The 103,034-nt window shown below is 37.7% G+C and overlaps 2 protein-coding genes across 4 annotated transcripts; one reads left to right on the top strand and one right to left on the bottom strand.

Moving 5' to 3' along the window:
* The first annotated feature begins 5,908 nt into the window (after positions 1-5,908).
* On the top strand, positions 5,909-81,496 carry abca1 (ATP binding cassette subfamily A member 1). 2 transcript variants are annotated; one of them, XM_004910859.4, is made up of 51 exons: positions 5,909-6,220; positions 22,278-22,429; positions 25,508-25,601; positions 29,070-29,211; positions 29,670-29,782; positions 40,157-40,278; positions 40,978-41,169; positions 43,966-44,049; positions 46,016-46,268; positions 46,773-46,912; positions 47,527-47,643; positions 49,029-49,226; positions 49,881-50,086; positions 50,898-51,074; positions 51,254-51,476; positions 51,649-51,870; positions 52,035-52,239; positions 52,427-52,540; positions 56,323-56,494; positions 57,225-57,356; positions 58,651-58,790; positions 59,055-59,192; positions 59,420-59,640; positions 60,404-60,541; positions 61,214-61,286; positions 61,626-61,837; positions 62,455-62,503; positions 62,830-62,943; positions 63,187-63,335; positions 63,778-63,902; positions 64,172-64,270; positions 64,696-64,885; positions 65,158-65,252; positions 66,209-66,241; positions 66,594-66,699; positions 66,919-66,993; positions 67,242-67,411; positions 67,887-68,064; positions 68,421-68,536; positions 69,003-69,147; positions 69,266-69,389; positions 69,472-69,601; positions 70,757-70,874; positions 71,200-71,262; positions 71,657-71,763; positions 72,515-72,656; positions 74,376-74,510; positions 75,198-75,301; positions 76,164-76,256; positions 76,528-76,771; positions 78,092-81,496. In XM_004910859.4, the coding sequence occupies exons 2-51, from the start codon at positions 22,364-22,366 to the stop codon at positions 78,227-78,229; spliced, it is 6,936 nt and encodes a 2,311-aa protein (XP_004910916.1). In that variant the 5' UTR covers positions 5,909-6,220; positions 22,278-22,363; the 3' UTR covers positions 78,230-81,496. The 2 variants fall into 2 exon arrangements, with proteins under 2 accessions (XP_004910916.1, XP_004910917.1); XM_004910860.4 differs by lacking the exon at positions 60,404-60,541 and having other exon boundaries at positions 5,910-6,220.
* Positions 81,497-86,882: 5,386 nt separating this feature from the next.
* On the bottom strand, positions 86,883-102,642 carry nipsnap3a (nipsnap homolog 3A). 2 transcript variants are annotated; one of them, XR_004221848.1, is made up of 7 exons: positions 102,312-102,642; positions 98,019-98,226; positions 96,386-96,544; positions 93,353-93,502; positions 92,206-92,292; positions 88,542-88,663; positions 86,884-87,122 (listed from the first exon to the last, which is right to left on the bottom strand). XR_004221848.1 is itself a non-coding variant. In NM_001005718.1 (6 exons), the coding sequence occupies exons 1-6, from the start codon at positions 102,396-102,398 to the stop codon at positions 87,046-87,048; spliced, it is 768 nt and encodes a 255-aa protein (NP_001005718.1). In that variant the 5' UTR covers positions 102,399-102,520; the 3' UTR covers positions 86,883-87,045. The 2 variants fall into 2 exon arrangements, 1 of the variants encoding a protein (NP_001005718.1); NM_001005718.1 differs by lacking the exon at positions 88,542-88,663 and having other exon boundaries at positions 86,883-87,122; positions 102,312-102,520.
* Between the last annotated feature and the right edge of the window lie 392 nt (positions 102,643-103,034).

Genomic DNA, 103,034 nt, shown 5'->3' with positions numbered 1-103,034 from the left:
CAGGGATCGGCGCATAGTATTTAAAATAGCAATTTTCTATTTACGATTATCCAATGGCACATACTACTAAAAAAAGTATATTTTTATGAACATGGTTTATTAGATGAAGCAGGGTTTTACATAAGAGCTGTTTTATGCAATATATCTTTGTAGAGACCTACATTGTTAGGGGTATAGTTTTCCAGACCATAGCATATATCAACTATAAAAATAACAAGTACACATATTAAAGGGACTCCACCTAAAAAAGATTTTTTTTTTGCATAATGAAAGAAAATTCTAAGCAACTTCCCAAAGTTAATTAAACATTTTGAATTGTCCCCCCCCCCTCCTTTTTCTCTTCTGTACCCCCCCCCCTCTTTGAATGAAAAACCAATAAAAGAAAGATTTTGGAAAAAAAAAACATTTTGAATTGTTTGTGAGGGTATATCTCTTGAGGAAGAAAACTCTCCCTGCAGGTGTCCACCTACATCATTTTAAATGCAGAATTTTTGCTGAAAAGCATATAAAAGAGGATGAATGCTCTGACTTTTAGAATCAAATACATATTTTCTCAGTATAACTTGACCATTTAGTGTGAAGAGGAATTAAAAAAATCCAGGATTGAATCATCACACTCATGACATGTGGGTTGCTAACTTCTATGTGTCACTGTATTCACAGCTTGTGCATACACAAGTCTACAAGTGTGAATAAAGTACAAGGGAGCCTTGACAAATACTTTTAAGATAGTGGCACTTAGTTAGAAAAGTCTCTGGACTGGTACAATTTTATCTTATCCTTGTTGGAGCCAAGTGCTGTTCTTTGCTAAGCTGTCTGCCTCACACCCCTGGGGTGTACTATGACAGAAGTTTTAATGTCACTGTCTAATACCTAAACTGTCACTGTCTAATGCCTCATTGCTCCTTGACTGTTTTCCTCAGAGAACAATTTTTTTACTTATTCCTTCTGCTCCCTGCAGCATACACACCTGGCAACAGGTAAAGCCAAAGAAAAAGAGCCACATAATCTCCACATTAAATAATAATGGACAGAAACTTGTCATAACACCATTGTGTCAATATTATACCTCCTCCCAAATGTATACTCTCCCCTCCCCACTAACCAGGACTTTCTGAGCCATTAGGGGAAGTAAACCCCATGGGTTCCCTACAAAATATTATGATGAGACTGCTAAAGCTGTAGCACCAGCTTAAATGGGCTGGCACTGTTTTATTCACCTGGGGGCCCTAACTTGAATTGAATGCCTTCACTGAATAATTTTATGTATTACACATTTACCATAACTAAATTAATCTCATCTGATTGTTAAACTTGCCTAGACATACATAAATATCAGTTGTTGAAAAAAGATACAATGGATTTAAAAACATTATTATATTATATACAGTATAAGTCACACAGCGTCCTCTCTATAAACAGTGACCTGCGGATAACAGCTGCTCCTATTCCACTCTCCTGTTTGCAAAACTACAATAGGCAAACAGCTCAGCTCCGAAAAATATGTCCAACACAAAGTCTATAACTACAGAAGCCCATCTGTCACACAAATAAGAGGAGACTGCCACAATTAGGCTATACATGCTATTCATTCTTTGCTCTCTTCAAAACATATAGTTTTTTGTTCTGTCAATATTCTCCATTACCAGCCGCAGCTAAAGCATTATTAATGATAGCACACCAAAGATTTGTAGCCAGTAACAATGTTCTACATACAGAGAAATGGCTCTAAATGCAATGAATGAACATCTCACAGGGCATGAGACAGAAAATCTCACTAAGAGATGGAAAATATAATGCCTCACATTTAAAGGAAAGTTATGCTGCTGCAGGTCTCTATAAAAAATATATTGCATAGAACCATCCACCTGTAAAACTTCCACTTTTAATACTAAAGGTCACCCTTGGTTCGTACAATTCAATGTGCTCACACATACTAATGTTAGGTATCAACAAATAAATGTGCAGAGTTTTATCTTTTGCTCTGACACTTCTTCTTGTTACAGAAAGAGCTACATTATTTCCCCCTGAGGGAACACACAGTCCATCATAAAATGGTGGCTCAAGGTATTCATTCTAAAGGTATTGTTTTTCTTTAAGTGCTTACCATGCACACACTCCGCAAATGACATAAAGAGGCTGGCCAGGAAACGGAAACATCAAAAATGGATGACAGACATTGCCACGCCATTTTACCACAGTGGTGCTGCAACATATATGCAACACACAGAGCTTTCTCTTAGATCTGTATTTGAAGGCTGAGCAAGCCCAACAGAACAATATGTGTATAGTTCACAGTCAACACAATATTCATGTTAATTTCTAATTCTTAACACTGGCGATTCTTTTGTGATATTTAATGCCCTGTTGGCACCAGTAAGGCTGTCTGTAATTTGTAGCTGTCAGTCTGTAATGGGTACCTAGGTGGGACAGTTGGATACAGCTGGGCCAAATGCAGCGTAAGGTAATATATTCTTATTTCTCTGAATGTAGAAGTCCCACCTACTTCCACCTGGAATTTATTTCCTTTTGGGAGTTGAAGCTCAGCAAGCGAGACACACATTATATATACATATATTCATTTGGGGGCTCGTAGGGTATGCTGGGTAATGAGTACAGGCAATGTAATGTGATTTATTCTGCTCTCTGTGAATTGTAAGTACAATTTAAATATGTTTAAATACCTTGATGGGTGTCACGCTCCCTCAACATTTCACCCTGGTGCATGGTGAAAAAATATAGATTGTTCAAAAAGACCAACAACTCTGGGAATTTTTGATAATCCAAAAATTGTATTCATGTGAGAATACAGCCAGCATGACATTTCAGTCCATATTAAGACCTTTCTCAAGGTCCTTAGTCTAGAAACCCAGGCTTATTCTAAAAAAAACAGCATACCTGTCAGATCCCCAGGTTCCCCAGAAGTTACCCAGTTTTGGACCCCTCCCTCTGCACTCCCATAATGATATGTTATTTCCCTGTTTCTTTACTATTTCCCTTCCTAGTAAGATTTTGCATGCACAGTGAACAGTTATGTGAGTCGGGCTGTCTCAACAGGCCACTTCAATATTTTTCGGCACATTTTTTCTGATCTCTTTAGACAACCACATGAGAAAGTTGTCACCTCTGAAACATGTTGTTTTTGGTTAATGACTTTGACCCTAATGGAAACATTTATGGTTGAGGGTATTCCGAAATATTATATACTGCACTGCTAGTGAGTCTTTGTGATGTAATTGGCTGTGTGATGCACTTTTGGGGTTTTCTAGGCTAAATCATTTACTATGGTTGCTTTTAGGCTTACACTGGGTTAAACAATACCCCGCTTTAACACTCTGAGCTATATAGTGCATTACTTGAGGACTTTGTGCAGAGAATGGGATTACACTGATCTATGGCATCTACTGTTGCCCAATTACTCTAAACTATAAGATGCACTCATAGGTTATTGTGAAATATGTGATGACAGCTGAGGGCTGTGAGATACATTATGTAGCTTTCAGAACTGTGTAATGTCCTTACTAAGCATTTTGGGTTATTTGATACAATACTGGGAAAATTCCAAGATATATGATAAGCTGTTGGAGATGCTTTATTAAGATAAATAACAGAGTATTTAAGTATTCCTGCGCATTCTGTCTTTTGAAGAGATTATAGCTCTTCCTCTGCCCAATCTGACCGTAGGTAGTGAGATACAGTATATATTGTACCCTAAGTTAATAAAAGTAGAGTTTGAATAAGTTAGGTCAAGAGTGATTGTTCCATATATGGAGATGTTTGAGAAGCAAGGGGAAGGTAGAAACGGTCCGCCCTGCAGAAAACTTACCCAGACTGGTGCCCTTGAATGTTGGCAAGAGGTAGGTGAACAAAAGGATGTAAAATAGGCCAGTGGATCCCAGTGTGCACTTTCTTCCACCCACACAATATTCACTTACAAGTCCTGGACTTGAGGCCACAATGCTTAGAACCAACTACTCTTGCTAGAATAGGCCACCTATTCAAATATAAAGGATGTGGGAAAAGAGGAAGGCAGATGGAAATAGACCAGTAGATCCCAAAGTTAATTTTGCACCCATCTCTATACACACACAGGCACACATAGGACCTTGATTGTGGTTATAACAAATTGTCATGTTTTAATGTTTGAAACCATCTATTCTGAACAGCTGCAACAAAATTGATTAGTTTTAATTATAATTTTTGCCTAATAAAAGAAAACAGAATTCTAAGCAACTTTGCAGTATACATTTATTACAAATTTGCAATGGTTTTTTACTTATTTATATATATAATTGCTATTAAAGGGGACCTGTCACCCACACATAAAAAGCTGTATGAAAAAAGTCCTTTAAAAATTAAACATGAAACCCAAGTTCTTTTTTTTATTAAATCACCCATACCTGTTATAAATGTATTTAAAAATCTGAGCTGTCAATCATATATATAGAGGCCTTAATAACAGTGATTACAAAATGGCGCCGGCCAGCTGGCTGTGACTGTAAATTCCAAGACTGAAGGGAACAATAATAATAATAATGTATATAGTGTAAGTAAAGTTTATTTTGCTCTACTGACACGATAGAAAAGGATTTGGCATTATTTCTTAGAGTGACAGGTCCTCTTTAAAAGCAGTGTTTACCTTTTCTATTCTCTGCCCTGGTGGCTCTGGCATTTGAAACAATGTAAAGCAAGAGAGCAGATTGATTGACCTGTCTTACTGGAGGAGACTGACCTTTGCAACATTTGTTTAAAAAGTAACAACCAGGAGTTCGGCAAATGCTGCTTTTAATAGCACATTTTACATTTACAAATAACTTTTAAAGAACTAAAAATAATTGGAAAGTTGCTTGGTATTTAATTTTCTTAGGCAAAAAAATTATTTTTGAGGTTGACGTCCTTTAAAGGAGAAGGAAAGGCTAAGTCACTTGGGGGTGCTAAATGTTAGGCACCCCCAAGTGACTTTAATCGCTTACCTAGTACCCCAGGCTGGTGCCCCTGTTAGGAGAAAACAGCACCAGCCCAGGGTACCTGGAGCGATACGCTTCCTCCTTCCGCCTTCGTTTCGCTGCGACTACACGTTAGGCGCATGCGCAGTAGAGTGAAAAGCCGACTTCTCTGTTAAAGTTCGGCATTTCATTCTACTGCGCGTGCGCGCGCTCGTGAAGACGGAAGGAGGAAGCGCTGGCAGCTACCCCGGGCTGGTGCTGTTCTCTCCAAACAGGGGCACCAGCCCGGGGGAAAAGGTAAGCGATTAAAGTCACTTGGGGGTCCCTAACATTTTGGCACCCCCAAGTGATTTTGCCTTTCCTTCTCCTTTAAAGGTCTTTTAAGCTAAGGACGCACGGTGTGAGTTAGTAGCCCGCCATTAGGGTGTCATTTGGGGTAAACACTAATTTTGATGTCCTACACTAGATTGAATTTGCATATATGTAAACTAGTTATGAACTAAAGGGACCCTGACTAAATGTGAGAAGGCAGTTTGAACCAAAAAGTCCAAAAGAAGGTTGACAGGATGTGGGCCTCATGTGCTCCTAAATAATCATAAAAAAAACAATTGTTTGTAGATCACTTCATTAGTTTGGGTTCCCTAAAATATTTTGCTGGGGGGGTGGTCAGTAAAGTTTAATTAAACTACAATCTAAAAGTACTAATTCTCCAAGCAGTGTTAACAAAGCAGCAAGCAATAAGTTTCATATCCGGATGCCTTCTCTTACTCATTAGCTTTGCACTACCTATCAAACAAAAGAACCGGTGCCAGGCAGCGCAGCTCTGTCCTACAGCAGACAAGGCAGGCACTAAGCCAAGCGCACAGTGAAGTCGCCCACTTAAGGGGCGGAGCCTGGCTACACGTGCTTCCAGTGACTGACTGAGCCATATAAACAGAGAAAGAGGCAGGCAGCAGGCAGATATGACCGATAGTAACCTCTCCTGTACAGCTCAGCCAGTCAATCTATAAAAGGAACTCCGGGTTAAAAACCTTCGAGTTTTTTTTTCTCTTCTTCTCTCAGAGGCAGAGAGGGGGAGATATTGAGAAAACATATACACTCCGAACACAAGAAGGCAACCAGCAGATCCTCATTGTCCAGACTGAAGAACACAGCCGGGAGGGATACATTCATTCGCTCTATGCATTTCTAACCGGGAGGACTTTATTGCCAAAGATCTGGCAACTCTTTTCAGCGATCTTTCCTACTCAATCCCGCTAAGGAAAGGGGCAAAGGTACAGGCTTTGGCTTCTTTCTTTTCATATATTTAATACGGAGTTATAATTCTATAGGCAAGGGCAATGAATCCACTTCGCATTCACATACACGGAGTAGACCGTGTTCATACTCATTGATTTCATGAATAGTTTGTGCTGTGGAATTGACAGTAAGTAATTAGTACGCGCTGTACAGGAGCTTTGGTGCCGGTGTTCTGGACACTTTCCTGAGAGAATCAAGGTCACTGATCCGCTCCCTGAGCAGATGCTGCAGCCTGTCCGGCTCCCAGCACAGGACCCCTCTGTTATTGCTTCCATCTGCTGGGGATCCGGGCTGCTGGAGCCATAGCTTAGTAAGCTCCAGTGTACTCCTGCCTGTATACTGTAAACTGGGTAACGCTGCCTACATAAACCTGGATAGCGCTGCTGTAGCGTCTGCTGTGTAAAGTAGTGTACTTTTGTAAACTGCTATAGCGCTGGTTATTGAAAATTGGTAAACCGCTGGCTATGGAAACTGGTGTAGCCGTGATATGATGTAAGCTTCTATAGCGCTGGCTATGTAATCTCCTTTAATATGGATCAGTCTGGGACTCGCTTTTATCGCTGGTCCCCTCTTAAATCCTATGGCAAATCCGATCCTCTTGAAATGGAACCTTGCAGGTTGTTTACTTGAGAGCGGCAGCAGTGGGGAGGGGATTGCTATTAAGCTTGACCATCTCCAAGCTGCCTTTGAACTACAACACCCTTCATTTAATGGCAACCAAATGCAGATGCGGGTTGCATAAACAACTGGGTTTGCCATGACTGCTTTGTGCTGTTGCCATTGTGTGCTGATGCGGTGTATATGGCAGGTAGTGTATTACAGGACTGTACGCATCAGCAGGATGGATCTTGTTTACGTTGTGTTAGTATGTTATGATGTAGAAAGCACAGCGGCAGAAATACTGAAATACACAGCAGACAGGGATTTGTTACATGCTCTGAATATAACTGTATATGGCACTGTTATTTTGTATTTTTTTTATATTGTGTATGTTCACTGTTCCATTGCAATTGTTGTCCTTAAAAGTCACCATTCGGTGCAGGGGAATATAATGTACATACATAATTCTCTGCTTCTACTGAAGGGCGGCCAGCCCAGTACTTATCCTAGAGCTGTTTTCACATCAGTACTTCACAACAGTACATTTGCCCAGTGACTATCTGGCGCTTAGGGACGTGCTGCTTCTCCTTTGGCCAGTAGTTGGAGCTGTTGAGTTGCTTGCAAATGAAAGAAGTATTTGCACCAGAGTAACCTTTCCTATTCAAGCTGTGCTCACACAAAATAGAAAAGGGTACCAGGGTGCATCTGCCTGCAGAAAGTTTGGGTCTGCTTAGCAGTGTTCATATTGTCTAGATTAAGAAAATCACTTTATCCTGCAAACCAAATATATCTGACAATTTAATTCCCAGGTTTCATTAGTTCACATGACTAAAGCTTGAATCAAAATCTCCTTTTTATTGATTAAGACTTATTGTGTTTTGCATTTATACATTAAAAAAGGCTGTCTATAAACAATTGGAGGGCCCAGGGGTGTTACTATAGAGGAAGTAGTGAGGGTGAATAGGGGGCTCAGCAGGGCACTGACTGATAAGCGATTTATCTATTATCATAAAAAATGTCCAATGATCCAATGATTTTGCTGTGGGTTACAATAGCTGCTAGTTATGCCACTGTTCTGAAGGTTGGACATGGCTGTTGAAATGTTGATTTCAAAATTCAGAATAATAGCATATATAATAGCATATGTAATAGCATATGTAGTAGCAATGTAGTATGTAGGGGCAAAGGCATTTTTCTTATGTTATTAGGACCCTAAATATGGTTGAAGCATTTTCTGCTGCTGAGAGAGTTACAGTCTGGAAGATTGTGTGCCGTACACTTATAAGACTTTGCAGATGTTGAAAAAAAAAAACATTCAGCTTGCTTAAAAACACAGACTAACATAAGGGGCAAAGCTGGTAACAACATGAAATCCATTGTCTGGGTAACTAGCATTGCAGAGCGAGAGGATGTTTTCCAGCCCTAGAGGAAGCTCTCCTAGTTATGGAATGTGTTCAATTTGTATGATTTATAATGGCTCTCGTGCCCTATCTTGGCATAACTTTTCTTAGAAGAGTCAGCAATCTGTATACGTTAGTGGGAATGTGTTTCTGTAGGGTGATTCTCACATTGAATTTGTTTGTAGTAGCAAATCGACCATAAGGTTTGTCTTTATCCTCCCCCTCTAAACTTGCCTCATTCAGTCATAAAATCTTTATGTAAGCCAGAAGGGCCCCTATCGCCTTTGGGCCCAGTGCATTTTTGTTTAATTTAGTTCATGACCAGACTTGTATTACTCACCAAAAGTATGCATACGACTATATATATATATATATATGTATGTATATATGAAATGTAAAAAGTAGGAACATTAAGGGAAGTTATTTTAGCTAGACCTTGGGGCTGCTAGGAATGTTTAGCCTGCAGATCTGTTTTTGCACTGCAACTCCCATCATCCTATCTTAGATGTTGGTTGATGCTGGAAGCTGAACTTAAAACCAGTAGAAACCAAGAATTGAAAAAGCTTCAAACATCCTTTAAACGTCCCTAGTTAAAATGCTTACAGAAATTGCATATGTTTAACTAGGCACACTTGTAGCCATAGATTGATTTTCAAATACTGGACATAAAAGGTAATATTTTACCCCATGTATTGCTTATTGCTAAATGAAAGACGGTATTGAGAAATAATTGCTATTCAGTTGAGACTGTTGAATTTTATTTACCTTGTCAGGATATAAAAAAAAAGCTTATGTTTTTTGGTTATGTGTAGCATGCAGACTGTAGCCAGGTCAAACTGTATAAAACCTTGGGCAAACAAGAAGGTTTGACAAGGTCAGGGACTTGTAAATGACACCATGACATTTTGGATGCAATGAAAAAAGTCACTAACATGCTTGTGTCTGTGGGGCCTCCTGGTCCTTTGCTAAAACCTATAACTATTTTAGTTTTTAGGCAGCTTTTTGTGAGAAAAAGCAGTGTTCGTTTTTCAAATGTGCTTTGTATTCACTTGTACACTGTACGTTTCTGTAATTGTTTTATGGTGCTTATAATGAATTACTATTTTGTCCAGAGATGGGTATTTTTCTGAAAATTGTATCTTTACATATTGGATGCTGTTCCTTGCTTTAGTAAACAGTTATATCCAGAAAGTTCCGAATTACAGAAAGTCCATTTCTCATAGACTCCATTATAAGCAAATAATTAACATTTTTAAAAATGATTTCCATTTTCTCTGTAATAATAAAACAGAACCTTGTACTTGATCCTAACTAAGATATAATTAATCCTTATTGGAGGCAAAACAAGCCTCTTAGGTTTATTTAATATTTAAATGATTTTTAGCAGACTTAAGTTATGGAGATCCAAATTACGGAAAGATCCCTTATCCAGAATACTCCAGGTCCCGAGCATTCTGGATAACAGGTCCCATACCTGTACAAGCCAAAGAGTGCTACAGTTTAATTATTGAAGAAGAGCTTTATTGTCTGTGGTTTCTAAATTCTCTGTAAAGTGTTGTGTGATATGTCCTAACTTATCAATACAGTAGTTAGCTTTGTTTGAGTTGCTGCTAGTTAGCCTTTGAAAGTAAATGTGTGGTTGCTTTGGGTTATGGCACTGGAACAAATTGGCGCCTGTGTTACAAACTACCCAAACTATGTGCACATTTTTTAACACAGAGCTGTTCCAGGTGAACACACACAGAGCTACTAGTAGCAGCTACTTGTCATCACTACCAAAACAGACAATACTGATCATTTATTGATGATTGTCTATGTGTGTTTTAACAGAGGCAGCTCTCAGTATTGTCTATGGCAGGGTATTTTCTGGTATGTAGTAGTCTTAACAAGTAGTTGCTACTAAGTAGTTCTGTGTGTCTTCACCCTAAGCCAACTCGATGTGACCCTCCAAGGGATTTTAATGATTTCTTGTTTCATAAAATAATCTATAGACTTCATGTGACAAAAAATGTACTATAATCTGGGCAACATACCTGTATGTTAGACAGTTGACTGTATATGGCCATTTGCAACCTGCATTAGTTACTTGCCTATTATCAGGATGATTTGACATGGTAGTTGGCAGCAGAGTTGCTAGTGGCTCATCTTCTCACTTTTAATACTGTGTGTTATGAGCTTGTAGTTGTGTAACTGAATATGAGTTATATCATCCAATCCTTGTGCCATTTAGCAAACTGTCATATGTCACCCTTCCATTTCCTAAAATAATGTTGATTATACACAGGTTATGTGTGCCTGTATGTAGCAATGTACCTAGAGTTTGTGCAGTATGCCTAACACCTTGATGGCTGTCTTATAAAAATCCAGCATATAAGCTTGGAATACTGTAGGTTGGTTCATTTGGCAAAAGTGAGGAGCAATGCTGTACCTTATCAGCTGATCTGATATGCACAATCATTTTTATTTAACAACATATATATACACGTTGGTTCACATTACAGTGTCAGGATGATAGCCATGACAATGAATCCAATAAGACTGGAGGTTCAGTGTTCTAGCCTATGAGTAAGTGCTAAGTAAATGCTTAGCAAAATGCATAAGGCAAAGCTGATGCTATATCATCAATAAAGATTGCCTTGACTGTGCAAGACTGCCCTCTGGGAGATATCTTTTTTTTCTGGAGTTCCTGCCACTTTTTGTTCATTTGAACAGTATACTCATTGCAGTCAGATCCTTGATGCGTATGCCCACCAGCCCAGATATTCCAAATGACAATGTTGGCAAGACCTTTGCGCTTGGTGATATAAACAGTGAACAGATTTTGTTCTTTCCTGGAGTAATATCAAGCTGTGTTTGACAACTGTATCAGATGCACTGTAATATTTGTACAAAATATGAGATCACATCAACCTACTCAGTCTGCATAACTACCAGGATTATCAAAGGCAGAGATTGTATTCAAGAAATATTTATCTTTCCGCTATGATTTAAGTAAAGAATGAAGTATGCTAGAGAAAGAAACATGGACTTATAATGTTACATTGTCCCACAACCAGGATAAATTACAAATGTTTATTATTAACATATATTTATAAAGCGCCAGCATGTTCTGCAGTGCTTTACAATGAATTTGTATACACACTGAACATATTGGGGCTGATTTACTAACCCACGAATCCGACCCGAATTGGAAAAGTTGAAGACTTGAAAACGAACATTTTGCGACTTTTTCGTATGTTTTGCGATTTTTTCGGATTCTGTACGAATTTTTCGTTACCAATACGATTTTTGCGTAAAAACGCGAGTTTTTCGTATCCATTACGAAAGTTGCGTAAAAAGTTGCGCATTTTTCGTAGCGTTAAAACTTACGCGAAAAGTTGCGCATTTTTCGCGTAAGTTTTAACGCTACGCAAAATGCGCAACTTTTTACGCAACTTTCGTAATGGATAGGAAAACTCGCGTTTTTACGCAAAAATCGTATTGGTAACGAAAAATTCGTAAAGAATCCGAAAAAATCGCAAAACATACGAAAAAATCGCAAAGTACCGATCATTACGAAAAAAACGCAATCGGACTCCATTCGACCCGTTCGTGGGTAAGTAAATCAGCCCCATTGACTACATACACAAATACAACCGATAACAATACAAGAGGTAAATAAATACTACAGATAAAACAGAAAGTATAGACTATTGTCACACAGATCACTTCTTCTAAAGTGATAAGTAAGGCACTGTGTAGCCATTAACACTAATATTCCCTTATATTTACTATATTTTTCCTAATTGGGCTTGCATTGCACATATGCCAGTGTGTATTATTTACATATGTGTAATGTATCGACATAATCTCCTTGGAATAAGCCTTCTGGAAGAACCATGTTTCCCTGAACCCTATAGCACATTACTGATAAGTATTTATGTGTGACATTATGGTGACAGCTGTGCTATTGTGTAAGTTTGCAAGCCAAGCTTAGTTTGGGGAGATTTGTAGACTGCGTGTTTCATACAACAATGCTTTTCAATTGTTATGGAAATTTCAGATACAGAAAGTCATTTGAGGTAAATAGGTAAGGTTTATTAGACATGGATGTGGATTCTGAGCAAAAGATAGTCAGAACTAAGACAGCACAGGGTTTATATAGACTTTGTGACAGTAGCATATATCATAAGAAACATATGAGCATAGGCATTACCAGTTTACCTGCGTACACACATAGAAATATTTGTTCACAGCACAGAAAACAAGGTCTTTGCCGAATAGGTGGTTTTTTCTTCAAGGCTCTAGTTGAGGTAACTAAGGCTAGCTTGAGAACAGAATCCATCCAGTCAGAATGTATTCCTTATCACAGTCATCTAAGGATATAGCAACTTTTGTGCTAAGATGTGAAGTGATGGGTTGATTCATACACTGGCCGATTCAAAACTTCTTATATACCGCTACACAAAAAAATGCAAATGTAATTAATATTTTCTAATTCATCACATTCATGACAGTGGTGGTTGTTAGTTACTTTCTCACATTACTATATGAACAGTTGTTTTTCTGAAGAAGGTATCTTGTGTGACTGATTGGTGTCTTGTCACATTAGCTGCCACAGAATGTGCTGAAAAACAAGATCCCCTACACGGTGTTAAAGCTCACAGAGATCTCTCTGTTTCATGCATTTAAATCAGATACAAAACAGTTGCACATTACCATATACTCCCCCTATAGCACAATCATTGGTTGCCACTGCCAGGGAAAGCCACTCATTTTCATGAACTGGGGTACTGTCACTGAACCACAATTCCAGTTTGCTAAGGGGAAGCTTGTATAATGAAAAGGTTTCCCAAATGGAGTCTTAAGCTGCAGCAGGAGAGGCCTTAGGATGGATTGTCTGTTTAAAGCTAGCAACACAAAATGAGATTCTGAACTAATTCGAAATAAAGCTAAACATTTCCTGGCAGTGTTGCTGTAACCCTTTTGGGCAGTGTCCTCTGGGAATCGGCTGCTTCCTGACTAATGGCGTTGTTGTTGAAACCCCATCACTGTCTGAGGCATACTGCAGTTAGTGGAAATCAGTAACACATTTAAGATGTTCTGAGCTAGCTAATGTCATTTATCAGTATGATTTCATAATGTCAAGGAAGGCAGCCTATAAAGATGCATTTTATATTCTGATCTTTCTGTAGCAAATTCATATAGGAATAGTAACTTGTGAATGGGGGCATATAAGTGCGGTTGTTTTGCAAAACTCTATGTGCTTTTATAAGTTAACATTACTGGACATTAAAGTCTGGCTTAAAATTTATTATGCAATACCTTATACCTCAATTCATTCTTGAATGCTTGATCCCAACCTAACATAAATTATCTAAACAGTGTTTATTATTAGAATAGAATTGCACTCAGCAGCCTAAAACACAAGTTTGGGGCTGGCCATATGCTCTTTGGCTCTCTTTGCTAAAAAAAAAAAGGCGGTTGGTGCCCTTTGCCCAGCTCTCACGCCACCAGACTCTTTGTACACCTGTGCTTGTAGAAGGACTAAATTGAATACTTATCTTAGATCAACTATCTTTGGTTTATTGGACAAAGATTTAGAGAGCATGTAATGTCTGTAGTTATAATAATCCCAATGAATAGGGTGAGTTTGCAAATACAAGATATTTGTTGGACAAATCAGTGCAGAACAGGGCTGCAGTAGAAGGTTTCAAGTTGCACTTACTCCCATGTCCTAATAATAGAAAGAACAGGGATTCTACCACAAGATCACTTCCAGTGTACAGTGGGCTCAAAGTACCCATAAATTTAGCCAGTGCACTATAAAAATATTGTTTAATATGCCACAGAGCACTGCATTGTATCTGTACATCTTTCTGTACTGTACATCTACTTGCACCTCTGGCATAATTGTACACCCACTCAGTTTCTCCTTTATAATATTGGACTCCTTATCTGATCTGCCTGGCAGTGACATTGAAGATGCCTCTCACATTTTTTTGTTCACTTACACTTTAGTTGGTTTACAGCTGCCCATTATATTTTTTCAGCTTGCTAGGCTCTGATTTGGACTCTGTGATTGGGTTGCTGGGAAGTAGAATGTCAAGCCCCATCAACTAATTCAGGCATAGCATACTGACTGTAAATAACTAGATTGCATGGTATGGCTCTATTATTTTAGAATAATTAATTATAGGAATTCTGTTTTTCTGGCTTCTATGCACAATTTGTAACCGGTGTACCTATTGTGATTTTAAGGGGAAATCATAATGTATAACAAAACCAAGGTCGGTTTTCACTTTGTATTACAATGGGACAGGTGGAAAACATTTTCAATAAAAGCCCATTTATCTCATTTTTCAAATAGGTCTATGTTGTCTCTTTTAGACTGTGATGCTCTTTTTAAGCAGGTGTCACACCATGCGTTTGCTTCAGTGATAGAGAAACTGCTGATTTGCCCCCCCCCCACTACCCTGTGTGTATACAAAATGCCACATGGATGATTTCAAAACCCACCATTTGTGCACTTTTGTCAATGCGCATACCCTTGGGGAATTACAGGGTAAAATTATGTTTTATCCTCATTTTTTCACCTGTAGAGAAAATACGTTGTTTAAAGAGGAGTTAAAGCTTCTTTTCAGTTCCTGCTATCGTTATCATTTGGACTGCTGGCCTAAATGCAAAGAAGAATGTCCACCTTTTAAAACTGAGGGGTCTGATTAGTACAGGAAGACACAATGTTGAAAAGAAAGAAATATGTATAAATAAGGCACATCAAACTGAGCTGTAACTCACAGAATCCCCTGACAGCAGTAATGGACAAGCTGCACCATTCCAGATGCTTTTTTGCACTACAGCTCCCAGAATCCCCATCAGCTTTTGTTCAATGATATATGAAGGGTGACGTGATATCTGTGCCTGAAATGGAATAACAATACATAAACTGATCAACTGCCAAAGACTTATGATGAGGATTAGGAAAATTTGTTGCATAAATAAATAGCAAAAGGAGAGATAAAGAGCGGAAATAAACAGGATATAGTGGAGGCTGGGAAAAGTTGAATTTCAACATAGGGTCAGATGGACTTGCAATTGCCAGGATTTAGTGCAACTCTCCTGTTACATCTTGTTTACCCTAAAAATGACCTACAGACTATCTGGCAGTGTAGGGTTAATGCTGACATGCAAAGTACATTTAGTAACCTTCAAAAACCCTCAAATGAGCACAAATGTATTGATTGGAGACAGTCATCCACTGCTCAGTGTGTTAAGAGCTAAAAATAGAAGGGAAAGTGCTGATATTATATGTAAGTGTATGTTGACAATGATCTCCCCTATACACAAGGGGCAAAGATATGTGAAAAAAAACAGCACAGTGAAAAAAATTTGACCAAACACTACATTATAGTGTTTGTTTTCTTGAGCCTACTAAAGCCTACTACAAGTTAAAATTTAGATGTTCTCTTTCTTATACTTCACAAATTGCTAAACAGATTCTCTATACCTATATCTATACCTATTTCAACTGAAGAGATTCCACTACACAGTGGAAAGTGTCACCAGAGAAGTGGATACTATGTAAGGAATAATGTACACCGTAACTAAGGTTGCCATTTTTTTTTCTTTTCTCTTTGTTAATAACATTGACATTAATCATAATTTCATTAATAACATTGACATTAATCATCATTTTTACTGGCCAGGCTGGTAACGTAACTACCAGGTGGCAACCCGAACTGTTAAATTTTATTACATTTAACTAACTTTTGTTTTCATTCTTTCTGAGTAAGTCATCAGTGACTCAAGTTTATCAGGCATATCTGTATTATATAATAATGTATTTAGCAGAACAGTGCATGTGGGGCTAGAAAGATATAAATGTAGCCAACTGTCATTTCTTGTAAAGGATATAGTAAAGGCTCTAACTTAGTCACAACCTCCTTGTAACAATGTTTACATTTTAAATTACACATTAAATTAGTATTCAAACTGAATGGCATTTTAACTTCTCTATAGGCTTCAAAGACACAAATATGCATTTTTTCTAAATCTTCCTCTTTTTAATACCTGTGATACTGCATGCTATGCTGGGTGACCAACACCTGCCACAAGGGTCAAAATATGCATAAAGGAAGTACCAACAGAAATAATAAAGGAAGTACCAACAGAAATAACAGTAATTACAAATAACCTATTTGGCCAACTAGCTTTTGTCTTAAATATTTTTAAAATCGTTCCATTTTGCCATAACTATACACAGCATGACTGTGTACCATACTATGAGTAGCCCTTATAAAGTAGTCATTGGTTTTACAGACATTGCACATCTTTTATAGAACATAGGTAATCTTGGGCAGACAGACATTATTCCATTAGATATAATTATCCAGTTTGATATCTGTAGCTCCTTAGCTATAAGTGCATACATTAGTAGATATAGCCTGGGCATAGGTGAGGTGGGCAGCTCACATAGATTAAAGATTCTCTTAACGAGGACATTTAGCAGCTTATACCCCCTGAAGAGTCATGCAGGTTTATTTTTAGATATGCTTTTTAATATTTAATAGTTTGTTACTCTTACTGAATCATCTTTGAAGTGTTGCTGCTACTTAGAGCCTATTAAAGTGAATGCTTTTCTAAAGGAAAATATTAGATTCTGGAGTAATACTTTATAATATTCAGGGTGGCTTATAAGAGGCTAATAGCACTTTTCTAGGTTGGCCCTGGAATCTTTAAAAGTAGAATTTGTATTTATTTATTTGGAATTTTGCCCTTTTTGTGTACACTAGCATTCCTGTCACTACAGTCTTAGCACACAAAAGGATTAGCACAGTGGGGATTGGGCAATAAAAACTTAGTTCTCCTGATATTCCTGCACTTCAACTTACACTTCCAACTTTTTCTTTAATATAGCTTGTATTTGTGAATACACATTCAGATTTTAGTCTTCTTGTGACAAAAGTTCGGATATCAATCGTAAGTTTAAATGCAATGATCTAAAACTAACATTCAGATTGAAATAGTAGGATAATGTCCTAAAAATAACAAATTGGATGGTGTTCAAAACATGAAATGTTTGTCAAACATCAATCATACAATAATTACGTCCCGGAAATGCATTGTAGGTCACGCAAGGATATCTTCAGATACACAATACATGCACAGATTTTACTGTTATTTAACCAAAATTTTTAAACCTGTACAATTGACTAAATGATCATTCGCCATGATATGAAAATTATCGGGATGGTAATTTAGAGCCTGGTCCGAAAATCGGTGCATGTATGGCCAGCTTAAAGATGTTCATCTGACTTGTGAGCTCTTACCTTTATTGCACACTGATTCACTTAATCTATTGTTTGTCATAAGCTCGCCTGAAAAGCTTAAAAATATAATCTGTCTATAATATGTCTGTTTCTATGTATTGTCATATATATTTATGGGTGTGTTAGTGTTGGTGATATCAATCACAAAAACATTTCCAGGAAACAGTCATGATAACTCTCAGAGAATATGTTTTGAGAACCTGGATAAATATTGACGGTGCGTTTCACTCTTTGTTCATCTCTGCATGACTAGAAAGGAAAAAAAATGCTTAGAAAGCATTTTAAAGATAGGTAAGATACACTTATAGGAGAACTAAACACTAACTATGAATATGGCTAGAAATGCCATATTTTATATACTAAACTGACTGCACCAGCCTAAAGTTTCAGCACCTCTATAGTTGTAATGATATAATTCTTTCCGGTTCTCACAGGAGTCCCCCATCTTGTATTCTGTTAGAACTGTCCCGGACAGTGCAAATGCTCAGTGTAATCTGAGAAGCTGAGCTTAGGGGTTGTCACAATTTATCAAGCACAAAATGAGGTTGGCCTGTCATATAAGCAGATACTACAGGTCTGATTATTACATTTTGATGCTAGTTGCTCTGGTTTCTGAGCTTCAATGTAGTAATTATCTGTACTGATTTTTAATCAGCCTTATATTGTGATATTTATATTCCATATATACAGTATATTGTCAGTCAGTCAGTAGAGTCAGTCCCTATGCTCAGAACTGACAGCAGCCCAGAGCATGTGCAGGGAATCAGCTGAAAAGAAGATGGGGGGCTACTGGGAGCATCTTTGGGGCCACAAATCTTCCCTGCTAAAGGGCTGTAGCTGCCTTGGGCTGGTACAGAAGCCCAAAACATAATGTGCAACATTTGTAGCCTACTTCTTTAGTTAGGCTTTTGTTCTCCTTTAAAGGGATTGTACTATGGATAACTTTATAAGACTCGTACTTGGTAACTTTTGGTTCATCCTATCCCATATATAAACAGATGATAAAAATGTGTGCGTACACTGTACTGCATGTGAATTTATTATATTTATCTATTATAGACACTGTGCAAAATAGCACCTGTTCAGATGTTTGCTTTTATTATTCTACCTGGAGTTAGCAGAATAAAGCTCACCAATGGTTGCTGTTGGTTACTGACTAGATATGAGTGTTTAATTGGCTCCTAAATCCTTTTAGCTGGACAGTTTCTCCTATCTGTTTTCAGTTTTTTTTAGGTAACTTTTCCTCACATTCCCAGGCTGCTAATTTTATCTCACCCTCCTCCCCTGCATTCTAGTGTGTGTACTTTGGTGTGTCCACTAATGCATAGACATGTTATATAACAATGTCAGGATGAATCAAATTTCCTATATGTAGGCTTCAAAAACTCTTATTGTTCTTTTTTCATTCAGTTGTATATGGGCATCTGTAGTTCACATAATGAGTTATGTCTGGCATGTAAGCTTGTAATGGCTTTGAGTAATTTTTTGTCTTTATGCCTTGGTATTTTCCTGTGAATGCATGTTACTACATTAGCCCCCTAAGGGTAACCTGAAAGAATTCATCTCCTTTTAAAAACCTATTTTAAACAAAAAGTATAAAATTCAGCTTTCATGCTTTAATGTATTAATACAGCAAGTAGTCATTCTCAAGGTGCAAAAATAAATCATCATACATTCTTAAGCCTTTAGAAATGAAGTTCTGAATGCAGAATCATTCGGTAAAAACCAGCTACTACACCCATTTGGCTAGGCATACATCCTGTTCTTATAATAGCACCAAACCAATATACAGTAATCCATAAAAAAGTAGTAGTGGTGCAAATGTAACCAATGTATAGGATAATTAATCTTTCAAGAAATAAATGCTTCTTATCATATAAATTTAAAGTGCAATTGAAATTGATATGTGTGGACTGCTTATTCTGTACATCAAATAATGGCTTCATCATACAGTTCATTTGTTAAAAAGTGAGTGCTAGCTTACCTTCTGCGTTGGGTGCCAGTAGTACTACATACACGAATTTAGTTGCAGTATAGAATATATTAGTAAGTACAGTAAGAATAAAATATGAAAAAGAATGGAAAGGCAAAGCACATGAAAGCATATAATGAGATGAATAACAAGATGCACAATAGACTAATATAGCAATGTTCCATAAATGTACATAATCATAGGGAGTTACTTGTATATCTTATAAAGAGGTAATAATTACTAGTCTGTCAATATCTCTCTTGTTATCTTTACTCTTAACAGCTTAAAGTATACATAAAGGTTAGGTGGAAACCCTACCATTAATATTCTTAAAAAAAAAAAAACAACTCCAAGAGTATTTTGTCGCTGTGTTGATTTTAGCTTTCCCACATTGCAGGTAGCCCAGGTAGTTCCCCCATGCAGGTAGTCTTAGGGCAAAAGTTTCCAATATCCTTTTGGAGATAAGCAGACCCTACGCGTATTGTGCTTTTGCCCTTATATGCAATTAGGACTTTGCACTGAAACTACACCTCCCCACTGCTGTGTAGAAATAAAAGTAGAGGACTCCAGAGGTTCTTGTAAGCAAAACAGAACTTAATTTATTGTCAAAGATTAGCCACAGGGCTAATACTTACAAGCAAATGAGGTTGTAGTCAGATAGGTAGAGCAGTTCTGCAACCCCACTGAAGATGGGTTGGTAGATTAGTGTTTCTAGCAATAGTACCCCAGGTTCCCTACAGCAGAAATGGTTCAGTGCATGAATTTAACCTGAATCCCTCTTTAGTACAGCGGCCCCTTTACTTAAGGCTAGGAGTGCCAAAGGAAGATCTACCCCCAGCTATAAATCCTTGTTGGAGCTCAAGGCTGCTCTTTCTAGCTTGCCTTACTATATTACGTTTCTAGAATTTACTCCTTACAAATCTAGTCCTGTAATTTGACTAAACCGCATTCATGGGTTCCCTGTTCCCCAACTTTCACTAAAAGGGTTGTCTCTCTAAGGCAGAACTCTTACTTGGCTTATTGACCCAAGGTTTCCCAGACACATGCCCCTAGAGAAAGTATGGAAAACAAAAGAAGACGTGCCACCGTATTAAAATGTTACAGGAAGAGGTCACAATACCTATGGACAAATAACATAGATATATAAATGAGCTAACTTAGATACAGTGGCTTCTGTCTGGCAACTAAGAAATAGAAAGTGTGAGTGAAGTAAAGCTATTAGCCCTGTGAGTCTCTATATCAAGAGCTCAAATAAAATTATCCATACTATCATGAATATTAACATTTAGGAAAATGTATTCAAAATTTAATACCTAATCCCTGAGATGATGTTAGGATATAGTAAAGGATTGTTAATGCAAAAATGACATCAAATTGCCAAGATTATTAATACCTGCAAAAGCTCATAACAAGTAATATATACAATATAACAACATAACATAACAAGTAAAATATACAATATCTAATAAAATACAGTACAAATTTGGAATTAAGCTGCACAAAACTGAAAGTTTTATATACCTGTTCATTTGTTGTTCGTTTTTATATAAGAATCTCTTTCTCATCTATTTTTTCTACATGTAGCTTTCATTATTTCCATCAGGCAAAACCATTGGGACATTAAAAAAATTAATTTTCCCAGTCACAGAATGTAAGCTGCGAAATGTGGGTTGTTAGCACTGTTCTGTGAAGTGGAACCTTTTTTGCTTATGACCTTTGGACCATATAATTTTAACAGACCCCCACACACAATTCTTTGGTCTGAATCCAAAAGATATCTCCTTTTCCCAGAAAGGAGTGCACACATTGATGGCAGTTCTGTGCAATAGTACTGTCAAACAGCTATGCCACTGATCTTTTTCTGTGTCCATCTGTCAAGGTTGGAAAACAGTTGTGAAACTGACTTTTCCTGTTATGACCAAGGTTTGCCAACCTTGCTGTCTTGGTAATCATCGTTGAACAGGATATGTTCAAACCAATTTAAAAAAAAAAACAATTGAACTTCAGCAGAAGCGCACTACAATGGGTTTGAGATTGCTAGCGAATGGTTTTGGAGCACCTGTTCAACAGGCAACTGTGACTTTCACTGCTGGTTCCATTCTTTTCACATACTATTTCATGGGGGGGAATGACATAAGGCTGCATATAGACTGCAAACAAAGAACGGGCTGTTAAATACTGAAGCACATGTTTTTAATACCCCCAGTGCAATTTCGGTTTTCATATGTAAATTGTGATGCTATTTTGTCTTCATGATTAAAACTCACCAACTGTAAGTTTTCTTTTGTTTTAATAGTGTTGTAGACTTTTAAGAAGTTGGTGGGAGATGAAGTAAGCAACTTCAACTTCATTACTAGAAAATGTATTTTATTTGTTAGTTTTAAAATGTGTAGAAAGTGTAGAAACTACACGGAATTTGGAACAGTAAAAATGGAGTAGTTTAATTAGTTTTAATTAATTTGAATTTTATTGAAATATAAAAATGAAATATTTGTATTTGTCTGTATGCACTCATTTCAGGTCTGCCAGGTGTATTCTGTAGAAGCGTTTCGGATCTTTCATATGATCTTAATAATGGGGAACTGTGTTGACCAAGAGACTTTTTTTTATATTTGATAAGTGACTGGGGGCACTGCAACACAGTAATCTCTGGGGCTGCTTAGCGCTGCTTTTTTGCTCATGTACAATCATGTGCTTTTTGCCTTCAGAATCTTATAGCAAGTTCCCTTTTTTTTTCTTTTTTTTTTTCTAGTTAATGAGCAACCTCAAGTCCCTGCTGCTTCCACAACTTCTGCTACAGCTGCAGAGGTGAAGCAGTCAGATCTCTCCAGGGCAAAGATGACTTACTGCACACAACTAGGGCTGCTGCTATGGAAGAATTTCACATATAGAAGGAGACAGACAGTAAGTACTGACTTTATTTTACTTTAACACATTGTGACCATCATTACTTTTACCCATCGTATTTATTTGGTACATTTCAGATTAGATATGGATCATTTTGATTTTTTAAAATGTATTTATGGTTCAGTTCTCAAGACTATGGACTGTGTTAGTGAACTTGGGGAAACCTGGTATTTTGTTCATTCAATCTTGATCGAGCTGTTCATCTCCCTGTGTAACTAAAAAGGAAATTTTGCAAAACTAGAATTTTCCTAATATAATCAAAAAATGTAAATATAGGGCTGCACTGAATTTCTATCACTGCATCAGAATACAAGGTTTCTGTGTTTCCCTGATATATAATTTAGACTATAACAAATAGTTTAATTTTTGCACATTATCAACCCATTAACCATTATGCCATGCCATTCAGTTGGTCACACAAAACAGATTTACAAAAAAACATCAATTCAGATGGCCAACGGATCAGGGTGTGCAAGCAATGCAGTAGGTATCCTCACTGTAACCACATTGCATATCCTCAGAGTTTTTTGACCCCCTGTTCTTATAAAAATGGCTTGAATCGTTGGCAGCTGCTCCAATTTACTGTGTACTGGGAATATACAATGAACATAAGCAAGCATGATGTGAATATCATGAAGGAGCACAGCTGCAAACATTCTCCTTGCTTGGTCTTATATGCCATAGTTTTATATTGTTACTTCTAGGGGGTAAATTTTACTTTATTTGATCAAACCATTTCCATATGCATAAATACAAGAAAACCTAAATCTATTAGAAAATTAGGACTCTAAGTTTCCACTTTTATGTATCGGATGTGCAATACTTTTATGTTATCAATCCATTTATGAGGGTAATAAAATAAGAATCTAGTATCCATTAAAGTATCTTGAAGTAGTTAAAATGTTACCTTGTATAACAAAATTTTAACTCAAGATTTTTTGCAGGCACTATGTTGCAATGCTATAAGGGGGCTCTTTGGTCTTAACAAAAAAATCCAATACTAATTCAGGAATAGTTTGTTTAAATGATCAATCCAGATTTCACTCCTATCATTATAATGTAACATGCTTGTTCTACACAAACAGAAATATTATTTTATCCAGTAGAGATTTTACACCTCCTGTGAGCCATTCTAATGGAAGTGCAATAGCCAGTCTTTAGATAGATGTACAGGATATTTGATTACCAATCAGCATCTAAATTTCTCAGTAATAATCACTGGTGCACTATTGATTCAACATTTTAAGGGATTATTTGCCATTCCTATGAACTACAAGATGAATGAAAGTCATTATTTCATCTCATAACTTCACAATAAAAATCCAGTGAGAAGGGATTAAGAATTTCATTAAATCAGGGCAGCACAGCACTGGTACTTAGTGTCCCTGATCTGTTAACTTTACACGTAAGGGATGTGTCAGCATCACTTTAAGAAAGGCTGAATGAATTTTTTACTGGACTTCCTTGATGTGACATTTTTTAAATATGTCCTGAGGTTTTTTTATAATTTTTAGAATATCAAAACTACGCACAACAAGGTCTGGCCATTGGGGTCCAGAGGGTGCTGAGGGTGGTGGTTCATGTTTTGAAACTGTGAGCAATATTCTTGCTCTGGGCTCCTCAAAAGCTTTTTTCTTTATGGTTCTGTATAATATATTTGGGTTATTTGCAATAAGGGCACCTGACATTACGTTAAAATTCAATACATGCAACATGACACCACACCATCAGAAAACAGTCGTGGGCTGGCATTTTGCAATCAAAGAGGACATAAGGGCATAAGTTTGGCACCCCAGAGTTAACCGACCTCTTCTGAAATAATTTGTTATGCTTGTTTAATTGGTACACGTAGCACATTTTATTTTCAGTAGTACCCTGTAGTAAGATATTTTCAGCATTTGCTGACTCAACCTTTTACCATCTTATCTGTGTGGACTATGTAGCATTGCTATCAAGGTAAAGCAACAGAGAAAATATTTAAAGGAACACAAAATCCATATAAATCCATAAATCCATGTTTTCATACTTAAAGTGTGGGGTATATGATCTTACACAAGAGTTTCTGGTCAGCTGAGAAAATGCTATTCCTGTGTATTTCATACTTCCTTTTAATTTGATTTTATATATCTGTGAAAGACAAAACAAGAGATGTCCTGGATACATGGTAATTCCTTTATCAGCTCGCTAAACTTATCTCTGAATGGGTCAACATGCACTAAGGTAGCAGAATATAAAGTCAGGACCGTACAAAGTGTTTTGCAGTTTTATCTCACTATATAACAGCAACAACTTATGCAGCTCTTTATAATAATATTAAAAGGGCTATGACACTCATGGTGGTAAATGTTACATATATGGTATATATGGTAACTGCTCAAAGGACACTAGGCTGAAAAGCATGATAAGTACCATCAGACTAACAAAGTGCGGGCTTACAATACATCAACAGACAAGGGTTACAGAAAGAATCCCACGCTGTTTGCAAGAGTTTACAGTCAAACAGAATATGGAACAATTGGCACATAAAGTTGTTGAACTGGTGTAATTTTTTTTATTTATGCTACCAAGTGCTAATTCAGGGGGTACCAGAAAACTTTGTGTTACTGTGCTGTGCCCTCTGTGTGTAAGGTAAATGTCCACTTATTTTTTCGGTGGTGAGAGGCCCCAGCTTGCATTTTTCGCTCTGGGTGTCAGTACAAACTGGAGGAGTCTTTTGTTCTCAAGTACTAAACATATCTGATTTACCTCCTCTGTTTCTAGGAGACAATAACCATAAAAATCCACAGGAAACAAAAAGAGAGTTAAGCACAGTTGGCAACAGAGCTGCATTTAAAGAAAGGTCTTTATTTTCTCTTGAAAAGTCCCCTAGAGACTGCAAACTAGTTCAGCTAACCTTTACACTACAACAGGACACAGTTCTTGGAAGCAGGGCCCACTCTGACTGCAGTCATTTATTACTTCACTTTTGTTTATCCAAATACCCAGATTCTCCTTTTTAGGGAGCTCCTGTAAAGACCCAAATAAGAAAATATTTTTATGCATAATAATATACATATATTTTTTTTTTATTTTCAGCTGCAACTAGTTGTTGAAGTGGCTTGGCCTCTCTTCATTTTCTTTATCCTGATATCAGTACGGCTCTCTTACCCCCCATATGAGCAACATGAATGTAAGTATGTTTGTAGATTCTCTTTGGCATCTTTAAGGGTTCAAACAGATGGTTGTTTCTCCCTGCAGTGGAATGTTGAAGAACTCCACCACAGGGGAACACTCTCCTGTCTGTACAATCCCCAATTGTGTTTAGTTTATAACAAGCATCCACAAGCTGGGGATTCCTGGCTCTTATGAGATTCTGAAGTTGTAGTTCATCAGCTGCAGCAGAACCACATGATATGGTTTCCATGTGTTACACAAGCAAGGCCACAACACTCCAGTTTGAAATTACAAAACAAAAAATAATTTGTTATGTTTCAGCTAGCCGCATGGATTTATTAATATTACACAGAATATTGGCCAGATAAATTTTGCCTTCTCTAAAAAAAAAAATCCTTTAGTTTTTACTTACTGAATTTGTGCAAACAGGGTTTTATCAGTTGAACTGAAGAAGCTGCTCGGATGAGTAGTGAAACGTCTTCAATGATTACCAAACAAGTCCAGTTGCTTTAAATTTATTTATACTAGATAGGGTTTTATCAGTTTTCTGTCACCCTGACCTGCATAATCAGCTGATTTCTGCTATTTGCAGAGTAAAAAGCTATATTGCATAATATCCAGCATTCTGTGTGCTGTTCCTTCCAGTGAAGCACAAATGTAATCATTTATATCACTCTAGAACGTGCTAAGGCAAATAGTGGCAGGTGTGCTATGTTTAACTCTCTAAACGTCTACTTCTGTTTATCATTCCCACTCAGTAAGGTGTTAACCGGTAATTTAAGGAACCTTTAATTAGATGAAGTCATATGCCACACTGCGCGGGTCATTTTCGATGACCACAGAAGTGCAAAAGCATTAAAGGGCACAAGAGTGGCCCACTAATGCTAAAAGCACTTCATTACATTTTCTGTAATCAGCTCCTATTGGTGAGGGGTCTGAGTGTCCCATGACACTCCTGAGGGCAAAAAAGGAAGGCCGGACATAAATAAAATGGCTACATACTGTCTGTTAAAAAACATTCCGGCTAATAAATGTAATAGAAATGTACAATAAAAGTCAAATGCAATTCTTTTCTAGCCAGATGATCTGAATTTTTTGTTCTTGGGGTTGTCTTTGTGTTATTTTACTAAAATAGTGTTTGTGTGAATAACTTGGCCTCTCCATAGACCTTCGGGGGTAAAGCAAATAGAGGCAGGCACATTCCATGTGCTTGTGTCAGTCTGGCATGTGTTTTACTGATGCAAGTCCACCACAGAACTTTATGTTTTGTTCCAGTCAGTAAGACAGAACTTTTTATCATTTGTATGTCGTATTTAGCTGCAGCTGTTGCACAAACAGATAATAACTGCTAAAATGTCTTGTTGCTTTTACAGACTGTATGAAGTCCTTGTTTGTTAACTCAGATTTGGGCTGGCCATCTGTCATCTGTTTCTTATTCTATTAACATCTTGTTCTGTCATTAGGCCTTTCCACCAGAGCATAATTAAGTACAATTCTGGGGGCCTCAAACAACTTTGCAGCATTCCAAAAAAAATGTAATGCTGTATTTGTGTATCCTAGGCAAAGACATGTGAATATAAAGGCATATTATGCTCCATTTGAACAAATTCACTATTCAAAAGATGTTGAATGTTGATTCATAGGGGCTGATTTACAAAGACACGAATTCGAATCCGAATTGGAAAAATTCCGATTGGAAAACGAACATTTTGCGACTTTTTCGTATTTTTTGCGATTTTTTCGGCGCCTTTACGACTTTTCGGAAATTATCGCGACTATTTCGTTACCAATACAATTTGCGCGAAAAAACGCGAGTTTTTCGTAGCCATTAAGACTTGCGCGAAAAAACACGAGTTTTTCATAGCCATTCCGAAAGTTGCGCAAAATCTGCCGATTTTTCGTAGCGTTAAAACTTGCGCAAAAAGTCGCGCCTTTTTCGTAGCGTTAAAACTTAAAAGGCGCGACGTTTTGCGCAAGTTTTAACTCTACGAAAAAATTGCGACTTTTCGCACAAGTTTTAACGCTACGAAAAAAATCGCCAGATTTTGCGCGACTTTCAGAATGGCTGCGAAAAAGTCGCGTTTTTTCGCAAAAATCGTATTGGTAACGAAAAAGTCGCGATAATTTCCGAAAAAAATCGCAAAATACCGATCATTACGAAAAAAACGCAATCGGACGCATTCGGCCCGTTCGTGGGTTAGTAAATGTGCCCCATAGTGTTCCTAATGATAATAACAGATTTTTATCAGTAAAATCACACAAAATGTGTGTAATGTGTGCTATACTTTCAGCAGAGATAATAAATGTGTTTTTTAAAGCTAGAAGAAGATTAAAAAAAAACAGAGCATTGCATGTTCAATCCCATTGGGGTTGTAACATTGGAGGCAGCAGGCCTTGAGACTCATGAAAATAGAGAGACCTGTATTTCAATATACTTGCTGCACAGTTTACGTATGTATTTATGTGAAACAGTTCATCCTTTCCATCCCCTAGTAAAGTACACAATGAAATGTATTTTATAGAGCTTATCTGGTATTTGTATGCCATATGGCTCTTCCAGTTCAGTTCAGCTTTATTGTCATATGCACAGGTATAATGTACATAGTGCATTGAATCCTTACTTGAATACCTTCTTCACAAATGCTTAATACACTTTATACAAAAATCACAATAGAATTCTGTTACTTAAAAAAAGTTTGGTATTTAGCAAGCTTAACATTTACAGCGGCTATTATCAATCAACCAACCAACCAACCAACAATAAATGCAAGTATAAAAATAGCTTAACGCACCTAATATTTCCAGTATCTATTAGCAATAAGTGTAGTGCTTCCAATCTTAACATTGTAGTATCTGTTGCAGTATTGTACCTGAATAAATTAAAAGCCCATAAAGTCCCAATGTAAAGGATAATTCTGCAATATTGCACATGGTTTTTTTTGATGGTCATTTCAATGTAGAGAAGATGTGAGGGCTTATTTGGCCTTTGACTTAAACTGGCCATACGCTCACCGATAATATTGTACGAAACCTCGTTTTGTACGATATTCAGTGCGTGTATGGCAACTCTGCAAGGCGACCGATATCTCAGAAAGCTGCTGCTATCGCTCGACTCGCCAATCAGGCGGGTTCAAAGATTTTGATCGGGCGCCATTCAATGGCGTCCCAGAAAAATCTATGTTCAGGGCATTCCTATTGTTTCTACCTCCATATCTGATGATTCAGCCCTGAACGCCAGTGGAGGATTGAAACGATCTTTCGTGGGACCACCACGTGTGGCCACCTTTAGAAAAAGTGATTATAGTTTAAGATCTTGTCACACATCTGTTGAGAAGTGCTATAATAGCTAAATTATACAATGTTTGTGTTATACCCAAACCATAATGCTGATATATGTGGATCAACAGTACAGTTGGTATATATCATGTGACCTTTTTCTGAATGTAACATATTTGCAAATAAAGTATTTTGTCTTTTTTGACAGGCCATTTTCCAAATAAGGCGATGCCATCAGCAGGAACCCTGCCGTGGGTTCAGGGCATTATTTGCAATGCCAATAATCCATGCTTTCGTTACCCAACCCCTGGAGAATCACCAGGAGTTGTGGGAAATTTTAATAGATCCATGTAAGTTTTTGTTTAATATTTATTTATTTTGTTTTATTCTCTTTCTCAATGTAGCCTAAAAATAAATGTAACTAAATTTAAATGCCTACATTGAGTATGTTTGCATTATGAAATAAGTTACACCATAACAGTCAAAAATGTGAAACATTTGCAATGGTGATTTGTCATGACAGTTTAGTTATACTGCACATTAGTATGGCTGTTGTAATAGCAAACCATAACCAAAGTGTGATTTTGGTATGACCTAAGTCTTATTGTCAGGTTTGATCTAGAATCAGCGACAAAACCCAAAATAAATGAGCTTGATCAGGGATTGATTCTGGTCTTATTGATAACAAAGATTGGAAATGAATGTGAGACCAAGCATGCTGCTGTGCTTTTGTAGGAAATCAGTAGTTTATAGTAGTGACAATGTAAGAAATGTAATTATCTAAACAGTAAGATGTTTTGCCTTTTAGTGTCTCCCGTCTGTTTACCGACGCAAGGAAATTGCTGCTATACAGTCACAAGGACACCAGTGTAAAGGATATGCACAAATTTTTAGGAAATCTACATAACTACCGTGGTACAGGTAATTTTGATATAATTCCTTTTAACTTACTAATGCATATATAGGTATGGGACCTGTTATCCAGAATGTTCAGGACCAGGGATTTTACGGATAAGGGAAATTTCTGTAATAAAAATATTTCTGTAAATAAACCCAATAGGATGGTTTTGGCTCCAATAAGTATAGTTGTCTAAGTTGGGATCAAGTACAAGGTATTGTTTTATCATTCCAGAGAAAATAGATTTCATTTTTAAAAATTATAATTATTTGCTTAAAACAGAGTTTATGGGAGACGACCTTCTGGTAATTTGGAGCTCTCTGGATAATGGGTTTCCAGATAATGGACAATAAGCTAATCTTTATGCTTAATGATAACAGTGAATTCCCAATTCTGCATGTTTTTCTGGGGCTGTGGTGTAGCTTACCAAAAAGTATGAGGAGTTTAGAGAGAATCAAGGGTGTGACTGGAGACAGAAGTAGATTGAGTGTTTTTATAGCTTGGTATTTAACTGTAACTACAACTTGGAATAGAAATGTGATCTAGTTTTATGTCTAGGTAACATGCTGATCCAGTTTAGAATAGCATACAGTGAAATTCAGTGATTTAGAAAGTATATAGTGATAGAGCCAATAGTAGTGGGGAATCAGATCTGTATAGCTAAATTTTTTTTACATATATTAATAAAGTATTATTTATGGTAAAACACATACTATAAGTATACTTTCTAAACCCTGTATCCCTCGCATCCCTTGCAATTCATTGTGAGTACTAGTTAGAAGTGAAGATAATCAAGCAGGAACCAGATGGTCTAATTGGACAGAATTGGAATGTTTGTTCTAGGCAGAAGTTGTTCTAGACATAAAGTGCCTTGGTCGACCAGTTCTCGTGTACCTTTTATTGACATACTGTTGATCAAGAAGAAATAGTAGAATCTACTCTGGTAGCACACTAGTACTTTTATGTCAGTACTAGATTCTACATCAAGGCATAAAGCAACTCAGTGAAAGAAACAGTGGTGTGTATAAAGAGCTCTTTATGTTAAAAACTTTAAAATCATGGTTGCAGTGTACAATCTGTCCAGAGCAAAGGTCTCTATGGAGAAACATGCAGGCTATAGATTGTAACCACAATGTCCACATTCTCTTTGTGCAGGCACAGATGTTTGACAGCTGAACAAGCCGATTTTTTTTGGTATATTATAGTTTTAAGAACAAGTTACTGTAATTACGCATAAAATCTCTATATTAACAAACAAAACTTTATGCCACAGTGGGAACATTTATATACCCACAGAAATAAAATGTTCAAAAGTAATATAACAGGTTTTGTTGTTAATTTTATTTTCGTAAATATTTTATACATCTAGATGTTATTTTACAGAAAAGTCTTACAAAAGTAAGAATTTAGTAAGCTATAACAACAAACACACAAAAATAAATACATAGATTGGTTTTCTTAATTTAGATTATAATAATGGAATTCAATTTCCCCAAAGTCGCTGCCGGTTCGTATGTATGGGAACCCCAGATGGGCCTTCCCAACCAACATCTGGCCTAAAACTGTCCAGATCTCGGACAGGTTTGAGGGACCACATCGGTTAGTTGATGTGGTCCTTGCTCTGACGGTTCCTATGCCCCTAGGACCAAACAATCGAATTAACCTGTTATCACCCACCTTGGGAAAAGATCTGCTTGTTTCGCAGCCTTGCCAAATGAGAAGATCGTAACATTTATGTCCACCTTTGGGGAGAAGATTCGTTCATTTGGCACCCGTTCCAAATGAGTGTAATGCAAAGTGTATTCTTTTAGTGTGTATTTACCTTTAGTGTGTTACAAAATGCATCTACTCTACTCAGTATGTGGGTTCTTTGCAAGCATTTATTAAAGATGAGTAGCTATATCTTTATTTGAATGCAATTCATTTGGGTAAACGCCATTTAGTATTTTAAACCATCCATTGTATTAAACAAGCAAATGCATTATTACTTCAGTTGTGCTTCATGCCTATTTATATGCATTAGCACTAGGCACTGAATTATGGGGCTTTATACTACTAGAAAGCAATTCATTTGTGGAATTTGCCTCCAGGTTATCACTGCTATCTATCATTATGACACAATTGCTGAATCATGTACAGTTCATCCTCAGTTGCCCCAAAAAGGCCTCCCATATCTTTCCTTATCAGTAGAAGCACAGCTGCAAGTATATAAAATGTTTTCAACTACGGAACATGTTTGGTTTTTTTTTTAGAGGAACAAAAAATTAGAAGTAGCATCTAAAAGTAGGGATTTTGGTTTAGGGTAAAGATTTCAGCTCCCTGTGTCCCAACACACAGGCAGGCTCACATCCCTATCCCTACAGGTTCCATTTTTTAACCAGGACCAACAATCTGCAAAATGTATTCTGACCAAAGGTTCCCATTTTTTATGTTCTGCAGTATTTAAGTGCACATGATTTTTGTGTAGCAATTAGGGAACTGAGACATTTCCTAAAGTTTGCTGACTATATGCCTAGTGTTCCCTTGTTATCTGTGTGGTCTAGATTTGCTAAGCTCATAAATTACCATCACAGTCATCCGACTAAGTTTCTGTTCTGCCTTTTTGATTGCGAGGTGACATTGAAGCAACAGCACGCTGATTAGTTCAGTATTATTCCTTCATAAAATCAAGCAACAATTCATGGTAGTCATTCACTTAAAGGCACTGCTATTTTGAGGCCTTTATAGCAACCATGGTTGATTGTATTCTTATGAGTAAAGACAAATACACAGATAAATATGGCTGTTGAGAACAACCTATGCCCAATTGTTTTACATAATATTAATATTTATTGTCATCTCTTTTGTGAGGCAAAAATATTTTTGAAACAAGTTGTTGTCTTCTTATTAATTGTGAGTTTCTTTTAGAGTCACAGAAATACATACAGAATACCACATCAGAAAGTGATTGGAATCCTGTTTATATATGTTTATATATGCCCATTTAACAAGCCTTCTATTTAAACAGCATTTGTAAGATGTTGTAATATATCTTCTTTCAGTGCCCCTATTAACATATTGAAGGTTAATGGAACCCACATAGTTACCCTCAGTATCTTTTACTTTGTAGGAAATGACAATGGCACAAAAAATCTATATTTATAAAAATCTATAAAATTCATATGTCTGTTAGCCATACTGCAGATATATAGAAACAGACCTTTCAGCTAAGTGATGCTGATTTTAAATGATATATTACTATTCAGATCTACTATCATGCTTGAAATATGAAGCTTGAGAGAAGCCTGAAAGGAATGTAGTAACCCAGCTTATCCTCAGGCAGCTTTATTTAATACTAGTTCTAACAGAGCACAAAATCGGCCACATAGTTTATGTCACCAAATTATTTGGCTAACAGCGATGTTGAAGTTCAAGGGGCCATTTTAATTTTACTTATTCTTTTTATTTTTTCTATTACCTAAAAGCAGCTTTCTAATAATTCTATAGCTCTTCATGTGTATGCCTTTAAGAAAAGAAGGGTTTGTTTCCTCCGTGATCTATTGCTGGACCAGAGGCAGACTTTTCCATAAGTCTACCCATATGTTTCCTATAAGCCTTACAGGCTCATATACAGTAGCTAGTAATACATTATGAGATACTTTAGGTACTTTTTCTAAAATCAAAAAAATATATAGGTATAAATAAAATGTCCAATTTTAAGAGGCTTCTAGGAAAAGTACAATCTCTTGATTGTTTGAAGTTATATATAATAAATGTTAAACCATTTTTAGCACTGGTGAAAGCCAAGAGCTTTTATTAGAAAGTTACATAGCCAGTGATAAGACCACACAGTTTTTTAGTGCCCTTGTGTGGTTTATATATGCCTTATGATTAGTGTAATGGTGCTTACATTAGGACCTTTGGTGTTACAGTGGTTAACCTCCCACCCAGGTTTTCTTTAAACAAACTTTGCTCCAGCCTTCTATCTTGTCACTTGAACACATTCTTTATAATCTTAAATGTATATTTTTCGTGCAGGGAGTATGCAGGTTCTATAGTTGCAGAAAAAATACTAGCCAGTGGTTCAGGGTTATATTTACCAAATCAAGCAGTATAAAAGTCTTCTTATTTTTTTGACTGTACAAGTATGTGTCCAACACAAGACTATCCCCATAGGAGACAGTTATGCTACTACCATGCAGTGTTACCTAACAGGTATATATAAAGTACTACTACCAGCATACTTTAAGAATAAAGGAAACCATCAGGATGCTGGTACTTGAAGTTGAAGTACAAAAATACCTGCAAGGCCAAAAGACCTGCATCTTCTTGTAAAGTGTGTTCATGAGCACCTATAGTTAAAGGAAAACTATACCCCCAAAATGAATACTTAACTAACAGACAGCTTATAGTATGTTAAGTCACCTATTAAAGAATCTCACCAAACTGGAATATATATATATCATTAAATATTGCCCTTTCACATCCTTTCCCTTGATCCACCATTTAGTGATGGGCTGTGTGCTCCCTCAGAGATCACATAACAGGAAGCAAAAGGCATAGCTCTGTCCATTCATTGGGTAATGGGGCCTAGCATGTATGTGTGCCTTGGCTTGTTTGTGTGCACTGTGAATCTTATGATCCTAGGAGGCAGCCCTTAATTCTTCAAATTACAATTTTCTATTTAGGAATACCCAATAGCACAAACTACTAAATAAGTATATTTTTATGAAAATTGTTTATTAAGACGAAGCAGGGTTTTACATATGAGCTTGTTTATGCAATGTATTTTATAGAGACCTGCATTGTTTGGGGGTATAGTTTCCTTTAATTCTCTGAAGGCAATGCTAAATAATCTGATATTATTCCCGACTGCCCAATATAACATATTCTAAGTGCTCGTACAAGTGCTTTACGAGTGATTGCCATTTGGAAGTTTGGCATCCACATTTCCAATCTACAATTTCCTGAAAGCACTTGCAGTTTTGTTTTATGTTGGCAAGTTAAAAGGCAAGTGATAGGAAAGAAACCAGATTCACAGTTGACTCTGTACAATTCTCCATTTCCTAACAAAGATTGTGAAGTTCCAAGTACAGTAAAGGTGGCCATACACGCACGATAATATCGTACGAAACCTCGTTTCGTACGATATTCGGTGCGTGTATGGTATGTCGGCGAGTCGACCGATATCGCAGGATATCGCCCGACTCGCCGATCGGACCAGTTTGAAAATTTTGATCGGGCGCCATAGAAGGCACCTGACCAAAGTCTCCCTTCAGCGCTGAATCAGCAGAAGGAGGTAGAAATCCTATTGTTTCTACCTCCTTACCTGCCGATTCAGCCCTGAATGGTGTGTGGCGGATCTGACGATGTTTCGTGCGACCAATGGTCGCACGAAACATCGTCAGATCGCCACGTGTATGGCCAGCTTTAGTTGTATAAATAAATCTACAATTAACTCTGGTAATAGTATGGCTGTAAACATTGTACTGTACCTATTAAAAAGACTTAGCTATTTGTTATAAAGTGACAGGATATTGCACAGTATTATATTATGTGACTATATATAATTTCCCTGTTTAATCATACATGATTAATTATGCTTTTAATGCTTCTTAAAGCATGATAAATGAAGGCTCATTAAGTACTGCTTTGATTATGTGACTTCTGCTGATCTTGGCTTCTAATGCTGTATCACGGCTTTCTACAGCATTCTCTGACCTCAGGGAGGGGATGAGTCTAAAAATTCCAAGTCTTAGGAAATGTTATCTCCAAGTGGTATTTTTATTTTAGCAGGTCACTAGTAGAACTGGAGGGTGATATCTTGTAACTTGGAAGGTGCATGTTTTATGATGACAAGTCAAAATTTTATTGAAATAGGTTGGCCCAGCACTCAGACTACCCGCAGTGACCTTACTGATGAGTTGGCATTTCAGAGAGGAATGTGGGTAGTACAGCAGGCACCACTGGTTTTATGTTACTTCTGAGTGCTAAGCAGAATGCTTTCCTTCATTAATTTTCTTTCTTTTCAGTTGCACATTACAGTGTTAGTAATGTAGTTGAAAAGTCTTACGCAAATTGATTTGATTATAAAGCCAACAAAGCTTTTAAAATCCGTCTTGCCCCATGCATATAGAACAAACTTTCATGCATTTTCAAGTGTAATATAATGGTCTGAAAGTTAACATCATCGTACATTTTACCTTATCGAAAGTCAGTATTCAGGTCAGTAGAAATTTCCTGTTACAAAATGTCAGACTAGCAGCTAAATTATAAACCTATCTGCTGTTGAACTGTGGGACAAATCATGGCGAGTGCGACTATAGGCTACACCACATGGGAGATATTTGAAGAGATTTTGTGTGTCATACTTTTAGCTGACCCCCAAAGTTTTGTTACACAACAGCACACAACAGTATAAGATTAGGTCCCCTATCCTGTAATGTAAAATCTGATCAGATGGTGTATTGTTTCTTGTATCTACATCTTACAGTCAATCATGCCAGAGGAGCTGCTGTAAGATGCTATTGGGTGGGTGGGGGGCTGTTCTGTGTGCTTGAAATGCCAGGGCCTATTTTGAATCACAAAAAAGGTTGTCAGAAAGTGTAGCATGCAGTGTTCCAATTTGGTTATGAGCGATGGCAAATCTTTAATGCAGTTCATTAGAGAACTGACAGTAACTTGAGTATCGCCACTCACAAAATAATATTCTTGCATTCTTTACTCAGTGCCTGTGCCAGACATAATCCTGTGCCAAAGCAGGCATTTTGCCAGAAGCTTGGTACAATTTTAGTAACGTACAGTGATCTATTTACACATGTGTAAAGAGATTGTACGTCTCTATGAGTAATGCACTAATGCAACAATATGGAAATGCAGTTTATTATAAGGTTGTAATGCCAACTTAACCATTTTCATAAATGTACATTTTTATAATATATGCTGTTCTCTTTTGACCCCCCACCTGTTATTTATATTGCTTTCTGGTTGCTGGGGTTATCTACACCTGGCAACCAAAAACAGTATTATTCTGAGGCCAGAATGTTATTGTTATTACTATTTGTATTGCCTATCTTTCTGTTCAGCCCCCTGCTACTCATCCTCCAGTCTGTTGTCATAACCACTGAATAGTGGCGGTGATGAGTGGAAGCCTAGTAACCAGATAAAGGTTTACATTCCAAACATGAAAAAAAACCAATACGCAAGACTAAAAGAATAATTTCATAGCATGCATGTTAAAAGAATCTTTAAATTTCAAGTAAATGATTTGGTAAAATATATTCTTTTCTGCATTCAGTTTTACTATGGGGCACATTTACTAACCCACGAACGGGCCGAATGCGTCCGATTGCGTTTTTTTCGTAATGATCAGTATTTTGCGATTTTTTCGGAAATTATCGCAACTTTTTCGTTACCAATATGATTTTTGCGAAAAAACGCAAGTTTTTCGTAGCCATTCCGAAAGTTGCGCAAAATCTGGCGATTTTTTCGTAGAGTTAAAACTTGCGTGAAACGTTGCGCCTTTTAAGTTTTAACGCTACGACAAAGGCGCAACTTTTCGCGCAAGTTTTAACGCTATGAAAAAATCACCAGATTTTGCACAACTTTCGGAATGGCTACGAAAAACTCGCGTTTTTTTCGCGCAAATCGTATTGGTAACGAAAAAGTCGCGATAATTTCCGAAAAGTCGTAAAAAATCGCAAAAAATACGAAAAAGTCGCAAAATGTTCGTTTTCCAATCGGAATTTTTCCAATTCGGATTCAAATTCGTGTCTTAGTAAATCAGCCCCTTAGTGTGTTATACATGCTATTTTGGGGACTCATCTTTATTTATAATGCTCTATTTATATATCAATCAACGCACCAGAGGTCACCCCTTTAGATTAGAGGAACGGAGCTTCCATTTGAAGCAGCGTAGGTGGTTTTTCACGGTGAGGGCAGTGAGGTTGTGGAATGCCCTTCCTAGAGATGTGGGAATGGCAGATTCTGTTAATGCCTTTAAGAGGGGCCTGGATGAGTTCTTGAACAATCAGAATAATCAAGGCTATTGTGATACTAATATCTACAGTTAGTACTAGTGGTTGTATTTATAGTTTATGTATGTGAGTGTATAGATTGGTAGGTGTGGGTTAGGTGTGCTGGGTTTACTTGGATGGGTTGAACTTGATGGACACTGGTCTTTTTTCAACCATATGTAACTATGTAACTAACTATGTAACTGGCACGTTTTACCTAGCTGCAGAAATTGTTCATCATTTACATCAGTCCCTGTCCCAGGGGGCCTTACAATCTGAGGTCCTAATCACATTCACACATTCTAGGATCAGTTTAAGCTAAAGTGGAGTACCTGAGAGGCCATTGCAGATATGTGCAGAACATAAACATACCGTGCAAGGCAGAAATGCCAACCAGTGAGACACCCTGTGACCCTACCTTTCTCATTCTAAAACTCATTCTAATATCTAGGATTTCTGCTTAAGTAAACATTGTACAGATTGAGGCCATAATTTATATAGTATAGTTTCTGTTCAGAATACTTTCATACCTCCTAACAGTCCCAGTGTGGGTGGGATAGGTCTGATTTACAGACCTGAAAAGTGTCAGGAAGACTGCCTAAATGTAGAGTAGACTGGGAATATTGGGGGAGTAGTTGGAATAAATGAGCTTGGCTTGGATGGGATGCAGGGAGGCACAGATATTACATTTTACACTGACTTAATTGACAGAAGAGCATATATTTATTTGGGCTCTAAACAGAACCTTTTTTTCTGTAATAAAACAGTACCTCGCACTTGATCCTAACTAAGATATAATTAATCCTTGGAGGCAAAACAATCCTATTAGGTTTATTTAATGTTTAAATGATTTTTTAGTAGGCTTAAGGTAGGGATAGACAAATTATAACAGACCCCAGAAAAAAACCCTAAACCTAAGCCTTCTGGATAACAGGTCCTATACCTGTATTAACATTTTTTGTTTTTGTATACAAAATTGTTGGTAAACATTGAGTTGGGTAGTTTGTATACAGAAGGGTTCTTTAGACACTCTGGATTCAGTAAAGCCCAGCTGATACAGTGTAATTTAATGAGCAAGTATATTTTTACTGTTAGCTTTCCAGACTAATTCGTTTACAACATGTCAGACTTCCAGTGTTATATGTGTCTTTTGCATCTATTTGGAGCAACATATGATGATGATGATCCTGTGGTGATCGAAACGCGTAGATGGTATGCTGAAATAAATCACTGACTTGATTGATGCTGTAGCTGTGAGTGCTTTCTACTGTTGAGTTTGAGATATATATATATATATATATATATGATTTAAGCTGGCCACATACTTTAAGATTTTTAAAAGATCGTAGGACCAAGCTTATCCTGAAACGATCATGTTAAAGTATGGTTTGTCCATCAATGGTCAACGACCATTTCAAGCAATAAAGTCTAGTTGAAGCTAGGACAACTACCTTTTTGATCCTGCAAACAATTGACAATGGACAAATTTTTTTGTTAACAACAACATTCTCAAACCTGCCCAATCAATTTTTTGACCAATATCGGATGAAAGATTGCTAGATGTACGATCGCTTGGTGCACATTAACCTTACAATAATTTGACGGGTCTGTCATATTGCACTGAAATTGGTCGTTGAATAGAGAAAAATGATCACATGTGTGGCCAGTTTATATTGAGTGTTTAGCAGGTCATTATCAAAAACTCTAGGTTGACCCTTAAGATGGCCATACATGGAAAAATCTGCTTTGAGGTGGCCGAACGATAAGATCAGATTAACGGGATGCAGGCCATTGGGGCGTGAATTGCATCAGTGAGCCAATGCACTGCTCATCACCACTGGATTTTTAAACCTGCTCAGTCGACATCTGGGTGATTTTCGTCCATATATTGGTCGGGCAAACCCATCTGAGGGACCCATACATGGGCCAATAAGCTGCCGACACAGCATTTATCAGCCCTTGTAAGAGCTGCTTTAGGCTACCACCAGGCAAGGCATTTTCTTGGCCTGTAGATAATGCTCTGTGTGTCTTCACCTATGCTGACGCCTTGCTCCCCATGCTAACAATTATTTAAAAGTTGAATGTTTGTTAACTGACTTTTATACCTAAGGTACACTGCTTTATCTAATAATTTCAGATTGGTATCTGGGGTTAAGCTGCAGATGGCGAAAATTGTGCATTATTACTGTTTTGCAAGCCTTTTGCCTAAATACCATGATTGTATTGATAAACGATATCTCCCAATGAGTTTATTACTGCCTGTAGTGACTTGAGCAGGTTCATAAGGTTGCATGTTATTGTTATTAGTCTCTGTATATCTGATCACATTCCTGCAAACATAGATGCTGTTGATGCAAAGATAGTAACTATAGTAATATTTTTTTTCTTTTACTCCTCTAACAGGTTTAAAGCTTCGAGATTGCTTAATGGATAATGAAAAGTTTACAGATTTTCTCCTTAAAAATATAAGCCTGCCTGCTGTTGCAGTTGAAGAGATAATGAATGCTCACCTAAAACCAGAACAGGTAACAAAAAAAAAAAAAAAAAAGCAGGATTATTAAAATGGTCTAGTCCCTGAGGATATAACAGTTAAATTAAAGTGGCCATAAATGCACAACTAAAATTGTACACATTGTTGTGCATCTATCTGTACATATATGGTGGGCCACTGTTCCTAATCAATATTTGTGTACTATAGATATTGGTTGGGGGTCTACATTTGCAGCCTACAAAGCCTAGGGCAGCCCCTGCAGTATTTACACCTCTCTAACACAGTTCTGGGAAAAAAGCAAAGTAAATTTACATCCCAAGTACATACAATATTATATACATGAAGTCCTGCCAGATAAAAGGAAATATAATGTTCCCGCTAACAGTCTGGTTTCATATTACAGCCATTACTAAAAGTGGCTTAGTGATTAAGTTTCTGAAATCTGACTAAAATGAACTTACAGAAGATTTGATTCCTTCCGTCAGCTCTTAAGTTCTCTGATCTTCAAGCACTGAGACTAGAACTGTAAGATGTATGGTTATGGGACTCCTGTCTGAAACATTCTATATACAGCTCTGAGGCATATTATATATACATTATTAATATAAAGATTTTAGCTCTACAATTCGGTTCTGAGAAACAAAGGTTTTGCAAGAACATGGTCACAAATAGTTACACAGTTATATCTTTCAAAGTGTAGTCTAAAAAATATTAACATAATATTTTACTATAGGTTTTGGTGTCAGGCTTCCAGATACATCTGAAGGACCTCTGCAATAGCACACGGCTAGCAGAATATGTAACAATTCACAATGAAGTGGTTGCGAATCTTAGCCAAAAGATAATCTGTGCTCTTCCAGAAGAAAAGCTTAACCTGCTGGAACAGGAATTCCGTTCCAATGTTGACCTTCTAAAGCCCATTACAGTAAGTAGACAGAGATTTACTGGAATGATTTACTAATAGGCCTATATACAGTATGTAGGACTTTTACAATAACCATATTATTACAGAGTAATTCTACCATTTCACAGAATATATCTAATGTTATGTCATTTAAAGAGATACTGATGCCAAAAATTAAACCTTTTTTACATCTATCAAAACATTGTCTTTGTAACCTATTTATAATTTTGCCTTAAAAGTATTTGCCCAATGCTTTTACATTACCTATCAGATCCTCCCTGTTCCCTTTAACAGGGGGCTGCCATATTTGTCAGTTAGCATTAGAAGCTGTAACCGTCTGGCTGAGAAGGGACAGTCTGGTTGGCAAAACAGTCAGGTTTAGGAACTTCAAGTAACAATAACTTACAAAAGCAAGCCTATTGGTGAAAACATGACCTATAGGTAACTTTAAATGTACATTCATATTTTGAAGGGTAATTTTTTAGTGACAGTATCACTTTAAGATAAAAAGAGATACCTATCTAACTTTATACATTTTCTTAACTATATCCTAGTTTGATCTGTGGCCCTTTCTTCATCAAGTTCCAGCATAGTTTAGTTATAGTTAGGTAGTATTTACTTAAGCTAAAGTGTAAACTTTGTGTCTTTTTTAGGTTCAACTGCTACGTATACGTTTTATATATATACTTTTTGGGATTTATTTATTTTGTAAAATGTTGAAATGGTATTAGCATGGTGGTAATAAACAGCTGTAAGCATGGGTTATCCAAGGTCACAGAGCTTAGAAGTACTTAGCCTTTGATAAGAAAGCCACTAGCTGTTTTTGCTCACATCCTGCACTGGACATGTGGGTTGTGTGGCTAAGATAAGCCTTCTCAATACATTGAGAGCTCTAGGTGCATGGCTGTATCCCAGCCACTCACTGATCAATCTCCATTTTGATGCATTGCAGATTCACATTAAAGGCACTTGTAAATAAACAGGTGTAAAATAATTATAAATAATTACAATGAACGACAATGCTCCAGATCCTATGATCAAACTCAAAAAAGTATTTTACTCTAGAAAACATAATCAATACTGAGTAAAATTGTACAGTCTTTAACCATTTGATGTATTAGTAATTATCAACTAATTGTTCGGCACTTACAGATCCAGAAAAAGTATAAAGAAAGATAAAAACAGACTAACACCTTCTTATTTGTATTTGCCAGGAAATGGCATTTAATGTTATTTGCTTGTCTTTATGAAACCAAATTAAGCACCATATTTTTAGACATAAAATATTTAATTCGCAACTGTTAGATCCAGAGAAGGGAACTCTTCATATTGTAGCCTTACATATAGTAGGCTTTTTGTTAACATTAACAGAAAAATGCAAAAGTTTTGTTTTGCCGTGAATTTGGATTAACAATAATTTAGTTAATGTCACGTTACATACAGTACTGTCTTATTTAAAATAGCATTCCTTAATTTTTGTCGCTATGGCAAATGTCATTGCAATATTTTGTAGCTTTCTGCATGGGTATCCAGATAACAGATCCCATGTCTGAGTAATATTATTTTTAGACTTTTCATTTCAGTAAACCAGCAAAGTAAAAATACATAAATCATTTCCCTGCAGATACCTAGTAGATCTTGATGAAGATATGATATTCATGATGTAAAGCAATTCAAAGCAATCCTTTATATGAATATCTTTGGGGAAATCAAAACACACAACATATACTATCGTTATTGCAGCTAATCTTTTTCCATGCCAGTAAGCCACTATTTAAAATGCAGACATTAGCAATTTACAGTTGTGGGCTGCCGCTTGGTCACATCATGTGCTTTTGTCACTTGTGAAGTTCTTCACCACATTAGTCATTCTGCAGTGGCTTCCGAGAAACCATTAAGTAACACACTGGTTGACAACACGAAAGCCATTGTTTTCTCTTCTGACATAATGGCTACACGCGTCTTCCAAAAAGGTTCAGACAAAACATTTCCTTGTTACTAAACCTTTCAACTTGTGTGATGTGTTCTTGTGATCATAGTTAACCTTTGAGTTTCTGAGACATATGACATTATTGGCATACAGACTACAGCTGACCACACACAAACTGAGACCATTTTTGGACCGTATGTGCGAACTAGCACACCTTATTATATTAAGCCTTTGATACTTTATGGAACTGGCACTGTAATGACTGAATCAAGCCTATAAACAATTTAATGTTCTTAAACATTAGACTTTCCTCTATACTGGCACATTTCCTCTGGTTGTGTATTTATTTAATATATTCTAAAAATATTTTAATGGAGAAAGGTCATAATATTGCAAAAAAAAATCTAAAGCATGGACTTTGCAACATAATGTCACAGAAGTGCAGGTATGTCTTTCTATCTAAAAATGGAAAATTTCTCATAGCTGCACATGCTTTTCCCATTGAAGTAAATGGAAACTGCAGGAGGCAGTCATGGGCATTTCTCCACTGGTGGAGATTCCACTATGTGTGACATTAGCCTAAAAAGAGAAGGCAAGCTTTAATACTGACCACAATTTATTTTCATATTCACTGTTGATATTGCATAATATCTTAGGCCACCAATACGTGTTTGGGCATATAATATGAAACACTGGTTTATCCAATAGTTGTATGTTGAAACCTTCAGTCAAATGACACATCCAGGCTTCACACTGATGTTTGTGCTTTATTATAAATAATGCTAGCAGTGTTTGTAACATTTCACCATAGAAATATGTTTTATTTTTGTACAACAGATTTTTGGTACTCCTTTAAATTAAGTGTCTTTCTCTTTGCACCTTTGCAGAAAGAATTCTCATCCAAGTCTTTTCCATTTTTGAAAGACATCACAGATAGCCTGTTGCACAGCCTGGCAGACCTTGCCAAAGAGGTTAGTATTGGATATCAATGTTAAGGGTATGGTTTGAAGCTCATATACCAATATTCATTATTGTAGCACTAATTTGGCCAGTGCTTCTTGGCGCAGGGATCTTTTTATGCAGTGGGTGACTTTCATTAAATGATAGCAGTTTAAATAAAATACACACTAGATAAAATACAAATGGGCAAACTACAACACTCCAGTTGTTGCAGAGTTACTCCCAGAACTCCATTAGAGCAGAGTTGTTGGACTTTCTAAGGTCCCATATCTGTTCAAGGACCCCTTCCAGTCTAGCAAAGTTAATAAAACAGACAAAACAATCAAACCTAATTAATACATTATCTAAAACTTTATACAAGGCTATATATTAAGCTGGGATTTGGTGACATTCAAAACTATGACAAACTGTCTTGCTTATAATGCCACAAATGGTGTACTTGAATATAACAGAATCACCATTAATGGGACACTAGTAGTTTCAAGAATCACCACTCTCTCTTCCTAATTTTATATATTTTAGTAAAATCAGGGAAATACATTATGCATTAAATATTATCAGGACCACAAAAAAAATGTAAAACTTAAAAATGAGGTGATGTAATATTGAGTTCATATTTCATAAACCAACCACTGGTAATTCAATTACTTATATAGGTAAGACACCACATTGACCAAAGTGGGTAAACTATATATGCTCATAAAGCCCTGCACAACATTCAGTTAAAAAAATCATCTTTACTAAAAATACATTAAATGCTATATTAATCTTATACAAATAGCCTAAGATTTCATGGAGAAGCCTAGGATTAAGTGCTGGGTAAGGCTATTTGTATGGCGTTAATATAGCTTTTTAAGCAAGTATTTAAAATAATGGTGAATTTTTAACCTTAAGTTATGCAGGAGTTTATGATGAGGATGTAAAATTGAGGTTGTACTGTATACATATATATTTATAGAATTACACAAGAGGCCACACCAGTTGTATTCTCGTATGTCGTGATAAACACACATATCCATACTCTTTTAACCTACTAAATAATTCACAGAATGAAGTATTTTCTGGAGCCTGTAAAGACAAGTCTAATGACACATGAGGATCTTATTACATCTGTTTCCGCTAACATACTGGAGCTCTGAACTAGGGCAAAGAGCAAAAAATATGATGCAGAAAGCATTCTATCTTATTTCTTGCTGAGGTGGCTGAATAACTGCAGTAAAATAACACTGGCAGTTGCCCAAGTGTAGGCGTTCACTCAGTTCTCAGGCTGTGAAGGAAACATCGGCTTTTTCTTTCCATTGTACTGGACAGAATGTGCTGTTTATGTCTGGATTCATCTTCTTGTTTCTTTCTGTTTACTAGCAATATCTGTTTGGATGGCTGTTTGCAGCATTTGCAAATACCCCACTTACAAAAATAGCTTACCATGACAGGGACAGTATTAGTATGCATATTGCCCTAAAGGTCTTTTGTACATTGTCCATCTTTTATATGACCAGTCATTAAACACATACATTTAACATTCCTACATTTGAGTTAATCCATTTGCTTGTCAGACAGCCCCTGAGACTGTTTGTTATAATGGCTTGGCATTTTCTGAGTTTTCTCATACACTTTGCTTGGTAACATAATATAAACCATTCACCCTTAAGGGCAAAGACACGAGGGGCAATTAGTCTTGCACATTAGCCTATGGTGGCTAAATCAACTCTATTAGTCGCTGAGATTGTAGTTGTGGCAACTAATAGCCCCATGTCTCTTCACCCTAGTAAGGGAATTTTTAACCATCCTCTCTTAATATCCTCGCTTATATATGTATATATTGGTTTTTGGAGTAGTTGTTAATTGTATAGAGATTCCCTTCCATTGATATTTATGTCTATTAATGCAGGAAAGTGAGTATATATGAGACAAATGTAAAGCAGGAGTGGTCCAAGTATAAAGTACATTGTTATATTTACGTTCCTACTATTTTAGGTCATGACCATGAAGAGTTGGGCAGAAATGAGACAAGAGGTGATGTTTCTAACCAGTGGCAATGCCACAGCTTCACCAAGCACTTTATACCAAGCGGTCTCACGTATTGTGTGTGGCCACCCTGAAGGAGGAGGACTAAAGATTAAGTCTCTCAACTGGTATGAAGATAATAACTACAAGGCACTTTTTGGTGGAGGAGAAGGAGATAATAGCACTGATGAAGACTCACAAGTTGCTTATGACAACTCTACAAGTATGTCAATATCTTCCTTTTCTTGTTTTCATATGTTTATGTCAGTAACGCCATGGTCAGTGTAAAACTGAAAGCCATAAGAATGTCTACTATCTAGAAAAATAATCTGTCTTGAAAATAAGTGTCAAAGTGTGTAATACCGATCGGTTAGCAGATTGGCTATACATGTAAAGACACTAGTTAGGATCATTATCCATTATCACTATTATTCTTCCTTTATCATGTATAAACAGAGAGATATTTGGGTCATTAAAAAAAAAGATAAGGTGCAAAGTTTTTTGCACATTTGTGATTGCACTTATTTTCATTCCTGAGGAATTATTTTCGGATAAATAAAATATAAAATGTTTAAGTATGTTTGAGACATTTATAATATTTTAACAGGATAATTAGCACAATAAACACACAAGCAGCAAACAACATTTTTTAGCTTTTAACCTTTTCCATTGCCTGTTCCAGTTATATTTTTGTTACATTGTGTTAATATGCTGTTCATTCTTCCAGCTCCATATTGCAATGACCTGATGCAGAACCTGGAATCCAGCCCACTCTACAGGATGATCTGGAGAGCACTGAAGCCTTTGCTTGTTGGCAAAATCCTTTATACTCCCAGCACTCCAGCCACACAAATGCTAATGTCTGAGGTAGGCCCCTTCATTTAACAATAAGAGGCTCTGTTTTCAGCCATCTTGCTGAGTTCATCTCATGTGCATTTATGCCTCTCAACTGAAGTCTGTGAAATTGACAGTTTTCCATATGAGACTTTCTCAGTGATGTAATACTTAGTTATATTATGCACAATGAGAAAAAGAAGTGACAGGGCTTTCTTTGTGTTGTACCCAGTATTCTGTTTGATTAATACTGTCTTTTCACATGCACTAGAACATTTTGTTTTGTATCCTAGCTGAGCATGTTGTGCATGTGACCAAGGTGATTTAGTTTCCTGGTAAATGGCACTTTGTTAAACATTTCAGACAATGCAGCCAATATTTACATCCGGTAATGTGACTTGTGTTTACCACTCATGCAAACCTGCATGATCTCTCTCATATACTGCAAAATTTTTTCAATCTAATACAATTATGGACTAGCATATTCTTTAAAACCCTTTAGACAACAATATTAGCAAATATATTATATGGATAATAAACTCTAATAATGAGAGAATGCCTGAGTTTGTTTTGATGGTATCAGAGCTGTTTTAGATAATGATGTTACCTAAAACTGAAATGTAATGTGAGCATTCACTTCATGACAGGTCAACAAAACGTTCCAAGAGTTGAGTGTTTTCCGGGATCTTGGAGCAATGTGGGAAGAGGTCCGACCACAGATCAAGAACTTTATGGAAAGCAGTCAGGAGATGGACCTTATCAGGGTGAGTTGTGATAACATGGTGCCTACCATGGCTGCTTTTAATGACTGACTGATGGGGCTAAAACGAGACAGATATTTTTAGCTGCTGGCTGTTGAAATGAAAATGGTTTTAAATGACTTGGAAAGGTCTGATTTTTTTTCCTGAGCCACTGTAGCAATAGTGTATAGACTGAATCCTAGCTCTGCATTTCACCTTAACAACACTGTTGTATAGTTTATATATATCTAAAGTGCAGAAGACCTAGCTCTCAGTCTCCACAGAAAAAAATAATTTAGCTTTAGAAATACAGTATATCATTGGCATAGAAATTTGTTAAAGTAGAAATTTGTTAAAGGTTATGTAAACCAGTAGTTTGAAATATTTCTTAGAGTGATAGTTATTATCGTCTGAATCTCTTTGAAAGGCTCTATTTTAAAGCATACTGTGACAAAGCATATTCTTTCATTGTTCCCTATGTTTTTTTCTTTTTGTACAGGAATAGGAGGCTTTATCTTGTGAGAGTGGCCAATGGCCAGTGATATAGCTTAGACATCCATACATTTATCATGTTCATGAAATACTGCACTGACATAGGTCACCTTTTCAGCATCAGTCATATTAAATTGCGCATCACCATAAATAAAATCACTCGTAAATAAAGCCATTTATATTGTTTGTGTGATTTATCATGCCAACAAACCAACACCTATGAGCTGGCAGAATGATTTCTGAACAATATTTAACTTTATTCATATTTAAGGGGGTTGTTCACCTTTGAATTAAATTTTAGTATGAAGTAGAGAGTAATATTCTGGGGCTATTTGCTATTGGTCTTCGTTTTATATTATTTGTGGTTTTCAAGTTATTTTACTTTTCGTTTAGTAACTCTCCAGTTTGGAATGTCAGCAGCTATCTAGTTGCTAGGTTGCAAATTGCCTTAGCAACTAGGGAATGCTTTGAATCAGAGACTGGAATATATGTACAGGAGAGGGCTTGAATAGAAAGAAAAGTAATATAATGTAACAATAACAAATACAAATGTTTGGCTGCAGGGGTCAGTGACCTCCATTTGAAAGTTGGAAAGAGTCAGAAAAAGAAGATAAATAATTAAAAAACTATAAACAATAATTGATGAAGACCAACTGAAAAGTTGCATAGACTTGACCATTCTATGACTTACTAAAAGGGAACATAAAGGTGAACATCCCCTTAAATTGACCTATGCATAATATACAGTGTGTTTACAGTAAATGATTAATGCAGACAATTATTGGCAGTTGCTACTATTATTGCATGTTTTACAAATAAACATAGAAAAACAGATTGTTATTATGTGATTTAGTGTTTGAGATTCTATAAAAGGGCAGCTATCATATTAAGTGGCTGAATCTATATGTTTTCTGTAGACTCTCTTGACCAACAAAGGAAGTAAAACATTCTTGGATCAACAACTCAACTCAACAGGGTGGACAACTGAGAACATATCCAGGTTTCTAGCCAAAGAAACAGCAGATGTGGAGACTGAAAATGGGCCATTTTATTCTTGGAGAGAAGCTCTGAATGAGACTGACCGTGTTGTCCTGACTTTGTCACGCTTCATGGAGGTTTGTACAACATAAAGCCTTATTTATTTGCATACCTGGGACTGCTTATTTACCTGCTTGCTTACCTGAAAATTTCTTAGCTAATGCAAGAAGCTTGTTTTAGTTCTAAAAGCAAATAACAAATGAATCAGCCTTGGCAAATGTTTGTAAGAAATCTCTGTGAAAAATATATATATATAGACCTAGGTGCTTGCATTCTTTTTTTTATACCACACTTTATTCCCTTTGATAATAACATTTCTAGGTGTTTTGGAAACACTGAAAAAAGTTGCAAAGAATAAACATCATTCTTATGATGCTAAAGTATATTTATCTATTTATTATAATATATTTAAACAGTTCTGTCAGTGCTTTACAAACGCCACTATGTTTGAACAGTTTTTCATTTGCTGATAAAATCATTGTCACATACATTTAAGACAGATGTATGAACTATGTGGTTTTTATGATATATGTGTCCCAGTAATATTTTTACCATATAGTTTACAAAAGCATGAGAGTACAATAGTCTCAGACTGCCACCAGCAGCATGGTGACTTTCTTCATCTAACACTATTTATTGTCTACTCTATGCCACACTGCAATTATGTTTCAAAATATGATGTACATATAAAGTGCAACCATTTTAAAATAAACAAAATTATATATTTCCAGTGTGTCAACTTGGACAAGTTGGAACCTGTGGCTACTGAAGAAATGCTCATTGATAAGTCAATGGAACTTCTAAATGAGAGGAAATTCTGGGCTGGAATTGTGTTTATGGATATGCCTGAAGAAGAAACAGAGCTCCCACACCATGTCAAATATAAGATACGAATGGATATAGATAATGTGGAGAGAACCAACAAGATTAAGGATGGGTGAGTAGAATAAATGTTGTTGACACTTAACGAGAGCTCACAGTACATCACGAAAATGTAAATCGCCGGTGGGATAGCATACGCAGTGGCACGATTTCAGTGAAATCGCGGAAGTTTCCTCTCAAGGCAACGACTAATCTCCCCGTGTGCCAGAGCCCTTACTGAACTTTCACATGATCAATGCTGCACTCAATCAGATAGAAATCAGTAATGTATAACCAAGGTTCCTGATAAAGTGCATACAGGTCAGGCAAGGAGAACAAATTTTGAACTTATATAGAAAGTTATATTATGGAACAACTGAACCACTATTAAATTACTTATCTTAGTTCCTTTTCCATTTCAAGATTTTATAGCAGATGAAATAGTTTGTGACAGTTGCCCTTACTATAACCTGAGAGCATGTCATGCCATTTCCCTATCTATATGATAATACAATTAAGGCTTTCATTGATAGACATACATAAATATGATTTGCTGGCCTGAGCTTTGAATATCCCCCAAATATTATGTTTTGAGAATGATGGTAATTGCAGGGGCTCACCATAATAGTTTGTGCACACTCTGGGCCATGTAAAAGCAGACTTTAATGTAACTTATGGCAATGTTTCGGACTTGATAAATGGTCCTTTATCAAGTTGAAAAAGCACTTAACCACCTTTCCAGCACTGATGTTGAGGCTTGAATTACAGAAGACTTCTCCAGAACAGATTATTTTTGCTAGTAATGCTGTTTTACATGTCTCATTATACACGTATGCCATCTTGATTAGAATATAGCTGTTATACTTTATATTCATACTTCTTTTAAGGTACTGGGATCCCGGTCCTCGTGCTGACCCATTTGAAGACATGCGATACATCTGGGGAGGATTTTCTTACCTTCAAGATGTTGTTGAACAGGCTATAATCAGAGTACAGACTGGGGTAGAGAAGAGGACTGGCATCTATGTTCAACAGATGCCCTACCCTTGCTATGTAGATGACATGTGAGTATATTAGGTGTTTATAATGCAGATCTTGTATATCTATGCAGCCTGAAGGGCCATTAAGCTGTTGTGTGGCCCTGCAACATATTTCTGAGTGCACACTTAATATGACTAATATAATCTAACCCACAGCCTTATATTCATAAAATAATAACTATCTATTGATGTTTTGGTTTTAGATTCCTAAGGGTTATGAGCCGATCAATGCCATTATTTATGACCTTAGCATGGATATATTCTGTCGCTGTAATCATCAAAGGCATTGTCTATGAAAAAGAGGCTCGTCTCAAAGAGACCATGAGGATTATGGGATTGGACAATGGCATCCTGTGGCTGAGTTGGTTTATCAGCAGTCTGATCCCCCTTCTTATGAGTGCTGCACTCTTGGTGTTGATTCTGAAGGTAACAGAATAAATCTTTGGGTAATGTAGGGCTATACATGTGTAATTAATTTATTTATATATTAAATATAAAGGACATATGTCCATTTAGTAGGTGGCATAGCTTGGAATAGCATTATGTTGATATATTTCATATTGATTATTGGACTGACTTCTTGCTTTGCCTTTCTCAGACAGGAAACCTACTACCTTACAGTGATCCCAGCGTAGTGTTTGTTTTCTTGTCTGTCTTTGCGGTGGTGACCATCTCTCAATGTTTCCTGATCAGCACAATATTCTCCAGAGCCAATTTAGCAGCAGCCTGTGGCGGAATTATCTATTTTACACTATACCTTCCTTATGTCCTGTGTGTTGCTTGGCAAGACTATGTTGGCTACACGCTAAAGATTTTTGCTGTAAGTATTTTTTTTTATGTAGCTTTCTCTTTGCCATCCTGACTCCTGTTTATTTCCATGTATACACCACTTATGCAGATCAGAGGTTTGCTAATACATTTTGCATTCAGGCTAATCCTAGTTTAATTGAAAATGAACAAGACATGTACATATTTTCCTTGCAGAGTTTTCTGTCCCCAGTTGCTTTTGGGTTTGGCTGTGAGGTCTTTGCACTGCTTGAAGAGCAAGGCGTTGGTGTGCAATGGGATAACCTCTTAGAAAGTCCATTAGAGGAAAACGGGTATAACATCACTACTTCAGGCTTCATGATGCTCTTTGACACCCTTTTGTATGGAATTATGACCTGGTACATTGAAGCAGTCTTTCCAGGTAAGATGAAGTTCAACTTTAAATCATATTTACATAACAGTCAAAATGTTTGCTAAACAGTACAAAATAATTTTGTTGAAAAAACTTTTGTAAAGTTTTGTTATTCTAAAATAAAATTTGGCTGCCAGTATATAATATTTTCATCCTGTTAATATTAAAAATGCTTATCTGTTGCTTACATGTTCAGGCCAGTATGGCATCCCCAGGCCATGGTACTTCCCATTCACAAAATCCTACTGGTGTGGTGAGGAATGCAAAGAATACAATCAACCACATACTGTTCAAAAAGGATCATCAGAGGGTATGTGTCATTATGTACGATTTCTTTTTTTTTTTTAAAGGTTTATTTTTCTTTTTATTGATAGTGAAATAAAATGTTAACATAAACAAACAGGTTACATATATGGATATGAGTGGTTGGTTACTTTACACAATACAAGTTGGTTATACAGCTTTGTTATCATGAGTACAGTTTTGTTGCAAGGTGTTAATACGGACGCGGTTCTTTTAAGGGGTGAGGGGCCCATTTGATTCACACCACGTGGCCCAGATTTTTTCAAATTTTCCGTGTGCCCCCCTGGTCTCATAGGTAAGTTTTATAAGGGGTAGGGCGGCGTTGACGAGTTGTTGCCAGAGTTCGAGCGTGGGTACACTGTTGCCCATCCATCTCATTATAATGGCTTTTTTGGCGTAGAATGTAAGGGATCTAAATCTTATTCTGGCTGCATTGGTGGGGAGCATATCCTCCACCGTGCCTAGGAGACAGGTTGTGGGATTGATGACATTGGGTAGCGCTAGCACTGTTGAGATAGTGTCCATCACAGCAGTCCAGAACTGCGCTATGGGGGGGCAGCTCCAGATTAGGTGAATAAAGTCCGCTCGGGGGGATTTGCACCTGGGGCAGCAATCGTCAGGCGCTTTGCCGAACCGGTGGAGTTTTGTGGGTGTAATATATAGTTGGTGCAGGACCTTGTATTGGATCAACCTGTCCCGTATGGAGATAAGGAATTCATAACAGGTTTCTGTTGTTTCCTCCCAGTGCTCTAGTGTTAAGCTGGGAATAGCGGTGGTCCACAGGTTGTATGCACGTTCGAAGGGTTTGACATTAGTTGCCAGAAGGTGGGTATATATTCTAGATAGGAGCTTTTTGGTTTGGGGTTGGTATAGTGTTGCTTCTAGGTCCAGTGAGACCAGGGTTGGGGTTAGCGTTTGGAACTGCGCCTGAAAGGCGTGTCTGAGCTGTAAGTATCTAAATAGATGTAGGTGCACTTGGGGTGCTTTTCTTCGCAGTTCTTGGTGTGAAGGGAATTGTGCACCTTGGACTAAGTCGCCTAATTTTTTGATCCCTAGTTTGGGCCAGATTGTAAAGTCAGGTAGGTTCTTGAGGTGGGGGAGTAGGGAGTTACCCCATAGGGCCATGTGGGGAGATAGATGTGGGAGTGGGTGGCCTAGGAGTTTGAGTGCCACTGCCCAAGCTTTGTGAGGGGTTTTGAGTGAGTCGGGTAGAGCACCTCCGTCAGTAATATGTCTGTAGGGGAAGTTGCCCAGACCCTCCATGGAGTTAAGGAGGGAGGCATGCAGGGCCATGTTGGGGTTGTACGGATTGGGGCAGAACTGCCAGTGTAAATATGATATCTGGGAAGCCAGGTAGTAAAAGAAAAAGTGTGGGAGAGCCAGGCCTCCTTGTTGCAGTGGTGCTGCTAGGCGTTGCCAGGAGATACGTGGTGTTTTGTTTGCCCATACATATGGTATTATTAGGGTGTTGAGTTTGCGGAATAGTGAGCGTGGGAGGGGGTATGGTGTGGCATGGAATATATATAGGAGTTTGGGGAGAAAGACCATTTTCAGTAGGTTGATACGCCCCCAGAGTGTGAGTGGTAATTTTACCCATGCTTTCAGCGTCTGGGCCATGTGGTCCATCAGTGGGTCAAGATTGAGCTTGATAAATTGTGTGGGATCGGAGTGTACATGGATGCCCAGATATTTGAAGGACTGGACCCATTGTAATTCCATACCAGTTGGGAGCGGAATTGCCGGTGTTTGGTCTAGGGTATATACTTGGGATTTGTCCCAGTTTATTTTGAGACCTGAGAATTTGCCGAATTTCTGGATCTCTAGGAGAAGTGCTGGGAGCGATTGGGCGGGGTTGGCTAGGTATACCAGGATATCATCCGCAAACAGTGATACCTTCTCGGATATATTGCCGTATGTGAGACCTTGTATGCTGGGGGAGTTCCGTATAAGTATGGCCAATGGTTCAATGGCGAGAGCGAATAGGGTAGGGGAGAGGGGGCAGCCTTGGCGAGTGCCTCTAGAGAGGGTAATGGGTTCTGAGGTAATACCGTTGACTCTGATTTTGGCTGTGGGGTTTTGGTATAGCAGTTGGACCCATTTGATGAACTTCTGTCCCAGGCCAAATCTTTTGAGGACCTCCCATAGGTAGGGCCATTCAACAGAATCGAATGCTTTCTCCGAGTCTAGGGAGGCTATGACCCTCGACCCGGTTTCCCTGTGGGGGGTCTGTAAGTTTGTAAATAGTCGACGTAGATTGATATCTGTCGCTCTGCCTGGCATGAAACCGGATTGGTCGGGGTGGACCAGGTCCTCCACCACCTTTGTTAATCTGTTGGCCAGGACTTTTGCCAGTATTTTGGCGTCTGTGTTTATTAGGGATATTGGGCGGTAAGAGCCGCATAATGTAGGATCCCTGCCAGATTTGGGGATGACCACAATTAGGGCTTCTGTAAAGGATGGCGGTAGGGTTCCTGTGTCCCATGCATCTTGGAGCGTGACTAAAAGGTGCGGGGGTATTATGTCTGCCAGCCCTTTATACCAGTCTGGGGGCAACCCATCCAAACCAGGTGTTTTGTTGGAGGGTAGGGCTTGTATGGCAAGTTGTATCTCAGCTGGTGTTATGGGGAGGTTAAGCCAGGCTCTCTCTGCTGGGGAGAGGGAGGGGATAGGGATATTGTCTAGAAATTGTAGGAGTTGTGGGGTTGTGTGTGAGGCTGTGGACTCATATAGTTTCTGGTAAAATTTGGCAAAGGTGGTGGCTATTTCCCTGGGGTCACTTAACAATTTCCCTTCGGAATTTTTGATTCTAGGGATAGCTGTGGTGGGGTTTTGAGTTCTGGCAAAGAACGCCAATAATTTGCTGTTCTTGTCTCCCTGGTCGTATATTCGCTGGGAACTGTACAGGAGGGCTTTTTTAGTTGTTGCTGTGGATTCCCTGTCTAAGGTTGCCCTGGCTGCCAGAAGAGAGGAGTAGGTGAGTGGGGAGGGGTTGGCAAAGTGTTGTGCTTGGGAGTCCGCCATTTGTTGCTCGGCAGCTCTGACTGACTCTTGGGCTGTATGTCTAGCACGGGCAATAGCCCCGGAGAGAGAGCCTCTCATGACTGCCTTGGAGGCCTCCCATACTATGGATGGGGAGGCTGTCCCAGAATTGAGTTCCCAGTACTCCTTATATGTTTTGGCATTGGCCTCAGCGACTTCTTCATTTCGGAGCCATAGGGGGCTTGTACGATTTCTTTTTATATATAAATATGTATAGTTCAAAAATGGAAATGTTGCACTAAAAATTTTAAACCATTAAGTGGTTTATATATGTAGTTTTATCACCTGGTAAAGATATTTCTGCAGTATTGTCATATCTCAGGTAATAATACTAGATAGGGAAATAACTTATATTACTATTTGATAATGGCTGCTGCATGACCCAAAATGCATTACGTGGCATAACATTTTCATATTGATGCAAGTGCTGCTCCCTATTTGCCTCATGATATTGCCTCATCGTGGTATTGCTGAAATATACTACACCAAAACCTTTTCGGGCAGCATGTTAACATGTGATTATTATAGTAAAAGGAATAATGAAAATGAAATTGTGGGAATTTTAGCAATATCCACTGAAACGGCAACTTACAGATATTTTATCTAAGTGAGTCTCTTGCATTAATCCTGCCTTCTGGCTCTCCGCTCTCTTCTTCCAACTCTTCCAACAAAAAAAGCAATACAGTAACAATCATTTTAAATAGGTTATAGAAACCTTTCTTCTAAATGACTTCTGTCATTCCATTCCAGTCTGCATGGAAGAAGAACCCAGTCACCTTCCTCTTGGGGTTTCTATTCAGAACCTAGTGAAGATTTATCGTAATGGCAAAAAAGTGGCTGTAGATGGTCTGACACTGAATTTCTATGAAGGGCAAATCACTTCCTTCCTTGGACACAATGGTGCTGGAAAAACGACTACAATGTAAGTAGACATATATTTAATACTGTGACATCTTACATAAAAGCATAAATTACATGTTACAACAGTAAAATTAGAAACAGAATAAAACAGGTAGTGATGCCAGTGATGGAAACACCATTGTTCTTTGTGCTATATTGCAGGCATAAAAAGCTGTATTGATAAATTGTAATGGAGCATAAGTGAAAACAGTACATTGTTTATAAACAGGGCTTATTTACCACTATATTTTCCTTGGTTAGTAAAACATGAAGGCATAGCTATTGTGTGCTCTGCACATTACTTCTTTGCATATTAGCATTTTACTATTATACATACATGATTATTTCCATTGCAAAGACATCAACAATTGTGAAAACTAAGACTAATATGTGATGGCCAAGGTGGTGGTTGTTTGTGGATTCTTTTGAAAAACACTGAAGGACAATATGCAAGAGAGGAGTATTATGGTTGATTTAAGTCATAATGTCTTTTAAAGGGCACAGTGATAGACTTTGTGTCACTGCAGTCACAAGTGAATGGAGACAAGTCATTTCTTTATTCTCCGTATGCCTGAAATGTTTTCTGCCCATTTGTGTAGCTACTTGTTTAAGTTAAAAACTGGGTGTATATAATTTAAACAAAAAAAGAAAAAATTGGATTGTAAGGATGCTTTACGATACATGTTTCATTATTTTCTGTAATAGAAAAATATTCTCAGAATGTAAAAGTAATGCTTCTTGCATGTTTTCAGGTCCATATTAACTGGCCTTTTCCCACCAACAACTGGTACAGCCTATATTATGAAAAAGGACATCCGAACTGAGCTCAATTCAATCAGGCAGAACCTTGGAGTGTGTCCCCAGCATAATGTGCTATTTGATGCGTGAGTTTTGTTTTGATTAGGTTTAATCAATCAATAAAATAATTACATTTCCATGTTTTTAGACTATAGGTAGTCACTACTCATATAAAAATATTTGATACTGATGTATAGTCTAAAGGTAGTAGATTCTGAGCAAGGGTTTACAGTTTGGGTTTGTGGCCAAAAATAAAATTTTACTACAAATATTTGTGTGAATTCTGCAGCCTCCATGAAGGGAACCCTTTAAATTTTTAGAAATTACTGAACTATATGCTGCCTCAGTTTATACATGTCTTTAAGATTGCCTCATTTATTTTAAATATGTGCAAACATGTTGTTAAGTTTATGAGTGAAGAAGTAATATCATTATTTCTGTAAATCTTAATGACCCAAGGACTGTTCCTAGAAGGATACTGTTCATAGGGCAAGGTCGCCAGAACAAATCACTCTGTTTTTCTAAAAAAGCCTATGTACACGTCGGCTGTAACTATGTCACACTTCATAGAGCTGATTATTGTTAGATTATATTTTGCAATGAGATACAAACTATTGTTCTTGGCAGCCAACAGATTGTAATGTTCCAAGAAAATGATGTAATTTTTACACTTTATGCATTAGCTGGAAGGCTAAGAAATCATTTTGAGCAGAAGTGTCATCTTAACAAAACATAAAATCTTTTTCTGCAGTTAGTAATATATTATGACAGTAGGGGTCAAGTCAAGTGCATTGGTGGTTTTTCAAAGTTTACCAATGTTAGCATTGTATTATATGGTCCCTAAGGTGCATTACTATGTGCTGGGGGTTGCTGTGCTATCCTCAGGGGAGGAGGAGGCATATGAATGTAAGGGTGAAGACACACAGAGCTACTAGTAGCAGCTATTTGTCACAGATACAGAAATAGACACGCTGATCATTTACCGATAATTGTCTTTACGTATGTTTTAGCAGAGGCAATTCTCAGTATTGTCTATGGCAGGTTATTTTCTGGCGTTTTGTAGCCGTGACAAGTAGCTTCTACTAAGAAACTCTGTGCGTCTTCACCCTTGATGAACTTTTTTTTTTACATATGAGTGATGGGTGATATCCCTGCAGTGAACACCAATCGTTTGTCTTTTTGGTGTTCTACCACCATGTGGCTTTGGTTTTAAAAATTTTTGTGTTGATATGGGTGTGGTCCAGAGTGGTAGAACAGTTGGACAGCACTATTTTCATTTAATTTCATTGCTATTTTGGCTGCAGTGGGAAATAAAAGTGTGTCTGTATGTATGTATCAGTTCTGTTTCCTCATCTGTGTCTCCTACCATTGCCCCCTTAGGCTTACTGTCGAGGAGCACATCTGGTTTTATGCACGCCTGAAAGGGCTTTCAGAAGAAAAGGTGAAGGCAGAGATGGAACAGATGGTTAATGATGTGGGGCTCCCTCATAAAAAGAAGTACAAAACAAGTCAGCTGTCAGGTATATGCAGAATCTTATCAGGTGTCTCTGAATATTTGTAAAGCATAAAACACAGGTATTTTTCATACCCACAACAAAAACCTATATTAATAGTCTGTGTGTCCTGATACTACCTTTACATTACAAGCTTATTCAACATCCTATGATGTTTTATAATCACTGACAGAATTAATGTCACAACTCAGGTTTGTTTAGTTATTTTACTGCATACTAGAAAATTTAAACTGCTTTGTAGAAAAGAACATTTCATGTGTTGTATTACAGGAGGCATGCAGAGAAAACTTTCCGTGGCCTTGGCCTTTGTTGGTGGATCAAAGGTTGTCATTCTGGATGAGCCCACAGCTGGAGTTGATCCATATTCTCGCCGGGGCATCTGGGAGCTGCTTATCAAATACAGACAAGGTGGGCAGATGGAGAAGCTTTAGAACTTATTTACTTAGTCTGTGTTCTGGTAAGGAAATAAAGTGCAGCCTTGATGAACATATGAGAGCAAAGGAACTTTAGAGATGCTGCAATATGTTTATGAGTGCAGCTCTTTATAGATATAACACTGCTTAATTGTGTCAAGTGGTGTCTGATTTTAATTGTCTTTTAACCTGTAACCCTTTATTGCACTTGTTTTAATACAGGAAGAACTATTATCCTATCAACCCATCATATGGATGAAGCAGACATCCTTGGAGACCGGATTGCTATTATTTCCCACGGAAAGCTGTGCTGTGTGGGATCCTCGCTTTTCCTGAAAAACCAACTGGGAACTGGATACTACCTTACTTTGGTCAAGAGAGACAACGACTCATCTCTGAGCTCCTGTAGGAACAGTAGCAGCACTATGTCGTATCTGAAAAAGGTATTTTTATAGGCTGCTACTTAAAATTATCAGTACCAAAAAAATGTGATTTATGCTAACAAATGACAAATATTTGACCATAGGCAAAATCTATGTTGCATAATTTATCATATTTAATGCATATTTTACAATATTTTTTACATAATTTATATGGCATTGGAGCTATTATTAGGAAAACCCTTATCCAGAAAGCTCCAGAATAGACAATGCCATTTCCTATAGTATCCTAACAAACAAGTCTTAACTTTTGACTGATGTGCTAATTTTTTAATTAATAATAAGATAATACATTGTACTTTATGGTAACTAAGCTAGCTTAAATCCATGTTGGTGGCAAACAATCCTATTGGGTTTTTTATATTTAGCTGTTTTTAGGCTAATGACACAGAGCTCCAAATTACAGAAAGACCCTTTAATCTGAAACCCTAGATCCCAAGATTTTTCGTATATTAGATCCTGATCCTATACGTGCATACACCCTCCCACATGTATATGTATTTATATTTATTAATTATATATATTCAACACATGCACACATACAGTGGCATGGTTTATTTGGCAAATGGTTTGCAGAATCTTTTACTCAAGTTAAAAACACACCTAAAAACAAGAGTTTTAGTTTACATTCTATTGCTAAATTTGCCATAAACGCATGCATAAATGGACTTTGGCAGTAATAAAACTTAGAAGCTGGGTTATTTCCCATAAATAGTCCATATTCAGTTAACCTTTGGGATGACGGTACCCCGTCATTTGTGGGCAGGAAAGCAGCAAGCAAACTGCTTGCAAACAGCACCCGAGTCCGATGATAGCAGCACCATCAGCATCTGGGACCACAGCAGCGGTGATTACTAAACATAGCAAACATACGGCGGGCCAGAAGAAAGAAGCCAAAGATAGGGTAATTATTCCTGATCTGTTTCCTTTCTATAAATAAACCTAACCGTTGATTCTGCCAGATCAGATATGCAATAAATCCAATCACCGCCACTGTTGCCCCTAAGCCTGATGATGTGGCTTCATTTGGGGTCAGCTGACATCCTCATGGGGCCTACAGCTGATTTGGATGCTCTGGGCATTAATTTACTGGCTGTTTAGCTTGAATTTCTATATCACTAACTAACATATCTGCTTTCTTTCCTTTTTCTGCGCCACTTATTGTACTCTGTGGGGTATATTTATAAAGTTTATGAAACTAAATTTTTTTTATATAGTACTGTTTCTATGCAAGTTACTAGATTTTGTTCACTTACACTTTAATAGAGTTTGCTTAGTATAATAAAGTGTACTTTGTTTGTTTCGTTTTTTTAAATTCCAGGGTAATGCTTATATGTAGGGCTCCCAGATATTCTACATACTGTATTTACTTCTAAAGGGGAATCTCAGCATTATTTTAAGCACTTATTAAATATGATTCTTTTCATGCCAAGTTTCACAGATTTGTTGGCGTCAAATTAACTCCATGTTTTTATAAATATGCCCTTATATATGTCTGCTAAGCACTTTATTTTCAATTCTGCTCTGTGTGTGGAATTTTAGAATATTTTGACTATGGGTTGTGTTTTTCTTTCAGGAGGACAGTGTTTCTCAGAGTAGTTCTGATGCTGGCTTGGGTAGTGACCATGAAAGTGACACAATGACAATAGGTAAATATAAAAGCCAAGATTTAGACTACACAAAGAGAGAGCAAGTAAATTATATAAGATGTTCCTAATGCATCACTGTGTCTTAACCTGAGTAAACTAGTTAAGCCCTGTGAGACATTCAGCCCAATGTGAGTTGTTCAGCTATGTTTATTATGAAAATAGACTTTTGATTTGTGTTCAGCCGGTTGTTTATGACTTAGGCAAAGAACTTAGGCTTTTGATTGTATACTGCTTAAACTACTGCCCATTCATTATTAGCTTGTTTCTAACATCAAAAAGCAAGCATTTTTACATAAAACAAGAAATTTATGACTGGTTTTCTGCTTTTGTGCTTTGCAGGTCTCACAGATGTATCGGCTATTTCAAATCTTATCAATAAGCATGTACCGGAAGCAAGACTTGTAGAGGACATTGGACATGAGCTGACATATGTGTTACCCTATGAAGCAGCCAAAGAAGGAGCCTTTGTGGAACTCTTCCATGAAATAGATGACCGTCTTTCTGACCTGGGCATTTCCAGCTATGGAATTGCTGACACCACACTGGAGGAGGTAGGTTGGATTACGTAACACTTTCTTCATCATTTATTGAATAGCTTTCCAAACTGTGGAAGATCTGAAGGTTAATTTGAAGTGAATGCTTATTAGCAATTGGATACTCATATAACTATTGTAGGGTTGTTGCATGAATGCTATAACATAGATATGTAACCTTACTATGAGCAAATTTTGAACCAGAAAATGGGGCCTGGACCCAAAAAGTGTTCCTGTTGCAAAGTAAGACCTACGATTAGTGACACCCTGGAGAAGAATTTTCTCATAATTTTTGAGTTATGAGATTGTGTTGCTTATTTAGGCATTATGGGCGCTGAAGCAGTTGCCCATAGCTAAAGATCAGAAATTATTTACATTTTAGTAGACATCAATATAAATTTATTTGTTGCTGGTGTGGTTTAGCATCTGTTTTAGGTAATCAGTCCCTTGTACCAATAATAATTTCTACATGTATGTATTGTATGTTTCCCTTTAATAACAAGAGGAAATAGGCTCTAGGACAGGTATTTTCATTTGGCCCTCACTTTCCTTATTTACTTACTAAAATATGGGTCAGATTGTAGATAATTTTGCAGTTACATTTTACTGGAAGTCTTTGCTTTTCATTTTTTCAGATTTTCCTTAAAGTGGCTGATGATACTGGAGTAGACGCAGAGACATCAGGTAATATCAGCTCTCCTGTCTTCACTTTTTGGCCCTTTTCAAAGCCAAGTATTTGTTAGCATCCCAGCAATTTGTAATCCAAAGCTCCCAAACATTCAAAAATGACAAAACCTTAATTTGTGCTGCAAATTAATTTTTACACCATCATAAATTATTTTTAAGGTCAACTACCCATATAAATAGTAGCAATATGTCTGTGGTGCCTTAATAAGCCCCTGGCTGAGCCCACTACAGTGCAGCACAACAGCAGTAGATGTGTTTTGGGTTTTTTGGTGCATTCAAATTTCCAGCAGATAATGCTATATCGCACAAACATATATTTTTAGATGGAACACTACCTGCTAGAAGGAAGAGATATGCGTTTGGTGACCATCAAAGCTGCCTTAGACCATTCACTGAAGATGATGCTTTTGACACTAATGATTCTGACATGGATCCAGGTAATGAGTTCCAGAATGCTATGAAATACAGTATTTCAAATTTGTAGAAATGTACTTGCAGTGAGGTAAAAATCAGCAGTCTTTGCCTCCAATATGATAAAGAAGTATGAATTGGGGCACACCAAGGAATAATGCCTAGTCATATTTTTATATGCTGTAGATTGAGGTGCACCCAGCAAGTGATGTGAGCCCACATCAGCCTGACTTGTTCTAACCTTTGCGAATTGTGTTTCCCACCCACAGAGTCACGTGAGACAGATTATTTAAGTGGAATTGATGGCAAAGGATCCTACCAACTAAAAAGCTGGAACCTAATGAGGCAACAGTTCACGGCCTTGCTCTGGAAAAGATTACTGTATGCAAAGCGCAGCAGAAAAGGCTTTTTTGCACAGGTAAACGCCATTACATGAATCTCTGTCCACTAATGACTTTATTTTACATACATAAAGAGTAGGGTGCTTGTTTTGATAGTGATTATGGAGATATTTACGTATCAGGTTTACACAAAAAAGACAATTTTTTTGAGAGCTGCTGTTTATCGTCATTATTGATTGCAGTATTAACCCAGACACCTCAAATAGAGATCCCTTTAATCATTCCTGCACTTTCATTTTCAAAGAGAGTGACAAGGGATACACTTAAAGCGTTAAACACCCGCTGACCTATTGATTTATTAATTTATTCTTGAAGTTCCATCAGGTGAAGGTTGATTGGATTTATTTGTGGCACCTCTGATTTATAATATAAATATGCAGTCTTTTGTTTAATATTATAATAATGAATCAAGAGTTGATATTTCACTGTTAATAAAGTCCCTTACATCTTGCCTTACAGATTGTCCTTCCAGCAGTGTTTGTTCTCATCGCTTTGGTGTTTAGTCTTATTGTGCCCCCTTTTGGCAAATATCCCAGCCTTGAATTAGAGCCCTGGATGTATGATGAACAATATACTTTTTTCAGGTATGCGCCCTATATATTTATTAGGATCTGTTTATTGCGAGTTAAGTCTCTAAATATTTTTAACAAGCATTTAAAAAGCATATTCATCAGCAATGATTGAAAGATAGATACTAATACCCAAACACTAAAAGTGACACAAAAAACTTGTCTGCGTCTCTTTGTATTTCCCTTCTTTTCACAAGTCAGTTGTTTGTGTTGATTGGAGAATAATGATTCAGTTTGTGGTACATGAAAGAGAATAATGTTGACTCTGCTGGCTTTCCTTGCAGCAATGATGCACCGGACGACCAAGGAACTCAAGCTCTCTTAAAGGCCCTGATTGATAAACCTGGCTTTGGAACAGCTTGTATGGAAGGACACTCAGTTATGTAAGTAATTATACATGTGCAATATAATTTTTACAAGTGGTATAATAGATTTCAGACAAGGATTATAACAGTACAGCTGATGTCATATTATTGCAGCAAAGATGCATCTATTTGCCTTCTTCCTATATAATCCTTGCCTTTGGTTTGGCTATCGTAAGGTTTATGTAGGATATTAAGTTTTGTCCTCCCCATTTAAGCAAAAATAAAAAAATACATTAAATGAAAAAAAAACAACTTATCCTGGATCAAGTTTTCATAGTCTTCTTAGAAAAAAGTACTTACTGCTAAAATTGTGTTGTTCTGCTTTAAAACTAATGCTAGGAACCCAATATTTTAGTTTATTTTATATGGTAAAGTGGCTTAGGACAATAATTAGTGCATTGTTCCACTCTAAATATCTGAGCTTTTTGGATTTTACTATACAGGAAAGTCTCATGCTCGGGTGAAGAGGAAGAATGGAGCACTCAGTTTGTATCACAGTCAGTCATGGATCTTTTTCTGAATGGCAACTGGACCATGGAGAATCCATCACCATCCTGTGAATGCAGCAGTGATAAAAGAAAGAAGATGCTTCCTATTTGTCCACCAGGGGCAGGAGGTTTACCCCCATTTCAGGTACTTTTTCCAGTTCATGCTGTTCTACTCAAGCATTCTTTGCAGTAAATAAAAACCCATCTACACACAAGGGCAGAAAGAATTTTTGAAAAAGATAAAACCGCAAATCTTATATCATCTGGTATTTTTGTGTGTCACAAACAGAATTCAGACTCTTCATATGCTGTCCATTTACTTTTATAAAAAAAAATCCCACTAAGAAGCTGCCCAGGTACCTTGAGCACTGGGCTGGTTTAATACTCAAATATTTATTTTATATTCCTTTTTAACAGAGGAGACAAAACACTTCAGATATTCTGCAAAATCTAACAGGACGAAATATATCGGATTATCTTGTAAAAACGTACTCACAGATCATCGAAAAGAGGCAAGTATTGTCATTGTAAATGATATGTACTAATGTTGGTTAAATTTTGAGTTAGTTTTATAATTGTTCCTTTTTTTTATTACTATGCTTATACATAATTTAAGAAGGTATTGAAATTCTGGAGGGATGTGCAGAAGCAGGCTAATGGATGTTCTGTTTTGTGTTATAGCATCAAAAGATGAGAATTTATAGTAGCTGCTAAAAACTAGCCCCTAGCATTTGACATTTTCTATGTTTCCTCAATTTTTTTTTTTATTCACATTTTTTCCCCTTAGTTTCTTAGGACACTAAGTACACTAAGGGGCTGATTTACTTACCCACGAACGGGTCAAATGGAGTCCGATTGCGTTTTTTTCGTAATGATCGGTATTTTGCGATTTTTTCGTATGTTTTGCGATTTTTTCGGATTCTTTACGAATTTTTCGTTACCAATACGATTTTTGCGTAAAAACGCGAGTTTTCGTATCCATTACGAAAGTTGCGTAAAAAGTTGCGCATTTTTCGCAGCGTTAAAACTTACGCGAAAAGTTGCGCATTTTTCGTAGCGTTAAGTTTTAACTCGCGTTTTTACGCAAAAATCGTATTGGTAATGAAAAATTCGTAAAGAATCCGAAAAAATCGCAAAACATACGAAAAAGTCGCAAAATGTTCGTTTTCAAGTCGGAACTTTTCCAATTCGGGTCGGATTCGTGGGTTAGTAAATCAGCCCCTAAGTATTGAGTACTGACTTGACAAGCTGAATTAATAATATGGGTCTGTACAATTCAGACTGTGTGTGCATGCATGTGATTAGTTGTCAGGCTTATGGGGGGCAGGATTCCATTATTTTTATTTATGTCTCTTTGTAATTTATACAGTGATCTATATGATATTCTCCCTTTCTCTCACCTCTTGCAGTTTATTGTGTACATTTATGGTATAGTGAAATTGATTCCTGTTTTATTCTGCCCTTTTAGCTTGAAGAACAAGATCTGGGTTAATGAATTCAGGTAATTTTTTTTTTTTATAAACTTCTATTGTTTCACTTAGTCTACAAGGTTACAGAAAGGTTTCAGCTATGGTAACATAAGTGCACATGTTTCAAAACATGCACTTATTTGCGCACTCATAAACATGACTACACTGAAGTGCACAAGCATGTATAATGAGACAAGAGCAGTGCAAGATTACTAACATCAAATTCAACCCAAAAATACGGTTATTTTCCATTTATAAACGGCTTTGTACTGGCTGGTGGGAGGGGGGAGACTGGTTAAGTGCATTTATTTTAGGACAGCTTACATTAATTAAAGACATTTCTTAAAAAATGCATTTGATCTTTTTTGTTGTTGTTTTTTTCAGGTATGGAGGTTTCTCTCTAGGTGCAAGCAATTCACCAGCATTGCCGCCCAATGAAGAAGTTGTGGCATCCATTAATCACATAAAGAAACGCCTTGAGCTACCACAGGTAGAATACTTATATTCTGTTGTATGTTTATAACATACATATTTATTGTGAAAAATTGATTCTACTCCACGCTACTATGCTTAAAAATATATTTTTAAAACCTGTTATATTTTTTGATGGCCCCTGTATGCTTTAGCACAGACAGTTCATGGGCTCTTGGGTATGAGCAGTGTAGTGGGAAAATTACTAAAAATGTTTTTCTTTTTTTATATTTCTTAGAATGGAGCAGCCAATCGCTTTCTTGACAGTTTTGGGGCTTTCATGAAAGGACTGGACACAAAAGATAATGTTAAGGTACTGTATTGCCATCTTGGCTCTCTGTCTGTCTAAGCTATGCAAGTGAAGTCTTTTCATTTTCATATCACCAGAGTTTTGTAAAGGGCTAGCAGAATTAAAAAACTATTTTTTTTAATATATTTGTTATCCTAGAATTATGGATTGCTACTGAATTCATAAAGCCCCATGTGAGGCAGCTACATATTCTTTGTGATCCTTAAGCAGAGAAAAATTGCTGTTGTTACATGGTCCTATTTATGTTTTAGGTGTGGTTCAATAATAAAGGCTGGCATGCAGTTGGTGCATTCCTTAACGTGATGAATAATGCCATATTACGATCAAAACTGCGGGAGGGAGAAGATCCAGCCTCATATGGCATTACTGCTTTCAACCACCCTCTGAATCTTACCAAGGAGCAGCTTTCTGAAGTTGCGCTGTGAGTGGAAAAAAATAGTGTTTTGAAGTGTTTGCTTTTTAAAGACATAAAGATAATAAGTAATTCCTCATCTATTTAATGTTCTCATTTTATTACACACTATGGACCAGATTCAAATTCACGAGATAAACCTATCTCCTAATTTAGTTACAGATTTTTCCAAATATTTTAATGGAATTTTCGTGTGATGCTTTAATCTGGTCCTATATTTACAACTTTGACTCAATACCGACATAGAACAAAGAGGATTCTGTAGGACTAAATTTTCATTATCGCCACATATATCGATACAAAATAAAATACAGTAACAGAAAAAGTTATCATTTCTACTTTAGATGACATTATTTAAGAATACATCAGACACATGAAATATGATACTACACTGATACACAGATGTAGCACTGAGTGTCTATAAAAGCACACAATAATTTCAAGACAGTAAATAGGCTATATTCTCCTGTGTCATGCTTTTTAGGATGACCACATCGGTTGACGTCTTGGTTTCCATCTGTGTGATATTTGCGATGTCTTTCGTGCCAGCTAGCTTTGTGGTTTTCCTGATCCAGGAGAGAGTCAGCAAGGCAAAGCACATGCAGTGCATCAGTGGAGTGAAACCAGTTATCTATTGGTTGGCCAACTTTGTCTGGGATATGGTAAGTTTGGTTTAATGTTCTACTGATGTTTTTCAGGCCTAGAGCAATATTAAAAATACAAAACAGCCACACAGGTTGCAAAATAAACTGCAAATGAATTATTGTGCAAATGAATAAGGTTCTTTACATGCCACATTATTGTAAATAGTAAATGGAAGTGGTCCTTTAAATAACATTCCCTCTTGTTTGCTATGTACTAATTTGACTTTACATATTCACCCCAACACAACTGTATTATGTCCTTGCCAGGTAATGGAGATATGTTATGTTATACAAACAAGAATGTTAGAATGCTGAAAACTTCATGCTTTACTAAACCAGCACCATTAAACTATATTATATCCTTTTTGTTGCAGTGTAACTATGTGGTCCCAGCTACCCTGGTCATCATAATATTCATCTGTTTCCAGCAGGACTCTTATGTCTCTTCCTCTAACTTACCTGTCTTGGCACTTCTTCTCCTTTTGTATGGGTAAGCGTTGGCATGCCTTTTAAGCATACAGTACATGCCTTGTTAAAACAAAACAGATATGTTTCAAATTTGTTTTATTTAAAATAAACATATACCTGGAAGCCAAGTTACTTTTTGGAATGCAGTAATGTCCAACCGTATCCATATCATTAGCCAAATGTTGACCTAATATAACCAAATATATGTTTTGCGCTGATACTATTACATTTATAATATTACACAAAGTCTATGGAGCTCTTAAACAGTTTGTGGGGCTGTTATATGTCTTGGGGCAGCATCCATCTTGGGGGCCTCTGGTTAAAAGGATATGCTGTTCAGTATTGCTTTATTATATTTATAGATAATTTGCATAGGGTTGTCACTTATAGGGTAGAAAAAGAAGAAGATACAGTCAAAATGTTTATAATGTGCAGATATTATCTATTAGAGCTACCTCTTAGGTTGATTCATGTGCATTTTTTTTCAGGTGGTCCATAACTCCTCTCATGTACCCAGCTTCTTTCATTTTCAAGATCCCCAGCACAGCCTATGTAGTGCTGACCAGTGTCAATCTTTTTATTGGGATCAATGGCAGTGTGGCCACTTTTGTGCTTGAACTCTTTACCAACAATGTAAGTTTTTATATAAATTGCAGTAATACGATTATTGCACTAACATGATTCCAATGTGATTATGTTGTGTTGGAAAGGATCACTTATCACCAGCTGATTTTGCATATTGTCTCCTCAGAAACTTAGCAACATAAATGAGATACTAAAGTCTGTGCTCCTGATCTTTCCTCACTTCTGTCTGGGTAGAGGACTTATTGATATGGTGAAAAATCAGGCCATGGCTGATGCTCTTGAGAGATTTGGTGGGTACTGCTATCCTTCTGATCTCATTTGAATTTCTAATTTCATCACCTATCATTGACTCTTGCTGTTTCTTTGATACAGGAGAGAATCGCTTTGTTTCCCCCATGTCTTGGGATTTGGTTGGGAGGAACTTATTTGCAATGGCTGTGGAGGGTGTTGTGTTTTTTGCTATCACCCTAATGATCCAGTATCGGTTTTTCATCAAACCAAGGTAGGCTTTCTATAAATGCATCTGTAGAGGTAGCCATACACTAAAAGATCAGCTTTTTTGATGAGGTCTCCAAATGAGCAAATCATTCCCCAATAAGCCTTCCTTGAGGTGGCCAATATAGGATTGATCCAATCGTTTGGCCCAAGCTAGGATAGAGGCTGTTGAGACAAGGATTTTATCAACGCACCAATGTGCTGCTTGTCCTGATGGGATTTCTAAACCTACCCGATCAACATCTGCCAGATTTTCAGTCAGATCTTAAGGTGGCCATACACGGGCAGATCCGCTCGCTTGGCGAGATATCGGCGATATCGGGGATATCGGGGAGGCATGTAGGCGAATTTGATCGTTTGGCCCTGGAGCCAAACGATCGAATTCTACACGCGGCTATGGGGCAGTCTGTTTGGGGACCACATCAACGAGCCAATGCGGTCCCCGATCCGACTGGATTTTCTAACCTGGCCGATCGATATCTGGCCAATTTCAGGCCAGATATCAGTCGCCCAGGCCCCTCAGTTCTACCCCTACACGGGCCGATAAGCTGCCGAATCGGCCCAAGGGACCGATATCGGCAGCTATAATCAGCCCGTGTATGGGGACCTTAAGTCTGGTAGGCCTGTCTGAGGGCCTTATACATGGGCCGATAAACTGCTGTATCAGACCTTTGGCTACTCTTATTGGACCCTGTATGGCCAACTTAATTCTGGAGATAGAGGTCACTAAATCTTAATGGCTGATCGCTGTAGGCTTTGTATGATATGCCTGCAAAATTAATTCTGCATATTATTTTTTTTTAATTATTAAATCTGCATATTTATGCGATTAAAAGCAAAAAGAACACTGAGCAAAGGCAAGCAGCCAGGTTGTTTTGCAGCCTGCATTTAACCAGAGACCAAGAAACAGCCTGGTCTGACTGTAGCCTTATTGTTCAAGATTATTTCCACCATATAACTAGTAACATTACATCACATTAAAAGAATGAGCTAAATTCTCCTTGAGGGAGGAAGTAGTCTTATAACTGATGTACCAGTATGATATGTAAATCATCTATATATATATCATTTCAGGGCAAAGCAAAAGGATTATTAGGGCGTACTAGTGATTTGATTTCAAAGAAATTATTACATGTACCTTCTCCCCCATTTCCATACCTAGGCCTGTAAATGCAAAGCTTCCTCCTGTGGTTGATGAAGATGAGGATGTAGCAAGGGAGCGTCAGAGAATAAATGAAGGGGGACGGAATGATATACTGGAACTCAAAGGGCTTACTAAGGTAAAGACATGTTTAGTCCTGTTTTACAATTATGTTCTCATGTGCTGTCTCAACATCATTATCTTTCTAAAGGAATAAGACAGGCTGAATGCACGTTTGCTATGAGTGAACCATTTATCCTGTAGGAGTAGTGAATGAAACTTATGTATTTTTATTTTGTTTGTTAACTGAAGTTAAATATACAAGTATCCTACCCTCACCGTGATTAGACTTGCCTCCATACTGTAACTACTGAAAATATTTTGTTGTTCCCCATGTTTTGAGTGTTGTGTTGAGTTAACAAAGGCTTCTGGTTGCTAAGATTTTATGTATTGGCTTTATTTAGATCTATAGAATGAAGAGAAAGCCAGCTGTGGATAGGCTTTGTGTTGGAATCCCACCAGGAGAGGTAAGGAGCAGAACCCTGTTTTTCTAGAATAAGAAACAAAATTGTCCGAATATTGCCAAGAACTATCTATGCCCATCTATTTATATAAACTTTTCAATAAAATCTCCTTAATCGTTCTTCTGTAATATCAATAAGTCACCACACAGTAACTGATGTTAAGTAGTTAACTAGTGATTATTATGCACAATTCTCCATATGGAAAATCCCTTTATCTAGAAACACTGAGGTCCCAAGCATTCTACAGATTTCAAACCAGTCATATTAACAACCCTATTACACGCACGATTAACAAACTATGCCAATTATGTTCTGTAAACAGATGTCTTATGTACATTTTGTTGTGATATGCATTGCATTAATGAAATTAATATTGTTATTATTATTTTTTGTCTAGTGCTTTGGTCTGCTTGGGGTGAATGGTGCTGGAAAGACAACTACATTTAAGATGTTGACTGGAGATACTGATGTGACAGCTGGGGAAGCTTTCCTAAAAAACCATAGGTTAGTAATAGGCTGACACTGATATCCTAATACAATTCTACTTGTTGCTATATTTTGGTGTGGTAGGTGGAAACCTCAGAAAACCTCACAAGAAGCTTTTTCTCAGTGGTACAGCTCAAGTACAGTTATAAGCTGTTTGCTTATATGTAGACATATTATTTTACCTTTATCTAATATGGTACTTGAAGTCTTTGCTTAGCATATAAATAGAAAGTAAAATGTATAAGAAGTATGTTAGAAGGGCAGTACCCAGTAAAGATAACAAGCCTTTTAAAAGCGAGATTTTCTACAAGCATTTAATTGGTCTCTACAATGAGAAGATTGTATTGAATTGCTGCTTAGACAAATTATCAGTTCAACTCAGATAGAACAATGTAGTATTTGATCATGTCTACATTGCTATATAAATAAAAATGTACACACATATATACATAACTTCAATATAAGATGAACTCTGCTGCACATCTACTACTAACTCTGTGGAGGGCTTCAGAGTGGATCTTTCTGTCCCCCCTGTCTGGTCCTAAAATAGATACTTATTTAAGAAGTTAAGAAAACAAATATGTTAGTATAAGTATAAGTAAACAGACCTCGCACAATGTGCACCATGTTATCAGAGAGAAAATAAATCTGATGAGAAGGAAAGCCAACATTGCCTTTATGAGAGTTGGAGCACATGAAAAAGCTCATAATTTCAGTGCCAGTGCTATGGTACATTTACATAATACAATACTCATTGTATGTCTTACAGTATCCTGAGAAATATACATGAAGTTCACCAGAACATGGGCTACTGTCCACAGTTTGATGCCATTAACGAGCTCCTGACTGGAAGGGAACATCTGGAACTTTATGCCTTGTTGCGCGGAGTTCCAGAGAAAGAGGTTTGCAAGGTAAAGCATGTTATTTGTATGTATTTTGGCATACACCTTCACTTTGTTTTCTTGATACAATAAAGGGAAATTCAAACTTAACCTTTTCCTTTACAAAAGAAGTGAACCTTAAAACATACCCATAGAGCCATGCAGGGACATACTTCCATAAAGGAGCATTGAAAAACTTGCTCAGCTGGCAGTGCCCCAGCCACTCCTGGTAAACCAGAAATTTGACTCTTCTAATGCAGAGTGTCCAATTATGCTCTCTGCACTAGCAATGCTGCACCCCCTCTGCGTGATGGGGGCAATATAGGGAATAAAAACATCTCTGCTGCCATGACAGATTTTTTCAGGGGCGGGCCAAGCCGACCGGGCGCCCTAGGCAACCCGGTCGGCCAACTCCGCCCACCTCCCCGCGATTCGATCGGTCATTGCCTCCACCGCTAATGACAAGCGGCGGAGGCAATGACAAAGTAGCGCTAGGGGTAGGCAGGAGAGGCTCCTGCCTGGCGCCCCTCAATCGTTGCACCCTAGGCAGCTGCCTCTTCTGCCTACCCCTAGTTCCGGCCCTGGATTTTTTGCATCAGAATTTGCTCTTCCCTGTTCATATTAATGGTGAAACACACTTTTTGGGACAAATTTATCAAATTTGAAAAACTCACAGAAAAACTTCATCCACTTTCTATGAATTCCTATGGTATTTTTAGAAGTATATTTATCAATGAGTTAGAGTTCGCCATTTATTAAATATGTTTCTACAAATCCTATAGGAAAGAATAGAAAGTGGAAGGTGTGCTCTAATCTCACATTTTGATAAATCTGCTCCATAGTGTGCCACAGAAGAACCAATGTTAAGCCCTTTTACAAGTGATCTTAAAACAGATTGATTGTAAGGCTTCAGTTTTATTGTTAGTCTTTTCTTGTCACTGCTATTTTTTCATTACATACCCTCTCTTATTGATCTTCTATTATGAATTGAAGACTAGGCCTCTAGGATAATTAACCTCTAGAACCCAATTAAATTGTATTGCCACCCTATAAGGATTGTTGAAAGGTCACAATAAATGACCACCTGTGATTGTTGTAAAATTCTGCTGGTAATTTATTCTGAAGTTAATTTAAGGTTAACAGTGACTTTAAAAATTAATGTAGTAGTAACTTACCTTCACTATATACACATATAGCTTTATTTACTAATTCAACCACAAAGCACAAGATCTGTTGCTATTTTGCACACATGTAAACACTGTTAAAGATGCTTGGACCCATACAAGCTCCCTACACATTGTATTGAACTCAAATTCATTGGATTAACCTGCTCTGATGAATTGCACACATTTTCACAAAAGGTGCAAAGTACAGGGCATACACAGATGCAAGGAAGCCCTGGAACTAACACCTGTTTTCATGATTCCTTTAGCATGTTGTGCTTTACACACAAGTCACTTGTGTCGAGTTAATCGCATGCTAGTATGGACACATCTCACTTTCGTGCAGCAGAAGTGATGCCATTTGCAGAGAAATATGCTGCAACTTTTTTTTCATTAGTGATCCCTTGCATGGCAACAGCCCAGAATGCACCTGGCTTGCTTTTTAAAAGCAAGCAATATTCCAAGACAGTGGTAATACTGTCCAAAATATTAAGCAGCAGACATACTGTACTTCTGGGTACAATGATCTTTTGTGTATGATTGTTAATATTTATTTCATTACTTTTATCTTGCCTTTTTACATTAGGTTGCTGAATGGGCCATACGTAAACTGGGCCTAGTGAAATACTCAGAAAAACATGCAGGCAACTACAGTGGGGGAAACAAACGCAAACTCTCTACAGCTATTGCCTTAATTGGAGGACCGCCAGTGGTATTTTTGGTAAGTATCTTGTTGCAGCGATAACACACTATGCTTAAAGCTCCCTTTTATTACTCCCACTCTGATGTGTCTGATTTAAAAGGGTTTGAATTTCACTTTCTGGTTTAATAATTAAATTCTATCTAGAATATATCATATTTACTGGAATGTCATTATTCTTTTTTGTAATAATAACATGAAAGCCAGCCAATAAGACGTGGCAGCTGGTGTGAATATGTGGGAGCAATATTTTATCCTTACTTGGGTTCTTAAATTACTTGAAACACTACAATACCATTATGTATTTAATAAAGGGTGAATCAGAAGAATTGGTATCAAATGACTAGGTAGCCTGAGGAAGCATATGTTATATACAGTACTCACAGTCTGGGTAAGAAATTGTAGTCAAAGGCAAAACTCTCAGGAATAAGATAATGGAGAAAATTGTGTTTCCCAAGGCTTGGTAAAATAATCCTTGCTCTAATATCCTATTATTCATTTGATTATTTTATTACTTGGGGGATTTCTCATTTACCTGCAGAGTATGTGACATTCAGTATACAGATATATTTTTGTAATTAATATTGAACATTGGGGAATAAGGTTTATAGATTACCCAATATTTGCAGTATTTGGTGGACCAAATGTCAAGAAATAGTTTATTTGTATAATAGCAAAAGAGTTCTAATTAAATGTTTCCATTAACAGGATGAGCCAACAACAGGCATGGATCCGAAAGCACGGCGCTTCCTGTGGAACTGTGCTCTTAGTGTCATTAAAGAAGGGAGATCTGTAGTGCTAACCTCACATAGGTAAACACATCTCTATAAATCTAATTACTCAGCCCCCCCCAAATGCAAACAAACCTGCTGTAGGTAGTGTCAAACAGACTTATTGATACTTTTCAACGCTATTGTTTGGTTTGGAAAGGAGCGCTCAATGCCTATAATGTTGTCCACTGTGAAAGGAGGGAAGGCCAGCAAGCCCCTTACCCCAGAGGTCATTTCTACATGACCTGGGATTCTTGCTTTTATCATCTTAAAAACAGCAAGCGGCTAATTGCGTATTGTGAGATTATAGCAAATACCATTTCCTCTAATATTTTGTAGGTCTTTTGTGTGCACTTTTTAAAAGCCAGAGCAGATGGTTGGTTCAAGTTAGTACTGATTGATTGCACAAGTGCATACAAAATCTTTCTGTATGAGCTATATATTGTGTGTAACAATGTGTGTTAACACAAGCCCAAGTTCTATTGAGAACACAGAGTTCACAGATCAGTCTCACCTCTGACATTCACATTCCTTGATAGCACCCATATTGTCCTAAAGGCAACATATACCTTACTTAACAGTGTTACTCTCCCAAGTGTTGGATTACATCTTCTAGGATTCTCTAGCATATTATCAAATATTAAAACTTGGTATGGGCAGTAGTCCAGCAACATTAGAACTTAATCTTTAGATCAACACTGCATAGTAAGACTTTTTTCAGTTCCCCCAGGGCCAGTGACACAGTTGATGCAATAGGATCCTCCCTTTAGAATTCTGCTGTTTTTGGTTTCTTGTGTGCAATACATTTACATTTGCTTTACATTTTTGTAAGCTCTAAACACCTAAATGCATCATATCTGCCCTGCTGTTCCCACAGATAACTCTTTCTCTTTTACTTCAACAGCATGGAGGAGTGTGAAGCACTGTGCACAAGAATGGCCATAATGGTTAATGGGAGATTCAAGTGTCTTGGAAGTGTCCAGCATCTGAAAAACAGGTAATTGATGTTTTTTGCCTTGTTCTTTTTGGATGTAAAATATGTCAATATATCTTTAGTTGTGGATGCTAGGCATGCTACAGCAGCAGGCCATTGTTACAGGTGGGTTTACCTCAAGTTGAAAATCCCTGCACATATTGTATAGCTATATTGTAGGAAGCTACAGGATACTGATTACTAGATTGTTACTTATCTTTATTCTTTTCGTATTTAACACCGCTAACATAAGGGGCAAAGAAGTCACTGTTTTCCATGTTTGTCTAACCTACAGGTTTGGAGATGGGTATACCATCATTGTCCGTATAGCAGGTTCTAACCCTGATCTTAAGCCTGTTGAAGAGTTTTTCAGCCATGCCTTCCCTGGCAGTGTACTAAAGGAAAAGCACCGGAGTATGCTCCAGTACCAGCTCCGCTCCTCACAGTCTTCCTTGGCCAGGATATTCAGCATCCTCTCCAAGAACAAAAAAAGACTTCACATTGAAGATTATTCTGTATCTCAGACGACTCTTGACCAAGTAGGTTTTTTGCCAATGTGGCACATTTAGCTTCTTAAGAAAAAAAGCACACACGTAGAAGCACTTATTCTGTACATTCACTCTCAATGTTAACCTGCAATATGTACTATAAAATGCTTACAAATACATCTGTAAGTGGTACAGTATGTTTGTGCCAGCATGGCATTATTAATCAATATGTGTCATTAAAATAATAGAAGGATTAAGAAATTCTGCTAAAGCTGGCAGCTTAAAGGTATTTAATGAAGCTTGTGTGAAATATGGCACTTTTACACATTATCATATATGGACCAATGTAGTCAGGTAGTATATTTGTGGATTAGCAAGGCCAATGTTGAAATGGTGGGATATTAAAGGGGTAGTTTACCTTAACTTTATAGAATGGCCAATTTTAAGGCAACTTTTCAATTGGTCTTTACTTTTTATAGTTTTTGAATTATTAGTTGCCAAATGAAATAAATATTGATATTACACCATATAAAATGTTTACAAATTTAGGAACCTGAAAAGAGTTGTAGTATGTATGTATAACTTTATTTATAAAGCACTACAAGAATATGCAGTTAGGACAAGTGTTATAATAAATAAGTATAAATAAACAGAGATTGAGTGCCATGTGGAATGAGACACAGTAGGAAGGAGGTCCCTGCCCCGTAGAGCTTACAATATAAGTGGTTGGATAACATACAGGCACAAATTGGAAGGTAAGAGTGCATCAGGTATGGGCATTTGCCCTTAAGCACAAGGCTAGACAATGTTTTAGTGCTCCAGAAGGTAGCATCTTAGTTTTTTCTTAAAGAGAGTGAGTGGGGGCGACCAGGAATTTACAGGGAGACCAGTGAAGAGGAGTGAAGGGCTTTGAATGTTAGCAGAAGGATTTTATATGCTATCCTTTGCTTAATCCAGCCATGCTAGAGAGATTATTTGGGTCTGAACATGTTCTCTCTTAGGAGAGAGTAGGAGGATTCTAGCTGCAGAGTTAAAGATTGATTGCAGGGGAGAGAGGTATGAACCTTAGGTGACAGGCTATTTGACTGTAAAGCAATTTTATCACAAGCTGTACATGGAAACATAAGGTTACAGTTGTTGTTGATATATATATATATATATATATATATATATATATAGAACTTTGTGGAGAAAACTGTTTTTTTTGTTTTTGTTTTTTTTAAACTGAAATGTCTTATTAACTTTTTAAAGCATTATAATAGAAAAAGGACTTTTGGTCCCATAGTACATAAAGAGAAAACTGTTTTATATAGAAAAGTTCTCCAATAAAAAAATAACCAACATAATAATACTTTTTCTTTCGTTTTAAAGGTATTTGTTAACTTTGCCAAGGACCAAAGTGATGACGATCAAAAGGACCTGTCATTACACAAAAACCAGACTGTTGTAGATGTTGCCCTTCTAACATCTTTCCTGCAAGACGAAAAAATGAAGGAAAGCTACGTGTGAAGAGCCAAATAAGAGTAGCACGAAAGGATTTAAGTTGAAAGACTCCCTTGGCTGTGAAAGGGACATTTATGCCAGGAAGTCTATTCCAGGACCTGCTCGAAGAGGCATTGTATACTGGGCAACAGTGCTATCACTCAATGCAATGCAAATCAATGCAAAGACAGAGATTATTCCATTACAGAGGCCGTGCCTCTTGTACTGCCTTGTTGTACTGTACTCAAGTAGAAGACTTGAACGTAGAGGCCAGCATTAGGATGTGAAACTATAGTGCTCTACCCCACTGAACCTTGACCTAAGTGGGTACAAAACACATGCTAGTACATGCAATTTCAGTTTTGTATTTTACCATATTATTTTACTAAATTAACCTGAACCACCCTACACTGAAAAATCATCACTAGAGACTTTTTATTGTTCTCTTTAGAGTATGAGGCATATATATCCAAACTCAGTCTGCTCCAAGGTTAAGGACTAGTGTTGCCAGTCTGATGATCTTCTCTGAGGTTGTTCAGATTAATTTATTCATCTTGCCTCCTTCTGGCTATCTCAGGTACACAGTCAGTATGTGTCTAGTGGTTCTGAGTCAGGTATCTTAGAAATATGATATGAATAGCAATAAAGATGTATTGGTTGGTCTCCAAAACCACTCTAATGCTTGCAGTGTAGCTGTGAAAGTCAGAAGCTTCCAAATTGCACTGGCCACAGTTCTTTTTCTTACAAGAAAAATAATTTGTTCTGGTTTTCTACTGTTTGACGTTAAAGTCCTCTTTTCTAAAATAGTTATTTTTAGTATCATTGTTACAGTTGTCCTGTGGTCGTATGTGCAACATTTTATAAACTCATCTTAGTATTTTGGTTGTTTTTTTTTTTTTAATAACCTAGCATTTTTTTCTTTTTTTTTTGCCTCATTTGTTTTGGGTTAGTTTGCAGCAGATCCTATAATCATCGTGCTGTTGCTGGAATCTGCCTGTGCTCTGGCTGGAAAGAGATTCATAGTTTATTTATAGAAGTTCAAGCACTCCTCTCCCGGCCTCGGGTGACTGCAGTGCGGTGACAGCATAAAGCACATACAGTAAAGGCATTTTCACTGTTAAACAATACATATATGGTCCTGCTGTACACTAATGGATATCCAAAAAACATCCTGTTTTCCTTTTTGTTATTTTCATAGTTTTGTTTACCTCTGGCCATAATGCTGTTGACTACAGTAGTTGTGTTAACCATTGTCCATATGCGTTGTTACAATATTTTCATTTTGTGACATGTTACTTTTGTGTTCCATTTTATGAAGCGCAGAGTATTGTATTTTGTGCAGTATCGCTGCATGCTTTCTCCTTAGCACAAGAGTCCAACAAATATGGTCATCCTTCATGCCAATATATGCAAGAAGACACATACAGTACCACACTGTTTAGTCTTTAGTTAAGGCTAAGGCTGCTTATGTTTTTCCTTTGTTTGTCAGATGTCTATATCGGTGCTGCTCCCCAATATTGCATTGGTGGTTACACAGTTAATTTTGCACTTTTTGGTTACCCAGAGAGAGCTCATCATTTAAAACTAACAGAATCGTCACTTAAACATTTGCCACCTCCAACAAGCAATTATTCTCTTCTACTTCATTAAGAGGCCAGTGACAGCAAAGCTTAATGAGTCTATTCGGTTGCAAAAAGGGAAAAAAAAAAAAACTAAAAACATCAATTAAAATATAAGTAGAGTAAACCAGCCAGTGCTTGCCTTCCTGTGTAGGGAAAATACAAGATTCTGCTTTTTGACAGAAATTGTAACGTGAAGGATAAAGCTGAAATCCTTAATGTCTGTGGCTGCAACTGCAGATCTATTCAAGCTAGCTGCCAATGATTTCAGTACAAGCTAATGGCTGGAGGATAGTTATAGGATTATTAGGATGCAATCAAAAGCACTCTAGATTAATAAATGTGTGCATCATTTGTGTGAACTTTTGTCACATGGTTCCTCAAGAAAAGAGAAGCTTTCTGAGACCGGTGACAATCATCGGAAAGTTGCAGCTGGCTGCAAATTTTCTGAACTGAAGCAGTCCCAGGTGGCTGCATCAACCACAACGTTTTGGGGTTATGTTTTGTATTTAAATAATATAAGCTTATCAACCCTAGTAGTTATGCTAGTGTTTTGCTAGTGCTTCCCAGTGTTTTGGGTGTGGAATAGTTATTGCATGTCTGATGCAAGTTTGTTCTTAAAGGAGAACTGTAACAAATTACTAGTGTATCCTAGGCAGTTATTTAAAAAAAGCAATGTGTTGTGGCTTGAGCAGCCATATTACTATTAAACCGTTCTTTCCAACCTAACTCTGTGCAGAACAAATCATAGCCACAGGCCAAACACATATTTTTCACATGACAGTGCTGGTGAGCTCATGCTCTTGTTTGACAACACCAGCTATCAATTATTATCAATTATTCTCAATTATTATCAACAAGGTATCATTATTGATTAAGCAATGGAGGCAGTGGCAAAACAAGACTCAATTTTTCTTCAGTGACGAATAACTTGTGCCTCATTAAATTACTCTTCTGGGTAAACAATCTCAGGTAGTGATACCTCCACCAGTTTTTAAGAGGGCATCTTTTTTTTTTTTTACATACTGTGTGACCCTTACACCAGTGTTTGTGCCACACTTCTCATCCCAATTACTCTGGTAGTTTCCAGTTTTATAATGCGCCATTATACAGTGTTGTCTTGCTCAATACAGAACTCAGGACTCACATTTTGGACAGCTGTCCTCATCAAAATCTAAGAAAGTTACCTTGCAGTTGACACCACTATTAGCAATGATCTATTAACCACTTTCTCATGGCGGTACCCAGCCAAATAACACGTGCGCCACAATGCCTTCAAGCTCTTACGTGATAGTGGCATGGAAGCTTTACAGATGGTTGTTGTAACTGTTCCTAATAGACATGACATTTCTCCCATATGATGTGATGTTTTTAGCATTGTATTTCATTATGGTCGGTCCTCCATTCCAAGCACTTTACACTGTTTTTTATGCGATCTGTTTTTTTGCACTGGAATAACCATTGACATTGCAAAAACTAGACAGAAAAAAATAAAACTATATATAGGTTTCACAATAGATTTCTAAGTTAAATTCTTATGTTTAAATATCCGTGTCTTAAAAAAAAAAAAAAAAAAAATAGTATTGTCAACTGTAAAAGTATTACAAATGTATAGAACTTGATCTATGTTAATTGCCTTGTATTATATCATACAAATAAAATTTGTAAAACCAAACATTTTGGGTTTTTTTTTGCTCAGAATTGTTCTGTATTTCATATACCTTTACCCTTTAAGATCTTTATTGATGTGCCTGCAGCATGAGCCATTGTGTCAGCCCGGGTGCAGGTAAACTGAGCGGATTTTGGAGCGGAATTGCTCAAGAATAGCCTTGTCAAAAATTAAGATGGATTGAATCGTGATAAAATGCAACTAGTTAACCCTTGACAAATAGAAAACATTTCATAAGATATATATGATGGATGTGCATAGATTATACTGTAGATAGCAATGGTTTATGCCAGAACAACCGAATGATCATTTAACAACAAAGGGACAGGGCGCAGAGTGCAAGAACAGGCACAAGCCACACTTTATGCCCTTCATTACAGTGAACTCAGGTCTAAAACGCATATGCGTCATAGATAAAAACAGTTCTTACTGCATTCAGTACTGCTGTATTCATGAGCAGTGGGCTGTAGAATTTATTAATCTAGATACTGAGGACTCAAAATTAGGTACAGTTTTACCTTGAAAGGTAAAAGGTAAAACTATCCTAAATACAGAAATATATCCATTAGGTCTCTGTAAGAATACCAATATACATATATAGTGAAGCTACAATATACTTATCTACAGAACACAGAATCAGTCATATGATTTTGCCTGCAGCTCAAGTGTACTAACAAAGTACACAACACAGCTAAAGGGCCCTCAAATCAAAAAAGAATATATATATGTATATATATATAGAGAGAGAGAGAGAGAGAGAGAGAGAGAGAGAGAGAGAGAGAGAGAGAGAGAGAGAGAGAACCATATAGCCTTGGTTAAACTACTATTCCCAACAACCTTTACATCGTCATGACATTACACTGCATGAGGCAAACTGTACCCGACAGTTCCACCACATACAGCTATATGGGCCCAAAGTTATAGGTAGAGCTACTGTTGAGCTAGAAATCAGCAAGTGTACTTAACAGGAGGAAACATTTTTAAAATACATAATAAGAGTTGCTTAATGACTGGGTTGACTGAGCCAAACATTATGGGAAATGATATACAAACATAATAGACTTTTTGGGAAGTGATATATAATAAATCCTACCTTCCTCTTAGCATAAACCGAGAACAGGTGACTTGTTCATGGTGCTAGCTGGTCAGTTGGAGAGCCATTGGCTGCTTAGGCAAGGTTATAAATAAATCTTAATCATTAGTGGGAATCCATCAAGCTTCTGATAGGACAGCCTTTTCTCATTAGGCTTGTACACACAAAAATAATCATGTATTTATTGGGGGGAATTCACAAAAGTGAAGAGAGCATTTTGTTTTATAAAAGTGGTGTTAAAACTGGTGTAAATACATGCTACATTTTCACAAACCATGTTTGCATTTCTTTGCTAGTTTTTGCTTTATTAATGAATACTAGCATTTTGAGTGAATATAATGTAATGTATCCTTTATTTAAAGGGAGTAAAGCTTCCCTGGCAAATATTTAATTTTAGTACCAGTACACGACCCCTAGCCCCCTCACCAACATGTCACTGACACTTGCCCCAACTTATCTGTGCCCCCATAGCATGTCTAGAACTATAGACCTGCTCAGCAGTGTTGACCATGGCTTTTATCCATCTTGTTGATCAGCAAGCAGCACATGTACACTGGCAGCCAACAGGGATCATGGGCTACTGTGCACATTTCTAGCTGAGGCCTAAGATGTGAATGGAAATTATGTGGCCAAAGTTGGGGGTGTGTGTCTGCAATTCTGGATGTGCAATGAGCCACAGTTAAGTTGATTCAAGTTTAAAATTTGCCAAGAGGTTTTACAGGAGATAATACCTAATTGTTATAAATCATGTGGTTCTGCATTCATCAAGTGAAAGATGAGAAATTAACTGACATTTTAGGTAAAAAACATGCCTTATCCTATATTGGCCTTTTAAAGAGGCAGGGGCACAATCATTAGTACAAGGCACAGGTACAGTCGAGAGTCATCTGATGACAGACAGGTTTAGGAAGAGCTAAAGACTCATTCAGAAAATGTGTAGTTAAAATATCATTTTAAAAGTTCTGTGACAAACAAAATCTGGAAACTGTTTAAAAGACAAATTCCAAAGTGGAGATAGAGAATTATTAATATGGTGGGAAATCTATCTCCACTTTGGTTTTGTCTCAACATCACCACTTTTGTGAATATAGTCTTGCTGGTTTCGAATGCAGGTTTTGGAACTTTATTTTGTGCATATCCACACAGTGATACTGTTGTACTTGTCAGCGTGTACATTGTCGGCGGATGCTCGATGAGATGGGAGTCATAGTTCAGTAATATTTGAGGCTCTATAAGTTTCTTGCATCCCTGACGTAGGAGTGTTCTGGAGTGTAGAACAATGCCTGTAAGTGCAATCACAGCTAAATACTCAGCATGTTGCTTATGAGGGTGGGCAAAGCTATACACTAGTAATAAAGTAAGAAAGTTGCATAAGTAATGATTACCAAATCCGGGGTTTTCCATCTGATATTAATTTGCTGCATTCTTCTGTTACCCTTGGTCAGGCTCCAGCATGTGAAATTTGTAACAGAAGCGATCATCCTTGCATTGCAGAACAATTTGTGGCATATTTTATCCCTTTAATACCGATAATCCATTCCATTCTGCTGTACAGTACAGCAGCCCCGATTATAAAGTCAGTGTACATGTGTCTAAACTATATATTTTAACTCAAAACTATATGCTCTCTGTTGCTTTATGTGCACTATGATTTCTCCTCTTAAGCTGTTTCCAAACTTCATATGTTTTTATTGCAGTGAATTGGGTGGGTGTTCTGATGAAATAACCAGGAGAGCCTGTGACTGTGTAGTACATTACATTAGCGTTTCATACCCTACATTCACTCTCCCCAGGACACATTATTAATACAGAAGAAGTGTTTTGTGCAATGCCGGCAAATCCAGAACTTACTCCTGCCTTTTGTATAAATAATATATTGACACATTTGCTTTTTTTTTTATTTAAAGGAGCTACTGCCGCTCCAATCGTTAAGGGAGAAGGAAAGGCTAAGTCACTTGGGGGTGCCAAAATGTTAGGCACCCCCAAGTGAGTTTGATCGCTTACCTTTTACCCCAGGCTGGCGCCCCTGTATGGAGACAATAGCACCAGCCCAGGGTAGCAGCGAGCGCTTCCTACTTCCTACTCGCTTGTGCGCGCATGCGCAGTAGAGTGAAAAGCCGAACTTAAACTTGAAAGTCGGCTTTTCACTCTACTGCGCATGCGCCGGCCCACGGATTTCGCCGGCAGAAGAAAAAGGAAGGAGGAAGCGCTTCCTACAGGTACCCCAGGCTGGTGCTTTTTTCTCCTAACAGGGGCACCAGCCCAGGGTACAAGGTAAGCGATCTAAGTCACTTGGGGGTGCCTAACATTTTGGCACCCCCAAGTGACTTAGCCTTTCCTTCCCCTTTAAGGGCAGGGGTACACGGGGAGATTAGTCGTACCGCAGCAATCTCCCCACAATGCCATCCCACCAACTAGAATGTAAATCGCAGTTGGAATGGCATATGCCACGATTTGCCGAAGTTGCCTTGAAAGGAAACTTCGGGCGTCTTTGGCAAATCGCGGCACAGTGTATGCCATCCCACCGGCATCTTACAATGGGAACAGATAACAGGCGTAGAAGCTGTTGCATTGGAAGTTAAAAATTGTGCTTCAATTATAGTTTAACAACATCTGAAGGCCTATATTGGTCACCATTCACTTAAGGAACTTCTGCCCAACATGCTCTTTGCACTTCCAAAGAGTTGTGCTAAGTTTAGGTATAGGATTTATTATCCAGGATGCTTGGGATCTGGGGTTTTCCGGATGAGGGATAATTTGGATCACCATACTCTAAAGAGTAAATAAACCCAGTAGGATTGTTTTACCCCCTGAGATTAAGTACAAGGTGATGTTTTATTAATACAGAGAAAAAGATCATTTTTCAAAATTAAAATTATTTGCTTAAAATGGACTATGGGGTAGATTTATCAGAGTGAATTTAGAGGTCACTAGTAAAAGCACCACACTCTCACCATTCCGGTGGGATATTTAGAGGCATATCAATCGGTTCACCATTTACTAACTACACCCCTAAAAATCCAATAGGAACAAATAGAAAATGGGGAATTTTACTATGGTGAGCTCTAATTTCACTCTTTGATAAATCTCCTCATATGGGAGACGGCCTTCATGTAATTTGGAGCTTTGAGATATGGCCTTCCAAGTAAGGGATCCCATACCTGTACCATTGTGCCAGTCCTGCTTCTTCTGCTGAATTGTGCAACAGTGTGCCTATTTATGCTGGGGAATGCCATAGCTACTAATTAGAGGGCTCCCACAGAAGGATCACTTGCAAACATGTTACCAGAAGTGGCAGTGACAATCCCAGTGTCAGCCACAACTTACATCTTAATAAGCTACTACACACATCTGCAATTACATTTGTTTTGATTCACAATCGCAGTAGTAGCTCCCTACGTGGCCACAATTATGCAGGAACTATGGGGAAAACAGGGTGACGTACATCTATAATTGCAACACACTTTCAGTTCTATACATGTCCATCACTGACCTGCTGTCAGATTTCAGGACTCGTTTATAACAGCCAAGAGCTAAAGGCCATACCCATTCAAATGACTATTATGCCTTTGTCACTCAAATTCAAATGCAGCTTTTAGTCCACAGAAATTGCTCTTTGCTTTTCAGATCAGGCACTGTACCAGAAGCAATGCAAGAATGAAAAACAATAAAGCAGGTGGCAGCGACATACATCCTGTGCTGACCCATTTTGCCATTTAACGCAACAAAGAACTAACTGCACAGAGACATGGGAAGGATTTTATGGCTTTGGTGATGCAGTGCTGCCCCAGTTAAGTCCTGCTGTGCAGAAGCACCTACTTCTCTGCATCTCTGACATAAGTGGTATGCAATAAAGCTGCTGTTACAGAAATCTAATGCACTTATAATGTAACCATCAACACTTTCCAAACAATATTAATAAATGATTCACTGCAAGGCAGAACCTAGCGACCTAGCCAAAGAAACCTGTGAGTGTTTCTGGCCATGGAGAACAAAACAGCAGCCTTATGCTATAGTTTAAAGAGCAATGTACTGTATATACTGTATGCAAACTAAAGTCTGGGGTTTAGTTAATATAGCAAGTGTTTCTCTTGTAGTTATCAAAACAAGGCCCTGTTTTTGGTTGATAAAGGATGATTTGGCTAAACAAGTAATATGTTAATTCTCATTGTGAATCAATGCATATATAAAAAGAAGGAATATGTTGGACCCACACTTAATAAACCCCTCAGCCCCTTCACTTTCCAGTCACTGTAGACAGCTCAGAAAAAAAAAAACCAAACAAGCACTGGCAAAAGCGAGATTTTTAGGTCTTTATTTGAAATAAGATCCAAATATTTCAGAAATAACCAATATTCACATATAGCCTATATATGCAAATGTTAGCATCTTGTGATCCGTTCATGGCAAAAAGTTCTAAATAATGCGGACACCCAAGGATCTGCAGGAGAATTACAGGATATTATTTCATGGGTGAGAACTTGGTTGGGAGCATCAACAGGTTCCTCTGGGACTCCAGGAATCTTGAACTCTCTCTGACTGAAATTGGAACAAAACAACAGATTTAATCTGTAAGCATTGTATGTCAGTGCAGTTACAAGTTGAGCTTAAATGCTACAACTATATACAGTTAGAAAGATAGGAAGCAATGAGGTTGTGGCCACATAACAAAATATTTGCACTCACACAGTAAGTACAGAAGGATAACTCTGATAATGGCAGGCCCTATGGGACAAATTTATCGAAATGTGAGTTTAGATCTTAAAGATACAGTAAAACTAAAAATGTAATAAAAAGTCATAAATCCATTCTACTCTCCCCCAGGACCTGGACCAAATTCATTATCTTTAAAGGACAAGGAAAGTCAAAACCTATTAAGCACACTATTAAATAGTACTACTATTGCTGTGTAAAAACGCTATATTTCTGGCTTGCCTAATGAAAGATTTACAGAGATACACTGCTACATTCTACATACTTGTTTCAGTGAACGGCGCCGCTATTTTGTCAGCACCCCCCCCTCCCCTCCACTCGATCTCTCTCTCCGGTCCGCTCCCTCCTTGCCTCTCCCCCCACCAGCACCTGCTTGCCGGCTTGCACACACCACCCGCTCGCTTCGTTTTGTCAGCACCCTACCCCCCCCCGTCCGATCGCTCTCTCCGGTCCGCTCCCCCTTTGCCTCTCCCCCCACCAGCACCTGCTTGCTGGCTGCCACACACCACCCACTCTCTTTGTTTTGTCAGCACCCCCCTCGCCGCTTGCCTCTCCCCCCACCAGCACCTGCTTGCTGGCTGTCTGTTCTTCTTCTGTGCCACTGCCGCTGCATACACGCCATGGCAACCGGACACTAGGGGGGGGTGCGCATGCGCCGCCTACAGTCCCAAGTCTGGGCAGGAGCGAGGCATTATGGGAATCTTCTCTACACAGCTCAGCGTTTTTTCGAACTATTTGGCTTCAGATCTTCTGAATGGGAGAAATATGGGGAGACTTAAGGGCACTATTGAGACAACTGAAGGTATGCCTGCAGCTTGAGATTAACTCTTTAATAGCCTTTCCTTCTCCTTTAATGTTTTATACATAAATAATGCCATAAAATCCCGGTTGTGTACTGTGTATTAAAAAAAGGCAATGTGGCAATGAGCACTTACATGCCCGCTCCCATCCCATAGCTGACTTTCTCTTTAAAACTGGAAGTTAGTACAGTGCTCCGGCTTCACAGGATAATAAGCCTGCTCTGTTCTCCCCTTCTGTCAGTGTGGTTTATTTTAAGCTGCAAATTTATTAAAGAACCATATTTATCATAGAGTGAAAGTTAACCATTTGATACACTTCTAAAAATCCCATAGGATGAATAGAACGTGGGTAAGTTTTTATGTGTTAAGCTCTAAACTCACATTTTGTTAAATCTATGTACACTTTGATTCATTCAGAATATGGACATTACTATTAACATATCACCTCCAACTTGCTCTACTAAGGTTAGTAGTCCCAAATACTTGTCCAATTTAGTGGACACTGCAGGGATCGCCTGACAGGAGGTGAGAATGAAGGTACCTACAATGTGGAGCTGGACTCTGTTTCTGTAAAGATAAGGGAAAGTTGTACTCATCAATGCAAATATTTTTAATTACTAAACAGGGTGCAATAACAATGTGTAATTATATCCAGAGCAGCATATTTATTTAGAAATACACTACAATATCAAATATGTATATATATATTAGTGCTATAGATTAGCGCAGAAAGGATAATGGAAACAGAGGGTCAGCAATCAGGGATTCTGCAATTGTTGGCCAGCAAAGGATACTGTAAAATGTTTTAGCTGACATATTTTACATTCTGTTCCTGTTACAGCACTGCTTAGGCCTTACTGCCAGTTAATTTATGGCTAATGTCCTGTATTACAGCTCCATCTAGGGGCCTACTATGAAATCATTCCCATCTTAATACACTGTTAAACAAGTCTTGACTGCTTTGTTAATTCATATTGACTGTGTTTCTCCTAAAGCTTATGTATGGTATATGTATCTTTATATAGTGCACATAGCACTTTACATGTTAAAAATAAATGAATAGTACAGACAGTACAATAAATAGGAAAATAAGTATCCACAAATACAGTGATTAAGTCCGATGTGTTACGGGACAAAGGAGTAAGAAGGAGTATGAACAAGGATGAAGGTTTATTGCTGATACTAAGAGAATGGACAATTTGCATTAGAAAGTAATGGCTTATGTTATTAAACACACAGGACAAACCCAGCATTATGAGAATAGTAAAGTGTCATTTGGCACTGGAAATCTGGAGATCATTTGTAACTTTATATAAAGCTTATTTAGTAAAATGCAGGTTGACACCAGATAGGATTGGGCCCCAGCTTGGGGCTGTCACTTTCCAGAGTAATGGCACACAGGACAATTTTAGGCCTTTGCTAGGACTGCTTTAAATAGCCCTAACAAATTTGCCCTTGAGGTGTTCTTATATGAACATACATTTGTAAATATTAGTGAACCCAGGTGTGAATAAACTGGGTCAAGTAATCAATTGTTTCTTTATAAGGACGAAGACACATGGGACGATTAGTCACGGCGACTCATTTATTAGGCTATGGCAGCTAAATCTCCACAATTAGTTGCCACAAAAATAGTTTTTAAAAGTTGCAGCGACTAATTGCCCTGTGTATGTATATTTTCCCAAATGCAGAACTTTCTTTAATATTACTAGGAATCTTTTTACATATCATTTGCTGGCCCCCAAACACCACGCCAAATCCTTAATACATTAATAATACTTTTCATTTGACCTAATAAGAACAAAGTCCTGTGTTTGCATTTGTGGAACAAAGAATGAATTCATGACATGCGAAGGTGAAATGGATAAAGGGGAACAAAGCAGGGGGTCTCGGCTTAATCACAGCTTTGTTTTAACTTGGCATAAGGTAGTACCTGTGTCCCTGCAAGGACCGACCATTCTGTTGAAGCAACTGTGGGGTTAAAATATGGCACAGACTTGACTGGCCACATAATCCTGTATTAATGTTCTGACTACAGTACACAAAAATTGACTTTTTAGAAGCAACAGGAACAAATTTCAAGGGCTCTTTTTGCAGTCTAACATTTCTATAGGAATCCTTCTGTGAAAAATGACTGAATATGCATTCGGTGATGGTGGGCCACCCTGTTTGGCTGCACCTTCATTAAAGCAGCCATTGGAATAATTGCATAGTGTGTTAAAGAAGTCTTAAAAACGGCTGTTATATTTTCCAACCCAGACTCCACAACTTTTTTGACCTGTAAAAATTAGAAAAATGTATACATGGTGGCAAAGTAAGCATCTTACCTATTGGGCAATAGTTGCCCAATTTGTTTAAAGTTTGTTGAGATCCAGGGTATGAAACAACCTGGTGGGAATTCCCTCTTTCTCCAAATTGTTAGTTGGGGAGTTTCAGTCTACTGGCATATGTAACCCAAAAGGTCAGTGGCAGTGCCTGCCTTGTTGTAGGGAGGATGGGAAACACTCTGTCACTTTGGAACGTCAAAGTGGTTTTCTATGTCTTGCCTCGTGATGATATTTTCTGTTTTGTGAGCGGTAATAATTGCTTCCAATCTGCTGGCAAAGCAAAAGAGTTGTGCCCCCCCAACATGGTTGGCATGTAAGAATAGCAAACTTTGTTGTAAACATTTTGTTGGACATTGCTTTGTAGAGAGATTGGCTGTTTTTACCAGCAAAAAAAATTGGGGTAGTCCCAAAAAGACAGAGGATCCAGGGTAGCAATATTATTTTCCCTGAATAAAAAGGACCAAACCAGATATTTTATAGCATATTAATGAATCAGAATTCATCTGTAGACATTTCTACACAGATCGTTAGATTTTCATGGGCTAAAATTTAACAGGTTTTTATTTTATAGCCTGAGAAGGCCTGAAGTCTCCTGAGGTCAGGTAGTCTAGGGGGAGCTCAAAGCTTTGACAAAGCAAGTTTTACTTACAGTGGGGGCTTATTAAATTAATGTGTGGCACTCTACAGGTCACTACTAATTGGTTTCATTTTCCCCATTACAGTCTTGGGGATAAAATCACTTTTCCTAATTCAAGAAAGGCCAGGCCCAATGGCCACCATACTGTGTTTACATACATGGAGCCAAATTATATTTTATCCAACAGTTCCCCAGTAAATGATGTAAATCTTTGGACCTTGCTTTAGCCTCTCTATTATATGCATATGGGATTTTAAGTGTTTAATGGCATGTAAAAACACCTCACAGCACCTTTCAGCCATGGGTGGCTATTGCAGGGCTTTGCTTGACCACCACAGCAAGTTGCTACATATTCCTATATTATTGTCATCTTTAAAATGATTGCTATATTACCAGCAGCAAGCTGATCTTAGCATGCTAAGGAATGATATCTGAGACTGGTGACACACAACCAAAATGCAAAATGCCAATATATTTAATCATTGTCCTTTTAAATCCGGTCCACCTAAGGGCACACATAGCTTATCTATGTGAGAACATAAATAAATGAAGATTTTTATTTTTGTCCTTTAGCAGTGTTTTATCTTGTACAGAAACAGGTGTAATGGAAATGGACCTGCATTTCTTGATACTGTTCCTAAACAAGGTATTTTATTTCCTTTTTTATAAAACAGACAGATGAAACACAATGAGAAATGGCACTTAGCTGCATGATACCTACTTACAGCTGCATTAGGTGTCACAAAAGGACCCCTGTATCTGTGCAAAAGAGCTCCCATATAAATATGCATATAAAGAACAAGTCTCTTATTTTGGAGTCAACGGAGATGAGGTACAAAGTCACCTTAATGCAAAGGCTCAAATAAAAGCAGGTCCCCATCTTCCTTTCACCGATGCCAACTTAAAAAGCACAAAGCACACACCAGGTATATTTAAGTATGGCCAGCATTCATCACTGAGTATTGATACATTATTACACCTGGTTCAGACTTCTTTTCATTTTTTCCTGCAACCTTAAACCATTTTTCTTGATGAATGTCAGGGTATCTTAACCCTAATAAAAATATGTAGCATTTAGAAAGCGTAAATTAAATGTGCCTAGAAAAAGTTCCATCTTTGAAAAAAAGAATCACATTTTTCCTTACCTGCTGCTACCACTCTAGCATCTTCATGTGCCCTGTGTCTGCCAGCTGCCCGATTGTCAGCATTTTCATTCCACCATAGCACATGCACTGTCAAATAAAGCATATCAACAATATTTTTACATAGTATATGCTAGGCTTCCTAAGCAGTCTTTAGCTGCCAACCTGAATCTGGTGTGTCTTGGATATGCCTATTCCAGTCCTGCGCTGCCTGTTTCTGAGGATTTTGGAGTTTTTTTATGCTTATTAATGGTGGGGGGGTGAATTGAATTTGGGTGCCAATTACAGTTGGAGACTGAGATGTTATTGTGCTGAGGAGTTGTGATATTAACAGCTGGATTATTAGGTGTTACGTATTCCTCTCCTCAGCCTTCCTAAAAAGTTATCAAGTCACCATAATGCTGCTTAAATCTTTCCACTGTTAAGATCTGAGTAGCTGTGTCAAGTACAAGGCAACAAAACCTACTTTTTTGCTTTTGCATATTACCAATATACTTTAATACACTATGAGGCCCATTTATCAATATTCTCATTTTCGTGGTTTTTGAAACCACGGACAACTTGTTTACTCTAAAACCTCAAATGCCAAGTCATTTAGTAAGACATCCTTTTTTTAAAAGCACAAATGGGAAAAAAGAAACTTGGAAAACACACAAAAAAGGGTAAAAAAATCCCAAAACTTCTAAAAGCACAAAGCAAAAAAAAAAGATTAGCTAATTAGGAAAAGGACAGCTGCTTTTGACTTCTACATCACCTTGACAGCTTTTACATGGGGTATTTTTTTGGATTTAACGCAGTTTTGATGTATAATCAATGGCAAAGAAGCCACCTTTTTTTGCAAAAAAACATGAATCATGAAAAAAAAAATAAAAAACCACGACCTTTAGTAAACGGGCCCCTATGTGTTCAACCTTCCAATAAACGGTAGTGACTGCCACTGGGACTCAGCTCAAGCAATGACCCAAATGCACATGGGTAAATGCCAGTATAGAAAATAATTTGCATGGGTAACTCGTGCTTTTTATTTCATGCTTCAACACAAGAATGAAGCTGATAGTATAAAAACCTTTTTATTTTTCACCCTTTCTTAATTCAATCACTTTGGTATAGGAAAACACACACAATACAAATTGCTGCATTTTGCTGTTACCTTGGTTAAGTAATCCATACTCTGTGTTGAACACACCAATAAGCTTAGTGTAGCCAGTGTTAACATGAGTCGAAATTGCTGCTCTGAAGGCATGACCCCAAACTGCTGGCCCTCCAGGCTTGAACTGAAAGCTGACCAACTCATAGACCCCTATGGAAAGAAAAGGGCATATAAGCACATCTCTTATCATATGAATATTTATTTGCCACCTTCATCATTCATCCATCAATTTAGAGTTATCAACATATTTGTGTAATTAAGCACAGGCACTGTACTTACACTTTATCGGAGTAATGTAATAAAAGTAGCTAATATTGCACCATGCCTATTTACACAAAGCAACCAATCAGCAGGCAGAATTCATTGGTCAGTTTCAAAGCAAATATCTGATTGCCTGCAGTGGCATACCTACTATACTGAAGAACCCACAATCGCAGGGGGGCAGCCATGGGGTCTGCTGTATAGTTCCATACTAAATGCTCTTTCCAGTCTCCCAGTAAACAGAGGAGTAGAGGTGCATGCACCCAGGTGGGGAGTGAGCGAATGCGAAAAAGTGGGGCACCGATTACAGCTAGGGTGGGAAGCTCTGATTTTCTTGCAGAGGCATGTTACATCACTGATTGACTAATGGGTTACAAGAGTAATTCTTATAGTATTCTTTATTATTTCCTATGCACAAATATCAAAATAGCAGCAGAATTAAAATTATTTTAGTTCAAAACAATACAAATGAACAGGGGTAAACTCCTGTATTGTTTACACCTATAATACCCTGCATTATTCACACCTCAGATCTCTTTGCTTCCTGTGTGCCATACTCTGCCTGCCCTACCCTGCCAGTGTGTGCCAGACTCTGCCTGCCCTATGCGCCTGTGTGTGCCAGACTCTGCCTGCCCTATGCGCCTGTGTGTGCCAGACTCTGCCTGCCCTATGCGCCTGTATGTGCCAGCCTGCCATATGCTGGCTGTGTGCAATACTCTGTCTGGCCTATGCTTCCTGTGTGTGTGCCATACTCTGCCTGCCCTATGCTGCCTGTGTGATTGCCATACCCTGCCTGCCCTATGCTGCCTGTGTGATTGCCATATCCTGCCTGCCCTATGCACCTGTGTGTGTGCCATACGCTGCCTGCCCTATGCACCTGTGCGTGTGCCATACTCTACCTGCCCTATGCTGCCTGTGCGTGCCATACTCTGCCCACCCTATGCTGCCTGTGTGTGCCATACTCTGCCCACCCTATGCTGCCATTATGTGTGCCATAATCTGCTTGTGGGGTAAATAATGGGGTAAAATGCAAGCTTTGTGATGTTTCTCAGATTTTTTATAAAAACCGTTATGTTCAGCATAGCTTTGTAGTTTGCAATAGAAAGATGTATTTACCTATTTTTGTTTTGTCAGAATGTGTACTTTCTGAAAATATATGTTTTCTAATGTCTCCATACTTTTAGGTGGTATTATGGCACATAATACACATACTGAGTGCTAATATTGCAGCGTCCAGTGTCAGATATGAAAATTCATATGCACTATTTTCATTTGGGCGCCTCTGTACATCACACAGTATGGTAAATCTATGCATACTGGGCATCAAACTGTTCAGTAGACCCCTGACAGTCATATTTAGACCGGGAGCTTATATTGCAGCGTCCAGGGTGTCAGACGTGAAAATTCATATGCACTATTTTCATTTTGGTACCTCTATATGCCACATAGTTTGGTAAATCTATGCATATTGGGCATCAAACTGTTGAGGCCCCTGGCGTTAATATTTAGAATGTTTTATGCTGGTACATTACAAAAAAGGGATATAGAATAGGGTAAAATTAAAGCTTTGAAATTACATAGAAATTGCTACATTTAGCTTAGCTTTGCTGTTTTACCCATTTTACATTCAGCAGAAAATTCTGAAAATATGAGGTTTCCCCACTTTTACCACATATATTTCTACTTCCAAAACAAACACCAGCTGATTTATATGCCATGAAATATGTATGTACTGATATCCTCTCTAAATGCCAGTGGGAATCCAACTGTTTAGTGGACCCTTGGCTTTTTATAATTCGGATGTGTTTTTATGGTACCTAATGTTATATGGGAGATATGATGCTTGAAAGTGGATGCTTATAGGTGAACTTTTCAAGTTCAGCACAATGTGTACTTAAAAGTATATGGTTTGCTGGGGTAAACCTAATGTTCCAGGTTTTTTGGCTTTGGAATCTAAAGTATGCAGTATTTAGCTGTAATGCTTTGAAAATTTGGTAATTTACTGCTGGGAGTTTTTGATCTATAGAAGTCAGAAATCTCCATAAAACTATACATATTAGGTATTGGCATGTTCAGGTGATGTGAGACTTTCCAAATCAGTTGAATTTGTGTTCATAAATTTTGATTCTGGTATAAATCCCTATATCATGAAAAATATAAATTTTTCTTTTTTTGTATTTAGAGCTAAATCCTGTTCCAGAAGTGGAAATACATAAAAGATATTTGGAAACCTCTGATTCTCCTGAAAAAAAGATTTAGTTTTCCTACCTAAATTAACCCCCCATCCCCCCAAATAAATGCCCCTAAAATGAGAGAGCACAAAATGTTTACAAAAAGTCTGGCACTGAGGGGGACCAAAATGTGAAATTTTGCTGGCACATAAAGTCTTAAGTTCCTCTCCAAGTGCAATGTGCGTAACTGTGCAGGGGAAACAATGATGGCAGCACCCAAACCTACCCAAGGAAACCGCCCGAAATTGTGGCATTTATGGCAGACTGGCCTGTCCTATAACACATATATCTTCTCTTTAAGACAGAACTTACCATTATTCCCATGTAGTACAATAGCAAATAGTTGCAGAAATTATGTTTTGTGTTTACGGTTTTTCCTCAAAAATAACATTAAATAAAAACAGATTTGTGCTATAGTGCACCGAGCTTGATGCAAGGGAATAGTAACTGAACAAGAACTGTAGAGATTTTTCATTATCAGATTGCTTTGCAGCGGATATGTAGTAATGTGGACAGTAATTAAAGGAAAATTTACACATACCTTCTGTTTCTGGCTTCTGCACTTTGCACCAAGGCACCAAGTAAGTTACTTCATTATCCTGTTTGTCCAGCATGGGTAACATTTTTAATAAATATTTGTCCAGCCAGTCTCTGTCTTGGGCAAGCTTTGCTCTAACTGCTGCTCTTTGGGCAAAGCTGTCTGTGAAGGACAAAACACAACTTGTATCTAGTAAACTAGATCTAATTTACTTACACTCACATTGGTATATAATTCCCAGGACCCAGCTCTCCAGTGATGGACAGTGTGTAGACACCTTGCATTAAGTGGGACTTAGAAAGTCAGGTTGCTTTGTAATTACACAGCCAGTTGAATTGGGCCTAGTTTGCTGGCTGTAGAACTAAAAATTGGGAACTACCGGAATTTCACTGCAGAATTATGCTGGTGCATCATGATTAACTGGAAAGCTAATTATAAGTTCAATTTTTTTGTTTTATATTCGCTTTACAAAAATTGTTTTTGTGTGGACATTTCCTTTAAGCTATATGACTGAAGTGACTTACCATAATTATTATACGTTATTTTTATAGTGCTGATATATATTGAAGCAAATATACATCATTGCAACTGTTCCGTGCCCCACTGAAGCTTAATCAGTGAGGACTTTTCCAATTCAAGATTAATTTGAGATCTAACTTTTTTTCAAATTTTGTTTTTTCTTACCAATCCTAAGCAAAGCAGCTACTCATTCTAGACTTACTGGTAAATTCATCCATGGTAATAGCCATTTATAAAGCAAAAACAGCCTGCCCTTGTTTGTTATTGTCCGGATATACCACTGGAGTGGTACTTGTTGGTAGGAGTCCATGTGTAACCCTAGTGTACATTTAACTAATATAACTACTAAAATAAACTAGTAAGGTAAAAGTGCCAGTATGAGAGACAGGTCTGCATAAAATGGCCAGTAACCACAGCAGTTGATAATTAGCTTGTAAGAGGCAAGAGGTCAGGGTAGGCAGCAGGCAATACAATGTCAAATGTCACACGAGGACATTAGTACTGTATTACAAGAACAAGGCAGGATCACACTCACAAATCACCTAGGATAGTGCTGTCCAACTTCTGTGGTACACAGGGCTGGAAATATTCTGGCATATTGGGGAAGGGACGATAATGGAAGCCAGTTTTGACCACTCCCTTTTTGAAACCACATCCATATTATCACAAGAGCTGTTAAGACTATACCCACATAAAAGGAGGACAGCACTGACCTAAGGGGCTATTATCCAGTACAGGGTGGATGAAGAGTCAGACAGGTGTCAGCCAAGGAAGGCAAACGAAGAGCTACCAACCACATTTAAGGGTGCATATCACAAAAATATCACTAAGTGCCCACTCTTGGTGAGGGCGGACATATTGAGCCACATGCATGGGCATAATAAGCAAGTGTCCTTGCTTGCTCAATATGTACATGTGAATTGCCATGTGGATGCACATACTAAGCAAACTGGTACACAGTGTTGAACACACACAGCCTCCTGTGGCTCAACCATGAAGACTGATGGGCAGACAACATAATATGCCTTGTTCTAGGCCTGACAGCTATAACAGGAATCAGCATTTAACAATGACTTAGTGGAGCTGTAAAGTATAGCAACAACAGAAAATTCTGTACCATATTTCCAGATATGGAAGACTTTATTGAGGCCTCCAAACTCTAGCGTCCAATAGCCGACCAACTCTGAGTGGGCTGTGCGCATGTGAATGTTTTCACTGGTGAGTTTCATGAAATCACTCATCATTGCAGGTTTTACAGTGTAAGTGCGAAATTCATAAAAAGTTGTGTCTTCCTGACGTTGCCCTGTTGCATACGTAGCTCGCATCTGAAAAATGAAAAAGGGTCAAATAATAAAAGTAAACAACAAATTTCACAAACTCTCATCATTTCTTTCTAACTAAAGAAGGAGCCTAGACATGCTGCACATTATGTTTTGGGGTTCTGTACCAGCCTGAGGCAACCACAGCCCGCAAAGATGCCCTCCGGAGCTCCCCAGCTTCTTTTCTGCTGATTTACTGCACATGCTCTCTGCTGCTGTCCAAGCCCTGTCTCATGAAGAGAATATAAAATGTGAAATTTAGTTTCAATGTAGATGGTTATGATTGATCCATCTACATCTCAATCCCCAGAAAATATAGATTATTATTTAAAGATGTTTAAAATTGGTGGTGTTGGTATAACTTTAACACCATGGGACAACTTACAAACTCCAATCTTTTAAAAGCTGTACAATAAATCTATGCTTAGAAATGTAGGCCAAGAATCAGCCCATATCCTGGCATCAGCCTCTCCTTGTGCCTGCACTCACAGGCACAGGGAGATTTTGGCTCCGAAATGCATACTCGCAAATAATACCAGCACACAACACTGGATCTGGGTTCCTCCCACACTCCAAAAATATACAGGCAGGTTAATTGCACCAGGTAAAATAGACCCTAGTGTGTGTGTGTGTGAATATAATAGGGACCTTAAATTTAAACTCCACTGGGGCAGGGACTGATGTAAAAAATGTATAATCTCTGTAGAGTGCTGAAAAATATTTTAATGCTATATAAAATATAAGAATCAGGGGCATTGCTGCCATGAGGTGAGTTGAGAAACTTGCCTTAGGTGGCAGCAGCCCGCAAGTTACTAGGGGCGGAAAAAAGCTCAATACCAGAAAACTTCAATAGCAGAAATTAGGATTTTTAAATTTCAACCCTAGAGAGCTATTGTGCTCTCTGCCCTAGTGGTGTGGCACCACTCCAACTCTCAGAAAGGTAAGCGTAGGGTGCGGGGGGGAAGGGGTGGCATCTAAAATGCCTCCTCAGTATGCCCAGGGGGCAGGCATACCCCTGATAACAACTGCAGGATAGGAGTGATGTAAAACAATGGCATTAGTCTAGCATATAAAATGAATACTGCTTTAGATCTTGATAATGGATGATATTATGTTCTTCATTGGTTTTAAAAATGCATTTTCACGGCAGAAATCCTTTTTCACACAAATCCTGTTTTGTAAATATGCCCTCTTAACGTACTGGTATCTGGGGCTTTTGGAAGGTTTCCCCTGTGTAAAAATGAGCCATTTATTTTAACCAAACTTTAATAGCACTCCCTGTGATGAACAAGCACCTAAAAATATACCCCCTTCTGCATATGACTTCAGGGGAAGGACATTCCAAATCCCTGGCAGGAATGTAGACTACATGAAGACAACAGCATAATGAAGGCTTGCAAAGCTAATTTTGTTTTTTGTTACTTCCCAATATGATACTTTTCACATATCCATGCACAACAATTGCAGACATGCTATAATCAATATGAAGTGGATTAAATATACAGTCTGTGGTTTTTTTTATTTTATGGATCTCAAGAACAATATTTTTGAAAAATGTCATATAGGAAAGGAAATTTGTAAAGACTGTTCTTCAGTAATAAAACCTAAGGAGAGCTGAAAAGCCAGTGAACCCCAGTAAGTGGTTGCATATAGAAAGCATGGGGACAGACTGATGCAATGGGAAAATAAATACAATACAGGTATGGGATCCCTAATCTGGAAACCCATTATCCGAATTACGGAAAGCCCGTCTCCCACTGACTCCATTTTAATCAAATAATTCAGAATTTTAAAACCGATTTCCTTTTTCTCTGTAGTAATAAAACAGTACCTTGTAATTTATCCCAACTAAGATATAATTAATCCTTATTGGGTTTAATTAATGGTTTATTGATTTTTTAGTAGACTCAAGGTATGGAGATCCAAATTACAGAAAGACCCCTTATCCGGAATACCCTTGGTCCTGAGCATTCTGGATAACGAGTCCTATACCTGCACAGGTGCCCATACACAAGATGGCATCAGCTAATTCAAAACACTTGACCAAACTAATGCCCAAACTGTACTTTTTTTCCTCTTTTATTCCAGTACAGCTATGGGACCTGTTATCCAGAATGCTCGGGACCAGGGGTTTTCCGGATAAAGGATCTTTCCGTAATTTGGATCTCCATAAATTAAGTCTGCTAAAAATCATTTAAATATTGAATAAACCCAATAGGCTTGGGTTGCCTCCAATATGGGTTAATTAGATCTTAGTTGGGATCAAGTACAAGGTACTGTTTTATTATTACAGAGAAAAAGGAAATCAATTTTAAAAATTTGAATTATTTGCTTATAATGGAGCCTATGGGAGATGGCCTTTCCGTAATTCGGAACTTTCTGCATAATGGGTTTCCGGATAAGGGATCCCATACCTGTACTTCAAAAATGAATGTCAAACAAATCAATCATATAACTGTGACTACAGATTCTAAGTCTTAAATGAAATCATATTGCTTCCAAAAGCATCATTTAAGCTGCATTCAGTTAAAACACAATATATATTAACTTACTGCATCACTGCTAATATATCCTGTCCTATATGCTATCTAATTCCAAGTTAACATAGTAACAGATTGGCAGAAGGTCAAGCAAAGCAGTCCGCTCACTGAGCCAGCAGCTGATAATTAACAGGCCAGTTATATAACAGCATATTCACAGTAGGGACACTTTTTCCCATTACTGTGCTGTAGCTACACAGCAGTCAGACAGGGAATATTAAAATATCTGTCTGTCCATTCCATGGAGCAACAACTAGGCAGATTATATACAAACAGGGAATATTAAAATATCTGTCTGTCCATTCCATGGAGCAACAGCTAGGCAGATTATATACAAACAGGTTATTTTAAAATGTCTGTCCGTCCACTGCATGGAGCACCAACTAGGCAGATTATATACAAACAGGGAATATTAAAATGTCTGTCTGTCCATTGCATGGAGCACCAACTAGGCAGATTATATACAAACAGGGAATATTAAAATGTCTGTCCGTCCACTGCATGGAGCACCAACTAGGCAGATTATATACAAACAGGGAATATTAAAATGTCTGTCTGTCCATTGCATGGAGCACCAACTAGGCAGATTATATACAAACAGGGAATATTAAAATGTCTGTCTGTCCATTGCATGGAGCACCAACTAGGCAGATTATATACAAACAGGGAATATTAAAATGTCTGTCTGTCCACTGTATGGGGCACCAACTAGGCAGATTATATACAAACAGGGAATATTAAAATGTCTGTCTGTCCATTGCATGGAGCACCAACTAGGCAGATTATATACAAACAGGGAATATTAAAATGTCTGTCTGTCCACTGTATGGGGCACCAACTAGGCAGATTATATACAAACAGGGAATATTAAAATGTCTGTCTGTCCATTGCATGGAGCACCAACTAGGCAGATTATATACAAACAGGGAATATTAAAATGTCTGTCCGTCCACTGCATGGAGCACCAACTAGGCAGATTATATACAAACAGGGAATATTAAAATGTCTGTCCGTCCACTGCATGGAGCACCAACTAGGCAGATTATATACAAACAGGGAATATTAAAATGTCTGTCTGTCCATTGCATGGAGCACCAACTAGGCAGATTATATACAAACAGGGAATATTAAAATGTCTGTCCGTCCACTGCATGGAGCACCAACTAGGCAGATTATATACAAACAGGGAATATTAAAATGTCTGTCCGTCCACTGCATGGAGCACCAACTAGGCAGATTATATACAAACAGGGAATATTAAAATGAATGGTTACAATACTAAGTGGTGAGCAAGTTACAGGGAGTCACTGCTTCCCTACTGGCACATACATATTCTAACTGCCTGTCTCTGCTTTCCCAAATATACATTTCCTAAGGTTACCCTAAGGTTACCCCTGCCATATAAACTAATAGCAGGGCGGCACTGATGGCACAGACACTGTATTTAAGTAACATGCAGCCAGTGCCGCCCTGCTGCCTGTTATTTCTGCTTGGATCGCTGATTTTACAGACCATCTGCAACTTTATATTTGCCCACTGCGGTAGGGTCACCTGAGCCAAACCTGCCGGATCCCGCCAGGCACAAGCAGCTGTTGATGCCAATTTCCCCTTGGCAAAGAAGGAGCGTAAACTGCACATCATGATGACACTGCTGATCCGTACGGTGCCGCAGCAAACTTTGGTGCCTGCTTATGATAAAGTTTAATGCCAGGGTAATGCTATGTAGGGGGCAGCCAGAGGCCCAGCAGGCTTTTAAGGCCAATGCCCCGCACCGTTAACTTCTCAGAGAACTAATTGTAGGTCAGTCCCCCCACTCCCCCTATTCATAGTTCTCTACGTGAACGCAGTCAAGTTCTTCCTGGAGCTTGTGAAGCCAGCACGCCCCCTGCCTGTACCACACAGGCTGCAGCTGAGGGGGAGTACAGACTGTACCATTCTCCACTAATTCTATAAAGCGTTTCTAGGTTAGAAGAGCAGCACTGACAGGGCTAGTTGCGTTAAGGGATAGTGAAAAGCGTAATTATGCCTGTGAATTATTGATTTGTTCTTGTGAACAGTAGAGGTAGTATCAAAAATAGATAATTCTCGGTGGTGTGCAACATGTAGTTTAATCATCTATTACTACTGAGCTACAGATTTACCATGAGCTTCTGTATATAATGCTTAGCAAGCATGTGGTAATGGCAGTGCTATATTATCTGTCTAGGCACCCCTGACACAATTATTTATTTTATATATTAAAAAGCTGACCATGAATTTGAAGTTTTTCCTTTC

Source organism: Xenopus tropicalis, chromosome 1 (genome assembly GCF_000004195.4).
Source record: "Xenopus tropicalis strain Nigerian chromosome 1, UCB_Xtro_10.0, whole genome shotgun sequence".
NCBI classification, from domain to species: domain Eukaryota; kingdom Metazoa; phylum Chordata; class Amphibia; order Anura; family Pipidae; genus Xenopus; species Xenopus tropicalis.
The sequence above is the reverse complement of the archived record's forward strand: the minus strand, read 5'-3'. Positions and strand labels throughout refer to the sequence as shown.

Bases quoted from the DNA above. Each gene is read 5' to 3' on its own strand.
- abca1 (XM_004910859.4), top strand. From the start codon at position 22,364: ATGACTTACTGCACACAACTAGGGCTGCTGCTATGGAAGAATTTCACA. The intron at 40,279-40,977 runs GTAACAAAAAAA...ATTTTACTATAG, and splicing joins CTCACCTAAAACCAGAACAG to GTTTTGGTGTCAGGCTTCCA. The intron at 49,227-49,880 runs GTTTGTACAACA...ATATATTTCCAG, and splicing joins CTTTGTCACGCTTCATGGAG to TGTGTCAACTTGGACAAGTT.
- nipsnap3a (NM_001005718.1), bottom strand. From the start codon at position 102,398: ATGTGCAGTTTACGCTCCTTCTTTGCCAAGGGGAAATTGGCATCAACA. The intron at 92,293-93,352 runs GTAACAGCAAAA...TTTATTTGACAG, and splicing joins GTATGGATTACTTAACCAAG to TGCATGTGCTATGGTGGAAT. The intron at 87,123-92,205 runs GTAAGGAAAAAT...TTCCAATTTCAG, and splicing joins TGCTAGAGTGGTAGCAGCAG to TCAGAGAGAGTTCAAGATTC.